This window comes from Aotus nancymaae, unplaced genomic scaffold (genome assembly GCF_030222135.1).
Source record: "Aotus nancymaae isolate 86718 unplaced genomic scaffold, 86718_ANA_hifiasm-v0.15.2.pri h1tg000041l, whole genome shotgun sequence".
Classification (NCBI taxonomy): domain Eukaryota; kingdom Metazoa; phylum Chordata; class Mammalia; order Primates; family Aotidae; genus Aotus; species Aotus nancymaae.
The window spans coordinates 25152916-25297094 of NW_026988455.1; the positions used below are offsets into that span (position 1 = coordinate 25152916).

General features: G+C 40.4%; 1 protein-coding gene and 1 pseudogene across 9 annotated transcripts; both read right to left on the bottom strand.

Annotated features, from left to right (window-relative positions):
- Positions 1-4815: 4815 nt before the first annotated feature.
- LOC135268647 (alpha-internexin-like) lies at positions 4816-17758 on the bottom strand (annotated as a pseudogene).
- Positions 17759-22594: 4836 nt separating this feature from the next.
- PTPDC1 (protein tyrosine phosphatase domain containing 1) lies at positions 22595-117999 on the bottom strand. Of its 9 annotated transcripts, none has more exons than XM_012463547.2 (10): positions 117686-117766; positions 77358-77421; positions 50193-50364; positions 47740-47820; positions 47390-47508; positions 46275-46412; positions 43136-44394; positions 39965-40150; positions 37013-37123; positions 22595-29970 (listed from the first exon to the last, which is right to left on the bottom strand). In XM_012463547.2, exons 2-10 carry the CDS (start codon positions 77413-77415, stop codon positions 29824-29826), a joined length of 2271 nt encoding a protein of 756 aa, XP_012318970.2. In that variant the 5' UTR covers positions 77416-77421; positions 117686-117766; the 3' UTR covers positions 22595-29823. The 9 variants fall into 9 exon arrangements, 8 of the variants coding, with proteins under 8 accessions (XP_012318970.2, XP_012318959.2, XP_012318935.1 ...); XM_012463536.2 differs by having other exon boundaries at positions 77334-77421; XR_010337012.1 differs by lacking the exons at positions 77358-77421; positions 117686-117766 and adding exons at positions 33391-35115; positions 50849-52403 and having other exon boundaries at positions 29884-29970.
- Positions 118000-144179: the final 26180 nt, after the last annotated feature.

Genomic DNA, 144179 nt, shown 5'->3' on the forward strand with positions numbered 1-144179 from the left:
AGGAATGAGCCACTGTGCTTGGCTGCCTTCTGTCTTGCTTGGAGCACCCTGGCCACATGGACTAGTTCTCATCAATGAGATGTCAGGGGAATTTAGCTAGAAGGTTTACTAGGAAATGCTTCCCTCTATAATAAAAAAGAAAAACTGCCCACCTTTTTTTTTTTCCTGCTGCCTCTCCTTCTTTCTATCTTGACTGCAGTTGTGTGACAACATGATCATGGCACTACAGCAGCTGTCTTGTGATCAAGAAGTAAATCTCTGAAGGTCAGCAGTGATGGTGATCCAGACCACTGACCTTGACATCAGCGAGCTGCTGAAAGAACCTGGAACCACCTCACTGGAGACTTCTGGTAAGATAAATGTCTTTGTTACTTAAGCCATTATTAGTTGGGTGTTCTAATGCTCATTCTTGGCTTGTGCACAAGCCTTCCTGGAAGACTTGGCATTTGAGCTGAGGCTTTAAGGATGGGTCATGCTTGCACATGCAAGTATAAAGGAGAGGACTGGGGAGAGGTGGATTCCAGAAAAGGAACTGTTTGGAGCCGAGGCAAGGAGCTGGAACATGTGAAGATAGTGAGTAGTCTGGTTTAACAAGAGCATTCACAGTTTATCGGGCACTGAAATGCAGTGTGTGTTTGATGGTCTGCAGGAGATGGGAAGCTATGGGGCTGGACTGGGGGCTGCCTGCAGGCAGAACCTGCAAGAACAGGCAGACAGAGGCCAAAGATGGCCTTTGCCTTTAAGACTCAGGCATCCAATGACAGTGAAGACCAGTCCCTTTTACAGAAACCCAGATCCCAGGAGCAGGGCTCAGGTTCAGATCTACATGGAGGCAGACCCTCTTTCACCCACTATCCACCGGCTGTGCTGTGTTTCCCAGCCTCCCTCAGGTTGTATGGTCCTTTCTGTCCTAAGACACATAGCAGCCCGTGAGCAGTTCAGCTCCAGCCTCCTCTGTTCCCTGCATAGCAACCCCAGGCCTTGGGTTCTGGACCCGGGGAGAGCCACCTAGCCCACCCTGTGGGTGTTCAAACAAGAAGCAGGCTACTGTTGGTTAACCCACTGAGATTTAGGAATTGATCTGCTATCCCGGCACAGCCTGGCTTGGGGCTTCTCAAACTATCTATGGTAAAGGGCTAGTTCTCATTTAAAAAAAAATTTTTTTTTTTTTTGAGACAGAGTTTTGCTGTCATCACCCAGGCTGGAGTACAATGGCATGATCTTGGTTCACTGCAACCTCTGCCTCCTGGGTTTAAGTGATTCTCCTGTCTCAGCCTCCCTAGTAGCTGGGATTACAGGCACCCGCCACCACACCCGGCTAATTTTTGTATTTTTAGTAGAGACAGGATTTTGCCATGTTAGCCAGGCTGGTTTCGAACTCCTGGCCTCAAGTGATCAATCCACTTCAGCCTCCCAAAGTACTGGGATTACAGGTGTCAGCCATGGTGCCCAGCCTCTTTTTAAAAATTTCTAATATAACACAGATCAACACTTTTATAAAGTAAAAGTAACTTACCGGAAAATATTTTTAAAAGACATCCATGATACAAACCCAACTTTAATTATTCTATTCAACAGGCACTGTCAGATTGGCATAGAGCTTCTAAATCCTTACTCTTACTTTCTGCACCCCACTTTCCAAATGGGGACCACCCTCGGAGCTGTACTGGCCAGGCTGTCCCATCCCACCCTGTCAGACCCCTGTGTATGGAACACAGGCCAAGGGGCAACGGGAGTGGGATTCAGCCTTGGCTCTGCTTGGCTTCATCAGCCCCAGTGGGCATCTCTTGCTCATCTGCCCCAAAGTGAGGTCTGAAGGGTATGTGGGACTATCTGCAGGCAACTGGAGATTGCGATTGAAGATCTAGAGATAATTTAGCCGTCATTTATTGAACTGTTATTGGATGCGGGCATTGCATTCAGTATTTTGCAAACATCATCCCATTTAATCAGTAAGCCACAGTGCAAAGCAGGCACTATTGGGCACTACCTTTTATTTTCATTTAAAAAAAATGTGGTAGGTTGGGCACAGTGGCTCACGCCTGTAATCCCAGCACTTTGGGAGGCCGACATGGGCAGATCGTGAGGTCAGGACTTTGAGACCAAGCTCTTGGCCAACATGGTAAAACCCCATCTCTACTAAAAATACAAAAATTAGGTGGGCATGGTGGCACATGCCTGTAATCCCAGCTACTGCAGAGGCTGAGGCAGGAGAATTGCTTAAACCCAGGAGGAGGAGGTTGCAGTGAGCCAAGATGGCACCACTGCACTCCAGCTTGGGCGACAGAGTAAGACTCCATCTCGAAAAAAACAAACAAAACAAACAAAAATTTGTGGTAAAATATGCATAACATAAAATTTCCTGTCCTAACCATCTTTAAGCATCCAGATCAGTGGCATTAAATGAATTCACATGATGGTACAAACACCACCATTCATCTCCAGAACGTTTTTATTGGTTCAGTTCAAACTGAAACTCTGTCCCCATTAAACAGCAACTCCCCATTCCCCCTCCTCATAGCTCCTGACAGCCACCATTCTTGGCACTGCCTTTTACAGATGGAAAAGAAACAGAGAGGGAACAGGAGGTGGCAAGACAGCCAGCCTTCATCCTGGTGGCCCTGGGACAGGACAACCTCCAGGGCCCTGTGCTTGGCTCTGGATGGTAAATACCAGCTCCCAGGCCACAGTGGCCGGGTGGGATGGGCACAGTAAAGTGATCCCCTCCCCAGGAGGCAGTGAGGGGTGTGGGCAGCACTGACACTCGGGCCAGGAGGAAAAATATGACCCAGAAAAGGGCTTGGACAGCCAGAGGGTCCAAGGGAGGAGAGCTGGTAAGTAAGTCTATGCTGCTTCTGAGGTCAGAGGGGGCAGAGGACTTGGAATTTCAGACATCATGGGTGACTGGTTCCAGAGAGGCCAGATGCCAGGGACGAGGGCAAAGGCAGTGGGAGCACAAGCCAGGGAGGGGACACGCAGGCTAGGGGGCACTTGGGTGGGACAGAGAAGGAGAGGTCTACTCCATACCCTCAGACCCTTCTCCAGAGGTCCCCCGACTTAAACGGGGGTGGACCCTTTCCTGCCTCTGTGGAACCTGCCCCATTCCCGCCTAGTTTGGGATGCTGATGTGGTTTTGCCTCTTTGCAATGTTCTCCACACTCTTGCTCCCTGTAGCAGATTCTTCCTCCTCTGCTCCCCTTGGACACTGGCGGGCTCTGCTGGTCTGGGGAAATCTTTGTCATGAGCCACCCCTGCCTCCCAGGAGCCTGCAGTCAGCTGGGGCAGCATACTCGCTGCAGGAAGTGAGTGCTCTCTGAGGAGAAGAATTTGCCAGTTCCCCAAAGACTAAGAGAAGATCACTGGCCTGGGGCCTGGGGAACTGCATGGAGAAGGTCCTCTGAGGTGGGCCAGGAGGAAGGGTAGAAATACAGCAGGAGTGGGGTCTCAGAGGTGAGGGGGGTGTACTGTGAGGGATGATGGGACACTGGCCCCCATTGTGGGCCCCAAGCTGGACTCTGGTTGGGGCCCATTTTGGTACCTGTCAGACAAAGCCAGGAAACCATGGGACTTGGAAGCAGGGAAAGAATGTGGAGGATGCGTCTGTAGACAGGCTGTGAGGGGTGTGGAGGGAAGTAGCAAGAGACCCAGAGACTGACCTGGGGGTGAAGTCAGGGAGGTGGAGCTGAAAGATATTTGCCCAAGAATCTGTAGACAAATTGAATGGCTAGGGGTGTGGGCCAGCTGACTTCATATAAAGAGAAAGATAAAAGTGATTTCCTTGGGGTCAAGAGCGGATGCCGCATTAGAAGATAGCTCTCTGAACTCCCAGAACCTGATTACCAGGATGTCTGTGGTTGAAAACCTCGGACAAAGTCATCCACTGCAGACTGTGGAATGGGAACAGACTTAATGCCAAGGTTTTGTTCTTACCCACCCCCAGCCCAGCTGGAGAGGGGCCCTCTGCATGCTTTGGAAAGGCTGGCCTCTAGGCACATTTCTATCCTTTAAAGAGAGAATACACAGGAGTTCCAACGTTGCTGGTGGTCCCTACCAGAGGCTCCACGTCTCAACAGCCCAGGCCCTGGGATGGGGAGCAGAGGACGCGGCTCGACCTGTAGAGCTTTGGATGGTCTCAGGACTGTGGCACATTCTTGGAGGCCTGGCATGACTGAGATCAGGTATTTTTACCATCTGGGGAGAGACAGGGACTCGAAGTGTACACTGAGTTGGTTTAAAGAAAGTGAAGAAATGTGTTACTTCTTGTTCACCTGTTTGTGGATTGTTTTAAAAAGTGTTGGGGCTCTTTGAAATTTGCCACCAGAATGGCCCACCAACTTTATTTCTACCCCAACCCTCTCCCTACAGTCCACGGACAAAGAATGATTTGGCTTTTCAGAACAAAAGGCCACAAGTGCTAGTACCTATTGTTTCTTCATCCAGAGTTCCTGTCCCTCTATTTTCTGCATACAAATCCACAAGGCATGTCCCCTTCTCTGTAGAGCCTTCTCCGCCTTCTCAAAGGGCTCTTGGCCTCACATGACCTGGTGTGTTCCCGGCAAGAAGCCATCCGGCCTGGGGCTGCAGTCTGTTCCCAGAGCCCACCTCCCTTCTCAACTGAACAGCTGAGGAGCAGACGCCGCCTGTGGTCCTGTGTCCCTAAGCCCAGGAAGGACTCAGAAGATGCTCCTTAGTGAAGTGCTGAATGAATGGCACCAGCAGGGAAGGACTTAGCTGGCTCCATATTTCATTCAAATCTTGAGTCCATGGCTCTGATACAGTCCATTCTAAGGTCCCGTTTCCCATCTGCCTGAAGGATTATTTTATACGCGGGGTTTCTTCATGACTCAGTCTCTGGGCAACGGCCAGCAGGCGCTCCCGGTTAGAATTCCTGTGGAGGAGGACTTCTGAGCACCATTCTGACCTCCTGCTCTGCCCTGCGGAAGTCAGACAGGCTGAAATCTTTCCTAAGCTCTTTAATTAAATCAAGATTTTTTTTTGTTTTGTTTTGGTCTTCAAATTAGTTTGCCAATGCCAATTGTCAAAACTTTAAACTGTTGACCAAAAATAATAATGTAGCTATAATAGCTAAATCTCATCTGTGACTTTTAAATATAGAAAGCAGGAAGACAAACATCTGGTAATAGAGGTTGTGTTCTGAATGGGCGGTGGCCAAAAAAAAAACCCAGAAAAGCATTAGTCAGAGTCTAGAAAAACTGTTACTTTTACCAAGTGACATTTAGAGACAGAACTGAGGAGGAAATGTAAGACATCTGTTAAAAAGCAGATTTTTCCAAACACAATCCTTTAGAAATTCTTAGGAAAAATGTTCTAAATAAAAATTAATTTCAGTTCATTTAAAGATATTTTAGATTGTAAAAACAAAGCTCCTACTGTAAAAATATTACAACTTAGAGGTTTGCGGAAGATTCAGAATCAACAAACATCAGAGCTCAGTTGTGAGCTAGAGAACTTTTTCTTAACTTTAAAAAATAACATAGTTAATATGTCGGCACATTTGTGCCGTAAAAATTCAAATGATAGTTAAAGCTCAAGTTCCCTTTGTATATAACAACCCTTTCCACGGCCCTCCCCAGAGAAAACCACCATCATTATTTATGATAGGTAGTCAGGCAGACAAGAGCAAGGCAGGAGAGGGCCCCCAGGGGTAAGGGGAATGTCAGGCAACCATCATGTGATGGTCAGGCGGTTATTATTATTTTTGGGGGGACAGAATCTCACTCTGTTGCCCCGCTGGAGTGCAGTGGCACAATCTCAGCTCCGTGACCTCTACCTCCCGGGTTCAAGCGATTCTCCTGCCTCAGCCCCCTGGGTAGCTGGGACTACAGGTGCATGCCACTTCGCCTGGCTATTTTATTTTTAGTTGAGACGGGGTTTCGCCATGCTGGCCAGGCTGGTCTTGAAATCCTGGTCTCAAGAGATCCACCTGCCTCAGCCTCCCAAAGTGCTGGGATTACAAGCATAAGCCACCTCGCCTAGCCAAGATAGATAGTTTAAATTTAAAAAATACATATTTTCTCTTACTTCCTTCTTTTTCTTTCCCCCTCTGCTTCCTGCTTCCTACTTTCCCCTTCAGAAATACAAATATAACCTTCACCTCCCCTCACCAGACACTCCCTACAGGGCACGTTCATCTAACTATGTGCTCCAAGACAGATCTCTCCTCGAGAGTTGACAGCTGATTTGCAGACCAAAGTATGCCCCATGGAACTCTCACCTACAGTGGGTTGCCTCAGAACCTGGACCCATGCGGAGATCATGTTAAAAGCATGCTGGTGTGTCCACCTTTACAATTTATTTCTGGCCAGGAAAGCGCCAACTCAACTGTTGGATAGATAAGGCATCAAGCTAGCAGTGGGACCCCCCTGCCCATGCACACTTTACCCACTACCTTATAAAAGTTTTCTGCTCCAAAAATGAAACAGCACATTTAAAGTCACGGCACCTTGTGCCTCTTCCCATAAGGAAACTTCATAATAAATTCACTTTTTTTGTACTAGATATCACTCTTGTTAACTGGACACTGTATGTGGCATGCAACTAACTTTTGATTATGGTCATGCCTCCTTCCTCTCCTTTTCCCACTTTCAGGCAACCACAGATCAGCTGTCACGACACATTACTGTGCATTTTTTAGAGTTTTATACAAATGAGATCACACAGTATATACTTCTTTTTTGTCAAGTCTTTCAGCCATAATTAGGTCAAAAATTCTTTCCTGTTGTATGTATCAATAATTTGTTCTTTTAAAATTGCTGAATAGTATTTCACCTATTTTTATAACCACAATTAGTTTATCTGTTCACCTGTTTATGGATGTTTGTGTTATTTCCAGTTTTTGGCTATTCCACATAAAGCTGCTGTGAACACTTATGTACAAGTCTTTGTAGGGACATATGCATTTTTTTTCTTTTGGGTAAATGCCTAGGAGTGGAATTGTTACCAGAAAGGGGTCCTGATTCAGACCCCAAGAGAGGATTGAGCAAGAAAGAATTCGAGATGAGTCCATAGAGCAAAGTGAAAGCAAGTTTATTAAGAAAGTAAATGAATAGGCCGGGCGCGGTGGCTCACGCCTGTAATCCCAGCACTTTGGGAGGCCGAGGCGGGTGGATCACGAGGTCAAGAGATCGAGACCACCCTGGTCAACATAGTGAAACCCCGTCTCTACTAAAAATACAAAAAATTAGCTGGGCATGGTGGCACGTGCCTGTAATCCCAGCTACTCAGGAGGCTGAGGCAGGAGAATTGCCTGAACCCAGGAGGCGGAGGTTGCGGTGAGCCGAGATCGCGCCATTGCACTCCAGCCTGGGTAACAAGGGCGAAACTCCGTCTCAAAAAAAAAAAAAAAAAAGAAAGAAAGTAAATGAATAAAAGAATGGCTACTCCATAGACAGAGTGGTACATTGGACTTGTACCATTCCTCTGCGGATTGCAGGTTCTTTGCAGCCAGACACTCATACTCGGCGCGGATCTCCCTCAGAGCCGAGCTCAGGTCTGGTTTAGCCACAGCCACGTCCACCTCGGCCGCGGCCTGTGACGACGCCTGCAGCGTGGCCAGCAGCTCGGCTACCTCCACGTCGTGCACCTGGCGCACGAAGGCCAGCTCGTGCAGCAGCGACTCCACCTTCTTCTCCAGGTCCAGGCGGGCCAGCGTGGCGCCGTCCACGTCGCGCTGCTGCGCCTTCGGGGCGCGCTCGGCAGTTTTGCGTCCGCCGCTCTCCTCCTCCTTGCACCGCGCCCTCAGCCGCTGCACCTCCTCGGCCAGCCCGTCGCGCTCCAGCAGGGCCTAAGCGCGCGCCGAGCTCGCCTCCTCCAGCTGCGCGCGCAGGTCGCGCAGGTCGCGCAGCTCGCGCTGGAAGAGCTCGCCGACGCGCGACGGCTCGGCGTGGTGCTGCCTCAGCGCGGCCAGCTCGGCCTCCAGCGCGCAGTTCTGCGTCTCCAGCTGCTTCACCTTCTCGATGAACACCGCGAAGCGTTCATTGAGTCCCTGCATCCCTGCAGCTCCTGCTCCTTGTTGGTGCGCGCCGCTGCGTGGCTCAGGTGCAGCCCGTTGGACGCCGGCGGCCGGCGATAGGCCAGGCTGAGGCCGAGCAACGAGGCCGAGGAGCAGGCGGTCGAGGAGGCCACATTGCAGAGGGACAGCGACTGCAAGCAGAAGCCACCGGCCCCGGAGAGGCGCGCGGACAGGCGGGAGCCGTCCCCGAACACCTTGCGGTAGGAGGAGGAGGAGGAGCACAGGTAGTGCTCCAAGCCGGGCGTGCGGCTTCGCCTGGAGATACAGAAGAAAGGAGAGGTGCGGCAGGCAGGGCCAGAAGCAAACTTTTAAACTGGCTGAACCCTTGAAAGATGACAGAGGCAGATGTTCTAGTTCTCCTCCAGGGGTAACTGATGTGGGGATATTAATGCCCCTTTGTGTCAACTAAACATATATCTATGTTCACAGTAGCATGCATTAGCTAAGGAGCAGGCATCTTCTAGGAACCAGCACCAGCTAAGAACCAGCTTGCTTTGTAGAGTTAGCTCTGGCTGGCAAATGGTGTATCCATAGATGAACCATAAAGCACTTTGGTCAATTTTCTATTAGTGGACCTTTCAGTTCATTGTAAACTTTTCTTGTTATAAAAATGCTGTGTACTTAGCCTAATCATTTTCTCAGGATTAGAAAACAAGAATTGCTTAGTGAAAGCGTTTTCCCATTTTTAAGTTTACAGAGCTCCTCAGACTTTAATGTGCATATGAAACACTTGGAGACGTTGTTAAAATGCTAAAATGCAGGTGGGATTTAATGGATATAAGGTGGGCCTGAAATTGTTTCTCGCAAGCTTCCAGGTGATGCCAGGTATAGCCTTAGACCATATTTTGAGTTGCAAGTTTCTAATATGCTGTGTCAAGTTGCATTCTATGAAGTAGATAGGTTTTAATAGTATCTTATGTTTACAAAGTGTTTTCAGTTGTAAAAATACTTGCACATAATGTTAATTCATTTACCAGTTCAGGACCATAGGTCTTACCACCCATTCATCTTTTATGCATGTGGAAATAAGCTTGGCTTACTTACCAGAGAATTTAAGAATAAACAAGATGTCAATGAACTTCTTAAAGCCATGACACATAAAGGGCCACTGAAGAAACTTCTGATGTTTAGCCTAGAGGATATATCGAAAACCCCATGATAATTGCCTTCAAGAAGGTTGCTATATGGAAGAGGTCATACAAGCCTATTTTGGGTAGAAACAAAAGTCTCTCTAGGACTACATATGTCAATGGTATGGTAAAACCGAGTTTGTCTCAATGTGAGGAGGAACTTTCTAGCCAACCAAGCTGTACAAATATAGAGTGTGATGTTTTGTAAGGTAATGAACTCCTTATCATTGTAAATATTCAAACAGAGGTTACAGGACCACTTGTTAGTGGATAAGAGAGGAATTCAGGCAGCACTAGAAAGTGGAGTAATGTCACTAGCTGCAAGAGTCTAGGGTCTGAGATCTAAAATCTTACTATCAATTAAAGTTCTAAGATAAACATAAAAATGCTGAGAAGAATTAAATGCTGTTGGTATTTTGTGCATAATCTAATTTTTATGTACATGCTTTGTGCCTTTTAATTTTTTAATCAAAAATGAAGTCATCTACCTACTACTTGTAACCAGCTTGTTTCATAACATGTTATTTTCCTGTGTCATTAAATAATTACCTCAAAAAAAAAAAAAGAAAGTAAATGAATAAAAGAATGGCTACTCCATAGAGAGAGTAACCCTGGGGGCTGCTGGTTGCCCATTTTAATGGTCATTTCTTGATAATATACTAAACAAGGGTGGATTATTCATGCCTCCCCTTTTTAGAGCATATAGGGTAACTTCCTGATATTGCCATGGCATTTGTAAACTGTCATGGCTCTGGTGGGAGTGTAGCAGTGAGGGTGACCAGAGTCACTCCTGTTGCTATCTTGGTTTTGGTGTTTTAGCCGGCTTCTTTACTGCAGCCTGTTTCATCAGCAAGGTCTTTATGGCCTGTATCTTGTGCCTACTCCTAGCTCACCCTGTGACTTAGAATGCCTAAACTGAGAATACAGCCCAATAGTTCTCAGCCTCATTTTACCCAGCTGCTATTAAAAATGGAGTTGGCTCTGGTTCAAATGCCTCTGACAGAATGGTTGGACCAGATAAGGTATTCCCAAACCATTTTCCAAATGGATTGGGCCATTTTATATTCCAACTGGTAGTGGATGAGAGTTTCCGTTTCATTATATCCTCATCAACACTTGGTATGGTCGGTCTTTCTAATTTTAACCATTCTAAAGTGTGTATTTCTCTAAAAGCTAATGATGTTTTAATTTGCATTTCTCTAATGACTAATAGTGCACATTTTCATGTGTTTACTTATCAACCGTATATCTTTGTTGGTCTATTCAAATATTTTTCACTTTTAAAAATTTGGGCTGCTCTTTTTTTCTTACTGTTGAATTTTGAGAGGTTTCATATAGTCTAGATGCAAGTTCTTTACCAGATATATGCTTTGCAAAGATTCTTTCCTAGTCTGTGGATTGTCTTCTCAATCGTCTTATAGAGCAGTTCAGATATATATATATTTTCATTTGCTCTCAGTGTGTTTTGAGGAACAAATTTTAAATTTTGATGTAGTTCAGTTTACCAGCCCGTTCTTTTGGATTGTACTTTTGGTGTTGTGTCTCACAAATCCTTGAGCTAACCCAAGGTCACACATGTTTCTGTAATGTTTTCTTCTAAAAATTTTATAGTTTTAGATTTTGCATTTAGGTTTAAATACTTTTTAATTTTTTTACATGATGAATGATATACATCCAAGTTCATATATATACATATATATGTCCAATTGTCCCAGCACCATTTGCTGAAAGAGTATCTTCTCAGCCAGGTGAAGTGGCTCATGCCTGTAATTCCAGCACTTTGGGAGGCCAAGGTAGGAGGATTATTTGAGGATAGGATTTTAAGCCCAGCTGAGTCAGCACAGTAAGACCCTCATCTCTACCAAAAAAAAAAAAGACTATCCTTTCTGTACTCCATTGTCTTTGTACCTTTGTCAAAAATCATGTGTTCATATATGCATGGGTCTTTTTCTAGAATCTTTATTCTGTCCCATTAATCTATTTATTTATCTATATACCAAAATAACGCAGTATTGATTACTGTAGTTATATAATGGTTCTTGAAATCAGGTAGTGTTAGCCCTCCAATTTTGTTCTTTTTCAAAGTTGTCTTGGTCGTTCTAGAGCCTTTGCCTTTCCACATGAACTTTAGAATCAGCTTGTCAATTTCCACAAGAAAAGCCAGCTTGGATTTTGATTAGCATTGCAATGACTACGTAGATCAGTTATGGGGGGAAGCTGACATTCTGACAATCTTGAATCCTCTGACTCTGGACAAAGTGTGTATCTCCATTTATTTAGGTCAGTTTAATTTCTTAGCAGGATTTTGTAGTTTTCAGTGGATAGGTGTACTGAGTTGAATCATAGCCCCTGCCCTAAAGATATGCCCATGTCCTAATATCCAGGGCCTGAGAATGTGACTTTATTTGGAAAAAAAAAAACCTCTGAGATATAATTAAACGTCTCAATATAAAGAGATCACCCAGAATTTTATCCAGATGGGCTCTAAATCCAAAAACAAGTTTTTGTAAGAGAGATACAGAGAAAGAGAGAGGGAGGAGAAGGTGATGTGAAGATGGAGGCAGAGATTGGAATGATGGGGCTACAAGCCAGGAAATACCAAGGAACATCTGAAGCCAACAGCAGCAGAAAGAGGCAAAGAACAGACTGTTCCTTAGAAATTTTGCAAGTACTTCAGCCCTACCAACGCCTTGTCAGACAGACTTCTGGATTCCAGCACTGTTAGAGAATAAACTGTTGGTTTAAGCCACCAAGTTGGTGGTAATTTGTTATGACCGCCCCAGGAAATGAATACAACAGGTCTTTCACATTTTCTGGCAGATTTATCCCTAGTATTTTATCTTTTTGATGCTATAGTAAAGGACATTGTTTTTCCAATTTCAATTTTGGATTGTTTGTTGCCAATTTATAGAAACAACTGATTTTTGTGTGTTGACCTTGTATCCCTCTGCTTTGCTAAGCTCACTCATTCGATCTGGTAGCTTTGCTTTTCTAGATTATCTGATTTTCTACATAGACAATAACGTCTGAGAATAAAAATGGTTTTACTTTCTATTCTCCGTGTCTTTTATTTCTTTTATTTCCTGATTGTGTTAGCAGTGGCAACTCTGTACAGGTCTGCAGCAACCTCAATTCTTGCCTCCTCAGAAGAAAGAATTTGAGAGGCATAAAGCAGAATGACAGACGGAGGTTAAGTTTTGGAGAAGGAGAGAAAGTTTACTAAAAAGCTTTAGAGCAGGAATGAAAAGAAGTAAAGTACACTTGGAAGAGGGCCAGGCTGGCGACTTGAGAAATTCAAGTGTGGTTTGACCTTTGACTTAGGGTTTTAAACATTGGCATACTTCTGGGGTCGTGCATGACTTCTTCCCTGATTCTTCCCTTGGGGTCAGCTGTCCGAATGTGCAGTGGCCTGCTAGCGCTCGGGAGAGGCCGCATGCGCAGTGTGTTTACTGGAGTCGTATGCACGCTCACTCTGGGTGTTTTTCCTCTACCAGTCTAGCATTCCTAGAGGAAGGTCATATACCAGTTAAACTCCACCATTTTGCCTCTTAGTGCACATGCTTGAGCCCACTCATCCAACTCTTGAGATTTTATCGGGAAGCTGCTGATCACCAGTTTTAGGTGTTTCTGTCTATTGGGAAACTGCCTTTCCCTTGTGCTGGCTGCAACCAATAATTATTTCAGAGAGACAGTTTAATAACTGCCTGGCCATCACCTGATGTTTGCCTGACATTCCTGATGGGGGTGCCTCACCTGCCCTGCTCACATCTAACTACCCATTCTAACAATTGCACTAGTGAGAACCTCTAGTGCAAGGCTGAATAGGAGTGGCAAGAACATGTATTTTGGAATTGCTCCTGATCCTATGGGATCCGTGTTAAGACTTTCATCGTTACTAGGTACGATGGTGCCTGTAGGTTTTCTGTAGCTGCCCTTTATCAGGTTGAGAAAGTTCGTATTATCAACTTGCTGAAAATTTTTATCAAAAATCTTGTTGGATTTCATCAAATGCTTTTTCTATCTTAAGATTACCACATTTTTCTTTTCTCAGTTTGTTAACATGGTAATTTCCTCATGAATGAAGGGATTGGTACTCATCTGAATACTCCAGGGTGTCTCTCTGCAGATCCTCAGGGGTTTTTGCCTCTGTGCCTTTCTCCTCTCTGGATTCTGCTTCATCAACTCAAGCTGCCTTGGTCTCCCAGGCCCTCAGCTCCATCTTCTCAAGTCCAGGAATCTTCCAGGTTCTGCCTCTGTTCTCTCTTTGCTACGATCTGGAAGCTCTCTCAGGGTGGTAAGCTGTGGCGATTGTGCAGTTCACAGTTTTTTCTCATCTCTCAGGGATCACTGTCTTTCATTGCCTGAGGTCCAGTGTCTTAAATGCTATTGTTTTTGTCATTGTGTGTGTGTGCCTGTTTCAGGAGGGAGGTAAGTCCAGTTCCTGTTACTCCATCTTGGCTGGAAGGGGAGGTCATATATAGTTTGTGTAAGTTTTTTCAAAAGGATGTTATACGTATTTCTTTTTTCTAGCTTTCTATTATGGAAAATTTCAAATGTATTCAAACATAGAGAAAATAGAATAATGAATCCCAATGTATTCATCACCCAGCTTTAACAATGATATTGACGGCCAGCTTTGTTTCACCTATAATTCAGTTCACTTCTCTGCCTATGCCCTGATCTTATGAGGATACTTTCCCCCTACCAATTTTGAAACAAATTGCACACATTGTATAATTTTACTTGCAGATAACTCAGTTTTTATCTCTAAAATATATGACTTTTAAAAACAAATGATAGGCCAGGTGTGGTGGCTCATGCCTGTAATCCCAGCACTTTGGGAGGCTGAGGCGGGCAGATCACGTGACATCACATGTTTGACACCAGCCTGGCCAACATAGTGAAACCCTGTCCCAACTGAAAATATAAAAATTAGCTGGGTATGGTGACATATGCCTGTAATCCCGGCAACTCGGGAGGCTGAGGCAGGAGAATTGCTTGAACCTGGGAAGCAGAGGTTGAAGTGAACCAAGATTGTGCCACTGCACTCTGGCACAGAGAGAGACTTCATCTCACAAACAAACAAAAGCAAATGATAATCATTCTTTAATATAATAAAATATCTAGCTGTTTTCATTGCTACTTTACAACAGTTTATTCATATATGGATCCTAACCAGGTCTACACGTTGTATTTGGTGGATAGGTCCTTTTCAACATACTGATTCCTCCCTAGTTTCTCCCTTGTAATTTATTTATTGAAGAATGCACATCATTTGTCCTGTATAGCTTCTTAAAGAATGGTTATTCTGGTTGCATCTCCATGTTGTCTTCAATGTGATTCTTTATCGTCTGTAAAATTCGTAGTTAGAGGATGTGATTCAGGTTCCAGTTTTGGGTAAATATTTCAGAGGCTGTCGTGTATAGTACCATCAGCAGTTTATAATGTATTATTGCATCTCTTTTGTAGTGTTCTAGTAGCATCCTGTGCACACCCCCACCATAGTATAGTCTCGTAGCTCATATTTGTCAGCTCAGGCTGCTGTAGCAAAATCCCACAGACTGAGTGGCTTAAACAACAGAAATTTTATTCTTACAGTTCTAGAGGTTAAAAGTCCCAGAGTAAGATCTGGCAGGGTTGATTCCTGGGGAGGGCTGTTTTCTTGCCTCATAAATGTCCACCTTCTTGTTGCGTCCTCACATGGTGGAGAAAGACCTCTGGTATCTTTCTCTTCTTATAAAGGCACCAGCCCTATCAGATTACGAGCTCATCCCCACTTTACAAGCTGATTTAACCATAATCACTTCTTTACAGGCCCCCATCTCCAAATATAGTCACATGGAGTTTGGGGCTTCAACACGTATTTTGTGGTGACACAAACATTCAGTCTAATACATACCTTAAATCTTTCTTAAAAATAAATTTTAAAAATAGTATTTGCAGGTTAAGAAAAGTTGCAAAGATGCTACAGAGAATCCCTGTATACTCCTGACCCATTTCCCCATTGTTAATGCTCTAGGTCACCATGGTACGTTTATCACAGCCAAGAAAACAGCATCGGCACATTGTTATTAACTACACGTGATGCTTTATTTAGAGTTCATCGATTTTTCCTCAATTTTTTTTTCTGTTCCAGGATCCAATCCAAGATGCCACATTACATTTACTCATTCTGTCTCCTTAGACTTCTCTGGTCTATGACAGTTTCTCAGACTTCCCTTGTCCTTGATCACCTTGGTAGTTTTTAGAAGTACTTCCCAGGCTTTTGCAGAATGCCTTTCAATTTGGGGTTGCCTGATGTCTTTCTCACAGTTAGTTGGGATTATGGGCTTGGGAAAGAAGGCTGCAGAGGTAAAGTGTCATTCTCATCACAGTATATTATGGATACATGCTATCTACATGACATTACTGATGAGGTTAACCTTGATCACATGGCTGAGGTAGGGTTTGTCAGGTTTTTTTTTCACTGTAAACTTATTCTCTGTCCCCACAACCCCACTTCCATAACTCTATTTTTTGGAAGCAAGTTACTAAGTGCATCTCCCATTTGGGGGAGCAGAGAGGGAATTAGCTACATAAATTAATCCTGAACTCTTCTGTACAGGCAATTTATTTAATCTCCCCCATTTATTTCATGTTGAAACATTTATTTATATCTATATGGATCCATGGATATTTATGTTACACCTTTTGTATGGCTCATGCACCATACGAAAACATGTAGTGAGCTAGATGGGCCTGCAGGCCATAGTTTTCTGATCCCTAGTTTAGAAGACTCCTCAGGAAACACTATTTTGAACAGTATTCCCTGAGTTATTCTATTGTATGAGTCCATTCTTACACTGCTATAAAGAACTACTTGAGAGTGGTAATTTATTAAAAAAAAAAGAGAGGTTTAATTGACTGACAGTTCTGCAGGCTCTACAGGAAGCATGCCTGGGAGGCCTCAGGAAACTTACAGTGATGGGCAAAGGCAAAGGGGAAGACAGCACATCTTCACATGTTGAAGCAGGAGAGAGAAAAGCCAGGGGGAAGGTGCTACACAGTTACAACCAGATCTTGTGAGAACTTACTATAATGAACATAACAAGTGGGAAGTCCGCCCCCATGATTCAGTCACCTCCCATCAGGCCCCTCCTCCAATACATGGGGATTACAATTTGACATGAGATTTGGGTGGGGACACAGCCAAACTATGTCATCTGTGTTCATGTAAGTTTGTGGTCTTTACATATATAAAGGTTGCATTGGCTGAATAGAAAATCCCTTTTCCATTTCTGTAAAGAAAGACTATTGGAATTTTTATAGAAATTGAATTTATTCTGTAGATTACTTTGGATAATATTTACATCTTAACAAGACGCTTATATCAGTCTGTTCTCGCATTGCTATAAATAAATACCTTAGACTGGGTAATTTATAAGAAAAGAGGTTTAAGTGGCTCACAGTTCGACAGGCTGTACAGAAATCATGTCAGCATTTGCTTCTGAGACCTTGGAGAGCTTTCTCTTATGGCAGAAGACAAAGCCAGAGCTGGAGGAAGAGAAAGAAAGGGGAGGTACTACACGCTTTTAAACAACCAGATCTTGTGAGAACTCATTCACTAGAGAGTACCAAGGCTGGGATTGTGCTAAACTATTCATAAGAATTCTGCCCCTCACAATTCAATCACCTCCCACTGGGCCCCACTTTCAACATTAGGGCTTACAATTCGAGATGAGATTTGGGTGAGGACAATATCCAAACTATATCATTCCATCTCTGGCTCCTCCAAATCTCATGTCCTACTCACATTGGAAAATACAATCATGCCTTCCCAACAGTCCTCCTGAGTCTAAACTTATTCCAGCATCAACTCAAAAGTCAAAGTCCAAAATCTCATTTGAGATAAGGCTAGTCCCTTCCACCTATAAGCCTGTAAAATAAAGACCAAGTGAGTTACTTCCAAGATACAATGTGGGTACAGGCATTTGGCAAATACTCCTGTTCCACAAGGGAGAAACTGGCCAAAAGAAAGGGTCTCCAGGCCATGTGCAAGTCTGAAACCCAGCAGGACAATCATTAAATCTTAAAGCTCCAAAATAATCTTCTTTGACTCCATGTCTCCAATCCAGGGCACACTGGTATAAGGGTGGGCTCCCAATTCCTTGGGAAGCTCCACCCCTGTGGCTTTGCAGGGTTCAGCCCCCATGCCTACTCTCACAGGCTGTTGTTGAGTGCTTGCAGCTTATCCAGGCATATGGTGCAATCTGTCAGTGGCTCTACCATTCTGGGTTTGGAAGATGGTGGCCCTCTTCTCACAGCTCCACTAGGCAGTGCCCCAGTAAGGACTCTGCATAGAGGCCCCCAATGCCACATTTCCCCTCTGCACTTCCCTAGTCGATATTCTCCATGAATGCTATGCACCTGCAGCAGGCTTCTGCCTAACCATCCAGGCTTTTCCATACATCCTCTGAAATCTAGGTGGAGACTCCCAAGCCTTAACTCTTGCACTGTGTGAACCCACAGGCTTAACACTAGGTGGAAGCCACCGAAGCTTATGGTTTGCATCTTCTGAAGCAGCAGCCTGAGCTGTACCTGGGCTCCTTTGAGCCATGGTTGGAGTTGCAGTGGCTGGGATGCAGGGAGCAGTGTTCTGAGGCTGTGCAGGACAGTAGGGCCCTGGGCCTGGCCCACAAAACCACTAAGTCCTCCTAGGCCTCCCACCCTGTGATGGGTGGGGCTGCCACAAAGGTCTCTGAAATGCCTTCAAGGGCTTTTCCCCATTGTCTCTGTTATTAGCATTTGGCTCCTTTTTACTTCTGCAAATTTTGCAGGCTGCTTGAATTCTTCCCCTGAAAATCAGCTTTGCTTTTCTACCAGATGGCCAGGCTGCAAATTTTCCAAAATTGTTTGCTTTGCTTCCCTTTTAAATATGAGTTCCAGTTTCAGGCCATTTCTTTGCTCACACATATGAACATAGGTTCTTAGAAGCATCCAGATAACCTCTTTGTAAGGCCGGTTGCCTTGCTGGGAGCTTGGACACGCCCACCCCCCCCACGCCTAGAAACTACGTCACCACTCCATGCCCACTTCTGCACTCAGCACGCAAATCTGCACTCAATACCAAGCTCTGCACTCAGCACCTAGCCTGCCGTTAAACTCCCCCACGCCCACTTCTGCACTCAGCATGCAAATCTGCACTCAACACTAGCCTCTGCACTCAGCACTTAGCCAACCGTTGAAGAACCCTGCCAAAATTTAAAAGAAGCCCCGCCAAAACCTGCCCAGTAACATTTTGCATCCTGCTTACCTGCCAATGGCAACTTGCCCCATCCATGTCCTGCTTCCCCACAACCAATCAAAATGCCTCCACTCCCTATAAAACCCCACGTCTGAGAGGAGTCAAGCGCGACTTCTCCGGCCCCTCCTGTCAGACCGCAGAACCTGGCTCAGGAGCTGATTAAATTTCTTTATTCCAATAACTTGCCTCAGTTGCCTCATTTAAACCTTACACTCTTGAATGCTGCTTAGGAATTTCTTCCAAGGCTGGGAAATTTTGTGGCTAATGCCTGTAATCCCAGCACTTTGGGAGGCCAAGGTAGATGGGTAACTTGAGGTCAGGAGTTTGAAACCAGCCTGGCCAACATGGTGAAACCCCATCTCTACTAAAAATACAAAAATTAGCCAGTCATGGTGGTGCATGCCTATAATCCCAGCTATTTGGGAGACTGAGGCACAAGAATCAGTTCAACCTGGGAGGCAGAAGCTGCAGTAAGCTGAGATCCACTCCGGCCTGGGTGACAGACAAAAAAACAAATTTCTTCTACCAGATAACCTAAAACATCACTCTCAAGTTTAAAGTTCTACAGATCTCTAGAGCAAGAGCACAGTACAGTCAAGTTCTTCACTAAAGCATAGCAAAAGTGACCTTTACTCATGTTCCCAATAAGTTCCTTATTCCTGTATGAGACCTCCTCTGCCTGGTCTTCATTTTCCATATCACTATCAGTATTTTGGTTGCAACAATGTAACAAGTCTCTAGGATTTTATAAAATTTCCCTCATGTTCCTGTCTTCTTCTGAGCCCTCTACATTCTTCTAATTTCTTCCTGTTACCAAATTCCAAAGCTGCTTCCATGTTTTCAGGTACCTTTATAGAAATGCCTCACTTTTTGATACCAATTTTCTGTATCAGCCTGTTCTTGCATTGCTATAATGAAATACATGAGACTGAGTAATTTATGAGAAAAGAGGTTTAATTGGCTTATGGTTCCACAGGCTATGTAAAAGCATGGCAGCATCTACTTTTGGAGAGGCCTCAGGGAGCTTTTATTCATGGTGGAAGGCAAAGCTAACACAGGTATCTTCACATGGCCAGAGCAGGAGGAATAGAGAGAGAGGGAGGAGGTGTTATATGCAACTCACTCACTATATAGTACCAAGGGGGGATAGTGCTAAACCATTCCTGAGAACTCTGCCCACCGTGATCCAATCACCCCCTTCAAGCTCCACCTCCAACACTAGGGATTACATTTCAACATGAGATTTGGTCAAGGAGAACATTCAAACTATATTAACACTTGAGTATCTGAAATCATTGTCCTCTTGCAAAGTGTTGCTTTTGAAAAGTCTGATGTCAATCTGGTATCATTTCCCTTATAGATGACGGTCTTTTCCTCTCTGATTGCCCAAAGGGTTTTTTTCTTCTTCTTTTTAAAATCCAACAGTTTTACTAGAACATTTCTCATTGTCGGCCAGCTATGTTGATTTTCCCATGTAAATGGAGTAACTTTTCAGTATATAGTTTTAAGTCTTCTTTTATTGAACACTTTTTGTTGCATTATAGTTTTTTAACATTTTTTCCATTATTTTTGTTTAGGTACTCCTATTATACTTATGTTGAATCTTGTGTGCATGTCTTCTATATCTATCACTTTTTCTCAAATCTTCTAAATCTTTCCTTATTAAAAAAATGTTTTTTTCTTCTCATCTCTTGGTTTTCTTGTAGACTTACTTCTCTTGAAGACTTATTTGCCCATCTAGTTTAATCTTTAGCTTCTGAAAGTTTCTCTTTTCATTTCTAATTATTGAGTTCATCATCTTCTCTTCAGATCTTCCTTTATCAAATCATCTCATCTGAGTTTTCGCATCCTAAATTTTGCTGTTCTAAGTCTCTTAATTTTTAGATGAATGAAAAGTCTGGCATGAGGAAGTAACTGATTGTGCTAAAGCCAACCCAAATTTGTTAATTTTTAGAGCTCATTTTGGAGTGTTGGATAATAGTCTTTATTTTGTGAGCACATATTTCTGGCATACTTTGATCATTTATAGGGATGTCATTCTGCACACCAATTCATCATTTTCTTATTTTAATAATTTTATATGGTATTAAACTATAGTCCTTTACTATTTATCATACTATTTGAATTGGGACAGAACTGCTTTCCTAACTTCATAGCTTAAGGGCTTCTTTTTCTGTAGTTTTTGAAATAATGAAAAAAATGACTTCAAACTTGCTGTTACTCTTCCTACTTTTAATTAGTCTAATTCCTTTGTCCCAAATTTCTCCCTCTTCTTCAAATTGAGTTCTATTTCCAGCAGCATCCCCTTACTGGGAGGCTTTCCTGGAAAGGAGCTTTGGCTTATTGGTTTTGAGAATTTATAGAGCTCATACACTGCCAGGAATACTTGAGGGACCTGAGACTCTTTTACAGGGTCTGAAAAGTTAATTTGTTTTCTTTCTTATACTAAGATGTTAGGTGCATTTTTCACTCATGAATGTATAGTGGGAATTTCCAGAGGTTACATGATGCGTAATACTATAATATAGATTATTGTATCAGAGGCAGCTATGAGAATCTACCTGTCTTCTATTAAGTTAGATCTTAAAGAGACTTGCACACATTTAAAACAATGCCACTCTTCTCACTAACTTTTTTTGGATCATTTTGAGATATATGGTTATTTTTCATTTATATAACAAGTTCTGAATGGGTTAATTATATTCTTTTAAAATGGGTTAAGAAATTCCTGTTTAAATTTCTAATTATTTTTAGAATAGGAAAGGGGTCCTAAGACAAAAAAGGACTGCTGCATTAGGAGCCACTGCAGTATGTGTGTCTATCAGTTATTCTATATCTTTGTTGATTTTTTTTTGGTCCAGGAGTTCTATCAGTTGCTGAGAGTGGGGTGTTGAAGTTCCTACCTATACTTGTAGAGCTGCCTATTTCTCCTTTCAGATGAGTCAATGTTTGCCTTATGTACTCTGAAACTGTTATTTGGTGTGTACATATTTAGGATTGTAATATGTTCTTTGTGAAGTGATCCTTTTATCATTGTCTAGTAATTTTTTTTGCTCTAAACTCTACTTTATACCTAATATATATTTTTAAAAGTAATGTTTGCATGATATATCTTTTTCTATTCTTTAACTTTTAACAACTTGTGACTTTAGTGAGTTTCTTGTAGACAGCATATTATTAATCATGATTTTTAAATCACCTCTGCCAATTGTTTGATTGGTGTATTGAGACCACTTGAATTTAAATTATTTGCTGATATGTCAGAGCTTAAATCAGCCATTTTATTACTTGTGCTCTGCTTACTTTCTGTGCTTCTCATTCCTCTGTGTTTTTTTTTTTTTTTCCCTACTTTCCTGTGGGTTACCTAAACATTTTATTTGATTGATTGATTTTTTTTTTCTGAGACAGAGTTTCGCTCTTGTTGTCCAGACTGGAGTGCAATGGGCTCATCTTGACTCATGCAACCTCTGCCTCCTGGGTTCCAGTGATTCTCCTGTCTCAGCCTCCCAAGTAGCTGGATTACAGGTACCCACCACCACATCCAGCTAATTTTTGTATTTTTAGTAGAGACAGGTTTCACCATTTTGGTCAGGCTGGTCTTGAACTCCTGATTTCAGGCAATTCACCCACCTTGGTCTCCAAAAGTGCTGGGATTACAGGTATCAGCCACCGTGCCTGGCCTACTTGGACATTTTCTAAAAATCACTTTTGTATAGTTTCCTTAGTGATTACGCTAGGTAGTACATATATCCAAATGTAACTTAGTACAGTCTAACATCTACTGATGTTTTGTTACTTTAATTGAAGTAGAGAAACTTTGCTTCCACAATGTCCTCATACCCTTCCTAGTTCTTAAATATAATTGCCTTAGGTATTTATTCTATATACATTAAACACCAGATCAAATGGTAAAATTTTTACTTCAACCATTACATGTAATTTAATAAACTCATGTGGCTAGTCCATTATATTTACTCATTCCAATGTTCTTTTTTCCTTTCAGCAGTTCCAAGCCATCTTCTGTTATTATTTGCTTTTATTTATAGAACTCCCTTTACCCATTCTCTGATCAGGTAGTCCCTTATGAACATTTATGCAAAAATTATCCACAAAGTACTACAAATTCAGTAGCATTTTAAAAGAACTGTATACCATGACCAAATAGAATTTATTTCAGGAATGCACAGATAGTACTACATATGAAAATCAATCAATGTAATATACCACATTACAGAAAAAAGAAAACAACCCACACAATCACCTCAATTGAAGCAGAAAAAGCATCTGACAAAATTTAACACTCTTTCATGATAAAAACATGAAACAAACTAGGAATGGAAGGAAACTATCTCAACAAAATAAAAGTCATATATCAAAAACCTACAGCTAACATCACACTCAAACATCATGGTGAAAGACTGAAAGCTTTTCCTCTAAGATCAGGAACAAGGCCAGATGTCTGCTTTTGCCACTTCTATTCAACATAGTACTAGAAATTTTAGCCACAGCAATTATGCAAAATAAATAAATGGCATCCAAATTGGAAATGAAGCAGTAAATTATCTGCAAATGACATAATCTTATAAAGAAAACCCTAGAGAGTCCACAAAATACCTATTAAAACTAGTAAGTTCAGCAAAATAGCAGGATACAAAATAAACACATCAAAATCAGTTGCATTTGTATACACTAACAATGAACAATCTAAAAGAAAATTACAAAAACAGTTCCATTTAAAACAACATCAAAAAGAGTAAAATACTTAGAATTAGCCAAAGAAGTGAAAGACTCCTACAATAAAAACTAAAAAATTTTGCTGAAATAGATTAAATAATATAAACACATCCTGTGTTCATGGATTGGAAGAATGTTTTTAAAATGTCAAAACTACCCAATGTGATCTACAGATTTAGTGGAATCTCTATCAAAAACCCAATGATTTTTTTTGTAGAAATAAAACAAACTCACTGTAAAATTCATATGGATTCTCAAGGGATCTTTAATAACCAAAACAATACTGAAAAATAACAAAGCTGTATAACTCACACTGATTTCAAAACTTACTACAGAGCTATATTAATCCAAACAGCATGGCACTGGCAAAAAGACAGACATATGAACCAAAGAGGCAAAATAGAGATCCCATAAATAAGCTCTTGCATATATGGTCAAATTACTTTTTTTTTTTTTTTTTGAGATGGAGTCTTGCTCTGTTGCCCAGGCTGGAGTGTAGTGGTGCAATTTTGGCTCACTGCAACCTCTGCCTCCCAGTTTCAAGCAATTCTCATGCCTCAGCCTCCTGAATAGCTGGGAATACAGGTGCATGCCCAGCTAATTTTTGTACTTTTAGTAGAGATGGAGTTTTGCCACATTGGCCAGGCTAGTGTTGAACTCCTGTCCTCAAGTGATCTGCCTGCCTTGGCCTCCCAAAGTGCTGGGATTGCAGGTATGAGCTACCCATGAGCCACCATGCCTAGCCACGTTTTTTTTTTTTTTTTTAGAGAGGGTCTCCTTATGTTGCCAGGCTGGTTTTGAACTCCTGGGCTCCAGCAATCTTCCTGCCTCATCTTCCCTAGTAGCTGGGATTACAGGCCCATACCACCACATCCAGTTTCAAATAACTTTTGATAAGGGTATCAAGACTGAAGCAATACAGTCCTTTTCAACAACAAGTAGAGCTGTGAAAACTAGACATCCACATGCAAAATAATGAGGTTGGACCCTTACCTAATGTCATGTAAAAAAATGAACTTAAAATGGTTGAAAGACCTAAATGTAAAACCTAAAGCAATAAAACTATTAGGCAGAAACAAAACAAAACAAAACAAAACAGGGCAAAAACTTCACAATATTGGATTTGGCAGTGATTTCCTGGACATGGTAACATAAAAGAAATAGAAAATTGGACTTCATGAAAATTTTAAAAAATTGTGCATCAAAAGACACAGTCAACAGCGTAAAAAAGCAACCCATAGAATGGGAGAAAATATTTGCAAATCACATCTTTAATAAGGATTTTACATTCAGAATATATAGAGAACTCACAAAACTCAACAACAAAATACAATCCAACTGAAAAATGAGCAAAGGACTTGAATAGACATTTATCCAAAGAAGACACATGAAAGGGCAACAGGCACATGAAAAGATGCTCAATATCACTAGTCATTAGGGGAATACAAATCAAAACTACAATGAGATACCACTTCACCTCCATTAGGAAGGCTGTTATCAAAAATACGCAGAAAATAACAAGTGTTGGCAAGGATGTGGAGAAACTTAAACCCTAGTGCACTGCTGGTGGAAACATACAATGGTATAGCCGCTGTGGAAAACAGTGTGGTGGTTCCTCAAAAATTTAAACACAGGATTACCATATGATCCAGCAATTCCACTAATGGCTGTATACCCAAAGGAATTGAAGTAGAGTCTTGAAGAGATATTTGTATACCCATGTTCATAGCAGCATAATTCACAATAGCTAAAACATAAGCAACACACGTGTCTATTGACAGATGAATAGATAAGCAAAGTATGGTATATACACACAATGGAATGCTATTCCACTTTAAAGGGGAAGGAAACTTTGCATTATACTACAACATGGATGAACTTTGAAGACATTTTGCTAAGTAACAAAAGACAAATACTGTATTATTCCACTTACATAAAGTATTTAGAGTGGTTAAAATGAGAGACACAAAATAGAATGGTGTCGCCAGGGGCTGGTGTGTTCGAGGAATGGGGAGTTCTTCTTTAGTAGGTATAACATTTCAGTTTTACAAAATGATGAGTTAAATATATGGATAGTGGTAATGGCTGTACAACATGTATGAATGTACTTAATAACACTCGACTATATACTTAAACATGAATAAAATGGTAAGTTTTGTTATACATATTTTACTACAGTAAAAAAAATAGAAAATACATGAACAAGCACTAGAGAAAAGAAACACAAATTGCTCAAAACATGTAATAAGGTAACACAGTTGAGGTACTATCTCATACGAAACAGATCTGGCAAAAATCAAAAAGTCAGTCAATACTAAGTGTTGACAAGGACACACAGCACTGGGAACTCTCATTTACTGCTGTTGGGAGGATGAATTGGTACAATCATTTTGAGAAATAATTTGTCATTACACAGGAAACTGAAATTGTCCATACCCTAAAGTTCACAAATTCTACTCTTAGCTACAAAGCCTACAGAAACTCTTGCACATGTACACTCAGAGACATGTGAAAATATGAACAACCCAAATGCCCATCACAAATAAAAGAGGCAATCTGTGGAATATTCACACAATGGAATGCCATACAGCAGTGAACACAAGCTACAGCTTACACATCAATATGGAGAAATGTGAATAGCATGTTGAACAGAAAAGGCAAGTCACAAGAGAATACACATTGCATTGTTCAATTTATGTAAAGTTTATAAACGGGCAAAATCAAGAACTATGTTGTTTAAGATAGAATTTTGAAGAAATACACAAAAGTTTTAGTGGAAGAACTGAGAGAGAGCAGCGAAGGTTGTCTTACTAGTCTACTAGGGGCTCTATAATGAAGTACCACAGACTGGGTGGCTTAAATAATAGAAATTTACTGTCTCATGGCTCTGGAGGCCAGGAGTCTGAGATCAATGTGTCTCCAGGTTGGTTCTTTCTGAGGCCTCACTTCTTGGCTTGTAGATGATAATTTTCTCTCTGTCTCCACATAGTCTTCCCTTTGTCCATGTTTGTGTTTCAATCTCTTCTCTTTTTTAAAAAACTTGAGACAGGGTCTCCCTCTGTCACCCAGGCTGGAGTGCAATGGTGCAATCTCTGCTTACTGCAACCTCCACATCCCAGGCTCAAGTGATCCCACCTCAGCCTCCCAAGTAGTCAGGACCACCACAGGCAAGAGCCACCATGCCCAGCAATTTTTTTTTTTTTTTTGTAGAGACCGAGTTTCACCATGTTGCCCAGGCTGGTCTCAAACTCCTGGCCTCCAGTTATCTGCATGCTTTGGTTTCCCAAAATGCTGGGATTACAGGCATGAGCCGCTGTGTCTGGTGTCAATCACTTCTTCTTATAAGAACACCAGTCAGATTGGAATTGGGACCACCTAAATGACATCATTTCACTTTAATTACCCCTTTAAAGACCCTACCTCCAAAGACAATCACATTCTGAGGTACTGGGGTTAGGACTTCAACATATGAATTTTATGGGGGACACATTCGATCCAAAATACTTCCCCATCTCTTTGGACTGTGTGGTAGTCAGGTAGATGAATTTAATTATATTTAACAAAAAAGTTAATTAGCATTCTGTTCCAAGGAAACAGAACTGAGTTTTGAAGGACATGTTGAATATTAATCTTCCAGCATTGTATATAAGGAATGAAAGTGTGGACTAAAGGAGGTATCTAGATGGTAGACAGTGCCAAACTAATTAGGGTGACAACAGAGGTACAGAAGATGTGGTGGACAAGCAGTGCTGTAGGTATGGATATGCACTAGACTTGTGTCTTAGTCCACCTTGGGAAGGCCAAGATCCAAGATGCCAGCCATTAGTGAAGTTTGCTAGCTGCTTCCAAAATGATGCCTGCAATGCTGCATCCTCCAGAGGGGAGGAATGCTGTGTCCTTACATGACAGAGATGGAAGGACAAAAAAGGACCACATTTTTTCTGTCAAGTCTTTTTATAATAGCATTAATCAATGTATGAGAGTACAGACCCCACGACCTAAACACCTCCTGAAAGGCCACACCTCCTTAACACTATTGCATTGAGGATTAAGTTCCCAACACATGAATTCTGGGGTACATATTCAGATTGTAACATTCCATGTCTGACCCCCCAAAATAATGTCTTACTTGTAAAATACATTCATTCCATCCCTTTGCCCCTAAAGTCTTAACCTGTCCAGTAACAACTCAAAGCTAAAGTACACAGTCCCATCTAAATCAGATATGGGTGAGACTCAAAGTAAGAGTCATCCTGAGGCAAACTGTTCTCCAGCTGTGCGCCTGTGAAATTAAACAAGTTATATGCTTCTAAAATACAATGGTGGAACAGGCATAGGATAGACATTCCCATTCCAAAAGGGAGCAACAGAAAAGAAGGAAGGAGTAAGAGGTCCCACGTAAGTCCAAAACCTAACAGGACAAATATTAAATCTTTTTTTTTTTTAATTTCAATTTTTTTTGAGACAATGTCTTGCTCTGTCACCTAGGCTGGAGTGCAGTGTATATAATCATAGCTCACTGCAATCTTGAACTTTTGGGCTCAAGCAATCCTCCTGCCTCAGCCTCTCACATAGCTAGGACTACATATCTGTGCCATTCTGCCAAGCTAATTTTTTTTATTTTCGTAGAGATGGGGTCTCACTGTTGCCCAGGCTGGTTTCAAACTCCTGCCTCAAGGAATCCTCCCTCCTGGGCTTCCCAGTGGGTTGGAATTACACATGCAAGCTATTGTGCCCAGCCCAACATTAAATCTTGAAGCATGAGAATAATCTTTGACCCCATGTCCTACCTTACAAGTACATTGGGTTAGAGATTAGGTCCCCATGGCCTCAGGCAGGCCCACCCACATGGCTTTGCTGGGTGCAGCCAATGCTTAGCTTCCATGCACTGAAATAGCATGCCCTCAGCTTTCCCAGGCTGGCACTGTATACTGGTGCTTCTATACTTCTGGGGTCTCTGGGGTAGCCCCAATCCTATGACTTCATGAGGCATTGCCCTAGTGGGGGCTTTCTGCAGAGAATTAATTTGCCCTTGCAGTAGTTCTCTGCCTGGGCCCACTGAGACATTCCTTGAAATCTAGGTGAATGAAGCAAAGCCTCCACAGCTCTTGCACTCTGCACACCTGCAGAATTAAGCACCACATGGATGTGCCGAGGCTCACTGCTTGTACCTTCCAGAGCAGTGCCCTACCTGCACCTGGGCCTGCTGGAATCAGAACTGGGGTGGCCAAGGAGCACTGTGCCAGAGTGCAGGGTGCAGAGACCCAAGGTGGTTCTCAGCAGTGAGCACTCAGGTCCCATGGGCACCCTGGGCCCCTTCTCAAAATTTGTCTGTCCCCAGTGGTTGCCCCTTCCCCTTGTACCAAGATGTCCAGAATACCTTTCGGGTCACTCTCCCATTGTCTTGATAAATAGCACGTGGCTTTCTTCTATTCATACTAATTTTATCAAATCGTGGCCTGGCCACAGCCTGTGTGCTACTTCTAAACACTTTTTTTTTTTTTTCTTGAGATGGGAGTCTCGTTCTGTTGTCCAGGCTGGAGTACAGTGACACGTCTTGGCTCACTGCAACCTTTGCCTTCTGGGTTCAAGTGATTCTCTTGCCTCAGCCTCCCAAATAGCTGAGGTTACTGAGGTTACAGGCATTTAGTAGAGATGGTGTTTCACCATGTTGGTCAGGCTGGTCTTGAACTCCTGACCTCAAGTGATCCACCCACCTCGGCCTCCCAAAGTGCTGGGATTACAGGCATGAGCCGCCATGCCCGGCCCTAAACATTTTTTTTTTTGAAACAGAGTCTCACTCTGCCACCCAACCCAGCTCACTGCAACCTCTGCCTCCCACGTTCAAGTGATTCTCCTACCTCAGCCTCCAAAGTAGCTGGGATTACAGGTGCCTGCCACCACGCTCAGCTAATTTTTGTATTTTTAGTAGAGATAGGGTTTCGCCAAGTTGGCCAGGCTGATCTCGAACTCCTGATCTCAAGTGATCTGCCCGCCTTAGCCTCCCAAAGTGCTGGAAGTACAGGTGTGAACCACCACACCTGGCCTAACCATACGTTTGTATTCTTTACATGGCTGGACCAAGAATTGTCCAAATCTTTATGTTCTGCTTCCCTTTGAATTATAAATTATGTCTTTAAATCATTTCTCTTCTCCCATTTTAGCATAAGCAGTTAGGAGAAACCATACAGCATTCTGAACACTTTCTTACTTGGACTTTTCTTCTGCCAAATATTCTAGTTCATTGCTTCTAAGTTCTGCCCCTTACAAAGTCCTAGAACATGGACATGGACATAATTCAGCCATGTTCTTTGCCACTTTGTAACAAAAGATGGTCTTTCCCCCAGTTTCCAATGATATTCCTCATATCTATGACCTTATCAGAACGGTCTTTACTGTCCATATTTTTACTTATGCAGTTTCTTGGAAGAATGAGACTTTCCCTACAGCTCTCTTCTGAGCTCTCACCAGAATCGCCCTTAATGCTCCACTCATGGCAATACAAGCTTTTTCCTGCTTTCATTTCAAAACTCTTCTAGCCTCAACCCATTACCCAGTTCCAAAGCCGCTTCCACATTTTTAGGTATTTGTTTTAACAACACCCCACTCTGGTACCAATCTCTGTCTTGGTGCATTTTGTGCTGCTATAACAGAATAGCATAGGCTGGGCAACTTAAACAACAGACATTTATTCTCACAGTTCTGGAGGCTGGATAGGCCAAGTTCAAGGCACTGCCATCTGGTGAGGGTTGCTCTCTGCTTCCAAGGTGGTGCCTTGTATGCTGTGTCACCTGGAGGGGAGAACGCTGTGTCCTCATATGACTAAGTGAAAGGAGAAAAAAGAATCCCCTCCATCAGGTCTTTTAATTATGACATTAATTCATTCATGAGGGTGGTACTCTCATGACCTCCTAAAAGCCTGCACCTTCCTACTCTGTTGCATTGGGAATTAAGTTTCCAACACATGGATTCTGAGGGATAAGCAGCGCAGCTCCTAGAGGGATGAATGACTAAATAATAATTCCTGTCTGTCCCCAGAATTAGCAGAGGGCCAAGCAGAATAGGCACAGACATGTTGCTAAAAGAGTATGTTTCATATTTGTCACTTACAATTGTATTGGAACTCTACTGTGAGCATACAGGATAGTCTTAGAAAATAATTGATCACCTAATCAAAACGTACCAAAATTAATTCAGGAAATATCACCTACTAGTCCTGGAAATATTGAGTTTCATATTAGGTCGAACCACATGGAATGGCCAATGCTTGATCATTTTTTCCCAAAAAAAAAAAAAAAAAAAAAGGCCAATCCCTATGGTTCAACCTAAGTCAAAAGCCTGAGTAGTTTCCTTTTTTTTTTTTTTTGAGACGAGTCTCACTGTGTCACCCAGGCTGCAGTGCAGTGGTGTGAATGGCTTACTACAACCTTCGCCTCCCAGGTTCAAGTGATTCTCCTACTTCAGCCTCCTGAGTAGCTGGGACTACAGGTGGCCACCACCACACCAGGCTAATTTGTATTTTTAGTAGAGATGGGGTTTCACCATATTGGTCAGGCTGGTCTCAAATTCCTGACCTTGTGATCCACCCACCTTGGCCTCCCAAAGTGTTGGGATTACAGGCGTGAGCCACCGTGCCCGGCCTGTTTTCATTTTTAAGAGGAGACAAAAATGATAAAGCAACTCATTAAATCAAAACCAGAGGCTACTGTCAGACCACATTGTAAGGGTCAGGTAAGTAGGAGCCCATCCCCAAAATGTAATTTCTCTCTAAAATAGGCAATCTCAAGAGTGAAATATTTTCTCATTTTAATCAAGAAAGCCAAGAGGCAAGGGCTTAGCAGGCTTCTCTTACTATATAAATTTCAGTGCATGTATGAAACTTTTTTGTTGCAAAAGGTTTTACAACATTTAAGTCTTATGAGGATATTATTTTTAGTGACTGGAGGGCTTAGAACAAAGGCTTGTCAAACTCCAATACTGAATGGCTCCATTGTGATTACTTATAAATCAGTTTTATTGTCAGTGTTGGGCTAATCAGAGATTAGCTCATGCTTAAAAGCATAACTAAAAAAATAATGCACCACTGAGGAACAGGGTTTTGTTGAATTTTTCTCCTGCCACTTTATCTGCAAACAATTTGCACCCACCTAGCATAGAGAAAAGCTCTCTTAGGTAACACACTAATCTTGTGCCATTCATAAAAAGCATCACAGAGAATGTTGTTCTTGAAATATATTAATATATTTCAATGAAAATATATTAATGCTTGTTAATTTGAAACAATGAAGATCCTATGAGTAAACTGTCATTTTTAAATTGATCCCCCAAATTACATGGGGGCTGTCAGATGTCACAAACTTGGGATTACACTCTGCCTACATTATACTGTCCCCGGATATTTTTTCAGACATCTGGAGACTAGCCTGAAATAGCACCCAATCATATCAGCAAGTGTTCTCCATTTAAGAGAAAATAGAGAAACTTGATCTCTATTGAATTATGATATATGGTGTTTTTCATGGAATCCATAGTGATGAAGCAAATACTTTTTCTCAGGTAAGACTGGGAAGCTGGTTGAAGATATGACTAAGTAACTCAGCATAGATTTTCTGAGTTACATAAATAAATGGAGCAAGCTCTACCACCAGCAGCAATTTGTCTCAAAGGGCATTAGTAAGCTCTCTGAAGTAAGAAAAGGCCAGGGAGGGTAGCATCACACACTGGGGTCTGTTGGGGGGAAATAGGGGAGGGACAGCGGGGGGTGGGGTGTTGGGGAGAGATAACATGGGGAGAAATGCCAGATATAGGTGATGGGGAGGAAGGCAGCAAATCACACTGCCATGTGTGTACCTATGCAACAATCTTGCATGTTCTTCACATATACCCCAAAACCTAACATGCAATAAAAAAAAGAAAAAAAGGCAATAGTGGGAAGACATCATGTACTTCCTCTAAGTGTGATATACTAGAGAGCATCATATGATAGAAATAGAGCTGGCTCAGCCTTTTCCAGAGGACAGAAGATGTGTGATATTTTCACTAAATATGGACAGCACAGTGCTCTCTAATGCCATCATAAAATTCAGTGCTAAAGGGACCTCAAAGTCCCTGAGAAGGCACTTTGACTGGGCAGCCTTGCCAGGTTGAGTCCTAGAGGCAGGTAACATGAGCAGGGAGGAAGGCACAGCATGGAGTCCATCAGACTCCTTATCTCACATCACAGTTACGATTAAGACTTCTCAGGCCAGGCATGGAAGGGTCACTTGAGCTCAGGAGTTCAAGACAAGCCTGGGCAATATGGCAAAACTCTTATCTTCACAAAAATATACAAAAAATTAGGCAGATGTGGTGGCATGTGCCTGTAGTCCCATCTACTCAGGAGGCTGAGGTGGGAGGATCGCTTGAGGCTGGGAGCGGAGATTGCAGTGCGCCACTGCATTGCAGCTTGGGCTACAGAGCCCATCTTAAAAAAATAAATAAATGTAAATAAATGAAAAAAAAAAAAAAGACTTCTCTGTCAAGAGAATTCAGTGAGGTAATGGATATGGCTGGCCCATGGTAAGTTCTTAATATGTATGTACTCTCAACCTTCCCATTTCTGTTGAACTGAATTTTTCAACCTTATCACTTCTCCCACTTTGTGAGATTTCTATCCTCCAGGCTACAAAGAACTCCTCATCCAAATATGGGAAGGCAAGAATCTTGCCAGCATGGAGATTTTCTTCAGCTATTCCTCTTAGAACTCACCTCTCCCAGTCCCTCAGTGTCTGTCATGCTGCTGAACTGATGGAAGTCGTCTGTACTAACTAGAGCTTGGCTCACTGACTCAGCTGACAACTTAATCTACCTGTCAGGATAATCTAAGAGCAAAATTTCATCTTTATCATCAGATGTCCTAGAGCATCAAGGTAAAGAAGTACAAAACTAGGGTTATGGGTTGTTCTTTTTACTTTTATTCAAATAAATACAATACTTGTATATAGCCTGATTAATTTCCCTTGTCATATCTCTTCTTTCAGGTTTCAGGCTTAGATTTTTAGGCGTGCAGTGCTATGGTCACATTACGACTATCCTCTAAGTTGAAATAAGTATTTCAGCTGCACAGGCAAATAGTGGACTTGCCAAAAGACCTGTGGGTCATTTGCCCAAATGAGGCCGATTGAGATGAGAACAAATATCTTTTTTTGGTAAAAACTATTTTTATAATGTACCTTTGGACAAAAATGCAATTGTTTCTTCCCCTTCTTTCCCAGGCCAGGCACTTGAAAATCAGGCATTTCAGGGATGGGCAACCCAGTTCATTAATATCCATTGGATTTGATTTCCCAAGAAAATTAAAACTGTGAAAGAACACTGGATTTAGCATTTGGCATTAGAGTTAGTGATACTGATAATGACTGAAATATTTTTGATGTGCTACAGGTTAATTCAGAAATGAAGGAACTGGAGAAATTTCATTTGTTCTAAATTAGTCTTACTTCCCCTGAAATTCCATCTTTAAGTAATAACTTCTTTAGTTTGAAATTAGTCTGATTAATATCACCTTTATTGGGAAAAACTATTATCCTCTATGTGGCTTGGCCACATATTAATTTAAATAAAACTATGGCTTCAATTGCTAATTGATGGTTTAGCTTACAAGGAACTAGTTTAGGCAGTCACCCTTCTTATGAAGCTAGTTAAGGCTAATGTAACCTGTATGGTCAACTTCAGTTTAAAAATCTTAATTCTCATAAAAAAAGCAGCCAAATATAGAGCCTTGAGGCAAGTGGATTGATGGGGTAGCAGATTTGAGGCCAGGGCCAGGCTGCTCAAGCTAATACGCCATCAGCACAAACAGTGGCCCAGCCCTGGCTTCCTCCAACTCCAAGAGTCGCCTCTGCACAGTGACTGTGGCACCTGAGAGAGCAGGGCTGGCACAGAATCCCTGCCCTGCACGAATGTCCCTGTGGAGTCCCTGGGAGAACAGAGGCAAGCCCTGCTTCTTAGCAAGTTCCCACACTTTCTGCCTCTGATCCCACTTCCTCTGTAAAGATGCTATTTGGCTCAGCAGCAACCCAAGGGAGTGGGAATAAGGCTTCATGTGTTGAGAACTGCTCCTGCCTCCTTTTGACAGCCAAGGCTGGCAAGGTTGTTTGGAAATCTGACAAAGAGCAAGTATACTTTCCACAAGTAAAAAATCCCAAGCACTTCACAGGCACTCCATTAAAGTAAAACTAAATCTCTCTGAAAAATAATATGCTTTGAAACTCTTTGTTACATTCATAAAAAGAAAAGGAAAAACAAAAAATTTCGAAGTTTAAAAAAAAACCCTTTAAAAATATTGTAGCAATAGCCTTCTTAGTAACAAATACAAAACAGTTTAAGACACTTGGTGACTTTCTTAGTTCATTTGCTGGGGAATGGATACACAATGAAGTTTTACTATTAAAGTTAGGCATTTGGTAAAAACTCTAGGAAGAGTTCCATCAAGAAAATGGTTATTTTGGAAAAACAAGTTACAATTTTTTCTAAAATGTCAAAAGAAATAAAAATGTAAACACCATATACTTAAAATGTTAATACAATATTAACTCAGTCAAATAAATAAAAGAAAGTGGCACCAACTTTATGGCAATTTTTCAAAATAAAAATGTGGTTCAAGGATATTTAAAAATAAATAATTGGTTAAAATTGGGATGACCATTCTCAGCACAAACCAACAACATTTAAAATAAAGTGCTATGAGAAAAAGTAGTCCCACAAACTTCAACTTATTCACATATGAACAGAGATACTATCTGGATCTTTAGGTCTGAAATATTCACCACGAGGGAAAGCTAGAGGCCAGGCTTAGGGCCATCTTTTGTCATTTTTCTTTTTTCTTCCAGAGTGTGCTTAAATATTTTCTTCAGGGTGCTGTAAACTAATGGTCCATTTTCAGAATCAAAATTAACCTGGTGACAAAGAAATTTATATTCAGGACACTGTAACAAGAATTTTAACTAGTTTCTATTTTGAGAAGGAGGGGGTGGAGAAAAAAACAGACTTACAAACAAAACTCTATATAAAATACAAATAATAAATTTCACACATTTTAATTGAAAGACTATGTTAGAACTGCCAACCATGTCAATACCAAACTTAAGAATGAAAACCTCAAAATTAAATCTACTGCCTGGATATTTGGTTTAATTATATACACCCAGTCATGAAGCAAGTCAACAGTGGGTGTGAAATGAATTTTTTGAGACTAATCATTGATGGTATAAGGGAAAAGTTTCCTATATTAAAACAGCACATCAGCTGTATGTGTCCTGCTGAGAGGCCCTATGGCCACTCTGGACAGAGTCAGAGTGACCTGAATAGAACCCTGGTTCCCCACCTGCTAGCTATGTGTCCTCATCTCATACCCAACCTCTTTGGACCTCGATTTCCTCCTGTGTAAATCAGAGATAAGGATTTCCACTTCATAAGATAGTGTATCTATGAGTCTAACATATGTTTGGTACATATATACAAACCTCAATTGGCTGGGTGCAGTGTGGCTCATGCCTGTAATCCCAGCACTTTGGGAGGCCTAGGTGGGAGGGTTGCTTGAGCCCAGGAGTTTGAGACCAGCCTAGGCAACATGGCAAAACCTTGCCTCTACAAAAAGTTAAAAAATTAGCTGGGCATGGTGGCACATGCCTGTGGTCCCAGCTACTTGTGAGGCTGAGGTGGGAGAACTGCCTGAGCCCAGGAGGCAGAGGATGCAATGAGCTGAGATTCTATCACTGAACTCCAGGCTGGGTGTTTATCCCATTTGCAAAAAACTCCTTATTAACATTAATAATGGTCTGAATTATTTACTTTCTTAAACACCAAACCACAACCTTCTTCACATGGTAGGTAACCTCTCAATCTATGAAAATGTAAATACAGATGTAAAGGACCACGTGGTTTGGATTTGAGACTACTGACTCTGGAAATAATAGAGAACAGACTGAAAAGATGTCAGCAGTTAGTGCCATAAAATCCAGATGAGGAACAAAGAAGCCTGAAGTAAGAACATCACTTTGGAAAGAGTGGAGGGGAAGGAAACTGGACAAATATTAAAAATGAAGAATCTTTACAACTTGTGAATGAGTACAGATAATAACTGCTATTATCATTAATGTTAGCAAAGATGTTGTCATTCAAAAGCCGGGTTCTTTGTTTAATGACACTTGCATATTGATGACACTTTCATATTGATGAGAGGTAACAAACAAATTATAGATACTTTCATATCAATGAGAAATATAAACAAATTATAGCTGATGAGGTAAGGGAAAAGTTTTCTCTTGGTATGAACCTGGCTAATGCTTCTTTCTTCAGTCAGGAAAACTGCTGCAACCAAAAGGATGGGCTTTTAGAAAGAAAACCTTTTTTTAACTCTTTCCTTAGGATTTGCCAAGCAGGACTCAGTACTGAATCAGCAATGTTGGATGTTTAATTTTCAATAGATGGTTTCTTAACTTAAACCCAAGGTAGAACTGGCTCGACAAAGATTCTCTGATTCTAATTAGGCATATGATCTAAAAATATGTATTCAATGCACAGTTGTTTCTCTCTTGCTTTTACATAAAAGCTCTTTGTTCCAACATCCTCCTTCAAAAAACCCACAGTTCAGCTTTTCCTAAGATTATTGTTTGGAAACTTTGTTTTTGGTCAAAACTCTGCAACTACTCAGAAGAAATGTCAAACACATTTCCATGAAGGGAAAACGTATACATACATGTTTTATTTTAGAGGACAATGGTGACCTCTGGATTCTGACAAAGTTGATGCTGATCTGTGGTTCAGAGAGGGGAAAGGAAGAGTGTGACCCACCTTAGTGAATGCCTTAATGGCATGGGCAAGGAAAGCTTCCTCCACATCCACAGGAATTGTCTGCAGGTTCACTATGCAGTGCAACACGCAGAGAATTGTCTGGTGCTGTCCCTGTTTTGGCAGAAATCAAAATTTTAAAAATTGTTCAAAAACTATTGTAGAATAAAGAATTGGTTTGTGATCAAGTACTCATAATGTCAAATGCCAAAATATCTAACAAAATATCTAAACATCAACAAATGTTTATTGTTATGTGTTAATATAATTTAAAAAGCTTTCAGGAAATAATATCAAAGCTGGCTAGCTACTGCACAAAGTAAAAGTAAATTTGAAGATCACTGCAATTTTAAACCAAGTTTTTCTCTTGCAGTGAAATGAATAGATTTTCCCATTCTTGTTGTTTCCGGATATAATTATTTCAGTTGTCCAGTAGATGATGACAGGTCATAGAGATACATGGACTTATTAACTGGGCACCGAGTGGTCAGGATCTGGGTACCCAGCCGCTGCAGATGATTAGGGAGGGAGGCAAGTAGACAAAGAAAAGGAAAAGGACAACCCCAGTCCCCCAGGAACAATGCAGTGCTTAAGTGCTTAGCCTCCAACCTAAGGGGGTAAGATACTTAAAAATGTGTCTAGTGACCTGACTCGTGGGGGCTGTTTGCCTTAGCAAAGGAGAAATTCCATCGCCTTTAGCAATACATATCCAAGACATAAAGTACAGAGACCCACTAATTTCAATTTTGAAAACCTACTCTAAGAATATAAGCTATAATAAAGAAACACCTGCAAGCACAAATTATCATTACAATGACTCCTATTAAGGTAAAAAAAAAACCCTGAAGCAATATAAATGCCCTATATATGAAGCGAGGGTGAATTAGGATAAAACACACAGCCTTATGTAATAGAAAGCACATGGGCTTTGTGCCACAGCGAGTTTGAATTCTGCTCTGACATGTGCTGCCAACCTTGGGCATGCAACCTCAGCTTTCCTTGTCTGTGAAATGGGCCTCTACCTCTAAGGAGTATTGAGATAAACAGAAGAGAAAATGGAAATTATGTCCTGAAAGGCTTGGCCCAGTAACCCACCAAACATTAATCTCCTTTATCACCCTCTCATCTTTTATCTCTGTGATTTAATTGCTGAGAAAATGTCCTAAGAAAAGGACTTTGGATACAGGAAAAATCGTTTCTTAAAAGATGTGTATTCCATGGAATATTATGCAGCCATTAAAAATGAGGAGTTCGCGTCCTTTGTAGGGACATGGATGAACCTGGAAACCATCATTCTCAGCAAACTGACACAAGAACACAAAACCAAACACCACATGTTCTCACTCATAGGAGGGTGTTGAACAAGGAGAACACATGGACACAGGGAGGGGAGCACTATACACGGGGGTCTGTTGTGAGGGAGTGGGGGGGACAGCGGGGAGGGGAGTTGGGGAGGGATAGCATGGGGAGAAATGCCAGATATGGGTGAGGGGGAGGGAGGCAGCAAATCACACTGCCATGAATGCACCTATGCAACAACTTTGCATGTTTTTCACATGTACCCCAAAACCTAAAATGCAATTAAAAAAAAAAAAATGTGTATTGTGTGAGTGTCTGTGTGTGTGTGTGCAGGCACGCACATGTCTGTGTACTGTCTGTGTACACGTGTGTGTGCATGTATCTGCATGTCTGCATGTGCATGTGTTCATATGTGTGTGTGTGTGTGTGTGTGTGTGTGTGTAGTAACAGCAGAAGATTTTTAGTGAAATTTAGAAACTGAGGAGATGTTTACACTGCAGCATAGTAGGTAACTCAAGGCTGATTATTAGATAACATTGTTTCTTAAAACAAAAACAGGCCAGGCGTGGTGGCTCACACCTGTAATCCCAGCACTTTGGGAGGCCAAGAAGGGTGGATCACATGAGTTCAGGAGTTCGAGACCAGCCTGACCATCATGGAGAAACCATCTCTACTAAAAATACAAAATTAGCTGGGTGTGGTGGCGCATTCCTGTAATCCCAGCTACTTGGGAGGCTGAGGCAGGAGAATCGCTTGAACCTGGGAGGTGGAGCTTGCAGTGAGCCAAAATCATGCACTGCACTCCAGCCTAGGCAACAAGAACTAAACTTCATCTCAAAAAACAAAAAAACCCAAAACAAAGCCTATGTTAAATTGAAAATTTAGTATCTCTGTATGATTAAAAATGCCAGATTATATAAAAGGATTCATACAATTTCTCCCATTTCCTACAACCATTGTCTTCTAATATCATTTCCTAAAGGTAACTACTATTACCAGTTTCTTATTTCTCCTTCTGTATTTTATACATATATAAATATCTTCTCTATTTTAAACATATAGCTTTTATACATATAGAAAATATCTATATTTTACACATACGAATTATATATACATGTATGTATGCGGGACACCTACCCCTTTTTAAAAATATCAATGAGTGCATATTCCAACCTACTTCATCATTCTTCCCATATGCATACTTATAGCAAATAAATAGAAACAAACACCCAACAGTGAAAAAGTGGTTAATTATGGCACATTCTTGTGTTACGGCATCATATCCATTACAGTCAATATTTATGAAAAGCTTACATTATTCATGGGAAAACAGCTACAACTTTAAGCAAAAAGGAAATATAAACTTGTATGTTAAAATGATTTTTACCAAGTTAATATACATATTGCTAAGTTTCAAAGATTTGAAAATGTTTGCAGTGCTTCTCCCAGGACTATGGGTAGTTCCCCTATTTTTATATTTTCTAAGTGTTTATGCTGGGTATTAGTTTCTTCTCTTCTCTTGGAAAAATCATTAAATTAGACCTAGATTTGGGATTCTGTATAAATTCCATTTTTTATAATGGATTTTTCTTTCTGTGTGAAAAACTAAAAGCCTCAGTTACAGTCATTAACTGGTCCTACATATAGCCACTTTACCTTCTCTAATAAAAACAGTGCTTCTGCGGCATCTGCTCGCCTGTCAACCAACATGTCCACATCCTCTTTGGTGATTACAGGCTCCTTCAGTTGCTCCACCCAAGACCACATCAAGCTGCATAGGAGGAAAGGGTCCCTCTCACCACATATTCTTTCCCAAGCTCCATCTCGGGAATTTAGCTCTTTCTAAAAAGGAAGAGAAAGAGACAGAAAGAAGAGATAGAGACAGGGAGAGGAGAGAGAGGTGCACCATTTGATACTGGATGATTTTTGTGCTGCCCACGAGAGTGAAAGGCTCAGGCTCTAGGGTACAGAACTGGAACCCCCTCCCAGCCTCTCCACTTTCAGGCTGGACACTGGAATAAGACACTGAATTCTGTAACCCTCAGTTTCCCTCTATGAAACTCATCCCCTGCCTCACAAGCTGTTGGGCTGATGACTGAGATAAGGTCTGTTAAAGCTTATAGCACAGAGAAAGGGCTTAGTTAATCCAAGTTCTCTCCTTTATTCAGAAACCAGAGAAACAGTTCAGAAGAATCTTCCTTTTCAGGCTTCTGGTGAACAAAACAGAACTATTTTTTGCAATAAAGTCGATGGTGATGAAAAAGTACAAATAAGGGAACATTTATAAATTAACCTGGGGTCTAAGGAAGATCTTTGACAGCTTCGAAGTCTGCAAAAATAAAATAAAAGCACTTGAAAGTTGGCAAATGGGACATATGTATATCTTTGAAATATCTTTTTAGAATCCTATGTAGGATTTAACAATAAGCCCCAAGTCCTGAAATTTGACATGGGGAAAATAACTAGAAAGTTTTTCAAATACTCAAAATGCCTAGAGAAAATTTAAGCATGACATTTAGAAATTTTACCTCACAGAGAGCAAGGGAAAAGTGAGCTAAGGATTTTAATGAATTTCTGACAGGGTTCAGATTTATGTTTTAGTGAATCAAATAAATTTTGACAATAGAAGTATAATAATTGCTACCATTCACTCATTCATTCACCTATCCAATATTTACTGCATGCACACAGTGGGACGGAAACTGTAATACATGATTTATCTCTAACTTTCAAATGGCACCCAGCAGGGAGGTTCCCTACTGATAAATGTATTGGGGCTCAAGAAAGATGAAATAACTCACCTAGGAGCCAAAAGCCAGAAAATGGCAAAGGGGGTGTTCATCATATCCAGTTCTGCCTTACTCCAGAGTCTGTGCTGCTTCTGCTACACCACAAGGACCCTGGTTTCTCTTTATTATCTTATGAATACACCAATACTTTGTTATTCATAGTCCTTCCTATCCCATAGATCATGTATGTAACAAAGTAGCTCTTTATTCAATCTTATGAAGAAGACAAGCTGGGCAGAACTGACATTACTCAAAAACCCTCTTAGCAAAATGGCTATCTATCATGATGTTTCCTGAGGCTTTCCAGTGAGGTTAGCCAAGAATCCTGGGATAACGAAAAGTGTTAAACACATGAGCTGTACCCTGACTCTGCCACATGTATGCCATGTGACCCTGAGCAAGTCACTTACCCTCTAACCTCTGTGACCTTTAGCATCCCCATCTGTGATACTGAATTCTTAAGATTAACAAAGAATGTAGAAATAGTATCATCTGCCTCACAGATATGTTCTATAACTGTGAAAAATCACATGAAATAATACATGTGAAATGGTCGCGTACAGGCATACGTAGCATTATGCTATTCAAATAATGTTCACATTATTCTTTTCCAGAATTCAACTGATTATTTTGATTACTAAAAGTCCTAAAATAAAACATAGAAATGAAAAAAATGAAAAACTCTCCTGATTAGAGGCCTGTGTTCACCTCCAGAAAATGCTTTCATATATGCTACATACAGTCTGGCCCAAACCAAGTCCTGAACTCTTCCATCACCACAGGCAGCGCTCACATGGGCACTGTGGCTGACCCAGGAGTCGGGGTGCAAGATTTTCACCTAAAACAGAAGACTCTCTTGCTTGCTAACTCTTAACACACTGTAATGCCTAGAAAACATTTGCTGACTGCATGACTTTTTCAGTTTGGAGTAGGAAATAAAGAAAACAATTCATTTTGGGAGAAAGCAATACATTTAACTATTGGATAGGCGAAACACAATTCTGATGAACAAAATTTTTATCAAAAGTTCTCCTCCCGTCATATAGTTATCAGTTAGTGTGAGGCTCTAAATTTTCATGCCTCTGCATCTGAAGAGATATTGGCACTCAGAAATTTTATATGCCTTGTTTAATCAATGGCAGACTATGAAAGCAAGCTATTAAAATAATTCACAGTAGATAACCTGCCTGGGGTGGTGACCAACCTGGGCTCAAAAGTCAAGATTTCAGTGATTCACAACTGTTCAAGTCAGCCTCCTTTTGGGGTAGTCTGGCTGTTTCTGATAGCTAGGTTTATAAGGCCTATCTTTTCTCTAGACCAAGTGCTGATTCAGGGCAAAGAAAGTGTGGCTGACTTAAAACTGTATCCTAGTAAAAGTACAACACAAAAAAGGGTTAAAAATTTATATTCTAATTGAAGTAAAAACTAAGAAATGGACCCCAAAGACCTCATCTCAGCTAAAGTGAATGGCACGCAGTAATCTGTGGTTCCTCCCACTTGCTCTCCTGATTTCCCATAGTTGCCCTATTAGAGCAGGATTGGCAAGTCTGAAGGAGAGGATACCAAGGATACAGCCTCACTCTTCTGACCTTGCTCAGCACTAGTGCTGATGAGCTTTGGAAAATAACTATTTTATTTATGTCTCTAGCTCAGTGGTTCTCAAAGTATGGTTCCCTTTGCCAGGCCTCGGGTTAAAGATGCTTCAAGTGAGTTTCTAATGCTGTCTGTTGTGGGCCAGTTGCCCCGACAGACCCAGCAAGAAAGAAGGAAGCTACCAATACCAATGCCTTGTGTGGGTCAAGCATTGCGCTAAGTGCTTTCTTGCATATGCAGATTTAAATGAAACCACACAAACACCCTGTGACTTTTCTGTAACATCAGGTTCGCATCACAGATGAGAAACCTGAAGTTAGAAAGTTAAGTATTATACAAATGTATCTTCATATTTCACTTGGGAAGTTTGAGAAAATATATTACACTTTTGCCCTGACATAAATATTTCCCACATATCTATAATTAAATAAAGTACTAATAATACCTGCCACATTTCTACCTTCCTTTTTAGTTCCTCTTTTTCTACAGATTCATTTAAATTTGCTAGGGCTTTGGCCGCCAGTATTCTTCTTGCTTCAACACTCAATTCAGATTGCAATGTAGAGTGTGAAGCTGCTTCAGACAGATCTTTACTGTCCTGGGTTTCATGTTCAACCAAGAACTGTGCTTTGGGCCTGGAGCCACAGTCCAGAGGGCTTCGGGGAGTCGTGCTGTTCTGCCTGACAGCACCAGGGCTCCCAACACCATGAGTTTTACACTGACAGTGAGACACTTGCTGGTGAGTAGGGTTTGGATCCTTATGGACATTTGCGAAGTTGGGTGAAACGGGCTCCCCAGGGCTGTTTGAGCCTGAAACATCTGCAGAGAAAGCTCCACTCTGCTGTGCTTCCTTTGGAATGAGCCCTCCATGGAAAATTGGTGACCCATTATCTTTGAGTCCTCTCAGGCCTCCAAACTTAGACTGACTCCAGAAAGAAAGTGTGCTGCGAACCAAGGCTTCCTTATGTAAGTCTGGTTCTGGAGACTGTGGGACATAACAATGGCTTATGAGCTTCTGCTGCCTGGGGTGGCAACCAACCAAGACCTGGGCAGGCACTGTCCGTGGAGTCTCCCCTTGCTCCAGGAGGTTCTCGGCCCTCTTTAAATCTGAGTCACTGTAGCTGAGCTGCCTTTTTAGATGAGTCAGGGGTTGAAGGCACTCAACATTTCGCCTCTTCCAAAGGGGGTCAAACTCTTGCTCATTGGAGAAAATCACGTCTCGATTGTCAAAATCTGCTGCCACTGCAGTGGGGTTAGACGAGTTGGACACATCACTGTTAGGCCTCAGTAACTCTGTATCCAGCTGCATGATGACCATCTCAGACATGGTCTTTTCTATTTCAGCAGAGAGACCAGGTCCTTCGGACACATCCTTCATCATCACTGGCCTGTTCTCAGCTAAGTCTAGCAGCAATTTGCAAACTAGGTGGATAATTTTTGGCACGTGTTTCAGAAGTCGTGCCTCATAACCATGAAGCAGATGACGCTGGCGAATGAGATATTGAGCTAAGGTGACAGCATGTGCTTTGGGATCACAGCAAGAGAATATATTGCGGAGAGGAGTTAGAAACTGAGTAAATTCCCTTACGCAGAGGAGCTGTCCTCTGGTTTGTATGGAATTGGGTCGTTTTGCCCGCACAAACATAATTGCTTGGTCAGCAGTCATTCTTGTTGCAAAAACTAAGTAACAGGCTATTAGAACACCTAAACAGTGAAGAAGAGAAGACTGGTATGAGAAAAGCTTACATTTTTATTTAGTTTATCACTCCTTGATGATTTAAAATTTGAGTATGTGTTAAGAAACCATATAAATAGAGACACATTTTAAGGACAATTATGATGATAACTTGATGACTTTTTGTAGCGGTATTATTATTACATGTTCCTTACTGCATAGAACTTTATTAAATGTCTATATGGCACCCCCTCCCCATGACTGAGTCATCTCAGTAGCCCAGAGCTGTGCCAGCAGAGGCACAATGTAGGTGAGTAAGTGTGTAGGAGGGAAGGGAAACTGATCATCTGGCTCATCTATCCTCCTTGTTCTACTCAATTCCAACAGAAGAAAGAAAATCTGTTTCTATATTCCACTCTGAGCAGTTCTTGAGAATTTCCATCCAATCAATCCATACGCTTTGTGTTTGGAACCTCCCACCCTGCCATCTTTGCCATCAACTGCTGGCACTTCACAGCTTGGTACTCTCCCTACCAGGGCAGTTTTTTCTTTGAGGATTATTCACATTCACAGCCTACTTTTCTTCCTGGCAATTCTTTTTCCAGATTTGTGCCTATACTGATACGTGTTTTTCTTCAGACCATGATATACCTCTATTTTTCCATAAGCAATTATGGAAAATTAAGCAATCTTAAGGAAGCCAGCCTTAATGGTGTAAACATTATGTATTCTTATTAACATCTAATTAAAAGGAGTAACTAATGAAAAGGTAATAATTAATAAATTAATTCATATATAACAGTCCATTATTATTAAAGTAAAAGGCATATCAAATATACCTATGTGATCCCCAAGTTTGTGAACATCTTGTTACATATGAAAATCAGAACCTCTGAAAACTGCATGCTCTCCAGTTCACAGTCAGGAACATCATACCTTTCTCACCAGAATACAGAAGATCTTAGTAAAAATGTAAAATGTCTGCAGAGCTATCATGTCAATGTCTATCAACAGTGAGATTTTGGCTAGATCCTAAGAGCTACCAGTCTCTAGCAGAGCTGAGTCCCCTCCCTGAGCATGCTCCCAAGTACGTGGCAGATCCCCTGGTGGGAGCACAGGTACACTGCAGACACAGTTGAGCTGCATGTGCCTGGATCAGATGACAATGAAAATTTCAGCCCTAAGGTCTTTATTTCTGCCCTAATACCAGCATTGCAATGAAATTCTGCTGAATTTTTAAGTAAAATCACTGACTTTTTAATAGAAATCTAGGCACAGATAGACTCTCCTTTACAAACAAAATCCTTATATCTCCAAAAATAGAAAGCATATGAACTCTGGAGTCAGATAACCATGGATTTAAAGCTTGACCCTGCTACTTACTAAATGTAGGAAATTACTTCTCTAAAACAATGTGAGTTTCTTCAACTCACATTGTTGCTGAAGACTTTAAAATGACATACATATACATATGGTGACTGTAACTACCTGTTTACAGTATCTTAAAAATTATTCAAATATTCAAATATCTTAAAAAATATTTTTGATTTAATTTTTGAAGTTGACATATAATAATTATACGTATCTATGGGGTATATAGTGATGTTTTAATACATAAAATGCATAGTGATCAGATCATTGTATTTAGTATATGCATAATCTTCAAACATTTATCATTTCTTTGTGTTGGGAACATTCAATATCCTCCTTCTAGCTCTTTGAAACTATATATAATTGTTAACTATAGACAGCCTACAGTGGTACAGAAGGCTAGAACTTATTCCTTTCTTCCACCTGACTCCAAAGCTTTGATAGGATTCTGAGAAACATTTATCTCAAATTAGGAAACCTTATTCCTTTTATGTTTAAATATGCCTATAAGACAAAAAAACCACCTCTTAGGACTTACCTGTTCGACCAAGCCCTGCATGACAGTGGATAGCTACTTTTCCTTCCTGTAAGGCAAATGTCATCACCTTCACCATATCTAGGATGGTCGTAAGAGATGCTACACCATAATCCTTCCATCCGAAATTGTAGAAATAAACTAAGAAAAAAGAAAAGGAAAAGAAAATCAACATACAGGAAATTGATGAAAGTACACACATTAATGAAAAGTACACAGATCTACACTGAGGCATGTAGATCTCAGTGCATACACTGCATAAAATAAGAGGGATTTTACATTCCCAGTAACTTTACTGTTAACATTTACTTGCAAAGCACATTTTATATTACTTAAGACATTTCCTGCAGAAACTCAGCCAGAAAGAATTATGGCAAAGTAGAATTGCAAATTAATAAAGTCAATGATTCATGCCATAGTTACTCAGCTATGGAGGGAATGCATTCACTCTTGTTTAAGCAAGGAAATTTGTCTAAATGACTGATAAATAGCTAAAGACAGCACAAACCGATTTTCTATCCAGTGTAAATCAGCTTCTTAAAAACAAGTTCCAGAATGTTTATCCTTTCCAGTTTGGTTTGAAGGACACATGTTGAATGTATTTCATCCCAAAGCTCCTGTGATTGAGGCGGCTTTGAAATTGTTAGTAGAATTCCCGGGCGTCATTTTGGGAGTGGGGCTGGACAGCAGTAAAACCATGAGCATGTCCAGGTTCCAAACCTGACTACTATTCTAAGCTGTGTGATCTTAGGCGGGTAGGTAATTCTCTAAGCCCCTGTGGCTTCGTGTGTAAAACAGAAATAATGACTACGTTACATAACTGCTTTAAGGATTAAATGAGATAATAGTGGCCGGCATACTGCAAGTATTAACTAATGTTAATCATTGTTACTGCAGGGTCTCCTCCCAACATCCCTCTTACAGGAACAAAGAAATCCTGTACTGTACTTTCAACAGCAACACCAAAGAGAATGGTAGCTTTTTTTGTTTTTTTTGGATCCCTACTACTATGCAGAAGGTATTTATTTCCATCACCTTTTTAATCTAAGAACCCAGCAGAGAAAAGTCTCTGAGTGCTGTCCTTGATAATTCATGAGAGGAGGGTGGGAGGAACTTACTGCCAGCCTCCATGAAAGCCTCAGGAAGGTATGTGAAGCCACTTTCTTGTTCCAGAGGGTTCCCACAGCTAGCATGCTCACCAGGGCGTTGGAGGTTGATTATTGTTTTTATGCCATGGCTTAAAGGAAAAAGAGCAGTCAGTCATATTGGGAGCTAGCATTTAAAAAAAATTAACCATTTTTGGTATTAATCAACATTATTAATTACTCTCTAAATCTTAATTTCTTATTTGAAATACACTCTTCACTGCCTATTGTTAAAATGAAAGCACTTTTTTTATTTGAAAACAAAGGCAATGAAAGAAAAACACGAGTCTGCTCACTCGTTGTGTGAACAATATGGGATTTACCTGAGGAACTGCTCAATGATGTGGTACTTCTCCAGGAGTTCAGAGGATGGGCGGGCCATGGCCAGTATATTATCAGTGACCCTGCAAATGGGTGGAGGGACTGGTGAGATGTGCTGAAACCTAGGAAGTTCCAGCCCAAAGCGATGTTCCAGCCCTGAGGGATGATTTTTTTCTATGATTTCAACAATTCTTAGAATATTCTTTTTTGTGTGTAAATTTTATTTGAACAGGTAATACAGTTTCATGGTTCAATAAAATCAAAACAGTACAAAAATGTATGCACCAAAATGTTTGCTCTCACCCGTTTTCATCCACTCCATCCAGTCTGTTCCCCATATGTAATCATGTGTATTAATTTCATGTTTATCATCTTAGTGTTTCTTTTTGCAAATATAAGCAAATATGAAAATTTATTCTTATTTCTCTCCTTTTTCTTGTACAAAAGGTTGTGTAGTAAAGGTACTGTTAGATATTATGCTTTTTTTTCTCTAATTTAATATAAAAAATTTTGATAGTTTTTAGGGTACAGATGATATTAAGTTACGAAGATGAGTTCTTTAGTGATGAATTCTGAGATTTTGGTGCACCTGTGTAAGAATATTCTTATACAAATATTGCTTCAATTTTGCATGATTAGAACTCTAAGAGACTCTAGTTTCTTAAATCCCTGGAAAAAATTCCAGGACATAAATTATTTGTGGATTCCAGCAAAGTATTTTCAAGGACTCTCAAGAGATTCTAGTAGATGCGATGGAGAAAACTCAGCTGGTGGTGAAAATAACAGTCTAGATTGTTATCCACTGGGTAGTGACTGAAGAGGAGGGCCAACTGGGAGATATTTTTAGTTATTCAACTATCTGAACCTCAGTTACCTAAGATGTTAAATGGGGATAATAATGCCTGCCTCACAGGGTTGATGTGAGAACTCATTATGATGTAGATATAGTCTTTGGCACAAATCCTGGCATGCAGTTACGAATAAATGCTGAGTTACTGTAATTTGGTGAAAAATATGGGCTCCAGAGTCAGTTGGGCTTGGTTTCAAATGCTGGCTTTTCTACTTTCTAGCTTGGTAACAAATTACTTGGTCTCTCTGGAACTCAATTCTCTGTCATCAATAAAATCGCATTAACAGCTCACAAGAGTTTTATGAAGATAAAAGGCAATAATATGAAAGCATCTAGCACACTGACTGGCCTCCAGCCAAATGGATATTTACTGAGCCAAATGAATGAGGAGACAGATGCCCAATAAATGACTATTACTTTTGTCAGGCCTCTGGGCTCTGGCTTCACTCTGTTCTGTTCAAATTTTTCATCAGTGGCCTAATGAGATATATAAGATAGTCTGTTGGAAGTTGTGGGTCACATGAATCTCAAGGGAATAACAGAGACTGGCAGAGCGGGATTCAAAATGACACCTTTCCCTCTGAAAGAAGGCATGTGGTTTAAAAAGAAGGTTTGGGACCCCTGCAATTCAATGATAATTAGTGTAAGATGAAGGAGGATGTAATGTGAAAGCAACAGAGGTGAAAAAGACTCACGTGACTAGCAAAAATATGCAAATGACCTAAGCTACATTATTAGAAATTTTCTTGTCTATGACTGTTTCATTCTTCATACTATTAGTATGATAGTGATGGACCATTATATAATCTGTGGCAAACAATAATGACAGTCGACCCCAGACTGTATCACTACAGATGTATTGAGCAAAAAGTACAGGTTGTAAGCTGGATACTCCAGTTAACAAATATCTAATTTAAAAATGGGTTCTTGATGTATAATATAATTCACTACTAGAATTAAACAGTGAATTCCTCTAAGTATGCTTCAAATATGATTTATCAGAATTTTTCAGATGTTACTACATCAAAAAGGCATACTTGATTAGTTTACTGTGTAATAAAAAGCAGTATGATTAAAGAACAATATGAATTGCACTTATACACCATAAAAAAAGCAAGTATGTTGTCTACTGAGCTGACAACTGCACCACTTCTATTAGGGTAGACTGAAGAGTATTTGTATGAAAATGTGACCTTTCATAGAGTATACAGTAACAACATAAAAGCTGAAGCTTACTGGCATGAAAATGAAAAATTACACATGTACCTCATAATTTTCTCAAATTTATAGCTAAACAGTTTTATTATTTCTAAACATTTCTGAAATTTAAGAGCTATCTAATTACCCATTTCTTCAATACACTTTATATGTATATCATTTCACTTAATTAAAAAAAAAAAACCTATGGTTTTGGTTTTATTATTTCCACTTTACAGATAAAGAAATTGAGAGTCGGTAGGCCAAGATCACACAGCCCGGGCAAAGCCAGACCTGACTGCCAAAGTGAGGTCCTGACTTCAAAGTCCCACACTGCTCCTCCCACACTGCAGGCTCCTGGCTCACACAGAACTGACAGAACTATGAAAAACCAACAAGATCACTCACCAGGAAGAGTAAACCCCCTTAATGGCTTGCTCCTGCTCACTCCAGCGGGCTGGGTTCTCATACTTGCAAGCTCTACCACCACACGCCATGGAACACGCCATGTGTCCAGGAATGACATGCCGTAAACGCTCTCCTACTTTTGTGTACTTTGGTGTTGGATGTCCTAAATTTCCTAAAACGTACAAGGAAAGGAAAATTCAAAATTCCACTCTCCAAATGAAATTGTAACATGGGAAACAGCTTCCATTTTATCTCAGGATGGTAGATGACAAGCCAGTGCAAAATCCCCTTCATTTTGTCAAGAAAACAAAACTGTTTCCTTGTCATCAAAGCGACATATATCTCTTAACATAAAAAAGTTTTCACATATAATAATCTCCACATATACTGGCAATTAAGAAGAAGAAACTGTAAAAGTTTTACAAGGGAATGAGTTTTGTTCAAACCTGTATTTTTAATTAAAAAAACACAAAACATTTGATCATTTTATATCTTCTTATATATTCACTAAAATACTTAGCATAACAGATAGCAAAAAGTATAATATAGACTAAACTGCCAATATTTAAAAAGGTATAGACAAAACACAGTCGATTTCCATTCCTCAAACTTACATACAAAGGTATGACAATCTATAAGAAGAAAGAGATCTTTACTTTTTCTTTCGGGGAAAGTTGGGTTTCCCTCTGCATGGCTGACTGAGGAAACAGCCACCATCACCTGGAGAGAGGACGAGGACAGCAGCTTCGTGGCAGAGCGGGAGCCAGAGCCCAAGCCCAAGCCTGAGCCAGAGCCCCGCCGGGCCTGCTGCAGCCGCAGTACTGGGTCCGAGGTGGAGTGCCGGCGGCCCTGGAGAAAGGAGCTCAGGAAGTGCACGGCTGAGGGCCGCCTGGTTGCATCCTGCACCTGCATGGCACTGGGAGGCAAGAGCCAGACGCAGGGAAGAGTCAGCCCCACTTACTCAGTGAGGAACTTTCACTGAGAGCACGGAGCATTGCATCGTTCTGTATGATCTAAGAGCCATTCAGATTGGCTGACTGGTTTCCATGGTGACAAACAAAGAAACTACTGATTCCCATTTAGATATGAACGTCCAAAATCCTGTATGAACAGACTGCATTTTGGAACAACTGTTCAAATAGAGGGAAGAATAATATAAATTTTAAATACATTTATTACTAAATTTTGTTTCTCAAATGCACTTAAAAGATCTAACTACTCAAAGAACTACCTCCAAAATATTGTAATGAATTTAGAAAACTGTCTTCATGATGCAAACACTGCTTTTTACACACACATTAAAAGGCTTAAATTCTGTTATTCCTTTCATAGCCTGTCTTTGGATATTTTGAAAAAAATTCTCTTTCTACTCTTCTTTTGAATAGTGTAGAAAAAAGTTAATTGTAATAAAGTGGGATATGCTGGATACCTTACAACATTATTGAAATATTCAATTTTTCATAACCAAAACCATTCTTATTTTTTTCTTGGTAAAACTATGAAAGAAATACTTGGATAGAACAAATTAAGACATTTTTAGAGGTGACATATCAGAAGACATTTGACTCGACATTTTCAGACTATGAAAACCTGATTCTTAGTTATGCCTCTGTTGGACAGTTATAGAAGCTATGCCTCTCAAAAACTCAAAAACACCATTCTCTGCCTTTTGTTGCAGTGAGGGGAAAAAGGAAGCTTGAATAATGTCTTTGCAGAGGCATATAAAGAAAACTCACTAAGTATCACATTTTTTAAGGAACTAGATGAGGGGGAGGTTGCAACGTGAAGATAAAGGATATGAAGAAAACAGAAAGTGCAACAACAGCTAATGTACTCATTGTCCGCCTCCTCCCTCGTTAATGTCAGGCTGCGCCCTCGCCCTCGCTTGCTCACCCTCTCTCTCTCTCTGCACAAATGGTATTTCAGATGTGCGTGCACAGAAACAAACTACTGTACTGCCAGAGATAAGGTTTAAATGATTACTAATGCTATACCAAGCTCCTTCTAAAATGACGCCCCCATCTCCCCAACAATGTGCACTTTTGACAAATAAGACAGGGACACAGAATCTCAATTTAGTGTGCAAATTGTTACTCTATGTGTAGTATTGTGCCTTTGTTATTTAGAAAACAGCCATGGAAGAAAGCACAGCTTTCTTGTCGGAGGAATTATATGAGGATTATTCTAGGCAAGGCCTGCAGGACCCTAACGGCAACAAAGAAACAGCAGCTGCACAGAGGTCTGCAGGTCTGCATGATAAGAACATGAACTTACTGGCAGGAGGCCCTAAATGCTCAAACTAAGGAGTTGTATATTTGCTATCTGAGTAAGAGGGAGTCTACAAAGATTTCTAGGCAAATCTGTGCTTCTGAGAATGTTAACTTAGATCTTAAGAAAGAGTGGTGAGCTCTGCATAGACAAATCCATGGACTAGAGAACCAGCATCTGGGGACATCTACAGAGAAAAGTCAAAAGTAACTGCTTTCAACTATACTAAAAATGTAAACTAATTTCATTAGATAAGGGGTAGGATGTATTTGGACCAAGCTAAGGAAGGGATAGTTTATAGATCCCCTCAAGAATAATCTCTGTGGTGAAATCCTGAGACCTGGGTTGACCTCAAATAAACATAAAACAACTGAGCTGACCCCAGTTACTATACAGTCAGTAATCCTGTACTAATGATGTCAGGCCTAACGTAAACAGGATTCTGCAAGGTGAAAACAGCCCTTTCTGCAAGCTTGCTCAGTGTTCCCAACAATGAGGTGCTGTGACTATATCTTGCATAGATGTGGCAGATAAAGACAAATGTACTCACTTGTGGACATGAGAACAAAATTTAGAATAATATTTAAGGAAACAAATGAGATACTGATCATAATAAATATGAAATCAGGCACAATAGGGAGACGATCCAAGATGGCTGAATAGGAACAGCTCTGGAGTGCAGTTCCCAGTGAGAATGCAGAGGGTGAGTGATCACTGTACTTCCACATGAATTTTTACTGCCCACAGACCAGGAGATTCCTGGGTGGAAAAGCACCACGAGTCTCCGCACGGGTGTTTCAGCCAGTGCAGCGGGTCTCTGCACAAAAATTCACACAAATCTGGGTGGCCATTTCAACTGGCACCTGGAATGCCTGGGAGACAGAGTCACCCATTCAAATGCAAAAGAATGGAAATCGTAACAAACAGTCTCTCAGACCACAGTGCAATCAAATTAGAACTCAGGATTAAGAAACTAACTCAGAACTGCACAACTTCATGGAAACTGAACAACTGGCTCTTGAATGTTGACTGGATAAACAATGAAATGAAGGCAGAAATAAAGATGTTCTTTGAAATCAACGAGAATGAAGACACAATGTACCAGAATTTCTGGGACACATTTAAAGCAGTGTCTAGAGGAAAATTTATAGCAATAAATGCCCAAATGAGAAGCAAGGAAAGATCTAAAATCAACATCCTACCATCAAAATTGAAAGAGCTAGAGGAGCAAGATCAAAAAAACTCAAAAGCTAGCAGAAGACAAGAAATAACTAAGATCAGAGCAGATTTGAAGGAGATAGACAAAAAAAACCTTCAAAAAATTAATAAATCCAGGAGCTGGTTTTTTGAAAAGATCAATAAAATAGACAGACCACTACCCAGATTAATAAAAAAGAAAAGACAGAAGAATCAAATAGATGCAATAAAAAACGACAAAGGGGTTTATCACCACCAGTTCCACAGAAATACAAACTAGATTACTACAAACAACTCTATGCACATGAACCAGTAAACCTGGAAGAAATGGATAAATTCCTGGACACTTGCACCCTCCCATGCCTAAACCAGGAAGAAGTCGAAACCCTGAATAGACCAATAACAAGGGCTGAAGTTGAGGCAGCAATTAATAGCCTACCAACCAAAAAAAACCCAGGTCCAGATGGGTTCACAGCTGAATTCTACCAGACGTACAAAGAGGAGCTGTTACCACTCCTTCTGAAACTATTCCAAACAATCCAAAAAGAGGGAATCCTTCCCAGATCATTTTATGAGACCAATATCATCCTGATACCAAAACCCAGCAGAGGCTCAACAAGAAAAGAAAACTTCAGGCCAATATCCATGATGAACATAGATGCAAAAATCTTCAATAAAATATGGGCAAACCGATTGCAACAGCACATCAAAAAGCTTATCCATCACGATCAAGTAGGCTTCATCCCAGAGATGCGAGGCTGGTTCAACATACGCAAGTCTATAAATATAATCCACCACATAAACAGAACCAAACCCAAAAACCACGATTATCTCAATAGATGCAGAGAAGGCCTTCAACAAAATTCAAGCGCGCTTTATGCTAAAAACTCTCAATAAACTAGGTATCGACGGAAAATATCTCAAAATAATAAAAGCTATTTACAACAAACCTATGGCCAATATCATACTGAATAGGCAAAAACTGGAAACATTCCCTTTGAAATCTGGCACTAGACAAGGATGCCCTCTGTCACCACTCCTACTCAATACAGTATTGGAAGTTCTAGCTAGAGCAATCAGGCAAGAAAAAGAAATAAAGGGTATTCAGTTAGGAAAGGAGGAAGTCAAATTGTCTCTATTTGCAGGCGACATGACTGTATATTTAGAAGACCCCATCGTCTCAGCCCAAAATCTCCTGAAACTGATAAGCAACTTCAGCAAAGTCTCAGGATACAAAATCAATGTGCAGAAATCACAAGCATTCGTATACACCAATAACAGACTTAAAGAGAGCCAAATCAAGAACGAACTGCTATTCACAATTGCTACAAAGAGAATAAAATACCTAGGAATACAACTAACAAAGGATGTAAAGGACCTCTTCAAGGGAAACTACAAACCACTGCTCAACGAAATAAGAGAGGACACAAACAGATGGAGAAACATTCCATAGGTCTCATGGTTCGGAAGAATGAATATTGTGAAAATGGCCATACTGCCCAAATTCAATGCTATCCTCATCAAGCTACCTATGACCCTCTTCACAGAACAAGAAAAAACCACCTTAAACTTCATATGGAACCAAAAGAGAGCCCACATAGCCAAGTCAATTCTAAGCAAAAAGAACAAAGCTGGAGGCATCACATTACCTGACTTCAAACTATACTACAAGGCTACAGTAATCAAAACAGCATGGTACTGGTACCAAAACAGAGACATAGACCAATGGAACAGAACAGAGGCCCTGAAGGCAACGCCACACATCTACAACCATCTGATCTTTGACAAACCTGACAAAAACAAGCAATGGGGAAAGGATTCCCTGTTTAATAAATGGTGTTGGGAAAACTGCCTAGCCATGTGTAGAAAGCAGAAAATGGACCCCTTCCTGACAACTTACACTAAAATTAACTACAGATGGATTAAAGACTTAAACATAAGACCTAATACCATAAAAACCCTAAAAGAAAACCTAGGCAACACCATTCAGGACATAGGCATAGGCAAGGACTTATGACTAAAACACCAAAAGCATTGGCAACAAAAGCCAAAATAGACAAATGGGATCTAATTAAACTAAAGAGCTTCTGCCCAGCAAAAGAAACAATCATTAGAGTGAACTGGCAACCAACGGAATGGGAAAAAATTTTTGCAATCTACCCATCTGACAAAGGGCTAATATCCAGAATCTATAAAGAACTAAAACAGATTTACAAGAAACAAACAAACAAACCCATTCAAAAGTGGGTGAAGGATATGAACAGACACTTTTCAAAAGAAGACATACATAGGGCCCACAAATGTATGAAAAAAGCTCATCATCACTGGTCATTAGAGAAATGCAAATCAAAACCATATTGAGATACCATCTCATGCCAGTTAGAATGGTGATCATTAAAAAATCTGGAGACAAAAGATGCCAGAGAGGACGTGGAGAAATAGGAACACTTTTACACTGTTGGTGGGAGTAAATTAGTTCAACCATTGTGGAAGATAATGTGGCGATTCCTCAAGGACCTAGAAATAGAAATTTCATTTGATCCAGCAATCTCATTACTGGGTATATAGCCAAAGAATTATAAATCGTTCTAACATAAAACACATGCACACATACATTCATTGCAGGACTGTCTACAACAGCAAAGACCTGGAACCAGCCCAAATGCCCATCGATGATAGACTGGACAGGGAAAATGTGGCACATATACAGTATGGAATATTATGCAGCCATAAAAAACGATGAGTTCGTGTCCTTTGTAGGGACATGGATGAACCTGGAAACTATCATTCTCAGTAAACTGACACAAGAACAGAAAATCAAAGACTGCATGTTCTCACTCACAGGCGGGTGTTGAACAATGAGAACACATGGACACAGGGAGGGGAGTATCACACACTGGGGTCTGTTGTGGGGGACTAGGGGAGGGACTGTAGAGGGTAGGGAGTTGGGGAGGGATAATATGGGGAGAAATGCCAGATATAGGTGATGGGGATGGAGGCAGCAAGCCACATTGCCATGTATGTACCTATGCAACAATCCTGCATGTTCCTCACATGTACCCCAGAACCAAATGTGCAATTAAAATATATATATATAAATAAATTAGGCACAATAAATACCACAAAGAAACTCACTAAAATGTACCAGTGAGTACTGAGGTTTTTCTTCCTTAACTTCTACAAGTGGGCAAGTAAAACACTGAAAAGTGAGGTCTAGAACACCAAGAACTGGTAATTTCCTTCTATACTCAAGATTTCAGAAAGGGCCCATTACTTCCTAAAGTCATAGAACAACAGGCTGAGAATGCAGTGGGTGCCTGGTGGGTGTGGGAGGCCCACCTATCCGCATTCTTAAGTCCACGGAAGAGTCACTTCCAGGAATTTGCTGTACAGCTGCATTTCCAGCCTTGTATTCCCTACTTTTTGTGACAAGAGGCTCACTTTACAAATGGGAACTATTCCACTGTTAGACAGCTCAAATGTTTTCCTTCTTTCCTTCTTTAGAGGTGGGGATCTCACTATGTGGCCCAGGCTGGACTCAAATTTTTGGGCTCAAGGGATCCCCCTACCTCAGCTTCTTGCGTAGCTGGGACTACAGATGCCTGCCGCCAAGGTGGGCTTCAAATGTTCTCTAGTGCAGAGTTAAAATCCATTCCATAACCATTGGTTCTGGTTCTTCCTACTAAAAATAAAGAATAAAGCATCTCTTTTTCTTGAAAGACTCCAAATATCCGAAGACAGAACTTTTCCAAGACTTTCGCCATTTCTGTTTTTCAAACATTCCTGGGTATATGTCATTGTTTCTAGATCTTTCACTATGATTCCCCTTCTTCTGAGGGCACTTCTTGTCTCCCCTTCATAGCTAAACCTCCAAACCAAGGTGACTGACCTGCCATCTCCACATGCCGCAGGTCTCATCCTTAGCCTACTCAGCTCTGGTCTCTGCCTCCACTCCCTACTCCATCTGCTCTTGCAAAGGTTTCCGATGATGCTTCAAGATGGACTCTTTAGAGTTCCTATTTGACTGTGCAGCAGCATCCAACACAACTGAACGCTTTAGTTTTAATTTGTAATTTTTTAAAAGTCAATACCTTGGTCTGTCACACAGGCTAGAGAACAGTGATGTGATCATAGCTCACTGCAGTCATGAATTCCTGGGCTCAAACAATGTTCCTGCCTCAGCCTCCTTGGCAGCCAATACAACAGGTGCCTGCCACCATGCCTGGCCTATATATTTTTGAGAATATTTTACCTCTTTACTTTGAATCAATGTCAAACTTAAAGAAAAGTTACAAAAGAGTACAAAGAATATTTTTCCTTGGCTGGGCACAGTGGCTCATGCCCGTGATCCCAGCACTTTGGGAGGCCGAGGCAGGCAGATCACCTAAGGTCAGGAGTTAGAGACCCGCCTGGCCAACATGGTGAAAACCTGTCTCTACTAAAAATAGAAAAATGAGCTGGGCATGGTGGTGCGTGCCTGTAGTCCCAGCTACTTGGGAGGCTGAGGCAGGAGAATCACTTGTACCTGGGAGGCAGAGGTTGCAGTGAGCTGAGACTGCACCACTGCACTTCAGTCTGGGTGACAGTGAGACTATCTCAAAAATGTGTGTATGTGTGTTTGTGTGTCTGTGTGTGTGTGTGTGTATTTTCCTTGAAGTTTTGAGAGTAAGTTACAGAAATGCTGCCCCATTAATCCAAATAATTTAGTGTATATTTCCCACAAAGACATTCTTGAAAATTACGCCAAATCAGAAAATTATGGCTGAGATAGTACTACTTGCCCTCTATTCCTCAGACCTCATTCAAGCTTCACTGATTACTCCAAAAATGTTCCTTACAGTAAAAGGACACATTGCATTTAGTTGTCCTGTTTCTTTCACCTATTTCACACTAGAACAAGTTCCTCAGTCTTTCTTTGACTTTGATGACGCTGACACTTTTGGAGAGTATAGGCCACTTATTTTGTAGAATGTCTTTCAATTTGGGCATGCTGTTTCCTCATGATTAGACTCAGAAGCCCTTGCATTTATTAGTAAAGAATGGTATCGCCAGGTGTGGTAGCTCATGCTTGTAATCCCAGCACTTTGGGAGGCTGAGGTTGGTGGATCATGAGGTCAGGAGTCTGAGACCAGCCTGTCCAATATGGTGAAACTCCATTTCTACTAAAAAATACAAAAATTAGCCGGGCATGGTGGCACATGCCTGTAGGAGAATTGCTTGAACCCAGGAGGTGGAGGTTGTGGTGAGCCAAGACACCATGCCACTGCACTCCAGTCCAAGCAACAGAGTGAGACTCTGTCTAAAAAAAAGAAAAAAAAGGAATGGTATCTAGAAACTAATGTCTGCGTGTTAGGTATGCTCACTGCCATTAGGGTATTACTGCTGCCAGGCCCTCTGAGTGGACAGAGCTAAAGAATATGCATATTATACACAGGTACACACATTACCACACTTTACATCTATATTTATGTCTCTGTGTATGAATATATACATATGGAAAAAGCATTTACCCTGATACTACCAATTCCAAGCCAGTACCATAGAGTTTCCCCTCATTTCCACCCTTTTCACAACTGTACCTATAACTCCGGAGAAGCCTGGCTACCATAATTTTAAATATATTTACCTAATTAACCAAGACCCCACACGTAACCAGTCTGCCATCATTGCCTCTGCTCCCTCCTCCATGTGGATGCCTCTCTCATCCCATCTGGACTCTTAACACCTATGCCAGGCTGCTGCTGCCACCCACCTGGGTAAATGCTCTCCTCGCCTTGCCTATGTTCCAATATTCCATGCAGGGTCACCCTACCACACAGAGCCCTCCCAAGCTGACCCAAGTTCGGATGCCTGGGAACGTTCTAACACCCAGTCCAGGTCACTCCCCCACACAGGTGTTATCTTGCTCAGGCTTCATCACTGCTGGGCTGCCCTACCATATGGATTTCCTCCTTACCCTGGCTGGCTTCTCCCAATTGCCCCTGCTCCACCTCATCTGTAGGTCAAAGATTCCATACTTAGGAAAGCCAAGATCAGAAGCTATCATTCCTGCTTAGCTTGCCATGCAGGAGTATCACTCAGAGAAGTTGGCTGTTGTCCCAGCCTCAAGCTCCAGAGACATGGCTAGTAGACTTCATCCAGAAGGAGAAGTAGGCCTTAAAAACAGAATTCTGAAGCTCTTCCCCTGCAAAACTATCTTTATCTGAAACACAGCATGGGGAAGTTCAAGCCTAGGATGCTTTCAAAAAAAATGGAGGCTTTGGTTAAGCAGTTATTAATAAGAGTAGCCTCATAGCTTCATGAGAGCAATAAACTGAACTGTAGTCATTCATGCTAGCTTGCCAGAGAGAACCAGGGAAAGAGACAACTAAGCAAACCTCAAAGACTGACCTCAAAAACAACCACTGCCCAAATTTAATTAGATCAGATTGTGGGGCAACAGGAGATCCAGGGCTTTGTCAAAAACAGCAGAGGGATCAGCAGGTAATTAGTGGAACCCAAAAGTTGGTGTGCTACCAATTGAGACAGCATAACAGAGAGATGCATGGAAGAGAGAAAGGGTGCCCTGTTTAAAAAAAAAAAACAAAAAACCACTGTCTTCTCAGGGTGATTGTTTGCTTGGCCAAGGCCATGCTCTCTTAGGAGTCACGTCAGAGGCTTCAAACTACAAAGAAAAAAGACTAGTCCCTCACTACGATAGTCTAATCAAGTCTCTGACCAAATAGACAAGCATGTAACAATAAAAATAAGCCCAGGGAGGGAAGAGTATCTACAGGTGCTAAAAAATATTACCTAAAATGTCCAGCTTTCAACAAAACGTATGAGACATGGAAAGAAATAAAAAAATATGACCCATACACAGAAAAAAGAGTAGTCAACAGACACTACCTGTGAGGCCTTCAAATCAGCCATTACAAATATGTTCAAAGAACTAAAGGAAACCATGTTTAAAGAAGTGAAAGAAGCTATGACGACAGTATTTCATCAGATAGAAAATGCCAATAAAGAGACAGAAATTATAAAATAGAAGTAAATGGAAATTTAGAAGTTAAAAAGTACAAAAACAATGAAACATTCCCTAGAGGAGATCAACAGAAGATCTGAAGTGGCAAAAGGAAGAATTAGAGAACCTGAAGATAGACTGATAGACATTATGCACTTTGAAAAACATAGAGAAAAGTGAAAAAAATGAACAGAGCCTCAGAGAAATGTGGAATATCACTAAGTGAACAAACATATACCTCACAAGTGAACAGAAAGAGAGTTGAGAGACGAGTAGAAAAAACTTTTAGAAATAATGGCTTAAAGCTTCCCAAATCTGATGAAAAACATTAATCTACACATCCAAGAAGTTCAATGAACTCTAAGTAGGACATTCACAAATAGATTCACATTAAAACACATCATAGCAAAAATGCTCAAAGAGAAAAATGACTCCTTGTATACAAAGAAACCTTAAAAAAATTAATAGTTTATGTCTCATCAGAAACCATGGAGACCAGAAAGTAGAGGAATGACATATTCAAAGTGCTAAATATTAAGCTGTCAATCAAGAATCTTACATGCAGCAAGATTATCTGTCAAAAATAAAGGGGAAATAAAGGCATTCCGAGGTAAACAAAAAGAAGAGAATTTGTTGCTACCAGACTCAGCTTATAAGAATTTTAAGGAGGTTCTTCAGATTAAAAGCAAGTTACCCAAGATTTATGTGAATCCACATGAAAGAAGGGACACTGGTAAATTACAACAGACAGTATGTATTTATATGAAATGACCCAAAGAGGCAAATTGACAAGGACAGAAAGTAGATTAGTGTTTGCCAGGGGGACTAGGGTGAAAGTGGAATGGGAACTGACTGTGGGGATATTGTGAAATATGTATTTGGTCTTGGTCCCTGTTTCTTGGCATACAGGTCCTGAAGTCCTTGGAATCTCCAAGATGGTATCTTTTTGTATGTTAACAAGTTGACTGGGGCTGTCGGCCCCTATGTAGCTTCAGGATGGGGGCTGGTCATTGGAAAGGCCAAGGTAGGATTACAGTGTTGGGACTTTCAGCACCAACTCCAGCTTCTGGGGAGGGGAGAGGGCTGATGGTTAAGTTGATGAACAACGACCAGTGGTTTGGTCAATCATGTCCATGTGATGAAGCCTCAATAAAAGCTCAGAAGGACAAGGTTCAGAGAGCTGAGAACATGGAGGTTGCAGAGGGTGGCACACTTGGGGTCAGCATGGATGTTCTGTGCCTCTTCCCCCATACCTCACCCTATGCATCTCTTCATCTGTATCCTTTGTAACAGCATTTATAATAAATTGGTAAATGTGTTTCCTAGAGTAGTGTGAGTTACTATAAGCAAATTAATCAAATTCAAAGAGAGGGGTGTGGGAACCCCAATTTATAGCCAGTCAGTCAGAAGCACAGGTTAAACAAGCTGGGGCTTGTGACTGGCATCAGAAGTAGGAGGCAATCTTATAAGACTGAGCCCTCAACCTGTGGGATCTGACGCTATCTCTAGGTAGATAATGTCAGAATTAAATTGGAGGACATCCATCTGGAGTCCCCTGAACAATGTATTGCTTGCTTGGTGTGTGGGGAAAAAACCCACACATCTTGTGTCAGAAACATGTTATAAGAGTGTAGCAGAAGAGGCCGGGTGCGGTGGCTCACGCCTGTAATCCCAGCACTTAGGGAGGCAGAGGCGGGTGGATCACGAGGTCAAGAGATCGAGACCATCCTGGTCAACATGGTGAAACCCCGTCTCTACTAAAAATACAAAAAATTAGCTGGGCATGGTGGTGCGTGCCTGTAATCCCAGCTACTCAAGGAGGCTGAGGCAGGAGAATTGCCTGAACCCAGGAGGCGGAGGTTGCGATGAGCCGAGATCGCGCCATTGCACTCCAGCCTGGGCAACAAGAGCGAAACTCCGTCTCAAAAAAAAAAAAAAAGAGTGTAGCAGAAGAAACTGAGTTTGCTTATTCCTATGTATTGCCAAGTGCTAATTGGTAGAAAATTTCTTTTTGGTCTGATGAAAATATTCTGGATTTAAATAGTGCTGATGATTTCGCAGCCTTAAGTGTATCTAAAAACCAGTGACTACCTTAAAAGGGTAAATTTTATGGTAGGTGACTTATATCTCAATAATTTAAAAAGAGCAAATAATTTGAATGGGCATTTCTCCAAACAAGATGTAGAAAGTTTCAATACATAAAAAGATGCTCAACATCACTAGTCACTAGGGAAATGCATATTAAAACCATAATGAATACCACTTCATACCTACTAGGATGGCTACAATCAAATATCAGATAATAACAAGTATCAATGAGGATTTAAAAAAATGAGAGGATGTAAAAAAAATGAGAGCCCTTATCTACTGCTGGTAGGTATATAAAATGAAGCAAATACTTTGGAAAATGGTCCGGCAGCTCCTCAAATGATAAACAGAGTTACCAAATGACTCAGATCTTTCCTCCTAGGTAAATACCCAAGAAAAATACATAGCTCACACAAAAACTCAGGTTTTATTATTACTCACAATAGCAAAAAAGTGAAAAGCATCCAAATGCCCATCAGGGGAATAGATAAATAGAATGTGGTATACTTACACAATGGAAAATTATTCAGCCATAAAAAGGAAGCAGCACCGACACATGCTACAACACGGATGAACCTTGAAAACATGCCAGGTGAAAAAAGCCAATCACAAAAGACCATGTATTTATATGGTTCCATTTATACGAAATGTCCAGAAAAAATGAAATGTGTAGGACAGAAAAAAATAGTCTGATGGCTCCATGGGCTAGAGGGAAGGGGAAGAACAAATGGGAACTGGTGCTTGCTAAAGAGCACAAGGTGGCCGGGGGTGGTGGCTCACGCCTGTAATCCCAGCACTTCGGGAGGCTGAGATGGGTGGATCACCTGAGGTCAGGAGTTTGAGACCAGCCAGCCTGACCAACATGGTAAAAACCCATCTCTACCAAAAATACAAAATTAGACAGGCACGGTAGCACGTGCCTATCATCCCAGATACTTGGGAGGCTGAGGCAGGAGAATCACTTGAACCTGGGAGGCAGAGGTTACAGTGATCCGAGATCATGCCATTGCACTCCAGCCTGGGCAACAAGAGCAAAACTCTGTCTTATATCAAAACAAACAAACAAACAAAAACCCAAAAGGTTTCTTTCTGGGGTGATAATAATGTTCCAAAACTGACTGCAGTGTTGGTTACATAGCTCCTTGAATGTTCTAAAAACACTGGATTGGTACTTCAAATGGGTGAATTATTGATAATTATACGTCAAAGAAGTTAAAGGAAATTCTTTCTTTCTCCTTCCTGTTCTCCTTTGCTTAATAAATAAAGCAAAAAGCTACAAGGCAGACTTCTGGTTCTGTTCAGGCAGGGTAGCCCCATTCCTCATCCTTAAAACTTAGAAACTCTGGACACAATAGAACACATACACATAGGAAGACTCTGAGAGGGACAGACTGTCTAAGGACCTAACGACTTGCAGAACAATATGGCTGTGAGCTACCTGGGATTCTTTATTGCCTCCCATAGATCCCAAAAAGGGGGCTGCAGAATCTTTCAATTCAGAACGAGCTATAAGAAAAACCTATCCCCCTTTGCCAAAGGTCTGTGGAAAATATGACCTAACAACTGAATATATTTTTGGCAATACCCATGCTACTCCAGTTAAATACCAGTTAAAACCACCATATCATCTTCCAACCAGTTTCAGGGAAGAAGAACAGGGAGATGATCATCTATCCAACACTCCTGCTCTGCAGAAGTGGAATCAATCTACTTCTCCCATCAGATGGTGTCAGACGGATAAACATGGAGCTCATCTTCTATTGTGTCTAGAAAGACCATGTGATGCTCGAGTCCCCCACTGGGTGGTTTCCGGGCTGATCAGAGAGCTAATTTTCCATACTCCAACTGGAAGAAGCAGGTGGCACTTTGACTCCCCTGCTGGGTGGCAGTGGTGACTTGAGCAAAAAAGATGATTTCCCCCCATCAGGTAGAAATGGGCAGTGCTGCAGTTCCCCTGCCAGGGTAGTGTCACTGGGGTCTAGCTGTGAGCTGTGCCTGATCCAGCAGCAACAAGTCTTAACAGGGTGGTTTAACGTGAGATTAGTCAACACCAGGCTCACCACCTGCCTCTACGTCAGTGGGACCCAGTGGGGACCTGAACCTTTTTTCCCAGCATCAAGGATACTGAACAAAGCTGTGCAAGTGGGGACCTGTATACACTCTACTTTCCTCCATATTTTAGTCTTAAGAGGCCCAGTGGGGAGACAAGCCTCCACATCCAGTTGGTGTTAACAAGACTGAACAGTGCAGTATGAGGAAGTGCTAGTTGGTACTCCTGTGTCCACTGCCCCAAGCATTGGGGAGCTTCAAGGGGAGCTGAGCATCCACATTCATTTGCCATCAATGAAGCAGAATGAGGGGGTGTGAAGCAGAATAGTCAACATTCCCATTCCCCAATCCCCTGGTATCAATGGGATCCAGTGGGGAGCAGAACCCCCAACTCCACCTGGTATGAGGAGGAAAGAGGTAGTGGGAGGTGGGAGGGTTGGCATTATACTTCCCACCTCCGCCTCCCAAGGACCACAAGGCCCAGCCGGGAAATGAGCTTCAGCCACACCTTGCAGAAACAAAGCAGTGTGAGTTGCCCTCTACTTCTTCCCAGGTGGCAGTGGGGCCCAGATATGTTTTTTCTCATGTTGTTGATCTTATCCCCCTGACTCAAAGGCAACATGATAGTGCAAGGCAATGCCTCACTTTTACCACAAAAATGTCAAACAGAGCTGGTGAGAGAGCTTAAATTCCACTTCGTCATCTGGACCGAGGCATGTTTCTAAGCATTCCACTTTTGTCAGGGTGGTGTCAGTAAGGCTGAAGAGGGAGCTGGGCATATACGCTCACCTGGCTCCTGGGCAATGCTTCAACAGGAAGACTGTCTGCCAAACAAGATAAAAAAGGACCCAAAATGTCCAGAATACAGTTGAAAATCACTTGTCATACCAAGAATTAGAAAAATCACAACTTGAATCAGAAGGTACACTCAACAAACATCAAAATGGAGATGAGTGATAAGCTGAAAATTTCCAATAATAACTTTAATTATAATGTGTCTTAGGACTGATTCCTAGAATAACTGGAATCATACAGAGAATGTTCTCTGCCCACAATGAAATCAAACTAGAAATCGATAACAGAAAAGACAACGAGAAAAACTCCAAAGACTTGGAAATTAGATGTCAAACTTATAAATAAATAATGAGTCAAGTAAGAAGTCTCAAAGGAAATTACAAAACACACAGAACTGAATAAAAATGAAATTATATCAAAATATATATATCTCTGCTGGTAAAGCAGAGATTTGTAAGAAATTTCTATCACTTAATGCTTATGTGAGAGGAGAGGAAAGACCTCAAATCAGTAATCCAGATTCTAACCTAGGTAAACTAGAAAAATAAGAGCAAAGCACACACAAAGCAAGCACTGGACAGATAAAAATAAGAAAGTCTATCAGTAAGATTAAAAACAGGAAAACAACAGTGAAAGTGATATAAGAAGCTGGCTCTATGAAAAAAATTAGTAAAACTGATAAACCCCTAGTAATACTGACAAAAATCTAAAAAAGACACAAATCACCCGTATCAGAAATGAAACACAGCTATCACTACAGATCTGGCAAGACTCACAAAAACAAAAAAAGACACAAATCACCCATATCAGGAATGAAACAGGAGCTATCACTACAGATCTGGCATCCATTTAAAGGATAACAAGGAACTAATACAAACAATTTAGAAGTTGTTGACATAAATTTGACAACTTAGAAAAATGAATCAACTCCTTGAACACTGCTAACTACCAAGACTCAACCAAGATGAATAAGACAACCTGAATAGTTCTATAAAAATTAAAGAAATTGAATTAATAAACAAAAAGTTCCCCAAAAGAAATCTCCTGGCTTAAATGACCTCACTGGAGAATGCTACCAAACATTTAAAGAAGAATGGGGGCCGGGCGCGGTGGCTCAAGCCTGTAATCCCAGCACTTTGGGAGGCCGAGGCGGGTGGATCACGAGGTCAAGAGATCGAGACCATCCTGGTCAACATGGTGAAACCCCGTCTCTACTAATACAAAAAATTAGCTGGGCATGGTGGCGCGTGCCTGTAATCCCAGCTACTCAGGAGGCTGAGGCAGGAGAATTGCCTGAACCCAGGAGGCGGAGATTGCGGTGAGCCGAGATCGCGCCATTGCGCTCCAGCCTGGGTATCAAGAGCGAAACTCCGTCTCAAAAAAAAAAAAAAAAAAAAAAAAGAAGAAGAATGGGCACCAATTTTCCACAATGCCTTCCAGAAAATAGAAGAGGAGGGAACATTTCCCAACTCTTTTTATGCGGCGAACATTACCCTGATATCAAATGCAGATAAAGCGAGTAGAAAAAGAGAAAACTATAGTCCAACATCTCTGCTGAACTTAGAAAAAAAATCCTCAACAAAATATGAGCAAATCAAATCCAGCAATGCATAAAAAGAATTATATACCACTACCAAATGAAATGTATTACAGGTATATAAGCCTAATTTAACATTAAAAAAATCAACAAATATAATTCACCACATCAACAAGCTAAAGAATAAAAATCATATGATCATATCAATTAACATATAAAAAGCATTAGACAAAATTCAACACCAAATCATGATAAAAACTCTCAGCAAGTTAAGAATGGAGGGGAACTAATTCAATTTGTTATGGAAAACAAGCAGTGGCTCACGTCTGTAATCCCAGTATATTGGGAGAGTGACGCAGACAGATCACTTGAGGTCAGGAGTTCAAGACTAGCCTGGCCAACATGGTAAAACACTGTCTCTACCAAAAATACAAAAATTAGCCAGGCATGGTGGTGGGCACCTGTAATCCAAGCTACTCAGGAGGCTGAGGCAGGAGAATCGCTTAAACCCAGGAGGCAGAGGTTGCAGTGAGCCAGATTGTGATACTGTACTCCAGCCTGGGCAACAGAGTGAGATTCTGTCTCAACAACAACAACAACAACAACAACAAAACCTCCTTACATCATACTAAAAGGTGAATGACTGAATGCCTTTCCCCAAGATCAGGAAGAAGGCAAAGCTTCTGCTCTTGTGACTCTTAATTCTGCATGGTAGAAGCTTTCGGCTACTATCATAAGGCAAGAAAAAAAAATAACAGCATATGAATTGGAAAGGAGAAAATAAAATTATCCTTATTTGCAGACATGATTGTTTATGTAAGAAAATCCCAAAGAATTGCCAAAAACTTCCCCGAATGGAAAGTGAGTTCAGCAAAGTAGTAAGGCATAAAATCAACACACAAAAATCAATTTCATTTCTATACACAAACAAAAACCATTTGGAAACTGCAATTAAAAACACAGTACCTAAGCCAGGTGTGGTGGCTCATGCCTGTAATCCCAGCACTTTGGGAGGCTGAGGTGGGTGGATCACCTGAGGTCAGGAGTTCAAGATCAGACTGGGCAACATGGTGAGACTGAGTCTCTGCTAAAAATACAAAATTTAGCCAGGCATGGTGGCAGGCGCCTGTAATCCCAGCTACTTGGGTGGCTGAGGCAGGAGAATTGCTTGAACCTGTGAGGCAGAGGTTGCAGTGAGCTGAGATCATGCCACTGCACTCCCATCTTGGGTAACAGTGAGACTCCATCTCAAAACAAACAAACAAACAACCACAATACCAATTACAATCACCCCAAAGAAAATGAAATGTTTAAGTATAAACTTAAAACATGTATGAATTTGAGAGAGATCCAAGATGGCTGATCACTAGCAGCTCGGGCTCTAGCTCCCAGTGAAAGCGCAGCGAACGAGAGGACGCCACACTTTCAGACGAATATTAGTTGCTCACGGACCAGGAAATTCCCAGCAGAGGAGCCCCACGTGTCGCCAGGGCGACTCTTGTGGCTGGCGTGGTGGTTTTGCTGGTGCCTTAGCGCACCAGTTTTTGGTGCAGAGTCCGGAGATTCCCGGGCAGAAAAGCACCATCAATCTTAACACCGCTATTTTGGCCGGCGCAGTGGACTGCTCAGATTTTGGCGCTGGGAATCAACAAGTTGGACGTCTCCTCAGAGACGTAGTTAGAAAATCGGTAATTACAAAGACAACAGACGGATAAATATATAATGAAGGGAAGAAATCAGCGTAAAAAGGCAGAGAATACTCAAAATCAGAATGCCTCTCCCTCTACAGGAGATCGCAATTCCTCATCAGTAATGGAACAAGGCTTAATAGATTATGAGTGTGTTCCAATAACAGAAGCAGGCTTCAAAACGTGGGTAATAAGAAACTTCTGTGAATTAAAAGAACTTGTTCTAACCCAATGCAAAGAAACTAAGAACCTTGAAAAAAGGTTTGACGAAATGTTAACGAGAATGGACAATTTAGAGAGGAATATAAGGGAATTGATGGAGCTGAAAAACACAACACGAGAACTTAGCGAAGCATGCACAAGTTTAAACAGTTGAATTGATCAAGTAGAAGAAAGGACATCAGAAGTCGAGAACCAGCTCAGTGAAATGACACGAGAAGACAAGATTGGAGAAAAAAGGATGAAAAGGAATGAGCAAAGTCTCCAGGAAATATGGGACTATGTGAAAAGACTTAATTTACGTTTGATAGGTGTACCTGAATGTGATGAAGAGAATGAATCCAAGTTGGAAAATACTCTTCAGGATATCATTCAGGAAAACTTTCCCAACCTGGCAAGGCAGGGTAATATTCAACTCCAGGTAATACAGAGAACACCACAAAGATATTCTTCAAGAAGACCAACCCCAAGGCACATAATTGCCAGATTTATTAGGGTTGAAATGAAGGAGAAAATACTAAGGGCAGCCAGAGAGAAAGGTCAGGTTACCCATAAAGGGAAACCTATCAGACTTAACAGCAGATCTCTCAGCAGAAACCCTACAAGCCAGAAAAGAGTGGGGACCAATATTTAACATCCTTAAAGAAAAGAACTTTCAACCCAGAATTTCCTATCCAGCCAAACTAAGCTTTATAATAGAAGGAAAAATTAAATCCTTTGCAAACAAACAAGTACTCTAGAGAGTTCACCACCACCAGGTCTGCTTTACAAGAGCTTTTGAAAGAAGCACTATACATATAAAGGAACAACCAATATCAGTCTTTCCAAAAATATATCAAAAAGAAAAGAACATTAACACAACGAAAAATTTACACTAACTAATGGGCAAAACAGCCAGCTAGCATCAAATGCTAGTATTAAAGTTATATATATTCTAACTGGATAAAAAGCCAAAACCCATTGCTATGCTGCATCCAGACCCATCTCACATGCAACGATATGCAAAGACTCAAAACAAAGAGAAGGAGGAAGATTTATCAACCAATCAGAGAGTAAAAATAAACAAATAAAAAGCAGGAGATGCAAGTCTCGCCTCTGATAAAGTAGATTTTAAAGTAACAAAGAGCAAAAGAGGCAAAGAAGGACATTACATGATGGCAAAAGGATCAATGTAACAAGAAGAGCTAACGATTTTATAGATCAACGAGACAGAAAATTAACAAGGACATCCAGGACTTGAACTCAGACCCGGAACAAGTAAACTTAATAAACATTTATAGAACTCTCCACTTCAAATACATAAAACATACATTACCACCTCACACCTATTCCATAAGTGGCTACATAATTGGAAGTAAATCGCTCCTCAGTAATCGCATAGCATTTCATAGGTTTAAATGAAATATTGGTTGGCTGCTCGTTTGTTATTTTCTTCCCTTATTCCTTCCTGTTTATATCAAGTATAATTATTGGTATAAAAGAGGTTTTCAATACCCATTACTAAACTGCATTCTAGCCTGGGCAAGAAAGCAATACTCCCATTCTCTCTCTCTCTTTCTCTTCCTTTTTCCTCCTCTTCTTTATTCTTTTTCTTTCTTTCTTTCAAAAAAAAAAGCATATTCATATTCATTTGTTCATCTGATCTTACTTAAAATATTGTGCAATAGACATTATTATTATTCATGCATTTCAAATGAAGAAACTGAGGCTCAGAGAGGTCAAGTAAGTTGCACAGAGCAGACTAATGGGAGAGGCAAACTCAAACTCAGATCCCTTAACTTCTCATTCAAAGCTTTACCCACGCACAAAAAAAAAAAAAAAAAAAAAGTATGAATTTATATGCTGAAAATTATAAAATTCTGATGAAAGAAATCAAAGATATGAAAAAATGGAGAAACATATTGCAATTATAAATTATAAGATGCAACAAAGTAAACATGGCAATCTCCTCAAATTGACTGACAGACTTAATTCTTATCAAAATCCCAGTAATATTTTTTGTTGACATAAATATGCTTATTTAAAATTGTATGCAGAAAGTCACTGGTCCTGTCTAAGATGATCTTGAAAAAGAAGATTAAGTGGGAAGAATCACTCTATCCAATACAAAGGCCTATTACCTAACTACAGTATTCATGACAGGGTGGTATTGGTGGAGGGACAGGTATACAGATCAGTGAAACAGAACAGTGAATCTACATAGCTTCAGGGGACTGGGATAGATGAAAAGTTCTGAAGACTTGACAGCAAAAGTGTAATCCATAAAAGAATAATTGGACTTCATGAAAATTAAAAACTTTTTCTCAGAGAAAGATCATATGAAGAGATGGAAAGGTAAGTTACAGAGTGGGAGAATGTATCTGCAAACCATGTATCACAGCAAGATCTAATATCTAGAGTATATAAAGAACTCTTAAAACTCAACAGTAAAAAATATCCAATTAGTGGATAACGGACATGCACAGACTTGTAAAAAGAGAATATACAGATGGCAGATAAGCACATGAAAAGAGGTTATCATTATTAGCCATTAAGGAAATGCAAATTCAAACCACAAGAGACACTACTACAGAACTGCTCTAATGGCTAAAATAAATAGTAATAAAACCTAAGGCTGGTGAGGATGTAGAGAAACTTGATCACTTGTACATTGCTGGTAGGAATGTAAAATGGTACAATTACTCTGGAAAATAGTTTGATAGTTTTGTATAAAGCCAAACATGCAACTATCATATGACCTAGAAAGCAAATTCTTGGGTATTTATTCCAGAATAATAAAAACCCATCTACACACAAAAATCTGTACATGAAAGTTTACAGCAGCTTTATTTATAATAGCCCCAAAGTGGAAATAATCCAGACACCCTTCAGTGAGTGAACTAATAAACACACTGTGGTACATCCATACTACAGAATAGTACTCAGCAATAAAAAGGAATCAACTGTTGGTACACACAACAACCTGGATGAATCTCAAAGGAATCAGGCTGACTGAAAAAGTCAGTCCTAAAAGGTTACATACTGTATGGTTTTATATACATAATGTTCTTGCACTGACAAAATTGTAGAACCGGAAACAGACAGTGCTTGCCACAGGCCAGTGTCATGGGTGGAGGCAGGTTTGACTATAAAGGAAATAGAAGGGATCCTATGTTGATGAAACTGTTCTGTATTTTGACCATAACAATATCAATATCCTGGCTGTGATATTATTATTATTACACAATAGTTTTTCAAGATGCTACTATTGGTAAAAACTGGAGAAAGGGTAAATAGGATCCCTCTGTATTATTTCTTATATCTGCATGTGAATGTCCAATTATCTCAATATTTGAATTAAAAATGTATATATAATCAAACAGAAAGGGCCATACATAAAGCCTACGCAAGGGTCATCTAGCAGAGGTCAGGGCCAACACAAGGAAGGTAACTAGTAGGGTACATGGTATATGTTGTGGGGCCTGGCAGGGTGCGGGCCCTGTGTGGAAAATACAGCTGAGTTGGTTGATGGCCTGACAGGGTTGAGAGACCGGTTAGGAAAAGGAGGACTGAGTAAATAAGCAAACATACTGAGGATAATAAGAGCCAGGTTTCTCATTCTTACAGAATTATAAATGGGAAAAGCTGTAATAATGGTGTAATATTGGATTAGAATTGAAAGTACCAGCCGGGCACAGTGGCTCACACCTGTAATCCCAGCACTTTGGGAGGCCAAGGCAGGCAGATCACTTGAGGTCAGGAGTTCAAGACCAGCCTGGCCAACATGGTGAAACACTGTAAAAATATAAAAATTAGCCAGGCATGGTGGAGGGCACCAGTAATCCAAGCTACTTGGGGGGCTGAGGCAGTAGAATCATTTAAACCCAGAAGGTGGAGGTTGCAGTGAGCAGAGACTGCCATGCACGCCGGCCTGGGTGACAGACTGAGACTCCATCTCAAAAAAATGAACTAAAAGTACCAAGGTGAACTTGTTTTCAATATATATAGACAGAAATAGAAATAAACATACAGTTGACTCTTGAATACAAGGTTTAACTGAGGTGGTCCACTCATATGCAGATTTTTTTCAACCAAAAGGGACTGAAAATACAGTATTTGCAAGATGCAAAACCCTTTAGCATAGGTGGGTACCACAGAGGAGAGTGTGAGACTTGAGTATGTGTGAATTTGGTATACCTGGGGTGGGAAGGTCCTGGAACAAATCCCCTGTGTATTAGGAGGAATGACTGTATATGTAAAAATGGACAGATACATACGTACATGTATGAACACGTTTCCTAGCTTTGTTCCTAAAAGGGGTTGGGAATCATGATATTCCAGTAGTAGTGAGCGTATCAGATCTTGGTTTCTAAGTACCATTTCCTTACTAAAAAGAACCAAGGCTCCTTGAAGAAATGGCTGATTTCTGGGCCAGAGCAAGAAAAGAATAAGATGAGCTGGAAGATCTTGCTGTGCCAGAGAGTGAGGAATACAGGAATGGTGGGGACATGTAAAATGTACATTCTGAATAGCTTGAAGGGGCTTTTACTGTCCAAACATGGGGAAACTGAAGCATCAAAATAAATCATAGTAAAGGATTACAATCCACTGAACAAAACAGGAAGTCATGCTGAATAAATACATTGAACACATAAATAGTAAGAATAAATTCTTCCTTACACTAGAATGCCAACTAATAAATGCAGAAGGAATAATGAAATTAGAAAATCTCCAGTTATCAGAAGGTTGGGCGAGGGAAGAAAATCTCCAGTTATCTATCATAGTAATAATTCAGGCAAGAAACAGCAATAGATGCTAAAACTACTTACTAGGTGAAAGTTGGATGTAGAACAGGATATTTACATAGTCTGAAGGCATCTCTCCTTAAAATATTAATTATGAGGGGAGAAAGAATAATTTATAATGGATAAACTTTGGCAGATCCCACTTTACTGACATGATCAAACTAAACATTACCAGTGATGGGGCAAAATGACATCTTGTATCATCTGTGACCCTTCTACCAAAAATGCATAATCTCAGTCTTATCATGAGGAGACAGGAAACAAACCCAAATTGAGGAACATGTTACAAAATAGTCTGTAATCTTAAAAAATGTTAAGGTCATAAAGGTCAAGAAAGGAGTGCCTAAGTCCTTTGAAAGAGATTTAAAAAGCATTAGTGGAATCGTTTTCCTATTAAAGGATATTATTGGGACTGCTGACAAAACTTGAATAGGGGTCTCTGGGTGAACAAAAAGTGGGAATTCTTTTGTGTGCTTTTCTTGTATCCTTACAGTAAGTTTGAAATTATTTCAAAATAAAAAAGTTAACTTCACAGAAAACAAGACAATCATATAGACTGGGCATCCTGAGGGAGAATATAACAGTGCCCAAGAGATAGTGTTGCCAGTTAAAAAAAATCTGACTAGATTCTACATCCATCTACCAATTTAGAGAAAATATCACATTGATATAATCAGCAAAATACAGATTGTGGCAAACTCTACAAGGCAAAAAAAAAACCCCCTGTTTTCTTCAACAAATAAACTGTAAGGAAAAAGAGACAGAGGGAAACCCAAGTTCAAAAGAGCTTGAAGGCTGGGCACGGTAGCTCATGCTACCAACACTTTCAGAGGCTGAGGAAGGTGGATCATTTGAGGCCAGTAGTTGGAGACCAGCCTGGCTAACATGGCAAAACTCTGTCTCTACTAAAAAAAAAAACAAAAATTAGCCAAGCATGGTGGCGTACGCCTGTAATCCCAGCTACTTGGGAGGCTGAAACATGAGAATCACTTGAACTCAGGAGGCAGAAGTTGCAGTGAGCTGAGATATCACCACTGCACTCCAGCCTGGGAGACAAAAAAGAAAAGAGACTGATGCTAAATAGCAACCAATTACAATGTATTGACCTTTTTTGGATCCCAATTCAAACAAATTACACACACACACACACAATTTATATAAATATATCTATGATACATCTATAAGACAATTAGAAAATTGAACACTAAACAGGTATTTGATGATATCAAGTAAATACTGTTGATTATTTGAGGTATGGTAGTAATGATGTGGTTATTTAACAAATAAAATGATGTGATGCCTTGAGTTTGTTTCAAAGTAATACAAATGCAGGGAACTGAGTGAGAGAAGTGAGTGGCTGAGATTGTTAAAGCTGGGTGATGGTATATATTTGAGGGATGATGCATATATGGGAGATGATACAAATATGGGGATCTTTATTTCATTCTGTATACTTTTGTGTTTGAATTTTTCCATAATAAAAGGTTTTTTGTTTTGTTTTATGGCTGGGCGCAGTGGCTCATGCCTGTAATTCCAGCACTTTGGGAGGCTGAGGTGGGCCTCACTTGAGGTCAGGAGTTCAAGACCAGCCTGGCCAACATGGTGAAACTCCATCTCTACTAAAAATACAAAAATTAGTCAGGTGTGGTGGCATGCACCTGTGGTCTCAGCTACTCAAGAGGCTGAGACAGGAGAATCTCTTGAACACGGGAGGTGGAGGCTGCAGTGAGCCATGACTATGTCACTGCACTCCAGCCTAGGCAACAGAGTGAGACTCCGTCTAAAAAAAAACATTGTTTTTTAAAGTAGTAGGATCAAGATTTAAGTCTAGGTCTGTCTCACTCCACAGCTACTTCTTGATAAGTTTTCTATTTTCCTTTAAAAATAAATATTTATTTATGTATCTTCCCCAATTAAATTTTCCCATGATTCATTAGACATTGAAAAAAATACTTCCCATCCATATACATAATAAAGTATAGCTATCTTTATAGATGAGATATGCTTTAAGAAAATTAGCCATAAAATATATTTTATTTGTCTAGATTTTTTCCTAATTAAAAATTAGCTATATTTATACTAAGAGGAAAATTTTAATAAAAAAAAGTTTTTTGGAAAGGTAAAAGTCAGCATACCTAGTGGATCACAATAGAGGCAGTACAACCTTCCTGGGGGTGTTTGGAAATATGCAGGGTTTTTTCATTATCACTGGAACCTGGGGATGCTACTGGATTTAGTAGGAAGAGTCAGAGATGCTATATATCTTGGGTACTCAGAGCTCTCCAGTACAACAAAGAGTTGTCCCACTCCCAAGGCCAACAGAATTGTCATTGAGAAATACCAACTAAGAGGAAACATTACAACAGAAGAAAGAAAAGGGAAAAAGGTTCGTCTGACTCAGACTTGTTGGCTGAAGAGTTACTTGGGAGGAAAGAAACATTCTAAAAGAGAAGCAGCTAGTAGACATCATTATTGGGTTTGTTTTAGTTGTTTTAGACAGTACTTCTAAGACCAGGGAAACTAACACATTAAGTCTGGCACCTAGAAGCTGTTCATAGATGGTAGTTACCAGTAGTATTAGTGCCTCTAGGGTCAAACACAGCAAAGACAGAGGAAGGAGGATCTACAAGGATATGGAGTTTAGATAAGATGAGAAGTGGTAAACAATGGTTTTCTTGACAAGAGAGAGCTCCCCCTAGTGGAGTGGTCAGATTCTAACAAAAACACAACAGAACTGACTGTTCTAGCAAGTGTTGAACTCAGTATCTTTAGTTAGAGCCTTACTCCTTTAACTCTTCTTCCTATCATCTAGTCCACACTTAGGGGAGAAATCCTTCATTCTCTATACAGTAGGACTAAAGTGAATGTGGGCAAAGCCCCAAGGGGACATTTACAAAATACTGCAAGTGGTACTGCCAAGAGAAATTACTTAACATCTCCCTTGGCTAACTGCTGGTGGTGGCAGCAAGAACAGCAATATCAAAGCAGAAGCAGGGAGACTCCCACCTCAGAGCTTGTGATGGTCAGGAGGATTAAAGGGCAAGTGTAAGAGGAATAAGAGTTCAAGTCATGGCACTTGTCCTTGCCTGGGGTGCCATATAAAAATCAAAACAACATGGGAGAAAAAACAGTGGGAGAAGTAGGGTTGGAGTGCTTCTGGATGTGCTAAGTGGCAACAGCAACTAATGAAAGGGGAATGAAATTAAAGTTTGATTCATAAGTAGGCGTGTGATGCTAAGAACAAATGCATAATCTCAGCTGATGATAATAATGCAGGAGATAAACACTGTTTGCAATACTCAAAGGAGTATTTTAAGAAGTTAAAAGGCCAAGGTCATTATTCAGGATTTTGAAAAGGAATTCTAACATGCCAGCATGGTAAGGCAGTAATACCTGCAACTTGGGATTCCAGTATGAAGAACAGAGCCTTTTCTTTCATGTCCATTCATATAGTTACTTTCATTAAACACTAGCTTGCACAGAGCGACAGAAAGTACATTAAAGAGATATTACCTTTCATGTTTGCAGCATACTCACTGTTATTCACCATGGTAGAATACGGTTGTTCATTCTGAGGTAAGACTCCTGCAGCCATGGTAGTCTGTTGGAAAAAAAATCTTTTTTGTAAGTTTGCCTTGGGATAGTCATTTATTAATCATCCAAACTACAGCTAGAACTTTCTTATCCAATGCTGCAATCATTGGCCAAGTGGTGGATACTTGAAATATACGACTAGTCAGGTTGAGATGTGCTATAAGTGTAAAATACACACAAGATGCTGAAAATTTAACACAAAAAATACAATGTAAAATACCTCATTAATAATTTTTACATTAATTATACACTGAAATATTTTTGGCATATTATATATTATATAAAATACATTATTAAAATTAAGCCCTCCCTGATTCTTTATTTTACTGCATTTATAGGACATTAATCTGTAGTTAACAGTCTTCATTCAGCTCATGCTTCTTCATGGCTAAGAGACTGCTATATTGCTCAAATGATACAGTTTCCATTAAGGAAAGTTAATTAAATCTTCTTAGATGTCAAAAAACCAAAAACTATCACCTTTGTTAAGTTCTTTCTATATGCCAGACACCAATATTAAATCACTTTTTTCTAACAAGAACTCTACGAAGTAGCTATCATCCCCTATTTTAAAGGTATGGAAGTCATGTCAGTAAGGTTAACAGACTAAGTAGTAGGATGGTAAGTTAATCCAATCTTTTAGTTTTCAGTTCGGTTTTTTCAACTAGTACACAGCTGCAGATGAAAGAAATGATCTCAACATTTTTGAGCTTCCAAATAAACAACTGTATAATTTAACTTTGTAGTTCCTAACTATACCTCAATTTAAATATTCATGAAAACAAAACTCAGTTGTAGAATTTTATAAATGATAAAACTATTTCCATAAAATGGGAGCACATAACCCAGAAAAGTTTATGGAGTGGACTATGATACAAGAGAAAATAACACAATTCAAAAGTTTTTTCTAAATAATAATTTTAATAATTTTCTTTGCAAAACTATGTTTATGGTTTGAACATCTATTATTGGGGGTCAAATATTATACTTTTATTAGCTTATTAAAGGCTATGAATTTTATTTAAAGGCACAAAAAACTTGTTGAAATTGTTGCACCAGTAAGTCTGCAGTGGTAATTAAATCCAGCCCTAATTAATATTTTTCTTTGGTGTACTGGATTATTCCTGTGACAAAAAAGTCACTTCTCAAATCTCAGTGATTCTCTGAGAATTTCAAGTTCACTAAAATTTTACTTCTAAAAGCAATCTTTATACACTCAAAAGGCACAAAATTTAAAATCTAAAATCCTATTTAATAAAACTGTTTCCCTTTAAAAGAAATACAGAAATTAAAATCATAGGGATGATCTAAAGTGAAATTAAAAAGAATGCTTCCTGAAATATTAATAATGTCACAAACTGGATATCATACTAATTAATGCAAAATTTTATAATATGCCTAATATTTCAAATGAACATTACATAAAGACATTAAGTAAAGGGACTAATGGAACAAGTTGTTCTAGGAAATTCATTAGCAAAAACTTAACTTGAAAGGATATCCATTAAGACGAGACTTAGATGAAACCCATTTTTACCACATTATTTTAAAATTTAGATTATTTTCTTAAAACATTTAGATGAGAAAAACAATTATCACCATATTAGAATCATGGAATTTTGGAGCAGTTGGGACTCTAGCCCTGGCTATTTTGCATAAGAGAAGTTATGATCCATATCCCAGAGAAGGTCCTACCTTGTCCCACATGATCCATGTTGGTGACAAACTTGTATCAGTCATCACTTTCTTTGTGAAGCTTTCCCTGACCTCACTCTTTGTTCTTCAGCTGTAATGTAATGAAACATGTACACCTGACAGTATTCCCTCTAGACCATGGGCTCATGAGGAGGAGTTATGACTGCTTCACCTTTACGTCTCTAGAGAATGAAAAAGCCAATATAGGTACCCTATGAAACAACTGTCAAACTGAAATGGACCATACTACATTGTGTTCCCTGAATCTATTCATGTCTTATTTATCTCTGTATCCTAAAGCCTATTGAAAACATGTCTAATATGGTTTGGATCTGTGTCCCCACCCACATCTCATGTCAAATTATAATCTCCAGTGTTGGAGGTGGGGCCTGTGGGAGGTGATTAGATCATGGGGGTGGATCCTTCATGAATGGTTTAGCATCATCTCCTTGATGTTGTCTTGTGGTAGAGTTCTAATGAGATCTGGTTGTTTAAAAGTGTGTAGCACCTCCCTGCCCTTCCTCCTGCTCCTGCTCCCACTTTGCCTTCCACCATAAAGCCTCCCCAAAAGCAGATGCTACAGAACCATGAGACAATCAGACCTCTTTTCTTGATAAATTATCCCGTTTCATGTATTTCTTTATAGCAATGCAAGATACTTGAAAATGTGATGGCAGCTTTGGACCTGGGTAACAGGGTGAGGTTGGAAGAGTGGGAAGGACTCATAAGACTGGAAGATGACGGAAAATTTGGAACTTCCTAGAGACTTGTTGAATGGTTGTCACTAAAATGCTGATAGTGATATGCAGAGCAAAGGTCAGGCTGAGGAGGTCTCAGATGCAAATGAGGAACTTACAGGGAACTGGAGCAAAGATGACTTTTGTTAAACCTTGGCAAAGAGCTTGGCTGGATTGTGTTCCTGCGCTAGGTATCTGTGGAACTTTGAACTTGAGAGAGAAGTTCGGGTATCTATTGGAAGAAATTTCTAAGCAACAAAGTGTTCAAGAAGTCAGTCACCTGGCTACTTCTAAAAGGCTATGCATATGCATGAGCAAAGACATGACCTGAAACTAGAACTCACATTTAAAAGGGAAGCAGAGCATAGAAATTTGGAAAATTTGCAGCCTGGCCATATGGTAGAAAAGAAAAGTCCATTTGCAGGAGAGCAATTCAAGCAGCTGCCACAATTTGCATACCAAAAAGGAAGACAAGTACTGATAGCCAAGACAATGGGAAAAACACCTTGAAGGCATTTCAGAGAACTTCTAGGCATAGGCTCAGAGGTCTAGGAGAGATAGGTAGTTTTGTGGGCCATGCCCAGGGTCCTGCTGCTCTGTGCAGCTCCAGGACACTGTTCCCTGCACCCAGCAGCTCCAGTCATAGCTAAAATGGGCCCAAGTACAGCTCAGGATACTGCTTCAGAGAGTACAGGCCATAAGCCTTGGTGTCTCCCACGTGGTGTTAAGCCTGCAGGTACACAGAATGCAAGAGCTGAAGCTTGGGAACCTCCACCTAGATTTCAGAGGATGAATGGAAAAACTGGAATGTCCAGGCAGAAGCCTGCTGCAGGGGCAGAGCCCTCATGGAGAACGTCTACCAGGGCAGCACAGAGAGGAAATGTAGGGTTGGAGCCCCCATACAGAGTTCCCAATGGGGCACTGCCTAGTGCAGCTGTGAGATGGTGGCCATTGTCCTCCAGACCCTGGAATGACAGAGTTACCAGCAGCTTGTACCCTGCACCTAGAAAAGCCATAGACACTCAATGCCAGCCCCTGAGAGCTGCCTTAGGAGATGAACCCTGGAAAGCTACAGGAGCCGAGCTGCCTAAGGCCTTAGGACCTCACCCTTTCTCAGTGTGCCCATGGAGTATTCTGGAACTTTAAGGTTGAATGACTGCCCTGTTGGGTCTGACTTGTATGGGACTTGTAGCCCCTATCTTCTGGCTGATTTCTCCTTGTTGGAATGGGAGTATTTACCCAATGCCTATATCCCCACTGTATCTTAGAAGTAACTCATCTGTTTATTATTTTATAGGCTCATAGGTAGAAGGTACTAGCCTTGTCTCAGATGAGACTTTGGACTTTTGAGTTAGTGCTGGAATGAGTAGACTTTGGGGGACTGTTGGAAAGGCGTAAGTGTATTTTGCAATGTGAGAAGGACATGAGATTTGGAGGGGCCAGAGGTGGAATTACATGGTTTAGATTTGTGTCCCTACCCAACTCTCACATGGAATTGTAATCCCAATGTTGAAGGCGGGGCCTGCTGGGAGGTGACTGGATCATGGACGGAGGCAGGCTTCTCACGAATGATTCAGCAAGATACCCCTTTGGTACTGTACAGTGAGTGAGTTCTCATGGGATTTGGTTGTTTAAAAGTATGTAAACACTCCCCCTGCCTTCCTCCAGCTTCTGTCATGTAAGATGCCTGTTCTCACTTTGCCTTCTGCCATGAGTAAAAGCTCCCTGAGGCCTCCCCAGAAACCGATGCTGCCATGCTTCCTGTACACCTGCAGAACTGTGAGCCAATTAAACCTCTTTTATTTATAAATTACTTAGTCTCTGGTATTTCTTTATAGCAACGTGAGAACTAATACAACGACTACTAAAAAAATGTATGTTGAGTTAATTGTACTCTTTTGGGTCACAAAGAGTACAGGTATAATTATGGACTGCTTTAAAGATTTCTTTCTAACTAATCCTTCAGAAACTCTTAAGTTGTAAAGAACTATAGAAGTCCTCTAAGAGAATCCTAACCAAACATGAGCATACTCTCCACAATATCTTTGTTTAAACAGTAACAGTGACATCATTACACAGCTCTGATAGCTAGAAAGCTTTTTATATTACCACTCTGTAATTTCTACTCACTGGCCCTATTTCTGTACACACAGAACAATACATCCTTTCTTCCATCTATCTAAAGCTAGTGATCATGCTCCCCTCCCTTCTGATATATAGCTTCCCAGATGATACATCAGCAGTTCCCTTTACCTTTCATCATAAGTAATGGTTCCAGACCTCCTTACCGGCTTGGATGCCATTTTCAATATATACACTCTATAGTTATTAATATTCTAGTGCCCAGAACTGAAGTCTAGTCCCCAGATGTGGAATGATTATTAAAAATAAGAACAAAACTAGTCATCTTCTTTATTGGAAAAGTTTATGTGGTTTATTATCACATTAGCATTTTCCGCAATCTCAAGACACATCAAGATACAACAACAGTCAAAGAATAAAGCTGGTGCATATATTTTGAGGCTAAAAAAGATACTCACTAAGGATAGTTATATGTATATGAAAGTTTAAAGTGAATAAATGGTATAGAATGAAAAATAAAAGTCTCCACCTCCTATCCCCCAAAGCCAAGTTTTATCCCACAGAGGTAAACCATTTAAACTCTTACTTTAGTTATTCTGGGGCTGGGGGTAATAGTTACTATACTTAGACCTCTGGTTCTTACGCTATCATCTTTAAACAACACTACTGAATTCCTGATATAAAGATGAGGAAACTGGCTCATTTTCCCTACTTTCCATCATGCCAAACCTTCCCCTATTTAATACACCAAAATATTTGTCTTCTGATTATCTCTGTAATTTTAAATTCTGATTATCTCTGTAAATTTTAAAGGTGAATATCCTTTAAACATCTCTTACTCTATCAATTTTAAACAGTATCTTAATTCCTTCTATATAATTAGTTAACTTATACTATTGTTTGTTCACTTTCCTTTCCCCTCCACTTTCAAGTTCTGCCAACTATATGATTTTTATATGAAGATTTTTAACTTTTAAATTTCAGTTAATCTATAATTTTCTCAAGCTTTTTCTGTAGGCTTATTCTAAAATATGAGACAAAATACAATATAATTGTTATTACTATCATATATAATACATATATACATGTAAACTGTGCATACACACTTTTTTTTAACCATCTTGTATCACCAAACCTGTGATGTTTAAAGATATTCCAAGCATAAGTGTCAAATGGATTATCTTTTCTTTCACTCCATCAGTTGCTTAAAATAAAGACATATTTTGTTTTGTTGTAAATTTGGACAGTATGTTTCTTATATAGACTTTCTCCAGGTTTTTTCTTTGTTTGTGAGATAGAGTCTCACTCTATTGCCCAGGCTAGAGTGCAGTGGCATGATCTTGGCTCACTGCAACCTCCACCTCCTGGGTTCAAGTGATTCTCCTACCTCAGCCTCCCAAGTAGCTGGGACTACAGGCATGCACTACCACACCTGGCTAATTTTTATTGTATTTTTGTAGAGATGGCGTTCTGCCACGTTGGCCAGGCTGGTCTTGAACTCCTGACCACAGGTGATTTGCCCGCCTTGGCCTCCCAAAGTACCCCTAGTTTTTAATACTTTTTTGTTTGCTTGTTTTTTGAGACGGAGTCTCGCTCTGTCCCCCAGGCTGGAGTGTAGTGGTAGAATCTCAGCTCACTGCAACCTCCGCCTCCCAGGTTCAAGCGATTCTCCTGCTGCAGCCTCCTGAGTAGCTGGGATTACAGGAGCCCACCACTACACCCGGCTAATTTTTGTATTTTTTTTTAAGTAGAGATAGAGTTTCACTATGTTGGCCAGTCTGGTCTTGAACTCCTCATCTCAAGTGATCCGCCCATCTCAGCCTCCCAAAGTGCTGGGATTACAGGCATAAGCCACTGCACCCAGCAATAGCTTTTTTTCTGACTAAAGTAATACAAATCTTCACTACAGCCCTACAATCTTTCAGTTTCTTTTCTTTTTTTTTTTTTTTGAGATGGAGTTTCGCTCTTGTTACCCAGGCTGGAGTGCAATGGCGCGATCTCGGCTCACCGCAACCTCCGTCTCCTGGGTTCGGGCAATTCTTCCTGCCTCAGCCTCCTGAGTAGCTGGGATTACAGGCACGCGCCACCATGCCCAGCTAATTTTTTGTATTTTTAGTAGAGACGAGGTTTCACCATGTTGACCAGGATGGTCTCGATCTCTTGACCTCGTGATCCACCCGCCTCGGCCTCCCAAAGTGCTGGGATTACAGGCGTGAGCCACCGCGCCCGGCCTCTTTCAGCTTCTTAATCAATCATACTACCTACTTGCTTTTTGAAGATGTTTTTCTTCCAAGATCTTTGGATTTCTACTCCAAAGAGGAGTTTGTACAGATCGGTACTCAACCAAATACCTTGGGGCAGCAATGTGCTGAGAAACAAAGTGCTTGTTTCTCTTCTCTTAGAAATCCAGGTCCTCAGCTGCTTGCTTTCCAAAATCCGAAAGACATTTTTTTATATATGTTGTCCAGTTTTCTAGTTGTTTTAGGCAGAAAGGTATTAATAAATCTAGTTTCTCTTATTTCATCTTGGTTGAAAGTGAAAATCCCCTCTGGCCTTCTTCAAATAACTCAAATCCAGGGGTACTGTGAAACAGTGCCAAATATGCATTACCTATGCATAAAAACATTCATTTATAGTCCAACTATATGTAACTGCTGATCAAAAATTACATTTCAAGTATGTTAAACTATATTTTAGAATCAAAAGTTCTGTGTTTAAGTCTTGACTCTTCACTGTCAGCTATATGAACCATTCTGAGCTTCAACGTCTTCTATAAAATGAAGACTACAATATTTACTCTCCTTGGTTGTTGTAAGGATAAAGACAGGGGTGTGTGTGTGTGTGTGTGTGTGTGTGTGTGTGTGTGTGTGTGTTCCTACCATAACACCTGGCTTTTAAGTATTTTTAAATAAATACTTGTTATTTTAATTTGCAAACCAGTATCTGCAGTATCTTTTTGCTTTTTACCTTATTAGTCGGTACTCACTTTATTTTCCTCCTATCTTTATAAGAATTTGTAAAGGATTCCATTCATACCTGTCCAATAGTCCTATTAACAGTTAGTAATAGGCTGGGTGCAGTGGTTCATGCCTGTAACCCCAGCACTTTGGAAGGCTGAGGTGGGCAGATCGGTTGAGCCCAGGAGTTCAAAACCAGCCTGAGCAAGATGGTAAAACCTTGTCTCTACAAAAAAATTTTTTTAAAATTAGCCAGGCATGGTAGCACATGTCTACTGTAGTCCCAGCTTCTAGGGAGGCTGAAGTGGGAGGTTTATCTGAACCCAGGGGTTGAGGCTACAACCTCAGTGAGCCGTAATCATGTCACTGTACTCTAGCCTCAAAAACAAAAAAGAAACAAATGTTAGTAATGGGAAACTCCTCTGACTTATAAAAACATTATCTCCATTCACAACTGAACTTATTTCACATGCCTGGTTGTAGAATCAGGAGAAGGGTTTGAATAATAAAACTGTCATTTCACTACACAATCAATACTATTTAAGTTTATTTCCTGTTGTCAATGACAGATATTTTGCTCACCCAGGCCTACGGTTTCCTTTTATCCCTAAAAGCACCCAAATTACTCAACTGTTTAGAAATAGCCACACACTCAGTAATTAGTACAGAATATTAAAACTTAAGTGCAGAAATGGACTATCATTCTAAGAAGAATAGAACACAAAGAATGTTCTACTTTACCTTTGGAGGCCGAGGGGGGTGGATCACGAGGTCAAGAGATCGAGACCATCCTGGTCAACATGGTGAAACTCCGTCTCTACTAAAAATACAAAAAATTAGCTGGGCATGGTGTCGCGTGCCTGTAATCCCAGAGGCTGAGGCAGGAGAATTGCCTGAACCCAGGAGATGGAGGTTGCGGTGAGCCGAGATCGCGCCATTGCACTCCAGCCTGGGTAACAAGCGAAACTCCGTCTCAAAAAAAAAAAAAAAAAAAAAAAAAAGAATGTTCTACTTTACAAAAGTCATTTCACAGAGACTACGTTCTGAAATGGACTGAATAATTCCTAGGTCACTACTGTCCTTTCTGTTTCTCAGACACATGGTGTTCTGCCAAAATCTACATGTGTATTTTTTGAACAAATTTGTCGGGGAACTACATTAAGCAGTGCCTGGGAGGTCAGAAATGGTATAATCCTTCCCAGACTCTCATAGCACTAGCTCTCCAACTCTGGAATGCACCAGGATTATGCAGGATGCTTGTGGAAATGCAAATATGGAGGAATGTAACAATCTGTATTATCAATTTATACTCCAGGTGATTCTGATTTAGGAGGCCCTCTGCCTACACTTAAATAAATATTGTCAATGTGATTAGATTCTAGACAGCAATCATAGCAGAAGAACTTGAGGTTGAAAAACTTAAGCTTACATGGGAAAAAACAGAAGTGGAAGCCCAACTACCTGAATGAACCTATAAAAGCCATAAAAATATTTTTATGCTCTTTAATAATATATTATTATAATAACTAAATCACATAAGCTTACTTCATGCCAGGTACTGTTCCAAGTGTTTTATATAATCTTAGCTCATCTAATCCTTACCACACATTGAGCACTACTAGCATTCCCATTTGTTTTTAAAATAGAGGTTTGTTTTTTTTTTTTTGGAGTCTCGCTCTATTGCCAGGCTGGAGTGCAGTGGCACAATCTCAGCTCACTGCAACCTCCACCTCCCAGGTTCAAGCAATTCTCCTGCCTCAGCCTCCCAAGAGGAAAGCTAGGATTACAGGTATGTGCCACCATGCCCAGCTAATTTTTGTATTTTTAGTAGAGATGGGGTTTCACCATTTTGGTCAGGCTGGTCTTGAACTCCTGACCTTGTGATCTGCTCACCTCAGCCTCTCAAAGTGCTGAGATTACAGGCGTGAGCCACCGTGCCCGGCCTAGACTTTGTTTTTTTAGAGCAGTTTTGGGTTCACAGCAAAATTGAGCAGAAGGTACAAAGGCTTCCCATATACCCATGTTTCCCCATCCCCAACAGACTCCCCACACAGTGTGGTACATTTGTTAACAATCAACTTACAATGATACATAATTATCACCCAAAGTCCATATTTAACCTTAGGGCTCACTCTGTGTTGTGCATTCTGTGGGTTTAGTAAAGGTATAATGACATGTATCCACCATAATAGTATTATGCAGAGTGGTTTCACTGCCCTAAAAATCCTCTGTGCTCCAACTATGAATCTCTCCCTCTCCTTGAAACCCTGAGAACCACTGATCTTTTTACCATCTCCATGGTTTTGTCTTTCCAGAATGTCACGGGGTAGAATCACACAGTAGGTAGCCTTTACAGATTGGCTTCTTTCACTGGATAATGTTCATTTAAGGTTCCTCCATGTCTTTTCATGGCTATTAAACCTTAAATGAATATTATTCACTAATTTTTAGCAGTGAATAATATTCCCTGGTATGGATATATCACAGTTTATTTATCCATTCACCTACTGAAGCACATCTTGGTTGCTTCCAAGTTTAAGCAATGATGAATAAAATTGCTATAAACATTCATGTGCAGATTTCTGTGTAGACCTAAGTTTTCTGCTCATCTGAGTAAATATCAAGTAGCACAGCTGCTGATCGTACAGTAAGCATGTATTCAGTTCTGTATATTATTCCTGTTTATAGATGAGGAAACTAAGACAAAGAGAAGTCAAATAATTTGCCTAAAGGTACATAGCTATTAAGCATGAGAAGTGGAATTTGAATTCCCACAGTTCAGCACCAGAGTTTGTGCTCTTAAGGACTACACACATAGTTTCTGAACAATAAAGACCTATTAAAGAATAAAATTTGAACAAATAGAGTTTTAAAGATCTAACTGGCTTTTATTCACAATTCATGAACTGGGCAACATAATATCCACTCTACAAAATAGAAAGGAGCTCCACTGGGTGTGGCAGGACAACTGGCTTTTTATAAGGCAGCTGTAGCAGAAACAGGAAAACAGCCCAGTACAAAAAGCAGATTTGTTATCCTCAGGTTACTTTCCTTGTATGAGTTTAAGCAGAAGAGATTTCCTTATGCTGGCGAGGTTGACTGGGCCCCTTCTCATTGGTTGCTACAAATCTCCTTTTTGTTTTGCTTTTTTTCTAGAAAACTGGCCATTTGAGGATTTCCTACTGGTTTGTTTTTTAAGTTTCAGTTTAATTATGTGGCATGTAGCATGAATGACTCCATTTTGGTTTGGACTATTAGGGTCTCACGCAGGAACTTGGTCCAAATCAATGGGCTTGCATAAATTTTATTTACCAAATCCCACATTAAATAGAAATTTTATTGTTATTTATGTATTTTAAATCAGATTCACTTAAATCAGATGCAATTTTGTACCATTAATTTCCATTTATAATTCCTTCACTTACAAGGCACTTTGCAGCTGTCCCTATTTATGAGATTTAAAAATCTGTTTTCCTGTGTACAGATATTAATAATTTACTTATTTTTTATCCAAATTTTCACTCACTGTTGTCTCAAAGACAAGTATCAGGAACGTGGTCCCTTTACACATTTTAGCCTCCTACCTCCTAACAGAAACGAGAACGCTAGTCTTGTTTATAATTTAAGATTTAAGATTATAATTTAAGATTATAAAATCCAAACACATTTTCAGTAGAGAAGTTGGCACTTATTAGCTTTGTGATCTTAGGCACATTTATTAATATCTCTGAGACTTACTACCTACCATACTGGGTCATTGTAAAGATGACATGACAACCTATATGCAAACCTAATTCCATCCCCAACATGTAAGTCAGTCTTTCTCAATACAGCAGCTACAGTAATCCTGTGAACTTTAGCCAGTCATGTCATCCCTCTCTTCAAAACCCTCCATGTCATCCTAATTAAAATTTAAATCAACTCCCCCTCATTTCATTTTTCTCCATAGGACTTATGGAGAAAACACATCTAACACATTATATAATTTATTTATTTGTCCTGTCTATTGTCTGCCTTCTCCTACTGGAATGTAAGCTACATGAGGGAATAGATTTTTTTGTCTGCTTTGTCAATTGCTTTATCTCCAAAGCCTAGAACAGGACCTGCACATAGTGGTACTCTGTATTTGTTGGATGTATGCCTGAATAAACATTCAATAAAAGGTAACTGCCACTACCACCACCACCACTATTATCACTTAATCTCTCTGAATGTCAGCTTTTTCATCTGTAAAGTAGGAACTTACCCATCTCAGGGTTATTACTAAGAACATATATAATTATATGGCAGCACTATGCAAATACAAGAAATAGGATTATCCTTATTTAGTCTTCCTGATCATATCTCTAACTTCCTGCCCATTTTCTAAATGACAGATTTGTGTTCCAATTCCTTGAGGGTTGGATTTGTTTTCTTCTCAGCCAAATATGCATGACAGCAGTAACCTCAAGCCTCAGCTCAAATTTTCTCTCCTTTAGGATGCCTTCCCTAATACCAATTACATATTTGACTCACATCCCTTCATCAGGTACGGCTGAGTGAAGATCTACTGTATCTAGGTTTATGTGGCTCAGACCACTGTAGTATTTTCTTCTTAAAGAATTAAAGCACTGTTTATGATTCCTTATGTAGTAAAATTAAACAAAAATAGATTATTTTAAACTGAAATGTCCTCACCTCTGAATTTATAAACTAAAAAATGACATGACTATATAAAATTTCTTTTCTTTTCAAATCATCCTGGAGGAAGCCAGGCAACATTAAAAAAAAACTCTTTTGCTTTTTCAGACCCCTCAATATTTCTGATTAGGTTAGTCCTGGGGAAACGAGTGAGAGCCACCTAGAAATGTGTTATATCTGGCAGTTTACTACACTATTACCTTCACTGGCTTCTGTGATTTCACACCTCAAATACACCCTAGAGAAGTCTCCAAGGCTCTCAGGAGACTAGTCACAGACTGGGGAAAAACAGCACTTCAGCAGGAACCCTGCTATTTCATCATTTAAAGAAATAGGCTATTTGATTTGGATTCTTCAGAAAACACATTCTAATAAAGAAGGGGTAAGATGTTAACTATAAATGAAGCTGTCTTTTACAACTAAGGTTTCTGTATTTCCTATCCTTTTTCCCACAAGCAGCCACACACGGCTTATTTGATTGAAACTTATTCCCATAGGTTCGATCAACCTCAAACCAAAGACACTACGAAAGATACTTCTAAGCTCATCAAAAAGCCAACAATTCCTAATTAACATCCATCAGATCACCTGGATGGCTTTCTTAAAATCTCAAACTGCTGGGTACCCCCTCTAGAGTTTTGGACTTAGTAGTTATAGGGTGGAACTGAGAATTCTGCATTTCTAACTCATTTCCATGTGATGCTGATGTTTTCAGAACCACTGTACTAGGTAAGCAGTTTGCCTTTACCTAACAGCAAGTATTCATATTCACATAGGTTACTGTGAAGGTCTGTTTCCTGGGTTCTGTTTGGTTGTCAAACACTAAAAACATTCTTTTTATAATTCCTAAGCCAACCTTCACAAAATCATGAAATACAGTAAGAAGACCTACATCACCAACCAGATCTAAAAGGAGGCTCATATTCCTGGATAAGACCTGGCTACCAAAATTCTGTTTTAGAATAAAGACATCACTTGAAATCTGAGCATTGCTATATAGGTGGCATCAACAAGATCACAGACTCCCCAAATATCAGACACTTTTTAGTGAAGTACCAGATACCACAGTTTGGACACCATAAAGTGACTTTATAATCAATACATGTTCATTATCTGAATATCCGTATTAATAAATATATAAATATTGTAGATACATAATTATATTTACCTTTGAATACATCTTTTGTGACACTGCTTGAAATTTTTTTCAATTAATAATTTCTGGGTGGGTGCAGTGGCTCATGCCTGTAATTCTAATACTTTGGGAGGCTGACATGGGAAGATCGCTTGAGCCCAGGAATTTGAGACCAGCCTGAGCAACATAGTGAGACCCTATCTCTACAAAAATAGAAAAAATTAGCCAGGTGTGATGGTGAGCACCTATAGTCCCAGGTATTCAGAAGGCTGAGGCAGGAGGATTACTTGAGTCTGGGAAGTTGAGGCTGCAGTCAGTCATGATCACACAACTGCACTTCAGCCTGGGTGACAGAGTGAGATCGTCTTAAAAAATAATAAGTTCAGCTAGTTCGACAGGAAAAACTCAAAATACTGAGTATAGTAGAATTTGTTATTCACTTCATCCCTATTTATATGCAGACTAGGAAGGATAACAAGATTTTCTACTTCTTCAATTCCTGAACTATTTCTCTATTTTTCTAATAGTTATTCTGGGAAATCTATTTCACGTGTCTGGGAGGCAAGCCTGGGTGTCTTAAAACACAGGCAGGTGTGTAGCTCTTGGGAATTCAAAGGCTTAGATCAGATCATCCATAGCAAGATACACAGGACATTTGGTTTAGGTAGTGATTTAACTCATATATTAGCCTTCCCTTCCTCCCGAGACTCTGGTGAAAAGACTGGTAAAGAAATTTTATAAAGAATAAGCCCATAGAGCAAGGAACAAGAGTTAGTTATCCAAGAACCTGCTATCTTATAAGCTTTTGGAAGACAGAAAGCACATAAAAGTAAAGAGGCAACTAAAACAAAGTGGGGGAAGTTATAGTCCTAGTATAGATGACTGCGTCTCATCAGAAAAGATGGAAGCCACAGAGAGTAAGATGACCATTTCTTCAGTGTTGAAAGAAACTGATGTCAGTAAATAATTCCATATCCAGTTAAACTCCCCTTCAAAAATGAAGGAGAGCTGGGTGCAGTGGCTCACACCTGTAATCCCAACACTTTGGAAGGCCAAAGTGGGTGGATCACCTGAGGTCAGGAGTTCGAGACCAGCATGACCAACATGGTGAAACCCCATCTCTATTAAAAATACAAAAAAATTAGCCAGGTGTGGTGGCACATGTCTATAGTCCCAGTTACTTGGGAGGCTGAGGTAGGAGAATCGTTTGAACCCAGAAGGTGGAGGTTGCAGTGAGTTGAGATGATGACATTGCACTCCATTCAACAAAGAAAAAAATCTGTCTCAAAAAAATAAAGAAAGAAAATTAAAGAGAAATTAAAACATCTCGAGATTAAAACAAAACTAAACTAAACCTGAGAGAATCTGTTGGTAGCAGATCTGCCACAGAAGAAAAAGTAAAGAGAATCCCTTAGGCTGAAATGAAAAAAACAGCAAATTTTAATTCTCAAATCCATACAAAGAAATAAAGAACACCAATAAACATAACTAAATCAATATTATAAAAATACATATATGTAGCTTTTTTCTTGACCTGTTTTAAAATACACCTGCATAAAGCAATAATTATAACAATGAGTTAATGAGCTTATAATATATAAAGATGTAATTTGTATTTATAACAATGGTACAAAAGAGGTAGAAGTGAATGAAAGTACACTAAAGGAAAGTTTTTGCATACTACTGAAATTAAGTATTAATCTGAAAGAGACTGTTTTAAATTAAGATGCTAATTGTAATCCTAAGAGGAAGCACTAAAAACATAAATAAAAAAATACAGAAAAGAAACAAGGGAAATAAAAAGGTATAATAGAAAATATCTAACACAGAAGAAGTCAGGAATTGAGAAATAAAGGAACACAAAAGACATAAGCTATAAAAAAGGTAGGCAAATAAATCCTAATTTATCAGTAATTACATTAAATTAAAATGGATTACACATCCCAATCAAACAGCAGAGCCTGGCAGAATGGATTACAAAAATGAACCAACTATGTTATTGACAAGAGACACATTTTAGATTTAAAGACATGAATAGACTGAAAGTAAAAAGATGAAAACAGATATACCATGCAAGCAGTAATCAAAATAGTGCTGACATGGCAATATTGATGTTACACAAAATACTGTAAGATAAAAATTGTTTTGAGACAACAGGACATGTTATCATGGTAAGAGAATCAATTAATAAGGAAGATACAATAATTATAAACATTTGTGCAATTAAGAACAGAGTCCCAAAATACATAAAATAAAAACTTACAAAATTGATGGGCGAAATACACAATTCAACAATACGTGGAGACTTTAATACCCTATTCTCAATAATAGACAGAAAAACAAAACAGAAGATCAACCAGAAAACAGAAGAACACAATGAATTAGCTAATCCTAAGAGATGCTGTGGAGACAAAAGTAACTCCATTTGTGATGCTAATCCACCATATTGACTTCTGACTAGCCCCAGTCCTGTGAATGCCTCCTGATTCCCACTTTATTTACTGTCCCTAGCATAAGAACATCTACTCCTGCTTTTAGATCAAAACAACCTTGATGTTATCACATAAATTATAGGCTATAATGAATTTAGCATCCTTGACTATTTGGAGGGTTGCCTTTGTTTTGCTACAGTATGTTTACCCTTTCCCTATGGTATATAAGCCCTGGGTCTGAGGAGTAACAGTACAGATATCCAGCTGTCTTGTGGCTGCCAAAGACCACAGTTCTGTAAGTTCCCTAAATCAATCCATCAATACCAACAAACTAAATCTGTCTGCCTCCTTCTCTGGTTTCTCTGCCTTTCAGCATTTGGGGGTCATTTTGTATACTTAGTCCTTTCACAGAACAGACTTCTATAGAAAATTCCAGACCCAACAACAGCAGAATATACATTCAGTGCACACGGAACATTCTCCAGTGTAGCCCATATAACCATATGCTAGGCTATAAAGCAAACCTCAATACACTAAAAAGGAATGAAATCACAATGTATGCTCTCTGACCATAATGAAATTAAATTAGAAGTCAACAACACAGAGAAAATGTGGAAAAATCATAAATATATACCAGTTAAACAACACATGTTTAAATAACTAATGGGTGAAGGTCAAAGAAAAACACATATTTAAATAAGTAATGGGTGAAGGTTAAAAAAAATACAGTGGAAAATATAAAATACTTTTGAGTTGCCTGAAAACATACATACACAATACCAAAACTTAGGGAATGAAGCTACGGCAGTGTACAGAGAAAAAATTATAGCTCTAAGTGCATATTAGAAAAGAAGAAAGATCTCAATCAATAACCTTCCACCTTAAGTAACTGGAAAAAGAAGAGCAAAACAAACCCCCAAACAAGCAAAAGGTAGATGCTATGTCTGAACGTATACCCCAAAGTTCATGTGTTGGAAATTTAATTTCTAATGCAACACTGTTAAGAGATGGGACCTTTAAGAGGTGATTAGGTCATGAGGGGTCCCTCATGAATGGATTAGTGCTGTTATCACAAGAGTGAGTTCCTAATAAAAGGATGAGTTCCACCCCTTTCTTTTCTAACATACATGCTTTTATGCCCTTCTGCCTTCTGCCATTGGATGATGCAGCAAGAAGGCCCTCATCACATATGGGCTTCTTAACCTTGGACTTCTCAGCCTCCAGAAATGTAAAAAAATAAGTCTTTTCTTTAGAAATTTCCCAGTGTGTGGTATTCTGTTATTGCAACACAACACAGACTAAGAAAGTGGGAAATAAAAAAGATTAAGGTGGCAATAAATAAAATAGCAAAAGGTAAACCAATAGAGAACATCAATGAAACCAAAAGTTGTTTCTTTGAAAAGAGAAACAAAATGGACAACTTTTTAGTTAGACTAACCAATGAAAAGAGAATACTCAAATTACTAAATCAGAAATAAAAGAGGTAATGTTATAACCAAATACAATAACAATAAGGATTATAAGAAAATACTATGAAGAAAAGTATGCAGCTAAATAGGTAATGAAGGTAAAATAAATTCCTGGAAAAGTACAAAATATCAAAAATGCCTCAAGAAGAAATAGAAAATCTGAATAAACCCATAACATGTAAAAAAAATTGAACTATTTCAAAACTTTTCCACAAAGAAAAGCTAGGCTTCACTGATGAGTTCTATCAATTTAAAAAGAAGAGGAAACATGTTAGAATGCATTCAGTGAGCAATATTACACTGATACCAAAATGAGAAAAAGACATCACAAGAAAACCAAGGACCAATCTTATATGAATATAGATGCAAATATCCTAAAAAATTTAGCAAACTGAATCCAACAACATAAAAAAAGCATATACACCATGACCAACTTGTATGTATTTCAGGAATGCAAGGTTGGTTTAACAGTCAAAAATCAATTAATGTAGAATATTAATAGAATAGAATATTAACAATTATTAATAGATTAAATGACAAAAACCACATGACCATCTCAATAGACAAAGAAAAAACATCTGAGAAAATCTGTCTTTCAAGATAAAAATTCTTAATAAACTACAATTATAAACAAATTTCCATAGCCTGATACACAGCATGTATGAAAAATCCACAATTAACATCATACTTGACAGTGAAAAACTTAGGGCTTTCCCCCTAAGATCAGAAATAAGAATATATACTCTAACTAGCAGTATTCAACATTGTAATGGAGGTTCCAGCCAGTGTAATAATGTAAGAAAAGGAAATGAAAGGTTTCCATATTGAAAAGGAAAAAATAAAACTGTTTCCTTTTACAAATGATGTGAACTTGTATATAGAACACTCTAAGGGATCCACTAAAATAAATAATTAGGACTAATAAAGTTCAGCAAGGTGACAGAATACAAGATTGATATATAAAAACAGTAATACTTCTGTAAGTTTAAACTGACTTTTGACTGTATTTCTGTAAGTTCTGTAAGAAAAAGATCTCTTTCCCAGTTGAGGCAGTCCCATTTTATTCTTTAATTTTCTGAGAGTTTTAAAAAAATAATGAACAGGTGTCAAGTTGTGTCAAATGTTTCTTTGGCACCAACTGATACAGACCTGTAACTTTTTTCTTTAGCCTATTATTAATATGATGGTGGGTTATACTGGTTAAACTTCAAATACTGCACCAGCTTTGCATTTCCTCTCAACAAGGCTCTACTTGTAACTCACAAATTTTGATAGGCTGGGTTTTCATTCAATGTTTTTTCCCTTCGCAGACACACATGTCCACTCTTACTACTTCTATTCAACATATTATTAAGTTCTAGCCAGAGCAATAATGTAATAAAAAGAAATCTAAGGCTTCCATATTGGAAACAAAGAGGTAAAATTATGTTTACCCAGAGATGGTACGCTCAACTATGCAGAACATCAAGTGAAATCTGCAAAAAATCTACTAAAATAGTAAGCTAATTTGGCAAGGTTGTGGTAAACATGACCAATATATAAAAATTAGTCATCTTATTAATAGAGATGAATAATACATTTGAAATTAAAAACACATTTGCAATAACATCAAAAAGTATGAAATATTTATCATACATCTGACAAAAGATATGAAAGGCTTGTACACTGAAAACTATAAAATGCTACTAAGAAAAACTGAAAAGGACCTAAATAAATAGCAAGATCTACTGTGTTCACAGTTCAGAAGACTACATGTTAAGATATCAGTTGTCTCCATCATAACCTATAGATCACAATCCAATTAAAATCCCATAAGGTTTCTTGTAGAAATGGGTAAGCCAATTTTAAAACTTATATGGGCCAGGAGTGGTGGCTCACATCTGTAATCCCAGCACTTTGAGAGGCCAAGGTGGAAGGACTGCTTGAGGCCAGGAGTCGAAGACAAGTCTGGCCAACATAGTGAGACCCCCATCTCTACAAAAAATACAAATAAAAATTAGCAGGGTGTGGTGGTATGTGCCTGCAGTCCCAGCTTCTTGGGAGGCTGGGGTAGGAAGATTGCTTGAGCCCAGGAGTTTGAAACTGAAGTGAGCTATGACTGCATCACTGCACTCTGCCTGAGCAACAGAGCAAGACTCCACTTCTATGAAAAAAAATACAAATAAAAATTAGCAGGGTGTGGTGGTGCGCACCTGTGGTCCAGGTACTTGGGAAGCTAAGCCAGGAGGCTGAAGCTTGTGTCCAGGAGTTTGAAACTGCAGTGAGCTAAGATTTGATTCTGCCATTACACTCCAGCCTGGGCAACAGAGTGAGACCATGTCTCTATGAAAAATAAAAATAAAAATAAATAAAATAAAACTTATATGGATATGCAAAGGAGCTACATTAGCCAAACGAACGTTGAAAAAGAAAAAGTTGTCAGAACAACACTAGCCGATTTCAAGCTACAGTAATAAAACCAGTGAGGTAGTAGCTTAAAGGCAGAGCAACAGAGCAACAGAACAAAAAACAATATACCCACATCTACTGGACAAATAATTTTTGACAAAATGCAAAGGCAATGAGGTGGACAAAATATGGTCTTTTCAACAAAGTGTGCTGGAACAACTGAAAATCCATATACCAAAAACACAAGCCTCAAACAATCTCTCATACCACAGATAAAAATTAACTCAAAATTGATCATACATCCAATTGCAAGAACCTAAAAATATTAACTTTATTAATACAAGGCAAAAACTAAAGGAGAAATAGACAAGCCCTCTATATATCTATATTTATAGTTGAGGCTTCAACATCTTTCCCTCAGTAATTGATTAAGCAGGCAGAAAAATCAGTAATTATACAGATAACTTGAAAGGCACTAACAACAAACTTGATCTACTTTATTTATATTTATAGAGCATTCCATCCAACAATAGAAGAGCACACCAAGATAGAACACAATCTGGGACATAAAACACACTGTAGCAAATGCAAAAGAAGAGAAATAATACAAAGTAGTTCTTAGACCCCACCAGAATTCAACTAAAATCAATAACTGAAAGATAGTTGGATAATTGGAATCATCTGAAAAATACCCAACACCCTTCTAAATAACACATAGGTTAAATAGTCTCAAGAGAAATTTAAAAATATTTTGAAATAAATAAAAGTTAAATATATATACCTTGCACAACAATGTGAATGTATTTAATCACACTGAACTGTACACTTAAAATGGTTAAGATGATAAATTTTGTTATGTGTATTTTACAATTAAAAATAATTTCTAAAATACAGCATCAAAATTTATGGGATGCTGCTAGAGTAATGTTTAGAGAGAAGCTTATAGTATTAAAAGCACATTTTAGAAAAGAAGAAAGACCTAAAATCAATAACCTATGCTTCCTCCTTGGGAATCTAAGGAAAACCAATTTAAACCTAAAGCAAGGAAGGAAGGAAGGGAGGAAATGACAGACTACTAACAAACAAAAAAAAAGGAGTGAAGACACAAACTGCCAGTATCAAGAATAAAAGAGAGGTTATCACTATTAACCCCATGGACAGCAAAAAGACAATAAAAAAATACCATGAGCAAATCTATGCCTGTAAATGTGATTATTTATATAAAATGGACCAATTTCTTGAAATGCAAAAACTACTAAAATTCCCTCAAGGAGATATGGATAATGAATGGTCCTACATCTAAAAAAGCAATAAAATAAGTAGTGAAATTAGAAAAGAAACTTCCTCAAAAAGGAAAACACCAGACTTAGATGTTCAATGGTGAATCCACCAAAAACTTAAGGAAGAAATAATACCAATTCTACAATCTCTCCCAGAAAATAGAAGAGTAGGGATCATTTCCCAATTCATTCTGTTAGACTAGCATTAACCTAATACCAAAACTAAATAAAGAATTTCCTTAACCTAATAAAGACTATTTTTAAAAAGTTACGATTAATATCATACTTAATAGTGAGAGACTTGATGTTTCCCCCTTAAATCAGAAATGAGGCAAGATGTGCTCTCTCACACATCTATTCAACTTCATGTTAAAAGCCCCAGCTAAGTGTAATAAGACAAGAAAAAAAGAGAAAGGCATACAGGTTGGAAAGAAAGAAAGCCTCTTTATTCACAGATAACATAATTGTCTATCACAGTTGTCCATGCATGCAGAAAACCCCAGAGAATCCCGCACAAGTGAGTTTTGCAAGGTTGCAAGATACAAAGTCATCCTCAGTAAACTGACACAGGCCACATGTTCTCATTTACGAGTGGGAGCTGAACGATGAGAAAACATGGACACATGGTGGGGAACAATATACACTGGGGCCTGTCGGTGGGTGGGGGGAGGAAGAGCATCAGGAAGAACAGCTAATGCTGGGCTTAATACCTGGGTGATGGACTGATCTGTGCAGCAAACCACCATGGCACACATTTACCTATGTAACAAACCTGCACATCCTGCACATGTACCCTGGAACTTATAGTAAATCTAAATAAATGAAGAAATATTTTGTGTTTGTGATTGAAAGATAACATAGTAATGATACTAATTCTCTCTAAGCTGATATATAGGTGTAATGAAATTCATATTGAAATCCCAGCCAGGTATTTTGTAGACATATAAGAGCTTATTCTAAAATTTACATGAAAAGGGAAAGGCGCTAGAATAGCCAATTCAATTCTGGAAAAGAAGAACAAAGTTTCAGGATTTACAGTACCTGATTTCAAGACTTACTGTAAAGCTACAACAATAAATACAGAGGGGCAAAACATTAGACACAACAATCAATGGAACAGAATCGAGAGACTAGAAATTGACCCAGAAAAATATAGTCCACTAATTTTTGAAAAAGGCGCAAGACAATGCAATGGAGAAAAGTTTTTTCAACAAATGATGCAAGACATCTAGATGTTTATACGCAGTGAATTCAACCTCATCACACCTTACACAAAAATTAACTCAATGTATCTCAGAAGTAAATGTAAATGCAGAAACTATCAAACTTCTAGAAGAAAATATTGGAGAAAAGCTACATGATCTTTGGTTTGCTGGAGTTTTTATTTTTCTGAGACAGGATCTCACTCTGTCACCCAGGCTGGTGTGCAGTGGTGCGATCACGGCTCACTGCAGCCTTGACCTCCTGGGCTCAGGTGTTTTGCCCACCTCAGCCTCCCGAGTAGCTGGGACTACAGGCACAAGCCACCATGTCCGGCTAATTAATTATATTTTTTTGTAGAGACAGAGGAGTCATTTTCAGAGATTCAGGTGTGGAGCAAAGAGGGAGAGTATATCCTATTTTATTCCCTTTACACATTTCTGTATTATTTGAACTTTACAATTATTTTTTAATTATAAATAAAACCTTGATATATTTTTAAATTTCTACTGAAAAACATGGGCACAAGATCTGAACGCACACATTACTGAAGAAAACATATAGATAGAAAATAAGTATATGAAAAGATGCTCAGTATAGGGGATATGCAAACTAAAACCCTAATGCATACCATTACATATCTATTAGAATGGGTTTTTTTTTGTTTGAGACAGAGTCTCACTCTGTCACCCAGGCTAGAGTGCAGTGGTGCCATCTTGGCTCACTGCAACCTCTACCTCCTGGGTTCAAGCGAATCTCCTGCCTCATCCTCCCGAGTAGCTGGGACTTCATATATTTGTACATTAACAGAAGATCATTCTGAAAAATGATTCACATTAAAAATGTGACTAAATTGCTTCATTACACCTATATATCAGCTTAGAGAGAATTAGTATCATTACTAATGCCAGGTGCCCACCACCACACCTGGCTAATTTTTGTATTTTAGTAGAGACAGGGTTCCACCATATTGGCCAGCTGGTCTCGAACTCCTGACCTTGCGATCCACCCATCTTGGCCTCCCAAAGCGCTAGGATTACAGGTGTGAGAAACCGTGCCCGGCCTAGAATGGATTTTTTGTAAAACCTAGCAATATCAGTACTGACAAGAGTGGAGAATAACAGGAACTCTCCTTTATGAATCACAATGAAGAATGTTTGTGATTCATGGGAGCAGGTCAAAATATCAACGTTAACAAGAGTTAGGAAGAAGCTTGATTACAGCCCTCATGGATGATCTGGAGAGGTTCAAGACTTCAGTGGTATCTGTAGATGTAGTGGAAACAACAAGAGAAGTAGAATTAGAAGTAGAGCTGAAAATGTGACTAAATTGCTGCAAATTTATGATAAAACTTGAATGAATGAGGAACTGCTTCTTATGGATGAACAAAGGAAGTGGTTTCTTGATAGGGAATCTATATCTAGTGAAGATGCTGCAAACTCTGCTGAACTGACAACAAAGGATTTAGAATATTCCTTAAACTTGGTTGATAAAGCAGTGGCAGGGTTTAAGAGGACTGACTCCAGTTTTGAAAGAAGTTCCGCTGTGGGCAAAGTGCTATCAAACAGCATCACATGCTACAGAAAAATCTTTCGTGATAGAAGAGTCAACTGATGCAGCAAACTTCATTGTTATTTTAAGAAACAGCCACAGCCACCACAGCTTTCAGCAGAAGTCTATCCTGGTCAGTCAGCAGCTATCATCACTGAGGTAAGACCTTAAACCAAAAAAGACTATGACTCACTGGAGGCTCAGCTGATCCTTAGTATTTTTTAGCAATATTTAAAAATTAACATATATACATTATTTTTTTAGACCTAATGCTACTGCACACTTAATAAACTACAATATAGTGAAAACATAACTATTATAGGCACTGGGATACCAGAAAATTTGTGTGACTTGCTTCGCTGTGATATTAACTTTATTGTGGTGGTCTGGAAACAACCTGCAATATCTCTGAGGTATGCTGTATAAAAAATGCATGACATGACATACTCTCTCACTGAAGGGGAAGGGGAGAAGGGAGTGTAAGAAACTTTAGAAATGAATGGAAACTGTAAAAGAAAACAACAACAACAAAACCCTGTATATAAGCACTGTTCTGTAGTAGGTAATGGTTTTTATGGAAATATGGGTTAATAGTTCTGATACTGCTGTACATGTATATTGGAACTGAAAAAATAAGTAAAAAGATGGTAAATGGTAGGAGCCAGGTTTCTCACTATGGACTGGGTAGTCACAGAGAAGTAAGGAGGAAAGGTAAGAATAAACTGTGTAGTTCTCAATTAGATTCTAAGACATCAGGATGAAATCTTCTTTAGCTTAATACAGACATTGATGAGTAAAAATAGAAATAAAAATATGTATGCATACACAGGTTAATATACATATATATAGTTCCTACATGTGGTCACTGACATGGCCTAAAAGCAATGACACTCCAAGAGTGATGAGCATATCAGAGCAAATCTGGTTTCTAATACTATTTTCCAATAAAAGAAACCAGGGGTCCTTGTTGAAGTGATTAATTTTAGGGCTAAAGCAGAGAATATAAAAGATTAGCCTGCAGCATCATGTAGTGCCAGAAAAGTGGGAAAGTGCTCAAAACACAAAGACTGATGAGAATGTCAAAAAGATTCAGAAGCAACTGAAAGAGCTCCCAACGGCAAAAGTAGAAATAATTTGAGTAACAAAATAAACAATGCAGTATTCAGGTAAAACTGGCCAGCAACAGAAAACCTAAAATTTAATAAAAACAGTTCAATTTTATCTACAGCTTTACAAATTTGAGGGATTTTTAAGTTGATTTGACTACTCAGGGGGTCTACCACGGATCCAAGTAATAATCACTTAGAAAACAGAATTTAGAAGGTATAGGCTAAAAGTGTAATTATTCTACAATCTCTTAAGCAAGGGCATTCACACTTTAAAAATACACAAGTAATTAGCAGGACTCTGTTTTCCCTGTTTTGAACTATCTAAACAGTGGCATCAGATGGGACAGAAGAAAATTATCTAAATGGCAATCCTTTCCCCATGTGTACCAGGCAAGAAATGCAATTAATCACAGAGAGAGGAAAACCTCCCCTGTGGTCCTTGCTTATTATCTCTGTTTTCAAAGAGCTTTTGCTCAAAGGAAAGAAAACACTGAACTAGAGTCAGTTGATTTGTACATCCTGGCATGCTAAGGCTGATTACATGGGAGGCATGATAGAACTTTTGCAAAATAGGCATATAGAATGAAGATGTAAAGATCAGTCAGCATAGGGGCTGAAAATACCAACTCAACTATGAGGTAGGATAAAAAAAGATAGCTGTCCAATAATAATGTTCAATGGACATGGTGAAAGAGACCTTGTTCAGGTAGGCCACTGATACAAAGTACCAGAAGCATAAGAATTGTTCAAGAAGTAATAGCAATGATGATAGTGAATATTACAAATTATCCAAGTCAGGATGGTCAGTACCCAGGAGTCTTCAGGTACGAAGAGTTGGAAAAGATATGTTTTGGCATTAGCTGCAGAACATTATCATGGCAATATATTAAAAATCAATGTTTTAATGGTAAAAATTTCTATAATTTAAAGGAAGCCAAATACAAATCTGTGTACAAGTATGTAAAAATAAATATACACAAACTGAAACAGATTGACCAAAATGCTAATGATGGGAGTACAGCTGACTTTTTTCCTTTGTATGTTTCTATATATTCTATTATTATATTATTCCTCAAATGACTAAAACAAACTTTAAAAATTAGTTTTTACTAACACCTTTCACTAAAGACACAAGACAGCCCAGATATCTACAGATATCCAGGGGAAATCAATCTGGAATTAAATTAAACCTGCTGTGGTTTATTCACAGGGTGGATAAAAGATTCTGATCTTAAAATAGGAATAAGACCATTTGTTCATGGACTAGGTTAAAATTAGATAATTAATGTATACATGTTCAATTTAAATAAAGAGGATGTCAAATAAAAATTATAGGAGGCCGTTGTTTTGGACTGAGATCCTGGACTAGGCTCAACTGGCCAGACCAAACCAGAATGGAGTCACTCATGAATGTAATTAACCTGAACTCTGAAATGAGCCAATTTTCCAAAAAACTAGAGATTCACAGCAATCAGTAGAGGCCCAGTTTTCCTGAGCTGGCATGGTAAAGAAGTCTCCTCTGTTTGAATCCTGTAAGGAAAGTAACTTTGTAACTACCGATCTGTTTTTTGCTCCTTCTTTCTGCTTTCTTCAGCCTTTTTCTACTTATAAATTACATCTCCTTTGCTCAGCTCATTGGAGTGGCTTTTGAAGTCTTTAGATGGGATGCTGCCCAATTCACGAATCCCTAATTAAAGATCTTTAAGTTAAATTTGTTGAAATTTGATTTTTTTTTTTTTTTTTGAGACGGAGTTTCGCTCTTGTTACCCAGGCTGGAGTGCAATGGCGCGATCTCGGCTCACCGCAACCTCCGCCTCCTGGGTTCAGGCAATTCTCCTGCCTCAGCCTCCTGAGTAGCTGGGATTACAGGCACACACCACCGTGCCCAGCTAATTTTTTTGTATTTTTAGTAGAGACGGGGTTTCACCATGTTGACCATGAAATTTGATTTTTAACAAGGGTCAAAAAACACTCATAAGAGCTATCCTTTGATATAACCATTTGTAATAGAATCTACTATAGATTTAGAAACAGACAGATTAGTAAACTAATGGAATATTCACAATGGTAGAATTGTAAATGATTTCTTTTCTTTTCTGCTTATTGGTATTTTCTTTATTTTATTTTTTTTTTTGGCAAGATCTTGCTCTGTAACCCAGGCAAGAGTACAGTGGCATGATCATGGCTCACTGTAGCCTCAACCTCCTGGGCTCAGTCAATCCTCCTGCCTCATTTTAAAATGTTTTTGTAGAGACAAGGTCTCACTATATTGCCCAGGTTGGTCTTGAATTCCTGAGCTCAAGCAATCCTCCTGCCTTGGCCTCATAAAGTGCTGGGATTACAGGTGTGAGCCACAACACCTGACCCTTATTGGTATTTTCTACATTTTCATAGTCAATGTTTTACTTTTATGGGAATAAAAATGCAATTTTCAAATGACTATGGCTGCACTGGCTACTATTACGTACATTTTTTAGGAATATACTTTCATGCTACATTTTAAAATACATTTATAGCATTGTTTTTAATAGCTAGTATAAATTTATTTAATCTGTGGCCTGGGTTATTTGTATATAATTTCTTATAAAGACATTTAGAATGAGGTAAAAAACACTGAGTATTTCAAAACAGAGATAATTTAATAGTCAAATATATTTGTACATTAACAGAAGATCATTCTGAAAAATGATTAGCTGTAGAACATCCTGAAGAGTCAGTTGAAAAACTCTGCAAAGAAGAGAACTTAAAGTGCTATTTTTCTGACTGGATAACCTTCCTTCAGTGACTTCAACAGAACCCTCCTACGCTGGGCTTATGGGGTGGGAATGGGGCAGGAAGAATTAAGGACAGAAAGGAGTAGAGAAGTGGATTTTGTTCCTGGGTCACAATTTGGGTTTCTGAATTTATCCTGTATAGTAATTTATTAACAGTAGTCTTCTGGTCCCTGTTCTAGAAAAAAAAATTCTGTTTAAAAAGAATCATGTGAGTAAAAAGCCTACTTACTTACCACATATTAGATTAAAAAAAATACAAGCTACAAAAGAGAACAGAGTATGATCTCATTTTTATAAAAGAATCGCACACATACACATATATAAAAGACTGGAAAAATATAAACCAAAATATTAACAGGGTGGATTACGGGTGGTTTTTATTTTCTGATATCTGATATTTTCTAAATTTGGCAATACATATTACTTTGAGAAGAAAACAATGTTATTTTTAAAAGACATACTGCAAACTTATTGGTAAACAGTATTGGGAACAGAATAAAGTAAAAACAGTCACAGCACTAATTAAATAGGCAATTTAATTCCTAAAAGAGAAGACTCAAGGAAATGGAGAAAATGTAAATTCCTAGAATCTTTTCCACCTAAGAGTTGAATTGGTCTTTATAAGGTATAAAAGTAACATTAAGATTGACTGCAAAGGCATCATTCTAAATGAGAAAATGTTTCCACGAAAGCTAACATTACCTGGACCTTCTTAAGCATACAGGATTTGGCCACATAATCTTGCAGTAGATCCATTTAAACCATTACAATGCCTGGCACATAGTAAGTGCTCAAAATTTGATAAAACAATGTTCTGAGTTCATAACATATAGGACAAGGCAACTTTCCTTTTGAAGGGAAGATTGACACAAATTACTGGATAAAACAGTTGTCAAGAGAGCAAATGGTGCTGCTTGAATTGTAATGTATAGAAATGACTATTACAGATGAAAAAATGCAATTCTGTTTCCCTTGATTAATTATTCGTGAGTCTTCTCCTAATCATTCTCCACCTATAGTGGCCAACTCCCTGTGCTGTGCACTGCAGCAACCAGCCAGGGAAGTCTAATCTAGAGATTGATTCTTACTCATTCCACACAGAAAGAACACAGAGGAAGTATTCTTTTGTAGCCACCAGAATCAGAGCAGGTGATGGCTTGTGGTAGAACTTACCACTCAAAAAGTTGCAGGTTAATATCACAAGGTTTACCATCCAAGAACACAATGGTTAGGTTTTAAACCATGACAAAAAATTAAATAAACCGATCCATATACGGTCAATATTTGACAAAGATGCCAAGGGTACATAATGGGGAAAGGATAATCTTTTAAATAAATAGTGTTGGGGAAAACTAGATATTTACATGCAAAAAAAAAAAAAAAAAGAGAGAGCGAGAGAAAGAAACTGAACCCCCATCTTTTTTTTATTTTTTTATTTTATTTTATTGCATTTTAGGTTTTGGGGTACATGTGAAAAACATGCAAAGTTGTTGCATAGGTGCATTCATGGCAGTGTGATTTTCTGCTTCCCTCCCCCTCACCCATATCTGGCATTTCTCCCCATGCTATCCCTCCCCAACTCCCCCCCCGCTGTCCCCCCCACTCCCCCGCAACAGACCCCCGTGTATAGTGCTCCCCTCCCTGTGTCCATGTGTTCTCCTTGTTCAACACCCTCCTATGAGTGAGAACATGTGGTGTTTGGTTTTGTGTTCTTGTGTCAGTTTGCTGAGAATGATGGTTTCCAGGTTCATCCATGTCCCTACAAAGGACGCGAACTCCTCATTTTTAATGGCTGCATAATATTCCATGGTGTACATGTGCCACATTTTTCCTGTCCAGTCTATCATCGATGGGCATTTGGGTTGGTTCCAGGTCTTTGCTATTGTAAACTGTGCTGCAATGAACATTTGTGTGCATGTGTCCTTATAGTAGAACGATTTATAATCCTTTGGATATATGCCCAGTAATGGGATTGCTGGGTCAAATGGAATTTCTATTTCTAGGTCCTTGAGGAATCGCCACACTGTTTTCCACAGTGGTTGAACTAATTTACACTCCCACCAACAGTGTAAAAGTGTTCCTATTTCTCCACATCCTCTCCAGCATCTATTTTCTCCAGATTTTTTAATGATCGCCATTCTAACTGGCGTGAGATGGTATCTCAATGTAGTTTTGATTTGCATTTCTCTAATGACCAGTGATGATGAGCATTTTTTCATATGTTTGTTGGCCTCTTGTATGTCTTCTTTTGTAAAGTATCTGTTCATATCCTTCGCCCATTTTTGAATGGGCTTGTTTGTTTTTTTCTTGTAAATCTTTTTTAGCTCGTTGTAAATTCTGGATATCAGCCCTTTGTCAGATGGGTAGGCTGCAAAAATTTTTTCCCATTCTGTTGGTTGCCGATTCACTCTATTGACTGTTTCTTTTGCCATGCAGAAGCTGTGGAGTTTGATTAGGTCCCATTTGTCTATTTTGGCTTTTGTTGCCAATGCTTTTGGTGTTTTGGTCATAAAGTCCTTGCCTACGCCTATGTCCTGAATGGTTTTGCCTAGGTTTCCTTCTAGTGTTTTTATGGTGTTAGGCCTTATGTTTAAGTCTTTAATCCATCTGGAGTCAATTTTAGTGTAAGGTGTCAGGAAGGGGTCGAGTTTCTGCTTTCTGCATATGGTTAGCCAGTTTTCCCAACACCACTTATTGAACAGGGAATCCTTTCCCCATTGCTTGTTTTTCTCAGGTTTGTCAAAGATCGGGTGGTTGTAGATATGTTGTGTCGCCTCCGACGCCTCTGTTCTGTTCCATTGGTCTATATCTCTGTTTTGGTACCAGTACCATGCTGTTTTGATTACCGTAGCCTTGTAGTAGAGTTTGAAGTCCGGTAGTGTGATGCCTCCTGCTTTGTTCTTTTTGCTTAGAATTGACTTGGCTATGCGGGCTCTCTTTTGGTTCCATATGAAGTTTAAGGTGGTTTTTTCCAGTTCTGTGAAGAAGGTCATTGGTAGCTTGATGGGGATAGCGTTGAATCTGTAAATTACTTTGGGCAGTATGGCCATTTTCACGATATTAATTCTTCCTAACCATGAACATGGAATGTTTCTCCATCTGTTTGTGTCCTCTTATTTCGTTGAGCAGTGGTTTGTAGTTCTCCTTGAAGAGGTCCTTTACGTTCCTTGTTAGTTGTATTCCTAGGTATTTTATTCTCTTTGTAGCAATTGTGAATGGCAGTTCGTTCTTGATTTGGCTCTCTTTAAGTCTATTATTGGTGTATAGGAATGCTTGTGATTTTTCCACATTGATTTTGTATCCTGAGACTTTGCTGAAGTTGCTTATCAGTTTCAGGAGATTTTGGGCTGAGATGATAGGGTCTTCTAGATATACAATCATGTCGTCTGCAAATAGAGACAATTTGACTTCCTCCTTTCCTAATTGAATACCCTTTATTTCTTTTTCTTGTCTGATTGCTCTGGCTAGAACTTCCAGTACTATATTGAACAGGAGTGGTGAGAGAGGGCATCCTTGTCTAGTGCCCGATTTCAAAGGGAATGCTTCCAGTTTTTGCCCATTCAGTATGATATTGGCTGTTGGTTTGTCATAAATAGCTTTTATTATTTTGAGGTACGTTCCGCCGATACCTAGTTTATTGAGAGTTTTTAGCATAAAGGGCTGTTGAATTTTGTCGAAGACCTTCTCTACATCAATTGAGATAATCATGTGGTTTTTGTCTTTGGTTCTGTTTATGTGGTGAATTACATTTATAGACTTGCGTATATTGAACCAGCCTTGCATCCCCGGGATGAATCCTACTTGATCATGGTGGATAAGCTTTTTGATGTGCTGTTGCAATCGGCTTGCCAGTATTTTATTGAAGATTTTTGCATCTATGTTCATCATGGATATTGGCCTGTAATTTTCTTTTCTTGTTGAGTCTCTGCCGGGTTTTGGTATTAGGATGATGTTGGTCTCATAAAATGATTTGGGAAGGATTCCTTCTTTTTGGATTATTTGAAATAGTTTCAGTAGGAATGGTACCAGTTCCTCTTTGTATGTCTGGTAGAATTCAGCTGTGAACCCATCTGGACCTGGGCTTTTTTTGGGTGGTAGGCTCTTAATTGCTGCCTCGACTTCAGACCTTGTTATTGGTCTATTCAGGGTTTCGACTTCTTCCTGGTTTAGGCTTGGGAGGAGGCAACTGTCCAGGAATTTATCCATTTCTTCCAGGTTTTCTAGTTTATGTGCATAGAGTTGTTTGTAATAATCTCTGATGATGGTTTGAATTTCTCTGGCATCTGTGATGATATCCCCTTTATCATTTTTTACTGCATCTATTTGGTTATTCTCTCTTTTCTTTTTTATTAGTCTGGCTAGTGGTCTGTCTATTTTGTTGATCTTTTCAAAAAACCAGCTCCTGGATTTATTGATTTTTTGAAGGGTTTTTCGTGTCTCTATCTCCTTCAATTCTGCTTTGATCTTAGTTATTTCTTGTCTTCTGCTAGGTTTTGAGTTTTTTTGATCTTGCTCCTCTAGCTCTTTCAATTTTGACGCTAGAGTGTCAATTTTAGATCTCTCCTTTCTTCTCATGTGGGCACCTATTGCTATATATTTTCCTCTAGAGACTGCTTTAAATGTGTCCCAGAGATTCTGGTATGTGGTGTCTTCGTTCTCGTTGGTTTCGAAGAACATCTTTATTTCTGCCTTCATTTCAGTGTTTATCCAGTCAACATTCAGGAGAAAGTTGTTCAATTTCCATGAGGCTGTGCGGTTCTGGGTTGGCTTCTGAATTCTGAGTTCTAACTTGATTGCACTGTGGTCTGAGAGACTGTTTGTTATGGTTTCCGTTCTTTTGCATTTGCTGAGGAGTGATTTACTTCCAATTATGTGGTCAATTTTAGAGTAGGTGTGATGTGGTGCTGAGAAGAATGTATATTCTGTGGATTTGGGGTAGAGAGTTCTGCAAATGTCTATTAGGTTTGCTTGGTCCAGGTCTGAGTTCAAGTCCTGGATATCCTTGTTAATTTTCTGTCTTGTTGATCTGTCTAATATTGACAATGGGGTGTTGAAGTCTCCCACTATTATTGTGTGGGAGTCTAGGTCTCTTTGTAAGTCTTTAAGAACTTGCCTTATGTATCTAGGTGCTCCTGTATTAGGTGCATATATATTTAGGATCGTTAGCTCTTCTTGTTGCATTGATCCTTTTACCATTATGTAATGTCCTTCTTTGTCTCTTTTGATCTTTGTTGCTTTAAAGTCTATTTTATCAGAGATGAGAATTGCAACTCCTGCTTTTTTTTGTTCTCCATTTGCTTGGTAAATCTTCCTCCATCCCTTTATTTTGAGCCTTTGTGTATCCTTGCTTGTGAGGTGGGTTTCCTGGATACAGCACACTGATGGGTTTTGGCTTTTTATCCAATTTGCCAGTCTGTGTCTTTTGATTGGGGCATTTAGTCCATTTACATTTAGGGTTAATATTGTTATGTGTGAATTTGATCCTGTCATTTTGATGCTAGCTGGCTGTTTTTCCCATTGGTTGATGCAGATTCTTCATTGTGTTGATGCTCTTTACCATTTCGTGCATTTTTGGAGTGGCTGGTACTGGTTGTTTTTTTCTATGTGTAGTGCCTCCTTCAGGAGCTCTTGTAAAGCTGGTCTGGTGGTGATGAAATCTCTGAGTGCTTGCTTGTTCTCAAAGTATTTTATTTTTCCTTCACTTATGAAGCTTAGTTTGGCTGGATATGAAATTCTGGGTTGAAAGTTCTTTTCTTTAAGGATGTTGAATATCGGCCCCCACTCCCTTCTGGCCTGTAGGGTTTCTGCTGAGAGATCTGCTGTAAGTCTGATGGGCTTCCCTTTGTGGGTAACCCGACCTTTCTCTCTGGCTGCCCTTAGTATTTTTCTCCTTCATTTCAACCCTGGCGAATCTGATGATTATGTGCCTTGGGGTTGCTCTTCTAGAGGAATATCTTTGTGGTGTTCTCTGTATTTCCTGGACTTGAATATTGGCCTGCCTTGCTAGGTTGGGGAGGTTTTCCTGGATAATATCCTGAAGAGTATTTTCCAGCTTGGATGCATTCTCTTCGTCACATTCAGGTACACCTATCAAACGTAGATTAGGTCTTTTCACATAGTCCCATATTTCTTGTTGACTCTGTTCATTCCTTTTTACCCTGTTTTCTCTAATCTTGCCTTCTCGTTTTATTTCATCGAGTTGATCTTCGACCTCTGATATCCTTTCTTCTGCTTGGTCAATTCGGCTGTTGAAACTTGTGCATGCTTCGCGAAGTTCTCGTGTTGTGTTTTTCAGCTCCATCAATTCGCTCATATTCCTCTCTAAGTTGTCCATTCTCGTTAACATTTCGTCAAGTCTTTTTTCAAGGTTCTTAGTTTCTTTGCATTGGGTTAGAACATGTTCTTTTAGCTCACGGAAGTTTTTTATTATCCACTTTCTGAAAGCTGATTCTGTCATTTCATCACGCTCATTCTCCATCCAGTCTTGTTTCCTTGCTGGTGAGGAGTTGTGCTCCCTTGTAGGAGGAGAGGTGTTCTGGTTTTGGGTGTTTTCATCCTTTTTGCGCTGGTTTCTTCCCATCTTTGTGGATTTATCCACCTATCGACTTTGTAGTTGCTGTCTTTCTGATTTTGGTAATTTTAAGTCTGTAGTAGCTGAACTCATAAACCCCCTTTTCTTCCCCCTAGGTGGTCTGTCCCAGGGAATTAGGGCGTTATGATTTTCCGCTGTTGCAATGGTTTTCCCTGCCCACAAGGTGGCAGCCTAGTCACACTCAGCCTGCAGAGGCTTCGTTGAGCTGCTGTGGGCAAATTGTCCTGGGAACTGCAGGGTGTTTCCCGGTGGGTGACGCCCCTCCTCCACAGAGCTGGACCGTCCCGTGTTCAGCCGTGTTTCCGGAGGCGTCCTCTTTGCCCAGGAAACTCTTGGGTTGAGTCCCTGCCTCAGCTCCCCTTGCTGGCCCAGAGGGGATCCAGTCTCGCTCACTCTGCACAAGGGGCCGCTGCTCCCTGCCTCGGGTGCAGGCAGAGCAGCCACGCCAGTCCAACCAGCGGCGCTGGCAACCCGTGGAGCTTCGCCACCTGTGAATCTCCTGGTCTGTGGGCAGTAAAAATCCGCTGCCCTGTGAGCCGCTGCATCAGCCAAAGCAGCGGCTCTGAGATTCATGGCGCGCCCTTGCCCGGGAGTGTCCTGGCTTGAATCCCTGCTTCAGCTCCCCTTGCTGGCTCAGAGGTGATTCAGTCTCTCTCGCTCTGTACGTGGATCCGCCGCCCCCCACCTCAGGGCGTAGGCCGAGCGCTGGTGACCCGTGCGGCTCCTCCTCCTGTTAATCCCCTGGTCTGTGGTCAGTAAAAATCTGTCTGGAAATGCGGCGTCCACTCACCCTCTGCGCCTTCTTTCGGAGCTGCGATCCCGACTTCCTCCTAATCGGCCATCTTCTGAACCCCCATCTTACACCACTTACATAAATTATGTAACTCAAAATGGATTCAAGACTTAAATCTAACACCTAAAATTAACTCCTAGGAGAAAACAGTGGGATAAAGTTCTTTGACATTAGTCTTGGCAACAATTTGTTGGATGTGACACCAATAGCACAGTCAACAAAAGCAAAAATAAAAAAGCAGATCTACAACAAACCAAAAACCTTCTGCACAGCAACGGGAGCAATCAACAAAATGAGAAGACAACCTACAGAATGAGAGAAAATGTTTGCAAACCATATATCTGACAAGGGATTACTATCCAAAATACATCAGGAACTCATACAATTCAGTAGCAATAAAGCAAATAATCCAATTAAAAATGGGCAAAGGACCTTAACAGATGTTTTTCCAAATAAGACATACAAATGGCCAACAGGTACATGAAAAGGTGCTTAACATCACTAATCGTGAGGGAGTGCAAATCAAAACCATAAGGAGATATCATCTCACGCCTGTTAGAATGGCATTAAGAATAAGTCAAAAGATAAGTGTTGGCAAGGATGTGGAAAAAAGGGAACCCTGGTGTCCTGTTGGTGGGTATGTAAATTGGTATAGCCACTATGGAAAACAGTATGAAGGTTCCTCAAAAAATTAAAAATAGAACTACCACTCTATTCAGCATTCCGTTTTCTGGGTGTTTAGCCAAAATATTTGAAATGAGTTGAAGAGATGTCTGCATGCCCATGTTTACTGCATTAGTATTTATAATGGCCAAATTATGGACTCAAACTAAGGGTCTATCAACAGATGAATGGATAAAGAAAACGTCGTATATATATACATAATGAACTACTATTCAGCCTTAAAAAAGAAATAAATTCTGACATTTGCTACAACATGGATGGAGTAAGAGAACTAAGAGAACATTATGCAAAGTGAAATAAGACAGGCACAGAAGTACAAATACCACATGTTCCACTTATATTAGGAATCTAAAACACTTGAACTCATAGAAGCAGAGAATAGAATGGTGGTTACCAGAAACTGGCAGTTGGGAGGAAAAGGAAGATGAAGGCAAAAGGGTACAAAGCATCAGTTAGACAAGAAGGATTGGGTTTTTAAAAATTGAGATCTATTGCACAGTGTGGTGAATATAGTTAATAACAGTATATTACATTACATTGAAGACTTCTTGGGAAGGAGTACTGGGAACAGAATAAAATAAAAACACAGTCACAACATCAATTAAACAGGCAATTTAATTCCTAAAACAGAAGACTCAAAGAAGTAGAGAAAATGTAAATTCCTAGAATCTTTTCTACCTAAGAGTTGAATTAGTCATTATAAGGTATAAAAGAAACATATTACGATTGACTGCAAAAGATGATTCTAAATGAATCACATACATTTCTAAATTAATAACAGTAAATTTCAAATGTTCTCGTCACAAAAAATAAGTATGTGAGGTGATGAATATGTTAATTAGCTTGACTTAGTTATTCCACAATGAATTAATAAATCATAGCATCATTTTGTACTCCATAAATATATAAAATTATAAATTATCAATTAAAAATAAAATTTAAAAATTTCAGAGAAACCACTGAGAAAGATTATTGGTGGCACAATTAAGTGTCCATATTAATTGTTATTAAAAAGAATGATTTCTAAGAAAAATGACATAACTTCTTAGAAGCGGAAAAATTATCAAAACATTGACATTTTAATGGAAAAAATGTAAATTACATCCCTTGGATCAACTGTAAAACATTTCAGACCTAGGAAATCTTTAACTGTGTTCTCATTTATTTTCCTTAAATCTCCCATTTTCTCTTTTGTTTGTTATTATTTATTTATTTTTTTGAGATAGAGTCTCACTCTATCACCCAGGCTGGAGTGCAGTGGTGCAATCTCGGCTCACTTCAACCTCCATCTCCCAGGTTCAAGTGATTCTCCTGCCTTAGTCTCTTGAGTAGCTGGGATTACAAGTATATGCCACCGCACCCCGCTAATTCTTACATTCTTAGTAGAGACGGGGTTTCATCATGTTGGCCAGGCTGGTCTCCAACTCCTGACCTCAGGTGATCCGCCCACCTCAGTATCCCAAAGTGCTGGGATTACAGGCATGAGCCACTATGCCTGGCCACAAATCTCCCATTTTCTGACACACAATCTAATTTCAAAATCTTAATTGAGACTTAAGAGTTTAAGATAATTTCTTAATATTTTTTCACAAATTTAAACAGTGAGGCACATACTTTTTCACCATGTTAAATCTATGGACATTATTCAGTTATAGTGTTTAAGCATTTATCACAATCTGTAATTACTTTATTTATTTACTATCTTTTCCTTATATAATTTTTTAGGTTAGGGACCTTGTCTGTCTTCTTCACAGTTACACTGTCTACATCTACCATACTGCCTGGCACATAACAAGTGTTCATAAATATCTGCTGAATTAACAAATGGATGATTTTGATCATAGAGAGCAAAACCTGATAAGGAACTAGACAGTCAATTTATTCTTAGTTTTCTCAGCAAAGTTTTAAATAAAGATGGCCCACTATTTTTATAATTTTTTTTTACATCTCACATATAGTTAAGTGCTTCAGAAAATGCATCTTTTTGGAAATGAAAATGATCTTAAATATTACAGCAAGATAGGAACTCATAAATTTGCTCTAAAGAGAGTGAGAGAGAAAAAGAACTAACATTAATAGAAAACAGTTGTGCTTAGCACTCTGCTAGAGCATTACACATGCTGTCTCATATAACTGTCACAACCCTGGAGGCACTGTCCCCATTTGAAAGATTAAGAAAACGAGAATCAGAGAGGAAGAACTGAGAATCAGAAAGGAAGTCACCGGCCCAAGGTCACATAACTAGAAAGTACTAGATTTGGGATTAGAATACCAGTTCTTCCTTAAACCCACTTTATTTCCTCTACCCCATGTTGCCTCCACAGAAATCAGAAAAACAAATTACAACTTTTTCAGTAACAACACATTAAGTACATGAAACAATCCAAATAATACTTGCAAAGGAATGTTTTGATTATTCAACTTATATCATTTTTAGAAAAATATGTAATTACATAAAACATAATTCTGAAGAAACATTTCAATATATACATTTTCACATCCTCTATACTGCTTAATTTAGAGCAAAGAAAATGTTCAGACTTTGAGGCAGTTGTTGGTTTTGAAAAAGGATGTGCAGGCTGGCATGGTGGCTCATAGCTGTAATCCCAGCACTTTGGGAGGCCGAGGCAGGAAGATCACTCGGGCCCAGGAGTTCAAGACAAGCCCGGGCAACATGGCGAAACCCCATCTCTATAAAAAATACAAAAAAGTAGCTGGGTGCGGTGGCACACAGCAGTAATCTCACCTACTTGGGAAGCCAAGGTGGGAGGATTGCTCGAGCCTGGCAGGTAGAGGATGCAGGGAACTGAGGTTGCACCACTGTACTCTAGCCTAGGCACCAGGGCAAGACTCCATTTCAAACAGAAAGAGAAAAAGAAAGAAAGAAAAGAAGAGAAAGAAAGAAAGAGGAAAGAAAGAAAGGAAAGAAAGAAAGGAAGGAAGGAAAAAGAAAGAAAAAGAAAGAAAAGAAAAGAAAAGAAGGGAGGGAGGGAAAAAGGATGTGCTTTTAAGAGAAGTGTGAGGCCAAGTGTGGTGGTTCATACCTGCAATCTCAGCATTACAGGAGGCCAAGACTTAATTTAAGCCCAGGAGTATGAGACCAGCCTGGGTGACAAAGTGAGACCTTGTCTCAAAATAAGTAAATAAATAATAGAAGTTTAATAGTAACTTTCAAGTAAATGCTCTCAACCTCCTTGAAAGTTTTCAAGGAGGATGAGAATAGCATAGAAGGAAGCTCATATTTAAAAAAGCAAAGCAAAATTGTTAGGACCTTCTCAAAATGAGAGCTGTTCCACTGCATAGGGTGCTGTCTCCTAAACCTTGGTTTCCTCCAACAAAAGATTTCCTTCCAAAGCCTGAATGGTTACTTGTCTGGAAAGGGAGATGGAATCTCCGCTTGGGAGGAGAAATTTGAGACCCTTGGGTACAACCCCATGAAACCTTTGGGATTGAGTGAGAAATTAGACTAGAATACTTTTTCTTAAAATGGTCCCTGAGTAACCAATATGGGAATCATCCTAGGAGGATATGAAAATTCAGATCCTCCAGCCCAGTCCCTGATACTGAATCCTCATTTCTGGAGTGGGAGCTGAGATTTTGCATTTTTAAAAAGCCACAGGGTGGAATTCTTGTGCACAAAGAGGTTTGGACACAACTGGACAAGCTGGGAACCAACGGGATGAGTGGGTGGTTTTAGAGCCATATAGACATGGATTTAAATCTCAGTTCTTCCATTTAATATTAACAGCTCTGACTGTGGCAAGTCACTCAAACCCTCTGAGCTTGTTTTCCCACAGGTAAATGAAACGACACTTTGTTATGGAGATCAAATGAAATTGTGTGGGCATATGTATGTGTGTGTATTATGTATGTACCTGTGTGTATGTGTGCTAACACTGCCTGGCACAGAACTTTTATAAGATGGACCTCTCGGGGTTTTCTAGCCCTCAGCCTATGAATGCTACTATGTTTTAATCCTTCCACACACACAACTACCACAGGATCATCTGCTTATCCACCTCCCTAAAGCAGTTTCTCAACCTTTTCTTCATTTTCTCCCTCTCTTCCCAGAAGACGTTTTAGACATTTTATTTCCGAATCTCCCACCCCCATAAACTTTCAATGCCATAGGTATAATGTATATCTGCTTGTTTTGAGGCTCCTTGGAAGGCCACAAAGAACGGTAATATCTGAGATCTTTTTGCCCCCTAAGAACATGAGCAATATCACCCATGTTGGGAATGCATGTCCGAGAGGTCGATAGTTAAGTGACTTGGTCAAGGTCACGTGACTAATTTAGTGGCAGAATTAGATCTAAATTAGAAGTCACAAACTGGCAGACTAGGACCAGCTTATAAACATCTTTTGTTCGGCTTCCAATATTTTTTTTTTTTAAATTGGTTGCCAACATTTACAAATCAAGAGATTTCACATAAAAATCCCGATATTCAACTTCTCAAGAAAAACATGAGATCGCTCTCAGCGGCAGTTTAGAGGCACTCGCCACCCTAGAACGTGGGGGTTCTCCCAGCATCTACCAGCAGATAGCTGAATGTGAGACCCTCAAACCCAAGACGTTTAAACTTAAGTTTCAAGCTCACGACCATTAATGATTTGCCTCCAACCACGCATCACTTAATAACTAGACGTTTAAAAAACAAATCTGAAAGAGCCATATTGAGTGTGCCGCTAAACTAGACGCGGATTCCGAACCTTTTCCCGCTCGGGATTCCAAGCCCTGGGCGCCGGGTGGGGTCAGCGGGACGCGCCGTCTGTCTCGCACGTCATCTGCGGCCGACGGACCAAGTTGCTGCCGGCCCGGAGACGCTGCCCCGCCGAGGGTCTGTGGGTAGCGGGCCCGGGGGCAGCCCCTGCGCACCCTCACGGCGCGGCACGGATCCCTGTGGGTCCCGACGCGCCCTGGAGGCTCATGGGTCCCGGCCCCGGCCGCCGGACAACGTCCTCCTGCTAGCGCCAAGGATGCTCCCCGCAGCGGGGCGCCCCTGCGAAGGCCGCGTCCCCGGCGCGCCCTCCGCGCGCCCGCTCGCCCGCCAATGGCAGCCGACGTCTGCAGCACGTGACGTGTGCCGGCCAATGGCAGCCCGAAGCGGACAGTGACGCGAACGGTGGCTCGGGGCATTTTCGAACTGGCGCGGGCGGTGAGAGAATGGTGAGGGACGCTGAGGGGAAGGCGCGGGGGCGGAGGGGGGACCCTAGCTAAAGGGACGGCGCTGCTCATGAAGGGGCGCCGGTGAAGGAGGGTGGCGGAGCTGGCTCCCCGCGCTCCGCCCGCATTCTCGGGATGAGTGAAGGAGGAAGGGCCAGAAGGGCCCTGGAGCAGCGCGGACGGAGCCAGGCGTCTGGCCGCGTGTCTCCCAGCGCGCTTCCTGCGTTGTTCCTCCTGCTTGTCCTGGTCCTATCGGCCCAACTCTTAGGGCATCGTGGCCCCACGTGGTTCAGAGAAATCCGAGGAGCACAGTCGGTGAGAGCAAGGCCCAGCAGTTGACTGGCTGACGGCGTTTGCCTGCGTGTGACAGAAACCCCCAGATTCCAGTATCCTAAACCCACAAGGGGCTTTTCCCCCTCTCCTATAAAAGAAAGTGGGAGGAGGGTACCCAAGCTCGTTTGGCTCTGTCATCTGTACAGCCTGGCTTCCGTCCACAAATTTGCCTTATGGACCAAAATAGTAGTTGGAGCTCCAGCCATCACATCCTTATTTTAGAACGAGTCTTTCTGGAAGTCCCACACAGCAACTTCTAACTACATCTTATAGACTCGAATTTAGCAATAGGCCTCGCAGAGCTGGGAACTATAATCTTAAGTAGGCACATTGATGCCCTTAAAAATCTTTTTTCTAAAATGAAGGGAAGAGTGAATTTGATTAAGCAACTAGCAATCTCAGCTGCATCTTGTTTTTCCACCTTCACAAGAGGTCCTGTGTTGCACAGCTCAGTAGAAATAACCTCTTCTCCTGCGTCTGCAGAACAACTCATTAGGCAAATCAATACTCTCTGGCAGACCCTGTGCTAGATACTTTACATATATTTTCACATTTAATTTCTCTAGATAGGGATTACTAGCTCCATGTTGCAGATGACAATGGAGTATAGAAATGGTGACAGACTGTGAATGTAGAGAGGCTGTTTGATTGACCAGATGGTCTGATACCAGTTGGCTGCAGAGTTGGAAGCACATGGACCTAAGAATGTAATTTTCTGTACCAAGTCCACAAAGGCCACTCTGCCTAAAGATGACAGGATGGCGATCATTAAAAAATCTGGAGACAACAGATGCTGGAGAGGATGTGGAGAAATAGGAACACTTTTACACCGTTGGTGGGAGTGTAAATTAGTTCAACCATTGTGGAAGACAGTGTGGCGATTCCTCAAGGACCTAAACATAGAAATTCCATTTGACCCAGCAATCCCATTACTGGGTATATATCCAAAGGATTATAAATCGTTTCTACTATAAGGACACATACACACGAATGTTCATTGCAGCACTGTTTACAATAGCAAAGACCTGGAACCAACTCAAATGCCCATCGATGATAGACTGGACAGGGAAAATGTGGCACATATACACCATGAAATATTATGCAGCCATCAAAAACGATGAGTTTGTGTCCTTTGTAGGGACATGGATGAACCTGGAAACCATCATTCTCAGCAAACTGACAAAAGAATAGAAAATCAAACACTGCATGTTCTCACTCATAGGCAGGTGTTGAACAATGAGAACACATGGACACGGAGGGGAGCATCACACACTGGGGTCTGTTGGGGAGAAATAGGGGAGGGACAGTGGGGGGTGGGGAGTTGGGGAGAGAGAGCATGGGGAGAAACGCCAGATATAGGTGAAGGGGAGGAAGGCAGCAAATCACGCTGACGTGTGTACCTATGCAACAATCTTGCATGTTCTTCACATGTACCCCAAAACCTAAAATGCAATAAAAAAAAGAAAATAAATAAATAAAAGACGACAGAAAGCAACAAACAAGATGAGCATAGGACCCTGCTCTGTAGCTCAGGAAGCAGGCCCCACATAATACATCAATGCAAAAATAGTGTGACATCTAAACACCAGTATGGTGATGTAAAAAATGTGTTTTAGTAAGCAACAGATGAAAAGAGATTTGAAAACGTCGACTTGGTATTTCTCAGCGTTGTCCCACAGAGAGCAGTGCCCATAGGTGTGCTTATTAATAAGTAATGGAGACCCTCTACTTGGACTGCCATTTCACTTATGTAGCTTGATTTTCAAGACTCAGGTCAATCATCATTTCTTTAGAAAGTCTTCTCTAAGGAAAATCCCTCTTTTTCTCTCCCTCCATCCATGTATTTCAGGCATTTGAAAGGTATATGCTATAGTTATTCAGATTATATTTTGTAACCAAAAATTAAATGACTTTAGTATTTTAAATAAGCACTGAATGGGAAATCTGGATTATGTAGACATCATTACTATAACTTAGATGGTTATTCCACAGATTTGAGTAATATGTGGAAAAGCTGTCTTCAGTTTTACTTTCATTCCATGTTTACCTAACAACCTTCTTGGAGTTCCAACTCAAAACAAGACTCAGTGGAAAAAAAAAATCCCTGTATTATTTATGTTATACGTAAATTCTATAGTATTCTAAATTTCTAAGGGCTTAAAACTATAGTGTCATGATGACACAAAAATTACACCATCACAAACTCTTATTAAAGTTTTGAATATCATTTTTTCCTTAAAAATGAGAATACATCTATCTTTATAAAATATATGTTCATTAAAAGTAAGTTTCAAGAAAGGCAGAAAAGGATGAGGAGGAATACACATAGTGGTTTACATTGTCCAAGACATTTTTCTATGAACAGTTATTCAAATATAAATGTACTTTAAAATAAGATTATAGCATATGTACTGTTATTCAAATATTAATGTGCTTTATATCATATGTACTGTTATTCAAATATAAATTACTTTAAAATAAGATTATATCATATAACTTATTTTTTACATAACACAGCTTTGCATAGCAAAGTACCACAGACTTAATGGCTTAAAACACCACACATTTAGGCCAGGCGCGGTGGCTCACGCCTGTAATCCCAGCACGTTGGGAGACCGAGGCGCGTGGATCATGAAATCAGGGGTTCGAGACCAGCCTGGCTAAGATGGTGAAACCTGTCTCTACTAAAAATACAAAAATTAGCCAGGTGCCATGGCAGGCACCTGTAATCCCAGCTACTCGAGAGGCTGAGGCAGGAGAATCACTTGAACCCAGGAGGTGGAGGCTGCGATGAGCTGAGATTGTGCCATTGCACTCCAGCCTGGGCAACAAGAGCGAAACTCTAGCTCAAAAACAAAAACAAAAACGCACCATACATTTACTATCTGTTTCTGAGCATCATCAGTCCTGTCACAGTTTCTGTCCACAGACTGCCATCCAGGTATTGGCCAGGGCTACAATCTTATCAGAAGCTCAACTGGGATACTTCCATGTGCCCTCAGGTTACTGGCAGAATTCATCTGCTTACAGCTATAGACAGGTCACCATGTTCTTGCTGACTGTCAGCAATGGGCTGCTGTCAGCTTCTAAAGGCCACCCTCAATTCTTTGACTTGTGGTCCTCTTCATAGACGTCAGAAATGGCAGCTTACTTTTTCAAAGCCAACAAGGGAGAGAGAATCATTATAATTTTTAATAGTAACATAGTATTCCACTATATGGCTATAATGTGATTTATTTAACTATCCTCTATAGATATTAGGTTGTTTTAAATTTTTCTTCATTATAAACAGTGTAATAGCAAATGTCCTCATGCATATACCTTTGTGACTTCTCCTGTGATTATTTCCTTAGGACAATACCCAGAGTGGAATTGCTAAGTCAGATTGTATACTTTTTAAATCTTTTTTCTTTCTTTGTGTATTGCAAAACAGTGGAACTAAGCCCATTTATATTTCTAAGAATGTTTGAGAATGCTGGTTTGTATGCAACATTGGCATTACCCATAAATTTAATATTTGCCAATCTAATGAGTGAAAAAAAATATTTCTTATTGTTTTAATCAGTGAACTCAAAAGATATTTCATGTGTTTACTGGATATTGTGGTTTTTGAATTGTTTGCCCATTTTGCAATTGTGAAAGCACTTTGTATGTTAAGTGCTCTTTGTTTGTGGATTGCAAAGATGTTTCCTATTTTATGTTTGTGAAATTTTTGTTATTTTGTTTCTAGGGGATAATTCTGTTTATGGAGGATTTTTGGCCATAGAAAAGTTTTAAATGTTTTTTGAAATCAATTCTATTGATTTTCCTAATGCTTTTTACTTTTGATGGCATGCTTAGAAATGCCTTTCCCACCTAAAGGCATAAAACTTTTCACTTATTTTTTGTTCTGGAATGTTTATGGTTTCTTTTAACATTTACATTTTAATTGTTCTAGAATTATTGTGTTGCAAAATAGATTGATTGCTATTGGGACTGTGATGAGGTTTTTTTAAAACTGAGCTATTCAACTGAGAGGGGTAACTCTAGAGTTATTTTTAAAATCTGTAATTTGTTACTGTAGATTTGTGGGAAATAGAGAACAAACCAACACTGAAATGTTTTCTTCATCATGTGATTCTGTAAGCACTTTTTGTTCCAGTAATGTCTACTTTTTCCTGAAATTATATAGAAACGTATCACTTGTGTTATAATAACATTATATGAGAGGACTTACTAGTGACAAATTGACAACAGGGAATAAATAAGCCTAATTGACCAGGAGGACATGGGACAAGGACCAAAGCACAAATGCCCTTAATGAAGAGGGCAGGATGATCCCGCCGCAACACAATTACTGTCAAAAACAATAATTTTGAGGCCAAGGGCACCCAGGTCTCAGAAACTGGAGTCATTCATCACTGCAAATGGGCAACTGAAGATAGAGAGGAGTGGCAAGCTGAGACTCCAGGAGTAGCCTGGCTGGAGTGTGAAGCAAGTCTCTGAGGTACATTCTTCCGCTCTAGTGACATTCAGAGAAGAGATTCTGGTAACCAGAAAGCCATAGGAACTTTCATGAACTTGATTTCTATTAAGGAATGAATGTGTGAAATGAAAAATTAAGCATTAAATTCCAATGCTGTGACTTATTTGCCTGGGATTCCCAGCACATAGCACAGTGCCTAGCTCAATATGGGTTCTCAATAAATGTTATTTTCCTCCCCCTTTCTCCTATGCCATTCTCTTATTTGTCTCAAAATAGGTTGATGTCTACTGAAAATAGATTGATGTCCAGTAATGTCTGCTTTCATCACCCAGTGCAGGTACTTGTGTGTATTAGTCACTTAGTGAATCTTTATGGGATAGTTTCAAACCTTTGGTTTCAATACTATGGATGGTTTGAGGAAGTAAATGTATAGAAATATATTCGAGAGGGAGTTTAGTTACATACCAATAACCACAGTAGCCTGTGTGTTGAATGCCTATTGTGTACTGAGCACTTTGCACACTTAATTCACTTAATTTTCATGATAGCCCTGCAAAACATAACTCTTTGTATTATTCCCATTTTATATATGAAGAAACAGAGGCTCAGAGAGGTGAAAGGAACCAAAGTTTACCCAGTTAATAAGTGGAGAAATCAAGGGTCATAACCCTGAACTACAAAGGCCTGTCTGACTACAAAGGCTGAGTAGTTTTCTAGTATTCCTTTAGAACCTCTAAAAAGTTCACATATCACTTTGCAAGAGAGCTCTAATCATTGCATAGGCATGTGCACACCAGAGGCATTTTATGTGTGTGTTTATCTTCTAAAATGGATGAGACCCAGACCCACAGATTGTGCAAGACTACTCGAGCCAGAGAGGGCTCATTAACCTCCGTGAATTCCTTCAGCTCAGCTCCCAAGAGAAGAAAGGGAGCAGATGGTCAGCGTGCTGCTCACTTCCTCAGCTGCACGGCTATTGTCTAGTGTAGTTTCAACTTGACAGCCTGGCTTAGAATTTCTAGGGACTGTTGGAGCTAGCACATTTAAGTTTAGCTAGAGCCTCAATACTTACTTATTAATTCTGTTCAGAAGACAGCCACGAGGCCAGTATAGTGGGAGACACAATTGTGTACTAGAAAAAGTGTTGGATGGGAAGTGAAAAGAACTGGGTTCCAGCTCACTGACTGGTTGGTTTCATTTATTCATTCTGTAGATGCTTTTTGAAATAATTGTTATGTGCCAAGCCCTGGCACATAACAATTTAGCAAGGAAGAGTTCTTGTGTATTTAGCAAGGAAGAGTTGAAGGAGACCATCACATAATGATTTCTTCTGCTTAAGGAGGAAACAGTTCATGTACTATAATCATTCTTAAGCAGATTGCACCAAAGTCTGTGCTCCTTTCTCAGAAACTAAGCCACCCTGAAGAAAGAGAAGAATGGAGCTCCTACAGATGCTTATGTTGGCTTGCTTTCAGTGGTTCTTTCAGACAACAGAATCTTGCCTCTCAGGGTTCTAAATTTAGAGAGTTTTTATCAAAACTCACAATTTCTGTCCTAAGGAATGTTCAGAAGCAGGGAGGGGTAGACAGGCTGTGTTCCTTGCTGAAACACTTGCCTGGTCACCTCTGCAGTGCCTTGCTCTAATCTGTAGGACAGTCATCGGAGTTAGGTCCCAACTGTACTAGATGAACTATACCAGTATGAAGGTCCAGGACTGTCCAGTCACTTGAAGAAATCCCACCTTCAGCTGAGGGCCAGAGCAGTCTAGATATATCTGAATGTGACTTGGCGTTGCCTTAGATGGGAAATAAATGGCCATTTGAAACTCTTTATCTACCGTCTTATTTCTTGGTACCCTAAACTTCCATCTTATTGTCACCAAAAGACAGTAAGGTTCATGCAGGGGAGGCAGTCCCTGGTTTTGTCACGTCCTTAAGCCTCTAACCTTAAAGATTTTTCCAAGGGGTGCCATATACCTGTGCACAATACTTTAGACCCTGCCAGGTAGCACCTTATACCTTAAAAGCACTTTCAGACAGGGCACGGTGAGTCACACCTGTAATCCCAGCACTTTGGGAGGCTGAGGTAGGTGTATTACCTGAGGTCAGGAGTTCAAGACTAGCCTGTCCAACATGGTAAAACCCTGTCTCTACTAAAAATACAAAAATTAGCTGGCTGTGATGGCGTGCATCTGTAATCCTAGCTACTCGGGAGGCTGAGGCAGGAAAATTGCTCGAACCCAGGAGGCAGAGGTTGCAGTGAACCAAGATCATGGCCACTGCACTCCAGCTTGGGTGACAGCAAGACTGCATCTCAAAAAACTAAAAGACACTTTCATATCCATCTTCTCTGTAACCCTTACAAAAGGCATGTATAGGCATGTGGGATATTTATTATTCTCATACTACAGAGGAAGAAACATAGGCTCAGTGAAATTTAATGATTTGTCCAGTTGGAGATATGTTAAGTGGTAATGCTATCAAATCTATGTCTGAATGATTCCCAAATCCTTGCATGCTAGGCAGGATTCTTTGTCTTCTAAGATTTCCCTCCTTGCCATCCCATGTACACATTCTATATGAACCTTAGGACTGTGAATTTGATTGCTTTTACTGCCATGATTACAGGGCAGTAAATATTATATGGCACAGCTGATGTTAAGAGAGTATACAGGTGGGCCTGGTCTAAGCAGATGAGACCTTTAAAAGCAGAGAGTTCATTCTGGCCAGTAGCAGTAGCACAAGTCAGAGAGATTCAAATGGGAAGGGCTTGCTGCAATGTTTTTACTTTGATGGAGGAGACCATGAGGAGCTGAGAGCAATTCGCAGCCAGTGGCCAGCAAGGAAATGGGACCTTTGTCCTTCAATTGAAACGAACTGAACCTACCCACAAGAATGGGCTTCAGCAGGTCTTTCCCAGAGCCTCCAGACCAGAACTTAGCCTGGCTGACATCTTGCTTCAGCTTTGTGAGAGCCTGAACAGAGAACCCAGCCAGACCATGCTGGACTTGGAAGCTACAGAACTGTGAGCTAATGAATGAATGTAGTTGTATGCTTTTAAGTTTGTGGTGACGTGTTATGCAGCAATAGAAAACTAACACACACCTTGCTTTTCTTGCAAGATCTTGGGACTTGAGACAAGTCTTTGAACTTTTCTGGTCTTAATTTTCACTTGAAAGAGGATCAGATGTGATCTTTAAGGTTCTTTCCAGCTCAGTTGACTCTAAGATTCTTAAAACAGTTTCTCATGAAAAGTAATTTGTATTTTAGGGCTGTGGCTATGGATATGTTGGGAAGTTAGAGTTTATGACTACTGATTCAAAGGCCATCAGCTCATCTGTGGAAAACGTAGGGAGCACGTGAGGGAGTGAGGTTCTTCCACGTCCCGAGCCCTGTGCTAGAGCTCAGAAGTACCACAGGAATAAGGCAAGGTTCCTGCCCTCACACTCTGGGTAGGGGGGCCGAGCGTTGGTGTCCATATGAATAAGCAGTGACTATAAAGTGAAGTCCCAGAGGAGGGAGGGAGTCTTAGTTGGAGGATGTAAAGCTTGGGCTGGATTTTAAAGCTATGTGGTTTACCAGGCTATTGGTGCTGGAGCAGTCCAAATAGAGGTAGCAGCATAAGGGAAGGCATGGGACATGAGTGAGACTGACTGCAGGTGATACCTGCTGATTCTTAAGCCTAGGGCAGGTATTCAGTAAATGTGAACTGTTAGAAAATAGATTATTGCTGGAATGTTTGGAGTGGTGAAGCTGGAGACAGGATTTTGTAAATAGGATACCTCTATGCTGAACACGTTGAACATCAGTTGAACTTCGCTAATTTTATTTTATTTTATTTTACTTATTTATATTTTTGAGACTGAGTCTCACCCTGTCACCCAGGCTGGAGTGCAGTGGCACCATCTCAGCTCACTGCAACCTCCACCTCCTGGATTCAAGCAATTCTCCTGCCTAAGCCTCCCAAGTAGCTGGGATTACAGGCAACCTGCCACCACGCCCAGCTAATTTTTGTATTTTTAATAGAGAAGGGGTTTAACCATGTTGGACAGGCTGGTCTCTAACTCCTGACCTCAAGTGATCTGCCCACCTCAGCCTCCCAAAGTGCTGGGATTACAGGCATGAGCCACTGTGCCTGGCTCCTCACTAATTTTAAATTAATGTAATCAATATTTACTAATCCTTTAATCTAGTGCTTATTGCCTCTGAAGGATAGTTTTGTTGAGCTTTACTTTCTGTAGTTAGAATGATAAAATCAATAAGAACATACCGAATATATTCTTCGCAGTGACTTCACAACTTACCCCTGCTCCCACCTGCCACCTAACACAGGATCCTATTAGGCTCTCCTGAAGACTCTCTTGTCCAAAATAGACCCTTAATGTGAATGACAAAATCACAGGGCTGGAATAAGAATTACTGGCTTGCAAACTTCCTTTCACTTCTCAATATCACCTAAAGCACTCAGCACAGTTTCTGCACACAGCAGGGGCTCAATGTCTAATTAAATTTAATTTGAGATAAATTAAAATTAGCACACAAATAAAAAAGGGGCAGGGATCCTATTCAGAGCTTCCTGATGGATTGTGCTCAGGCTTTTTGCACACACCAAACCCAAAAGGCTGGAAAGCACGGAGCAGCTATAGCACACTTTGGGAGAATGCCACAGTTCATACCCCTGATGCTGCCACTTCTGGCAGCCAGGAGGAAATCCCCTCTTCACGCTAGATCCAAGCTGTTCTATGAGCCACCAGAGACTCAGTTATTACTCTAGCTGACTGCTCCAAGAGTTGATGGTTAAATTACATTAACAATTATGGAAAATAGTATGATACTAAAGAATTATTAAGTAGTTCATATGCATTGCTAGTCTCCCACCATTATACAGAGTTGGTAGCTGCAAGTTTATCTGCTTATTTTTGGTGGAAAGATTTTTTTTTCCCACTAAAATCTACCATTAATTTATTCATTGACCAAATACTTATTGAGTACCCACTGTGACTCAAACATTGGGCTGGCCTCTAGGTTTGAACTGCAAAAAAGATCAACGTGGTTCCTTGCCCTTATATGAAGCTTAAAATCTAGAAGTTAGAAAGTTCAAGAGTGTAAAGTATTTTGATGGCTAAGGGCAAGATGCTTTGGGAGTGAGCGTATGCATAGGGGAACAAACCTCATCCAGGGAAGTGAGGTTCTCTAAGGAAATAACATCTTAGGTGATAACTGAGTATGAATGTGAGTTAACGGGGAGGGAGGGAGGAAAGGGTGGAAGAGATTTCAGACCAAAGAAATACCACATTCTTATAAGTTAGCTCTTATTAAATTGAAATCTCAAGACAATACCTAAAAGAAAAAGGATACTCTAAGTGGAGAAGGCAAAAGTGAAATTTCAGACTTGGAACAACCTCATTCCTTTTCCTGAGAATTTTGCCATCTTGTGGCAGTTGGCTGTCAATGCACATATTGTGTCAATAGGTTTCCTTAGACTCTGGTACTTTTTGAGCTGTAGGTCTTTGCTTTAGAAAAGGCTATTCCATTGGCTTCCAAGTTTTGTTGAGAGGGATACCACTGATTATCTGCTTCCCACATGAGCCCATATTTTGAAAGATTTATGTTAAACAAAGATACACTGGTTTGTTTGTTGTTTTTTTTTGATTTTTTTGTTTTTGTGTTGTGATATGGTCTCACCCTGTCACCAGACTGGAGTGCAGTGGCATGATCATGGGTCACTGCAGCCTAAACTTTCCAGCCCCAGGTGATACTCTCACTTCAGCCTCCCGAATAGCTGGGACTACAGTGCATGTCACCACGCCTGGCTACTTTAAAAATATCTTTTGTAGAGATGGGGTCTTGCTGTATTGCCCAGCTGGTTTTGAATTCCTGAGCTCAAGCAATCCTCCCACCTCTGTCTCTCAAAGTGCTGGGATTACCAACATGAGCCACCAGGCCATGCCTGATACACTTCCTTTTCCTTTTTTCTTTTCTCTAACTGGATTATCTTATAGATATAATTTCCTATAAAAGCAAAGCAATTGGTGTTTGTATTTTATTTGGCCTTGTAAACTCTAGCTGTGCCTTAATAAAGCTATCTTGCCTTTTTGTAGGACCATTTCCTCATCTGAAAATGGGAATCGTAAAATAGATATAACAACACCTACTTTTAAGGAACTGTGAAGAAAAACGAGCTGTTAAGAGGGTAGTTAGTAAACGTTTATCCCTTTTCTAGCCTTCTCATGGGCAAAAGTTTGGTTTTAGTAAACTTACTAGCTCACATTCATATTGCTGAGCTCCCCACCCCGGGAATTCAGGGATCCCAACCTTAGAGTTTAACCCCAATCTAGTTCAACTTTCTTATTTTATAGATGAAGAAACTAACAGCTAAGAGGAAGGAAGTGATCTCATTTCTGTTCATAATCTTAATTTGTACATCAGCTTATTTGCAGTCATTATAAAAAAAAAACAACAGTGAAAATAAGGGCCAGTGCCACCCAGAAATAAAAAGAAGCCCACTGTGGCAGTAGAGTGAGCAAGAGGGGAAGGCTGTGCAATGAGGTTGAACAGGTAGGCCAGGCTCAGACCACGAAGGGCCTTCAGGGCAATTTTAACTATTTTTTTAGTCCCTATCCTAGGGGCATGAGCATAAATAATGTCAATGTTATCAGTTGAAATTTGGAAACATCTGGACAACTGCATTTAAAATTTTTCATCCATATGTTTGTAATAGTCAAATCACAGGTTTAAAATTGTAAACTATTATTGTGTAAGCTGACAACAAGCAATTAATCTGTTTCCAATGAAGACCACAACCTAAAACAATGGGCTTAAGTAGACAAAAGAAATTTACATTGGATATGGAGGGCAATTCTTGACCAAAAGTTATATGACACTGACCATGTTACTGAGGCCTCTCTATCCTGGAAAAGCATATTGAGGCAGCAGTATTCTCAGATTATTATGAGTCAGAGGGCTTTAAAACCATGGTCCATGCAAGATGAAGATTTAAACCATCCAAAGAACTTTTAAAACATATTTTAGATATTGGAATTCCAGTTTAATTTCTTTTAAAAAATCTGTGAAAGTGGGTACAGAGTTTGAAAAAGATATAGAGTATCTTTCATATTAGCTATAAGTGAATAATGTGATTCTAAAACATATTGTCTTCCATTTATCCATTTCAGATCTCTCTCCTGTGCTCCAGAACCCTATATTTAAGTCATTAGACACCTCTACTTCTTATCCCACAGACTTAACATTCTAAAACTTGATTTAGTCTTTTTCCTGCTAACTACTCCTTCTAGCCAAATGAATGTAACCACCACCATTTATCTGTTAGCCCAAACCAGAAACTGGGGAGTCAATTTTGAGCTTTTCCTTTGCCTCCATTCTTACCAGCCATGTGTCTTATGGATTCCACCTCCTCAGAACCACTTGGATTAATGAACTAATTAACTCTTCTTCTCCACTTCTGTTACAGTTGCCCTAGATCCTCAACAAGGTTACCGCACCTGCTTCCTGCGTGACCTCTCTGTCTCCTCTAGACTGCTTCCAATCCGTCTGCTGTACTGCTGTCCACCAAGTGAGCTTTCTAACTACAAATCTGACGGCATTTCCTCTCTAAATGCTTTCACTGTTTCCCACACCTGTGAAAAGTCCATAATCCCTAGGATGGCGTGCAAAGTGTTTCACCCTCTCTCTCTAGCATCCTTCCTCCTACCCCATTCCCCTTAAGTTTTAAGCCTAGCTATGCAAACATCAGGCGCTTTGTCAGATGTGCCAGGCCCTCTCTCACTGTTGCCATGCTGCTCTCTTGGCCCGGAATGTCCCTGCTTTCCTTTCCTCATACTTCATGATTGAACTCATTATTAGTTCTTCCTTGAAGCCTTGCCCCAACTTCTCTACCCCAGCCTGAGTTGGGTGCCCGTACTGTGAAAAGGACTGTGTAATTGTATTTTGCAGTTTACAAAGTTCTTTTGTATATATAATCATTTAATTCCTGTAAAAGGCTAGATTGTGTCAATTTATATCCATGTTATAGATTATGTACATAATCATTTAATTCTTTTCCAAAGGCTAGATGGGGTAGATTAATACCCACTTTATAGGCATGGCTTGGGGAATTGATGTCTAAGGTCAGGTGGCTGGTTAGTGACAGAGCTGGGTTATGGTCAGGGATTGGAGCCTTGATCTTCTGACTTCGAATGCAGTCTTTCTCTTCTAGCCCGCTGAAACAGAATCAGAGGAGAGAGCAGAGGGTACGCACTCCAGCCTGCAGCCGACTGCCACGGAAAGAGAGAAGTCATCCTGCCCCCTCCACCTCCCCACTGTTCACTCTGATCTAGTCTAGCAGGAAACCTTTTCATTTCAGGCTGAGCAATGCATTTTTAAACCTGAAAAATGTCATTTCTCCTGACATTTCTGGAAGTACTTCCAAAAATGAAAGCTAATTAACCAGTGACTTTGTTGATTAATTCATTACCTAATTAGAGCTGTGAGGACATTTTGAAATAGATGAAAGAAGTTGGATAAGAGCAGTAAAAGCAGAACCTTTTCCTTATATTCCAGGCTCTGTGGCTCAGGGCCTGGGGAAAAGTGTATATTCAGGATGGAAAATGAAGGGAAGGACTTTTTTTCTGAGAACAGATTTTAGCGTTCTGATGGAGCTGGCAACATGAAAGCCCGTGGGGGATAAAGACTGAGAAGAAATCACATCTCCCCCGAAACATTTACCCTGTGGACTAAATTGTGCCCTCTCCCTACCCAATCCATATATTGAAGACCTAACCCACTATGGGACTGTATTGGAGTTGGGGCTTTTAGGAGGTAATTAAATGATGTCATAAGGGTGGAGTTCCAGTACGACAGGATTGATGGCTTTATAAGAAGAGGAAGCAGAAGAGAGAGATTGCTCACTCCCTCTCCCATGCACCAAGGAAAGGCCATGTCACCACATGGTGAGAAGGTGTGCACTGCAAGTCAAGAAGAGAGCCCTCACCAGGAACCCAACCAGCTGTGTCTTGATCTTCAACTTCCAGACTCCAGAGCTGTGAAAACAATACATTTCTGTTGTTGAAGCCACCTAATGCATGGTATTTTGTTAAGGCAGCCTAAGCACACTAAAATAGTTTCTATGGTCACCTCAATCCTGGTACACTAAGAACAGATAGTTCAGTATGGGACTCAAATGGAAAAGCTGGATGGATTTCTGCCTGCACTTGCTTTGTGCCCACATTTAGGAGAGAAGAAAGAAGGATTCAGTGCCTTATTTGCTAGTGGGTGGCCCTCTCTGGACTTTTTTTGTCTTTTTACATTTATTGCATTTAGATATCTTATTTATTGTTTTATGTGTCAGGTGCTGTTTTAAGTATTTATTTTTTTGAGACTGAGTCTTGCTCTATCGCCCAGGCTAGAGTGCAGTGACATGATCTCAGCTCACTGCAACCTCTGTCTCCAGGACTCAAGCGATTCTCCTGCCTCAGCCTCCCAAGTAGCTGGGATTACAGGTGCCCGCCACCACGGCCAGCTAAGTTTTGCATTTTTAGTAGAGACAGGGTTTCACCATGTTGGCCAGGCTAGTCTCGAACTCCTGATCTCAAGTGATCTGCCTGCCTTGGCCTCCCAAAGTACTGGGATTACAGGTGTGAGCCACTGCGCTTGGTCTGTTCTAAACATTTTACACACGTAAGCTATTTCATTTAGCTTGAAACCTCAGTTACAGGGCATGCCTGACACTGATGCTCATTGTTATCTAGTAGACTTGATGTAACATTGATTTGCTTCAACTGCCAAATATTGTTTAGAAAACTCAAGAGAAGCAGGAGGCCAGGTGCAGTGGCTCACACCTGTAATACCAGCATTTCGGGAAGCCAAGACAGGTGGATCACTTGAGGTCAGGAATTCAAGAGCAGCCTGGCCAACATGGTAAAAACCACCTCTACTAAAAATACAAAAATTCGCCAGGCATGGTGGCACATGCCTGTAGTCACAGCTACTTGGGAGGCTGAGGCAGGAGAATCACTTGAACCCAGGAGGTGAAGGTTGCAGTGAGCTGAGATGGTGAAACTGCACTCCAGCCTGAGCAACAGAGGTCTCAGAAAAAAAAAATGCAGAGAAGGAGGAAAATGTATTCCATTACCCATACTTTTACTCTTTCAATTTTTTACTTTTCCTCTCTGATGTTCCAAAAGTCTTATTTTATTATTTCCTTTCTGTCTCAAGAGGATCTTTTATGGTAGATTTACTATTGACAAATTCTCTTAGTTTTCCTTCATATAAAGATGTCTTGGTTTCCCCTTCATTTTTAAAGGGGATTTTCACTGGATATAGAATTCTGGGTTTACGGTTTCTTGCAGTTCCTTGAAACAATACTGTGCTACCCGCTTCTGACCATCACGGTTTCCGAAAGGGAAGCTGCTGCCATTTTTATTTTTTCCCCTGTGGATAAGGTGGTGGTTCTCCCTCACTGTTTTTGCGACTTTTTTCCTTTGTCTTAGGAGTTTGACTATGATATGTTTTGGCATAGATTCCACTAGGTTTATACTGTTCAGAGTTAGTCACCTTCTTGAATCTGTTTTTATTTCTTTTGCTGAATTTGGGAAGTTTTCAGCCATTATTTTGTTGAATACTCTTTTAAGCCCCACCTTGTCTCTCTTCCCTTTCTGGGACTCCAATGACAAAATATTAGATTTTTTTGGTTGTAGTTACCTAGGACTCTGAAGCTGCAGTCATTTTTTTCCAGTCTATTTTTTCTCCATTTCTCAGAGATTGGGTCAGTTCTTAGATTGAGTAATTTGTATCATCCTAACTTCAACTTCACTGATTCTTTACTCTGTTCTCCCCATTTTCCATTGAGCTCATCCATTGAGTTTTTCATTGGATCTTTTAATTCTAAAATTTTCACTTGATTCTTCTTTACATCTTGTATTACTTTGCTGAGACTTTCTGTATTTTGGTTTAAGTGTATTCATGTTTGCTCACTGAAGCATTTTTATGATAGCTGCTTTAAAATCCTCACCGGATAATTCCAACATTCATGTCCTCTCAGTGTTGGCTTCTGTTAATGGTCTTTTCTTATTTAAGTTGAGATTTTCCTGGTTCTTGATTTGACTAGTGATTTTCTAGTATGTTCTGAACATATTGAGTATTATATTATGAGACCCAGGTTCTTATCAAAATCCTTTGTTTCAGCAGTCCTCCTCTGGCACTGCACTAGTGGGAGAAGGCGGATGCTCTCTTGGTACTGCCAGGTGGGGATGGAAGTCTAGCTTCTTCCTCAGCCTCTGTTGACACCCCAGGGAGGCAGTTCCTCATTACTTCAGAACAGGTGTGGAAGTTCATGCTCCCTGCTTCACCTTCTCTGACATCATCCCAGTGGGTGGGAGGGGTCACCTTGTTATAGCCACATAGGTCAAGTTGGAAGTCTAGGCTCCACACTAGCTCTTGGCCAGCGGGGGTGGAGCTCCAGTGATTTCTGTGGGGTTTGATGTTTTAAATTTGTATTTTAGTTCAAAAATTTCGACTTAGTTCTTCTTTAGAAGTTAGAGTCTAAATGTTTTCTGTCTTGCTAGGCTGCCTGTTTTCTGTTCCTTTGGCTAGAGAGAAGAGACTTTTTGGGGACCTCTTTTTGTCTGTGCCCACTAGTGTTTTTGGGCTGCCATCCTGTTCAGCTCTAAGTCTGGGATATGGGAGGCAAAGAGAAAACCCAGGGAACCCATCCTTCTGTTGTTCCTCAGATTTCAAGGCCCCTAGACAGTCTCCCTTTTTCTCTACCTTTAAGATGTTCTTTTGTTATTTATATATATATCTCCAGGGATTTTAGTTTTACTTGGTGGAGAAATAGGAAGAATTGAGTCTATCTTGTCCAGAACCAGAAGTCATTTTTGTCAATTTTTGAATAAGATCTTAAAAGAATACATTTCTGTCATCCTAAAAGAGTCTTAATGGAGTAGACAGTTGCAGTAGCACTTCTGAGGTGGTTAGAAGCTGGTTCTTTATAGGTTTGATATTGCTAAATTCTTACAGCAACCTGTGAGGCAGGGATTATGATATTCATTTAACATAAGCAAAAACTAAGTTCAAGGTTAAGAGAGGAGGGTGAAATCCGGTGTCCTTTGCAGTACATAATAAAGCCAAAAAATAAACTACCTTACCTCCGTCTTTTCCATTCTCTGAAAGCCACCATGCTTTGCACTTCACCGAGCAAAATAAGGCATCATGCTTGGGTTTTCCTCAGCTTCCTTTCCAGTTTACTTGTACTTCTTTTTAATTCACTTCTAGAGAAATAGGTGCCAGTCTTTCCCTCCAAAAACAAGTCTTTACCTGCTCCAAATCTCATTCCCCCTCTAGGACCTCACTTTCAAACCTTTTACCCCTCTCTTATATCTTTAATCTCTTCCTCTGATTCTTCCCCTTACACTACAAAATGATGAGGATGCTACCATCCCAAAAACATTGTTCTCTGACCCTTCTTTCCTGTAAGCCCGAGTGCCACCCTGTTCTGCCTGTCTGCTGAATCACTTAGCAAACATAGTCAGTGCCTCCACCTTCTACCTCTTGCATCTCAGCACACTGCCCTGTCATGCTGGCTTCTGGTCCCACAGCCACACCAAATGCTCTCTGTGAGGACCAGTGACCTGCATCCAGACCTCAGACTAAGGGCCTTCTTCCTCCATCTAGGTACCTACTCTATCAGACTCTTATGGGGAGTTTCTAAAAACACCAATATTGTGACCTCACCTGTTGATTCTGATTTAGAGGGCTGAGGTAGAAGTCTGAATATGCTTTAATCTACCAAGGTGATTCTGATGTAGCAGGCATGGACTTTGTTACTGCATCTGACTCCTTCTCGGAGCTTCTTCCTTGGCCTTGAGGACCTCACAACTCCTCCTTCCTCTGTGCCCATGCCTAGGCTGGGTGGGAGGACAGACTGGGAAATTTCCAAGTCCTTGATCACCAGGGCTGACTCAGCTGATAGTAGCAACTGTAAACAGAATATAAAGATTTATATAATGTTTTCTATTTGTCTGGCATTTTGCTAAGTACTTTACACTTACTTGACCAGATCTGACCAGAGGAGATTATCCTTCCTTTCCTGAAGGCCTAGTCATAACCCCACCTGAGGGTGATGCTTCTTATCCACAACACCCACCCTACCACCCTCTTTGCTTCTGGATTCATAACTAGAGTCAGATCCTATTGTGGATAAGTGCTCAATCTGACCCAGATAGATAGAGTTTAACCACAAAAAGAACAAAACAGTTTGGCCAGTTAACATTCAGCAACAACAGAATGATACATGTGGGAAAAGATTCAAAAGATGGTAGTTCAATGAGGATGGAATATAATGTTGAATTGGGAAAATTTTACCAGTATTATGCCAGTACCTGAGATTCTGGATTAAGTGCTTAGCTCCAGCAATGGGGGTGGGGGCGGGGTGGCTCTAACGTTTATTTGCCTGGCCAGCTAAAACCTGGGTCCAACAATGAACTACAGTCAATAAAATTGAGATGCCAAGACTTACCTGCCATAATCTACATTAGAAAGAATCTAAGAGCTTCAAGAAGTAGGAATTATGGGGTATATTTGATCCACTGCTACAGATTGAATAGTGTCTACCCCAACTTCACATTCATATGTTGACGCCCCAACTCCAAATGTGACTGTATTTGGAGTAAGGAAGTAAGTGTGATCATAAGGGTGGGACCCTGATCCCATATGATTAGTGTCCTTATGAGAGGAAACACCAGAAAAATTACTCTCTCTCTACCTTGTGAGGACACAGCAAGAAGGCAGCTGTCTATAAACCAGGAAGAGAGTCCCCGCTGCGGAAGGCGAATGGGCTGGCACCTTGACCTTAGACTTTCGCCTCCTGAACTGCAAGGAATTAAGTTCTGTTGTGGGAGCTACCCAGTCTATGGTATCATATTATGTCAGCCTGAGCTGACTAAGACAACCACCTACTCATAACCACTGTGTCTGGACTGTGGCTCTCTCTCATTTCAAACATCGACAGATTTCTATCCACATTTAATTTGCAGTAAATGAATTGAACGCTCACCTGTTGATATTTTCCCTTCTTGTTCCTTTTGCTATTTGGGTTGATAAGTTTTGTGAATATCTACACCTTCATTTTAGTTGGGTTCTGGTAGATAAGGAAGTTGAACATATGTTTTCCACCTGCCATCTATACCAAACCACAATTTTTGATACTGGATGTTATTACAGAAACCACACTAGGTATTTAAACAGAGAGGCATTTATATGAGGAATTGGTTACAAATGAGTTGAAAGCGCTGGAAGAGCCAAAAGGAAAGCGTGATATCCAGGAATCCATAAGCTGCTCCCCACTCCTGTGCTGCAGGTGCTGGGACGGGCCATGGGAGTTCAGCAGGCCCCCTCCCATAGCTACTAAGCAACTACTTGGTATTTGAGCCACAAGCAGGAAGTGTATGTCTTCCTCAGTTCTGATCTCCTGCTGATGCCTTTTATTGTTAGAAACTGATGGCTCCAGCTGTCAATCTAGGATATGTAGATTTTTGACTCCCAGTTCTAATAGTGGAGGGCAAAAAAAAAAAAAAAGGTGGATATCGAGCTAGGTTACAACAAAAATAGCTCATGTAGTCTACTCCTTTCACAACTCAGCATTGCTACACACCTCACTACCTATATGCAAAATTGTATACAACAAAAATAACAAAATGTCATGCTTCTTCCAATATGATGTAACCATACATGATGGAGGAGTTTCTCTCATTCTCATCCCTCAAAGGAGAAACACAGAATCACATTAGTCATCATAATGATGTCTGGATATTAATTCCTTTTCTGATTCACTTAAAATCTTACCTGAACATTCTATGACCCAAAAAGCAATGAAGATTACTACCAAAACTACTTAAATAATAAGAAAGAAGGAAGGAAAATGCTTGCTTTACACACGCCATAAAATGATGCCATATTTTATAGTTTTCATTTATGCAACTAGTGTTGAGGCTATAGTCAATATTTGTGATTTTCTTCCTTCACTATCCCTTCCCATATTCTCTTTGCTATTGGCTAGTATACATCAGCTGATTGAGATACTACTAAACCCAGTGGTGACCCAAACCTGCAACTTTGAAGGGTTTGAATTCTCAATGGTCCTGCTTTTATTGAAAGGCTATAGTTTTCCATTAACATTCAAACATTAACTTTATTAAAGCATAACATATAAATAATATGCACTCATTTAGGGTAGAACTCTGTAAGATTTGAAAAATGAACATATTCAAGTAACCACCACTATAAAATCAAATATGGAACACTTCCATCACTCCAGAAAGTCTCTCATACCCTTTTGCAGTGTTGCCTTATCTGAGTAACAGCCAACTGCTGGTTTGCCTGTTAAAGTTTTTATATAAATAGAATCACATAGGATGTACTATTTGGGGCCTGGCTTCTTATGCTCAGCAAAATGTTTTTGAGATGCATCTGATCTGTGTTGTTATGCATATAGTAGTTCATTCCTTTTTATTGCTGAGTAGTATACCATTGTAAAGATGTGCCACCTGCTGATGGACATTTGTGTGGTTTCTACTTTGGGGCATGTACCAGTTATCAATTACTTGCCTCTTAGCTGTGGATTTGCCCTAAGAGTACCTTTTCCATGTTAATGGCCTGGATTTCCATTTTACAGTGAGCAAAATGTTAAGCATTGTCAGCAGAGGGCGCTAGAGAAACACTGCAAGAGGAAGGGGGCTCTCCTTGGTACTGCTGTGCTGTATTCTGCCTTCTGTTGCTTTTGCATATCCTCTGGTTATACCCAGTGGCACTGCACCCCAGCCATGCACTCAGAGTGTGTTGTCCCTCAGCAACCTCACTGCCCTGGGTAAGGCCTAGAGGCCACCTTGCCACAGGCCTTCCAACATGGACACCATGCAGCCGAGGCTGTGTGCTGTCCTGTCAGTGAGCCAGCAAGCTCAGAGGGCTATTTTGTGCTGCCCAGGGACAGTCAACCAGCGCTGGCCATGCGACCCAGCAAAATCCTGTGCCATCAAGTAAATAAGCTGCAACCACACCTCCAAAAACCATGTCCAAATTCCATTCTTGGGGAAAGAGGGCCCCTTCCAAATTTGTTCTTTCTTGTACATACCGTATGTAAGATCATATATCACATTTTTTTCCTGTACCACAGTGTCTATCCAGCCCTAAGTTGCTGGTTAGAGCTTTCTTTACATCTTTACAGCACTCGTCGAATCACAGTTTAATAATTCTTTATACTCTACCTCCCCTGCTTACCGTACAGTGACTCCTTTCCTGTGTCACGGCCAACTGCTGGTTTGCCTGTTAGTTTTTTTGTTCCAAACTGACATCGAATTGGTTCTGGGACTGGTCTCAGGAAATAGAGACCTGTGAACATGGAGTCTGAGGATGGGTTGGGTCCTGTCCTCAAGCTCATACGCAGTGTTGAACTCCTTGCTAGCAGGAAATGGGAGGCTAGTAACCCAGTGGCATCCCCGTGGTTGATGGTGAGCCAGATGGCTGATGCGTCTGACCATTATGACAGTAACGATAACTGTAAGGGCTGTGGTGTAGGATGAATTCTTTTGGGTACACCGAGCTCTTGCAGAGAGAAAATGAGAAGCTCGGGCCTGTTGACCTTCAATTCAGGTAATCTCCGACAACCAACTATGTGCCCCCGATACCGAGCAGGACAAGGTTTGAAGCAGACACCACACCACCTCGCTCGCACCTTCATTGTCACGCTCTTGCTGCTTCCTCGTGCATAACCGGTGCTCCCTTTACTCATTGTTTTCTTTAAATGACAATGTTGTTCCTACTGAATACATATATTTTAAAGTGATCCAGATCTTAGTTTTAAAAGCCCAGCATTGGCCAGGCGCAGTGGCTCATATCTGTAATTCCAACACTTTGGGAGGCCAAGGGTGGCAGATTACCTGAGGTCAGCAGTTCGAGACCAGCCTGAGCGACATGGTGAAACCCCGTCTCTACTAAAAATACAAAAATTAGCCAGGCGTGGTGGTGGGCATCTGTAATCCCAGCTACTTGGAAGGCTGAGGCAGGAGAATCGCTTGAGCTCGGGAGGCAGAGGTTGCAGTGAGCCGAGATCACTCCACTGCACTCCAGCCCGGGCAACAAGAGTGAAACTCCGTCTCAACAAATAAATAAATATGAAAGCACTTTTATTTTTAAATATGCTTTTTTTAAAATGCTACTTTAAAATATAAATAAATAAATAAACAAAAGCCCAGCATCACCCAGCAAGTGTGGATGTAGTTAACTAGGGTCTGAATGCTATCGCTTTCCCAGGCATGGCTGTCCCGGGGGCCAGGCTGGTCCAGGGAGGCAGTGACAGGTCTATGAGCACAGTGAGACCACGCTGGCACCAAACTCAGGCTCAGGACTTAGCATGACTGGAAAGACAGAAAGTACCTGGGGAGGGAGTGACTCCTGCTGGGGTGTGGTGTCGATTAGTGCAGTGCTCGCATCAGCTGAGACAGCCTGTGTGGGTCAGAGCCCTGCGGCTGGGCCTGGGTCTGCCTCACCCACACACATCCCCACTTTCCCCTAACCTGGGGGAAGGGAGGGGAGGACAGGAAGGGTAGAATAGTGGTTAGGGTTCTCCTCCAGCCCAGGCCTGGCTGGCAGAACGTGGCATCTCATAGGCTGCATCAGGCGTCAGCCGCAGCCGGCCCTGACACCAGGAGCCTCCCAACGGCCCACACTGGGTCCAGCAGGCTGGGAGGCACTTCTGCTGCCTGGCATGGAGAGGGAGGAGTGGCCTCCTATGGGCAGCACTTGTGCCCTGAGAGTGAGGGATGGGTGGGGTGGAGGCTGCGGTGGGCACAGAGCAGGGTGGCCCCAGCCACCAGAACTGGGGGGTCTGAGAATGTGGTCAAATTCTACATGCACCCTGTCCCGCATCTTGGAGCCCAGGACAGTTAAACCAGGGGTAGGAGAAAAAGGAACCAGATGTGCTCCCCAGTCTGTGACCACCGCTGGCAGCTCTGCCGCCTCAGCAGAGGATGGCCGCCACCTTTGCCCTAGGACTTGCTGGGTCAGAGGGGCCTCCCTTCTCTGGGCAGGATCTTCATTGGATCTTCTCCTTTATTTATTTTTATTTTTATTATTTTTATTTTTTTGAGATGGAGTTTCGCTCTTGTTACCCAGGCTGGAGTTCAGTGGCACGATCTCAACTCACTGCAACCTCCGCCTCTTGGGCTCAAGTGATTCTCCTGCCTCAGCCTCCCAAGTAGCTGGGATTACAGGTTCCCCTCACCACATCCAGCTAATTTTTGTATTTTTAGCAGAGACAAGGTTTCACCACATCGGCCATGCTGGTCTCGAACGGCTGACCTCAGGTGATCCACCTGCCTCAGCCTCCCAAAGTTCTGGGATTACAGGCGTGAGCCAAGGATCTGCTCTTTCTTAATGACAGCATGGTGGCGGCTGTAGGCCACACAACACCAGGGCTGGTCAGAATGTGGCCCCTTGTTCTCCTGTCCACGCTGTGGCCAGCCTCCTGCCAAAGGGGCTTCCTCAGACACCAGCGGGCATTGTAGGGATGAAGGGCATCACAGTCCCTCTGCAGGCAGGTCACTGGCCTGGGATGGACTCTGAGGTTTGCCCCTGGGTGATGGGAGAGGTCAAAGATTCAAACAGGGTGTCTTCCTTGCTGTGATCTCTCCCCTGTGGCAGACATGAGGTTCCCCGAAACACACACACCTCCCTGGCTGAACTTGGGTGCCAGTGCAACACAGCAAAGCTCTGCAAACTCAGTGGCTGAAAACCAAATCCCGTTATTATCTCACGTTATCTCCTCCATGGGTCAGGATCTGTTCAGGGTCTCATAAGGCAGCAATAAAGTGCCAGCAGGCTGTGGTCTTACCTGGAGCTCTGCCAAGGAAGACCCGCTTCTGAGCTTATTCAGGCTGTTGGCTGAGCTTTCCTGCTTGCTCTGGGTCCTGGCCATGCGGCCCCGATGTGGGCCGCTCACAATATGCAGCTGGCTTCTTCAAGGCTGGCAGAACTTCTCTGACTTCAGGGAAGACCTCAGTCACTCTTTTTTTCTTTTGAGACAGAGTCTTGCTCTGTCACCAAGGCTGGAGTTCAGTAGTGCAATCTTAGCTCACTGCAACCTCTGCCTCTTGGGTTCAAGTGACTCTCCTGCCTTAGCCTCCAGAGTAGCTGGGATTATAGACATGCATCACCACACCTGACTAATGCTTGTATTTTTAGTAGAGACAGGGTTTCTCCATGTTGGCCAGGCTGGTCTTGAACTCCTGACCTAAGGCGATCCATCCGCCTCAGCCTTCCAAAGTGCTGGGATCACAGGCATGAGCCACCACAGCCGGCCCCAGTCCCTTTTATAGGGGTGGTCCCAATTACTCAAGCCCAGGACAATCTCCCTTTTGATCAATTCAAAGTCAACCAGTTAGGGACCTCAAAATCCTTTTTGCCATATCAGGTAACACCATCAGGGCGATTCTATCCTATCATACTGATAGGTCCCTTTATTCAAAGGAATAGATGATGCAGGGCACAGACACTTTGATGGATGAATTTTGCTCTGATCTGTAATAGAAACATAAAATGGAAAGCCAGTAAATTTATAAATTACTGTGAATTGTTAACAGGAAGTATGCAGATAGGATATGTTTTCTTCCCTTGTTTCAACACATTGCTTATCATCTGGGAAAGGAGCAGACAGAACGTAAAACCTTATTAAATCTTTTTAATCCATTTGGTTCTATGAGAAGAGAAGCAAACAAATATTGGCAAGACTGTTGGCACAGTTGTGTGAGTTGTACACTGCACAATCAAGAAGTGCTATTCTCAGCACAGTCATTGACACCCCTGGGAGTTATGCAGTCTGTAAATGGCAGTCCTGCTCTCCTAGACTGAGCTAGGATGGGATGGCATTGGGACCAGCCCAGAGTCAACCTATGGAAGAAGCCCAGTACTATGGGTGTCCTGACCAGAATTGAATCCACAAGGCCCTGGCCTTTGAGTGGAGATGCCTTGCCTGCTGTGCGTGCTTGGCCGCCTTCCAGAGCCCTTCTTGATTAGCGAGCTGTTTGCAGGGGATGGCTGCTCCAGCCCATCTTCTCCACTCAGAGCGGGATGAGGTGGATAACGATGAGTTCAGATCTGGACACAGTGAAAGTGGTGTGCCCGTGGTCACCCGGCTGGGGTGAGCTTTGGGCAGCTGGAGCTGTAGATCTGAGTCAGTGGCAATCAGTGAGGGAAAGTAGGGGTTAAGTCAGAAGGTGAAGGACCTCAAAATGGTCATTGTGATACTGTGGAGGGAGCCCTGGTTCTAATCCCAACTCCACCTCACAGGCAAATGAGATCACCCCTCTGCCTCCGTTTTCTTGCTAGCAAATTAAGGGTAAAACTGCAGTCTCCTAGAGTGGAAGACATGAGTTTCAACGAGATCATGTGAAAGGTGGCACAAGGCCTTGCACAGAGGGTGTGCTCCCAGAAGAGTGACTAAGGCTCTTCCAGTTTGGCGAGTGCACAGTGAAACCCACAACTGTACTGAGAGACACCCCTTTTCAGCAGCAGGCCCAGAGAGCATCCCCACGGGCTTTATTACAGGGCATGGAACTCAGTCCCTTAAGTCCTCGAAGGTCAGATGTAGCTGGCTCTAAAAGTATCCAAACATTTAAAATCCAACTTGTGCTGTCTGATCTGCTGATCAGAACACTAACAACCCCACAGTGGAAGCCACGAGCTCACTGTGTGTCTGGAAGCTCCCCACTCCTGGGGCTCAGGGCCTCCAGCACACCTCTGCTCCATGGCATGCTCCCTCCCGCTGTGTCTACCGCCTTCTGCATGCTGTCTTTGCCATTGACTGTGAGCACATTTGTACATTTCTGCATGGTTAAACTGCACTTCCTGTGGGCACATAAGATGCTTTTTGCTTTGTATCTTCAGCATCCAGCAAGATGTTTGATACACAGAGAGGGAAAGTAAATACTGGATTATTTTTCCTTTAAAAAAAAATATGCTACAGCTTTATTGAGGTATAATTGGTAAATAAAAATTGTATATATGGCTGGGCACGGTGGTTCATGCCTGTAATCCCAGCACTGTGGGAGGCCAAGGCGGGCAGATTGCTTGGGCCCAGGAGTTGGAGACCAGCCTGGGCAACATGGAAACCCCGTCTCGACCAAAAATACAAAAATCAGCCAGGCGTGGTGGTGTGTGCCTGCAGTCCCAGCTACTAGGGAGGCTGAGGCAGGAGGA

What these genes read in the sequence shown, in the direction of transcription:
- PTPDC1 (XM_012463512.2), bottom strand. Translation starts at nt 51,104, where the DNA reads ATGCAGGTGCAGGATGCAACCAGGCGGCCCTCAGCCGTGCACTTCCTG. An exon ending in ATCATTGAGCAGTTCCTCAG is followed by an intron (nt 47,509 to 47,739) that starts GTAAATCCCATA and finishes TTTTCCTTTAAG; the next exon opens with CCATGGCATAAAAACAATAA. An exon ending in GGCTTTCATGGAGGCTGGCA is followed by an intron (nt 46,413 to 47,389) that starts GTAAGTTCCTCC and finishes CTTTTTTCTTAG; the next exon opens with TTTATTTCTACAATTTCGGA.